The 144,179-nt window shown below is 44.4% G+C and overlaps 1 protein-coding gene across 2 annotated transcripts; it reads right to left on the minus strand.

Moving 5' to 3' along the window:
- Positions 1 to 33,220: 33,220 nt before the first annotated feature.
- Positions 33,221 to 96,810, minus strand: TIMM17A (translocase of inner mitochondrial membrane 17A). Of its 2 annotated transcripts, XM_069238951.1 has the most exons (6): positions 96,730 to 96,810; positions 89,504 to 89,603; positions 66,601 to 66,664; positions 57,940 to 58,068; positions 57,459 to 57,569; positions 33,221 to 34,662 (listed from the first exon to the last, which is right to left on the minus strand). In XM_069238951.1, exons 1-6 carry the CDS (start codon positions 96,753 to 96,755, stop codon positions 34,586 to 34,588), a joined length of 507 nt encoding a protein of 168 aa, XP_069095052.1. In that variant the 5' UTR covers positions 96,756 to 96,810; the 3' UTR covers positions 33,221 to 34,585. The 2 variants fall into 2 exon arrangements, with proteins under 2 accessions (XP_069095052.1, XP_069095053.1); XM_069238952.1 differs by lacking the exon at positions 57,940 to 58,068.
- Positions 96,811 to 144,179: the final 47,369 nt, after the last annotated feature.

The raw sequence follows: 144,179 nt of genomic DNA on the forward strand, positions 1-144,179 counted from the left end.
GGATGTCAGTGACAGCGACTCGTCCTCTGAAGGGAGCTCCCTTGTGGTGGCGGCAACATCCGTGCCCCCCGCTACAAGTGGTACAGCCGCCACCCAGCGCACCAGCACCGCCCTCCCAGCAGCCCCTCAGCGTTTGCCCCGTGCCCACTCACCCAGGAAGGTGGGCATCTCCTTTGCCCCAGGCACCTCAGGCCCTGCCCCTGTCAGCCCTGCTGCCCTCAGTGAGGAGGTCATTGACCTCCTGAGGACGCTCATTGTTGGGCAGTCTACCCTTTTGAATGGCATCCAGGGTGTAGAAAGGGAGGTGCACCAGAGTAATGCATACCTGGAGGGCATTCATTCGGGTCAGGCTGCCCATCAGCGATCGTTCAACACTCTGGCCTCAGCACTGATGGCAGCAATTGTCCCTGTCTCTAGCCTCCCCCCTCCAACTTCCTCCACCCATACCCAATCCCCTGTACCTCTGCCTATCCCAGACACACCATCAGACCAGCCTGCACACACCTCAACACCCAAGGGAAGCTCATCCAGACATAAGCACCACACATCCCACAGGCATTCACACAAGCAACATCCACATGCAGACATACCAACACCCACTGCCTCCACTGTGTCCCCCTCCTCTTCGTCTCCCTCCTCCCTCCCTGTCACGTCTCTACTCACACCTGCATGCACAACATATTCAGCCACTACGTCCATCACCAGCACACCCACCAGAACCCCCCGCACACGTGCAGTCACCACCCCCACTACCATTCACACGTCCCCTGTGTCCTCTCCCAGTGTGTCTGTCACCCCCTCTTCCAAGCTACACAAACGCAGGCAGACACCCACCCAACAGCCATCCACCTCACGACAGCCTCCAGCCCAAGCACCTGCACCCAAAGACACCAGACTTCAAACTCCTACAACCACAACCTCCTCCTCCACTCCCATACCTACTACACATACCCGTCCCTCTCTTCCTAAACTTATTTTCCTTTCCAAACTTGACCTCTTCCCAACAACTCCCCCACCCCGTCCATCTAAAAAGACTCCAGTCAGCACCTCAGCCACCACAACAGCAGGCCCTGTGAAGACAGTCTGCCATGGACTGTGGAGTCCCCCACCCTCAAGGGCAGCCAGCTCAGTAGGGAGCCAAGGCACGTGCAGCCCACCGCCGCAAAAACATGCCAAAATTGTCAGTGCCCGGCGCGAGAGGCCTAAAACACCTGGGACCAAAATCCCTACCATGGCTCCGGCAGGGAGTGTGGTGCCACCTGGCACACCGCTAAAGGTGGGGAATGGCCACAGGCGACCAGGGAAGGGTGGGAAGGGCAGCACGCCCGACAAGACCGCCAGCAGCCCAGCTGTGCAGGAGGGCCCCGCATGCCCCATCCCAGGTGGGCAGGACGAAACCAACAGGCCCGGTACTGCAGCCCAGGAGGGCCCCACCAGGCCCATCCCAGGTGGGCAGGAAGGCGCAGCCAGCCACAGGTCAGGTGGCGAATGACCTCCATGCCATGGGCTGATCCGCTGAACTGGGCACTCATCCGAAGCACCGCTGAACTGGGCCCTTCATCTCAAGCACCGCTCTGCTGGGCACCGCCATCTCAAGCACTGCTCCGCTGGGCCCTTCATTTCAAGCACCGCTCCGCTGGGAACCGCTGTCTCAAGCACCGCTGCGCTGGGCCCTTCATCTCAAGCACCGCCGTCTCAAGCACCGCTGCGCTGGGCCCTTCATCTCAAGCACTGCTGCGCTGGGCCCTTCACCTCAAGCACCGCTCCGCTGGGCACCGCCGTCTCAAGCACCGCTGTGCTGGGCCCTTCATCTCAAGCACCGCTCCGCTGGGCACTGCCGTCTCAAGCACCGCTGCGCTGGGCCCTTCATCTCAAGCACCACTGCGCTGGGCCCTTCATCTCAAGCACCGCTCCGCTGGGCACCGGCGACTCAAGCACTGCTCCGCTGGGCCCTTCATCTCAAGCACCGCTGCGCTGGGCCCTTCATCTCAAGCACCGCTCCGCTGGGCACCGCCGGGCACCGCCGTCTCAAGCACCGCTGCGCTGGGCCCTTCATCTCAAGCACCGCTCCGCTGGGCACCGGCGACTCAAGCACTGCTCCGCTGGGCCCTTCATCTCAAGCACCGCTGCGCTGGGCCCTTCATCTCAAGCACCGCTCCGCTGGGCACCGCCGGGCACCGCCGTCTCAAGCACCGCTGCGCTGGGCCCTTCATCTCAAGCACCGCTGCGCTGGGCCCTTCATCTCAAGCACCGCTCCGCTGGGCCCTTCATCTCAAGCACCGCTGCGCTGGGCCCTTCATCTCAAGCACCGCTCCGCTGGGCCCTTCATCTAAAGCACCGCTGCGCTGGGCCCTTCATCTCAAGCACCGCTGCGCTGGGCCCTTCATCTCAAGCACCACTCCGCTGGGCACCGCCGTCTCAAGCACCGCTCCGCTGGGCCCTTCATCTCAAGCACCGCTGCGCTGGGCCCTTCATCTCAAGCACCGCTGCGCTGGGCCCTTCATCTCAAGCACCGCTCCGCTGGGCCCTTCATCTCAAGCACCGCTGCACTGGGCCCTTCATCTCAAGCACCACTCTGCTGGGCACCGCCGTCTCAAGCACTGTTCCGCTGGGCCCTTCATCTCAAGCACCGCTGCGCTGGGCCCTTTATCTCAAGCACCGCTCCGCTGGGCACCGCCGTCTCAAGCACCGCTGCGCTGGGCCCTTCATCTCAAGCACCGCTGCGCTGGGCCCTTCATCTCAAGCACTGCTCCGCTGGGCACCGCCGTCTCAAGCACCGCTGCACTGGGCCCTTCATCTCAAGCACCGCTGCGCTGGGCACCACCGTCTCAAGCACCGCTCCGCTGGGCCCTTCATCTCAAGCACCGCTCCGCTGGGCACCACCGTCTCAAGCACTGGTCCGCTGGACCCTTCATCTCAAGCACCGCTCCGCTGGGCACCGCTGTCTCAATCACCGCTGCGCTGGGCCCTTCATCTCAAGCACTGCTGCGCTGGGCCCTTCATCTCAAGCACCGGTCCGCTGGGCACCGCCGTCTCAAGCACCGCTGCGCTGGGCCCTTCATCTCAAACACCGCTCCGCTGGGCACCGCCGTCTCAAGCACCGCTGCGCTGGGCCCTTCATCTCAAGCACCGCTCCGCTGGGCACCGCTGTCTCAAGCACCGCTGAACTGGGCCCTTCATCTCAAGCACTGCTGGCCCATTGGCGGAAGGGGCAGGCCCGCATCTGTGTCGGGCAGGGCTGTACGAAGCACTCTGGGCACTAGTCCCCCTCCAGTACCAGTGGAGACTGATATTGACTTGCGAGACAGTGGCTTTGCACTCCCCAGGATGACACAGTGGGCAAGCCACCCACTGTAGAGACTTGAGAGATAGTGGCTTTGCACTCCCCAGGATGGCACAGTGGGCAACCCACCCACTTGTGAAACTTGAGAGACTGTGGCTTTGCACTCTCCAGGATGGCACAGTGGGCAAGCCACCCACTGTAGAGACTTGAGAGACTGTGGCTTTGCACTCCCCAGGATGGAACAGTGGGCAAGCCACCCACTGTAGAGACTTGAGAGACTGTGGCTTTGCACTCCCCAGGATGGCACAGTGGGCAAGCAACCCACTGTAGAGACTTGAGAGACTGTGGCTTTGCACTCCCCAGGATGGCACAGTGGGCAAGCCACCCACTGTAGAGACTTGCGAGACTGTGGCTTTGCACTCCCCAGGATGGCACAGTGGCCATGGAGGCCCCTCGTGGATCTGGCATCGTGGACTCATCTGGCTGAGGTGCCCCCCTTCCCTTCCCCCTGAGGTGCCTGTAGTTTTCCTATCTGATGCCCCTGCAGTGTTCTCTCTGTTGGAGTCAGGTATCCTGTGTGGGCTTTGCCCATGTGATTTTGGCCCAGTGGCCCACGAACAATGCCTGATACACATATCGGACTGGACAATTTATGTATATAAAGTTTTACATGTGTGATATATTTTATACTCAGTCATACAATATATTCCAAAGTTTATAATCATTTCCTTTTGTCTTTGCATTCTTCCAGGGGGTTTGGGGGGGTAACTGTGATGTGTTGCTATGCATTGATGTGTGTGTTGTAGTGGGTGAGGGTGAGGGTGGGTGTGTCGCATATGTGTGTCCCCGTAATTTTTTGCCTCCCCCCTCCCATGTCGTAGGTGCAGTACTCACCGTTGTCTTCTGCGCCGGCGTTCGTGCTCCTGGTAGAGGAGCAGGAAGACAATCGCTGGGAGGATGTGGAGTTCGGGTTCCATGCTGTCCAGATTCCTCGTGGGCTGTATGGAGGTGAGCGTTTTCCGTTTGAAATGTCTGTTTCTGCCGTGTTTTTATCGGCCGGGCTAACGCCCCGGAACAGGTGGCGGATTGATGGGTTGTGATAGGGTGGGCGGTATATTGTCTCCCGTCTGTCTGTTGGCGGTGACTGCCGCACTGTTTGTTTGTCCCGCCGTGGCGGGCGGTGTGTTGAAGTGGCGGTCTCTGTTGGCGGTTTCCGCCGCTTTAACACCGACCGCCAGGGTTGGAATGACTCCCTTAGTATGAGGGTCCAAAGGAGGGGCTTCATGATGGGACAATGACTGTGTGCTGCACATTAAATATATCAACATTTCAAAAAACAGAATTAGAAAATATCCAAACCAATCCCACCTCCCCGTCTCTCCCGGTAGGTGGATCTAAAGCTAATCAACACCCTAACCCAGCAGAGTACCTGTTGCCCCAACCCAACATATTCAACTAGAGGTAGCCGTTACCAACATTCAGGTATCCCCTGTGTATTCCTCTCATAAAGGAAAGCTTTTACCAAGCTCTCACAGCTCCATGCTGGATAACAAGACTATCCAGTCGGGCTACTCCACCACACATTTTGGGGGGCGGAGTGCTTCAAGACAGACAAAGGGGGTGCCAATTTGCCACTGGTGAAAGCGCCTCAAGGAGACCCAATAACATATCAGAAGAAATCGCCAAGTCCCCCTCTCTTCAAGAGTGTTTAGGACATAGTCTGTTTTAAGGAGAGTCTCTTTGTGGTCCCTTGGCAGTTTGGTGGTGAAGTCTGTCAACTTCTTGTTGCCTTCGTCCTGGTTGCGACTTCCGCTGTGGTTTTCCTGCTGTGCGCCATCCCTCAAGCCAGTCCCACGTGTCCTGTGGTGTCTCGAAATACCATGTTTTACTTTCTGCCACCACCTGTAGCTTTGCAGGGAAGATCATAGAATATTTTATGTTCCGGTCTCTTAGCGCCCTCTTTACCTCCAAAGAGCTGCGTTGCAGTTGTTGCATATATACCGTGAAGAATGGGAAAAAGGTTATGGTTGTGTTTTCGTACTGGACTGGAGGGGCACTTTGAGCCATCTGCAAAATTGAATCACAATCCTGAAAATGTAAAATTCTAGCTATAAACAGCTGTAGGAGGCTGGCCTAGTTTGTAGTGGGTACTTACACCTTATACCATGTCCAGTTGTCCCTTATTAGTGAAATGTAGGCAGTGTTTAGAAGCCAGGCTCTCTAGAGGTAGCTGTAGCAGAGCAGCCAAGGCTTATCTAGGAGACATGCAAAGCTCATGCAATACCACTGTAGTCACACAGTACTCACACACATGAAAGAAAATACTCAGTGTTACAAAAATAAAGGTACTTTATTTTGGTGACAAATATGCCAAAAATATCATAGAGACTATACTCCCTTAGGAGGTGAGTAATACACAAAGTATATACACTAGTATGCAGAAATGTGCATAAAAACAGTTAGAAAACAGTGCAAATAGTGAAAATCACAATAGTTAGAAATGGGCCTGAGGGAACACAACCATATACTAAGAAAGTGCAATGTAAATGTCGGTTTCCCACCTAGGCAAGTGTTGTGTGTACAGGGGTGCTGGGAGTACTAGAAAACACCTAAGGTAAGTCTAGAACCCTCCCCCAGAGCCCAGGAAAGCAGGAGTAAAACACAGTAACTTTCCCAGAACACACAGAAACACGAGAAATATTATGCAAGAACCAGAAGAGACTGCAAGACACCAACAGTGGACTTCTGGACCTGAAGACCTGTGGAAGAAGGGCACCAAGTCCAAGAAGCACAGAAGCGTCCAGGGAGAACAGGACCCGCTGCTAACCCGGATGAAGGTGCAAAAGAAGAACCACCGGTGAAGAAGAACAGTCAGTACTGAACCCAAGAAGACAGATTCGGGTTCTTGGTTGGTGCAGATGATGTCCCACGCCGGATGGAAGACTGCAGTCTGGTTTGCGTCGCTGGAGTCCCCCAACAAGCCTTCGCACATGCAAAGCTCGTGGTTAGCACAAAATGGTGCTGCCCGGGACCAGAAAGGACCAGGTGGACTCTAGCCAGGAGGGAGAGTCAGAGCGGATGCCCAGCAACTCAGAAAGCCCACAGAAGACCAGGCAGCGAGCACAGGAGCCCCACTGCACGGGGACAAAGAAGAAGCAAAAGGAGGCCCATGCAGCACTACAACAAAGGCTCCTACGCCGCCGGAGAACCACTCAGGAAGAGGTGCGTCACAGGATAGAGTGCTGGGGGCCAGAGCTGCAAAAGCAGACAAAGAACTTCATGGAATGATGCCAACAAACGTTGGGAACTGCAAAACACGCGGTGCACAGGGGTACTCTCTTGTGTGGGGAGGCAAGCTCTTTCCTCCACCAAAGTTGGACAGTAGGACGTCAGGACCATCAGGACCACTTCAGTCCACCATCTGTGATGCAGGATCCACGCAGTTTGTCAAGAGAGGGGATCCACGCAGCCGGTCGTCGTTGCAGTGAGGTGCTTGCTGAGCAGGGGAGTGACCCCTTTACTCCAAGGGAGATTCCTTCGCTCTTCTGATACAGGCTGACCTCTGAGAATGCACAACCGGGAAACAAGTGCAGGTGCTGGCAGGAGCTGAAGATACAGTGTTGCAGAATTCGTCTTTGCTTCTTTGTTGCAGTTTGTAGAGTTCCTGGAGGTTCCAGATGCAGTTTCTTCTGTGATAAGGTGAATTAGAGGATGCAGAAGATTGCTGCTGGAGTCTTGAAAAACAAATCTGAAGAACCAACCAAAAGAGAGACCCTAAATAGCCCTGAAAGGGGGATTGGTCCGCTGGACAGATAAGCACCTATCAGGGGAGGGCTCTGACCACTCAGATGCTCTCAGCGTTCCCTGCCAACCTTGAATCCAAGATGGCAAAACCCAGGGACCCTCTGAAGGAGCTCTGAGCGCCACCCTTGGGGTGGTGATGGACAGGGGAGTGGTCACTCCCCTTTCCTTTGTTCAGTCTTGTGCCTGAGCAGGGACTGGGAGTCCCTGAACTGGTGTAGACTGGATTATGCAAGGAGGGCACCAAATGTGCCCTCCTTAGCATTTCCAGTTGCTTGGGGAGGCTACCCCTCCCAAGCCTGTAACACCTATTTTCAAAGGGAAAGGGTGTAACATCCCTTTGCCAAAGGAAATGCTTTGTTTTGCCTTCCTGGGCACGAGCTGCTTGAGCAACAGGAGGGCAGAAACCTGTCTGAGAGGTGGCAGCAGTTAGGGGTTGCCTGGAAAACCTCAGAAGATTGTAATGGCAGTACTGGGGGTCCTCTAAGGAACCCCCAGAGTTCATGGAATTATACAACCAATGCTTGCAAAAGCATGAAGGGTATGATGCCTACATGTTTGTTACTAAACATTCCTATGTTCAGAGTTGCCATTATGTAGCTGGACATAGGTGGTGACCTGTGTCCAGTACACGCGTATAATAGTGTCCAGGCACTCACAAACCCTCGGGAAATGGTCCTGGAGGTCGTGCAGGCACCTCTGCAAGTGCAGGGGTGTACTCTGCACCCTGCCCTCAGGGCTGGAGGGCCTGCTATAGGGTTGACTTATAAGTGACCTGGTGCAGTGTAAATGGCAGTGAAAGGTGCTCCCTATGGGTGGCAAAAGATATGCTGCAGCCCATAGGGATCCCCTGGCACCACAATGCCCTGGGTAACTTAGTACCATATACTAGGGACTTATAAGGGGGCACCAGTGGGCCAATTGTGGTTGAAATACTGGGTTACCAGCATGCAACAACCAAATTTAGAGAGCAAGCATAATTATTGGGGTCCTGGTTAGCAGGATCCCAGTGAACACAGTCAAGCACATTGACATCAGGCAGAAAATGGGGGTAACCATGGCAAAAAGAGGGCACTTTCCAACAACGGCCGAGGGGGTGCCCCTAGGGGAAGGGTTGCTCCAGGAGCATGATGGGGCGCTTCACTGAGAAAAACATAGAAAGCCCCTGTGGCTGAAGTTCCTTAAGGAAAAGATCTCCGACAAACAAGTCGACTGCACGTCCCTCTATGAGTTCGGGCACCCCTATAATGTGAATATTGTTTCTCCTCGATCAGCCTTTGTAGTCTTCCAACCGAGCTTGTAGGTTGGTAGAAAGCGTTTGCACCAACCTAGGCTTTTAGCGCCTTTGTGTCATCTTGGAGGGAGGTGATAGAGTTCTCCTCCTCTTTCACATGAGGATATATATTTTGCAGGTCCGTTCTTAGCAGTGACACCTCTGTTGTTATCGAGGCAATCCCGGTTTCTAGGGAAGTACGGACCCCTGTATAGCTTCCATATCTTGAAGCGTGAGGGGTCCTGACTCAGTTAAGACCTGGTCTGGAGTCAGTATAGCAGGATCAAGTGACGCTCCCACTCCAGGGATCTACCTCAGGAGTGAGTGTGTACTTGTCTAACTTGAATTGATGGACAGTTTGTCCTCCCCTGCCTCATGGCCGGACTTCTAGTCGCTTGTATTCTGTATGTCGTTTGCACCAATCAGTGAAGGAGCAATAGGGAGCAGATGGTGCAGCAGTGCTCGCCACCACCAGCCCAGAGGTTTTCAGACTCCCCCAGTGGCCTGTCGGTTTCCCAACTGCGCTGTTCACCGCCCCTATCAGAAGAATATCCAATGCAATAATGCTCAGGTGTTTGCCTGGAAGAGGGAAGGACGGCTAGTTATCTCAGGTCAGAGGTGTAAGCCTTGTAGATACCTCCCATGCACTGTCTGTGCGGCCCAACAGCCGCCCATATGGTGTGATATTGTTTGTATGAGGTTAGAGCCGAAGTCTAAATTACAGTCTGTTCAGTAGCTGGAAGGGCGCTCACTGTAAAACAATAGGGCCATCTGGTGCAGCTGCAGTGAAGGTATATGGAGTTAGCACTTTACTATTAATGTCTGGTTGTCATACACGCCTGTCCAGAGCTCAGCGATTCTCTGCTGTCCATGTTTGTGCAGGCTGTTTTACTCTTACAGTGGGGGGCCAGGAGGGCTCTAGCGGGTTTATCTGGCCTCTGTCAGCTGCAGCCCCCGTCTCTCGAAGTAGGAGAGTCCAGTCGTGGTGTGTTGTGTGCCGCTACAATCAGGGCCCGCACCCCGTGCCATGCCAAGTATGGAGAAGAGGGAGGCGCCGCCCAGTTGATCCCGTATCCCTATGCAAGGAGCATCTGTTGTTTGAGCCTCCGCGGTTCTCCCCCGCTCCGGTAATTGTAACAAAGGGTAACATTGATGGTAGCCCAGGGACACGCATCAGCTCTGTGGTGCGCTGCGGTCTAGTGTAGATGCTGGGCTGGAGCTCCCCCCTCTAAGCAGGCTGTATTAAGTTCTTTCCCTCATCATGCGGACTAGGACACTTGAAACAGCGCAGCCGGTTCCCTGGGCATTTCTGGACTCAACTGCAGGTCCTTGCACCTGCGGGACGGATGGGCTGTCAGATATTAAGAGGATTAAATTAAAAGGGTATCGGGGCCTTGTTAGAAGGCGGCCATCTTGTCCAGCTGTTGGCCACACCCCTTTGGGCCCAGTAGTTCTTGATCTTTTTCAGACCTCTGGGCAGCAATGCACACTAGAGTCCTGTGTTCCATTCCAGCTGGAATACCTCTCCTAGCGAGTGTTCTTGCAGATACTCGAATGCGCAAAATGTTTGACATTCTGTGCTCTCGATGGTGCTGAAAAGATCCCGACAGGGTTCTTACCACTGTTGAAAGATGCCCAGTGTCACCTTAGGAAGGAAATGCTACTTGTCATCTGCCAGACACCACACTGCATAGCTCATTTATACTGGCATTCAAGAACTCTAAAAGGTGGTTGGCAAACAGGGAAATGCCCTGGCATTCCAACGAACTCCAGAGGCGCAGGACCAAGCAACCCATCCAGCTCTGATCTTTGTAATACCACAAGTATGTGGTGTTGTCTGTGACAATCTGCACCAGCTTTCAGAGCCAGTGAAGGTGGGCTTCCATGGGAGACCAGAGTCCGATGCGAAGTCTTGTGGCTGTATTACAAACGCACAAGATATGAGAGGTTGAGGAAGATTTTAAAGCAACCTCTGCAGTATTTGCAAACATCTCTGCAAGTTTTCTATGATGTGAATGTGGCATGCACCCATTGCCATACTTGCATTCTGCCACCTTTTAAGGCAAGTCCAAACTCCACTCTTCTGTTGCACACCTGTCACATAGTGCTTGCAAAGTTTATCGAGGACAATACATATCAGAACAGCACAAGACTTGCAGACAACTATCATGCTGGATTTCGCCATGATTTCCTATGTACTCCCTCTACCTGCCGGTATATCAAAACATAAAGAATGACAAAACCTACATTAGGATAAGAAATAAACAAGCATTTGCAATACAATCGGTCTCGATTTTGTGAAAGTTAGAGCTCTTGGCGTTGAAAATTGCTTTTTTTTTACTTTTGTTTTTGTGTATGCAGTGGAGTGATGATATTTGCATAGCGCTATTGCCATTTGTATGACCTTGTAGTGCTGGAGAACCATGAAAATGGAAAATAGGTTATGAGGGAGGGAGACAAGAATACTATATTGAAGAAAGTAAGTAACAACATCCTGGAAATATAAAACACTCGGGTGCCCAGGATGTTACCATTACGTCCAGATAGGGACCCTCGGAGAAAGCGCTAGCGCTCCCCCCGGGGGCCTCACACCCACTTCTTCTGGGCAGGTATGGAAGGGGACTCGCTTCCCCTTCCACCCCCAAACTCTTGTGGCGTCTGATGACGTCAGTGAGCAGTCGAGGTCTACCCATCCGCTGGAAGATCAGAGGAGAAATGCAAAAGCATTTCTCCTCCGATCACGTGGAGAGGGCGAGAGAGGCATGAAAGGAAAGCCATACCCCCACCCCAAATAAATGGAGCCAAAGTTGTTCTGCCCACCAGTGAGCAGATGGGGCAATTACCCCCAATCCACACCCTGGGAATGGGGGGGGCAGAAAGTCTACTAGATGTCAGGGACTTTAAAAAAAAAAAAATAATAGTGGGGTGGTGGCTCTCACCCCAACTGAAGAGCGTAACAGTCTTTCAGCTCTCTCCCAGCACACTAAAACATCTTATCCCACAGCAAGCAAGAGGACATTTGATTATTTTGGGTTTTGGTTTTACATTTGGGCCATGAGAGCTTGGCTAACTCTCAAAATCATCCCACTTGGAATGGTGAGGGCTACACTTTTTGGACTTTGGAACACTGCCATGTAGAAAAATCCACAAGACCTCGACACATCTGAAAACTAAACATCTGGGTGATTCCAGAGTGGTGTGCTTCACATGCACCCCACACCATTATCTTACCCACAATGCCTTGCAAACCTCCAACTTTGCTGGAAATCACACGTTTTCCCACATTTTTGTGATGGAACCTTCTGAAATCTGCAGGAATATACAAAATTCCTACCATCCAGCATGGTCTCATCTATACAGATAAAAATTCTGCCCCAGTTGTCAGCCTAAAAATGTTTTTTTTTCAAACTGCTCTTTTGGACCTGCTTTGGTTTCCCCTCAATTTCGTCATGTTTTTGGATCTTCCCTGTCACAGGCACTTGGCCGAACTACAGAAGTGAGGTATCATTTTTACTGGGAGACTGAAGGGAACATTGAGTGGTAGGGAATTTGTCCCAGTGCGGTGATCCCACACAGAAATGTGGGAAAAATGTGATTTTTTTTTTTAGCTAAATTTGAGGTTTGCTGAGGATTCTGGGTAAGAAAACATTGGGGGACCCACGCAAGTCACACCTCCCTGGACTCCCACGGGTGTCTAGTTTTCAGAAATGTATGGGTTTGGTAGGTTTCCCTGTATGGCTGCTGAGCCCAGGACCAAAGACCCAGGTGCACCCCCGCTCCTCCCCCCCCAAAAAAAACAGGTAGTTTTGTGTTTGATAATTTTGACGTGTCCAGATAGCGTTTTGGGGCATTTCTTTTCGCGGGCACTAGGTCTACCCACACAAGTGACGTACCATTTTTAACGGGAGACTTGGGGGAACGCTGGGTGGAAGGAAATGTGTGGCTCCTCTCAGAATCCAGAACTTTCTGTCACCGAAATGTGAGCAAAAGTGTTTGGCTACATTTTGAGGTTTGCAAAGGATTCTGGGTAACAGAACCTGGTGAGAGCCTCACAAGTCACCCTATCCTGTATTCCCCTAGGTGTCTAGCTTTCAAATATGCACAGGTTTGGTAGGTTTCCCTAGGTGCTGGCTGAGCTAGAGGCCATAATCTACAGCCTGGCAATGCACAAAAAAAGCTCTGTTTTTTAGGGAAAATGTCTTGTGTCCATCTTGTGTTTTGGGGCATTTCTTGTCACAAGCACTACGCCTACCCACACAAGTAAGGTACCATTTTTATCGGGAGACTTGGGGGAATGCTGGGTGAAAGGAAATTTGTGGCTCTTCTCAGATTCCAGAACTTTCTGTCACCAAAATGAGTTTTTATTTGGCCAAATTTTAAGGTTCGCAAAGGATTCAGGGTAACAGAAACTGGTGAGAGCCTCACAAGTCACCCCATCTTGGATTCCCCTACGTGTCTAGTTTTCAGAAATGCGCCGGTTTGGTAGGTTTCCTTAGGTGCCAGCTGAGCTAGAGGCCAAAATCCCAGCTAGGCACTTTGCAAAAAAAAAACAGCTTGGTTTTCTTTGGGAAAATATGTGTCCATGTTGTGTTTCCTGTTGTGGGCGTTAGGCCTACTGATGCAAGTGAAGTACCATTTTTATCGGGAGACTTGGGGGAACACAGAATAGCAGAACAAGTGTTATTGCCCCTTGTCTTTCTCTACATTTGTTCCTTCCAAATTTAAGACAGTGTGTAAAAAAAGACGTCTATTTGAAAAATGCCCTGTAATTTACATGCTAGTATGGGGACCCTAGAATTAAGAGATGTGCAAATAACCACTGCTTTAAACACCTTATCTTGTGTACATTTTGGAAATACAAAGGTTTTCTTGATACCTATTTTTCACTCTTTATATTTCACCAAATGAATTGCTGTATACCCGGTATAGAATGAAAACCCTTTGCAAAGTGCAGCTCATTTATTGGCTTAGGGTACTGATGAACCTACAAGCCCTATATATCTCCACAACCAGAAGAGTCCTGCAGACGTAATGGTATATTTAATTTAAAAAATCTAACATCACAGGAAAAAGTTACAGAGTAAAACATAGAGAGAAATAGCTGTTTTTTTCACCTTAATTTCAATTTTGTTTTTTATTTTAGCTGTTATTTTCTGTTGGAAAACCTTGTAGGAGCTACACAAGTGAACCCTTGCTGGTTTCAGGATTTTGTCTACTTTTCAGAACTGTTTAGCTTCTGGGATCCAACATTGGTTTCACACCCATTTCTATCACTAAAGGGAAGGAGGCTAAAAGCACACACAAGAAAGGGGTATGTCCCAGGAAAATGCCAAAATTGTGTTGAAAAATGTGGTTTTCTGATGGTGATTTTAGCACCATAAACCCTTTGTTGATGCCATTTTCAGGGAAAAAAAAACACAAGCCTTCTTCTGCAGCCCTTTTTTCCCATTTAAAAAAACAAAAATGAAATTTTCGCTGTATTTTGACTAATTTCTTGGTCTCGTTCAGGGGAACCCATACCTCTAGAATCCCTAGGATGTTGGAAAAAGAGGACGCAAATTTGGCGTGGGTAGCTCATGTGGACAAAACGTTAAGAGGGCCTAAGCGCGAACTGCCCAAAATAGTCAAAAAAGGCCTGGCACCTGAGGGGGAAAAAGCCTGGCAGTGAAGGGGTTAAGAAAGCATGTGAAATGTAAGCAGGAACAACCCAGTTTTGTTAACGCTTTTACACTTATACTGCAACATTTACTGTTCTAATGTGTATGAAGCAGGGACAGGGTGCAGTACCATAGGTCGTCACTGTGTATCTCTTGGGACCTCTTTTGGCCTCACAAGGTACTGCACCCGGCAATCTTGAATGCCACACACCCCCAATGATTTTCAGGCACCATGCTGAGAAATGAAGCGGGCACCCGTTTTGTGAAAAGTTTTAGGCTGTGCATTCAGGTTATGAGGGAGGGGGAAATGAGTAATATACGGGCTGAAAAAAGAATAAGAAAAAACATCCTGGAAAAAAGCAAACACTCATAGAGAATGTTAGATTAAGTAAACCATGTGAAATGTAAGAGGGAACAACATGGTTACCTTAATGCTTTTACAATTATAATATGCTGGATGAAAAAAACCTGGCACAGTTACCATTCTAATAAGCATGAAGCAGAAAAAGGGTGCAGTACCACGGGCAATCAGTAGGTGTCCTTTGGGATCTCTTTTGGCCACAAAATGGTACTATGTTACAGTGACTCCAACACAGAAAAAAGTGTGTTTATTTTCCATTGGAATTTAACAACCAAGTGCTTCACTTTGTAAACCGCCCTGTTAAAAGCTAAAAAACAAAAAAAACAATTGGGTTTATCTGCAAAACGAGAAGAATAAAATAAAAACAGCAACAGTGTTAAAAAAGCAATTCGGACTAAAGAACACATACAACACAAGAAGGAATTTCTAAGCACAGCAACATGAGTTTTGAAAAAACAGATAGCCTTTTGAGCTGGAAACTCCAAGTAAAAATCTATGAAATAAAGCTGCATGAGTGACTGCTAAATTTCCGTCAGTGAATAGGCTGCAAACAGCGCGGGCTGTAAGGTGGTGTAATAAGTGCCACCGCACCAGGTGCTGACTTCGCGTAAGGGTACAGTTTTTGCAACTGTATTATAATTTTAAAAGCACCTGCTGCTGGTGTTCCTTGCCGACGGTTATTTTCAGGCAATAATAAAAATGTTAACATAACTCTGTGATTAATGTTCTTCCTGGAGGAAGATCAGAAATATGTCTAGTGTAAGTTTTGACTCTATTGCAAGGTAGCTCAGAGAGTTATAATATGCCTGCTGCAAAGAACGGCAGTGTGACCGGTGCCACTGCACCGGGTGTTGACTTTGGTTGGGGGCACAGTTTTTGCGAGTGTTTTATAATTTTAAAAGCACCTGCTGTTGGCGTTTCTTGCCACCAGCTATTTTCAAGCAAAAATAAAAATGTTAACATAACTCGGTGATTAATGTTCTCTCTGGAGAGATATTGGAAATCTGTCTGGTGGAAGTTTTGACTATTGTAAGGTAGTGAAGAGGGTTAATACATAAATTATGAAAAAAAGCAAACCAGAGAAAAACACGCACATAAGATTACTGTGTTGGAATTATAGCAACAGGAGCATGACCGACTGGGAATTCCATCAATATAAACAGAGAATCGGGATCACAGCAAAAAACAAAACAATCCGAAACCAATAATAAGATTTGCTCTAAATGTGTGAATTGCATTTTTAAACAAAATAAACAACACAAGTAAAATATGAGCCAGCATTTGTAATCCTATGCAAAAGCAGTCATAAAAGCAAATGGCAAAAAAAAAAAAAACTAGCACATTTACAGTTTTAATCCGCACAAAGCAGGGAAAGGGTGCAGTACAACAGGCTGACCCTAGGTGTCCCTTGGGACCTTTTTTGGCCACATTAGGTATGCAATCGTGAATTCCACACATCCTCAAAGACTTTGGGGTGCTGTGCTGAAAAATGAAGCGCAGTCCACGTTTTGTGAAAAGTTTTACGCTGTGCCTTCAGGTTATGAGGGAGGGGAGACAAAAGTAACAATCTGGCTGAAAAAATAAATAAGTAACAAAATCCTGGGAAAACCAAACGCTCATAGAGAATGCTAGATTAAGTAAAGAATGTCAAATGTAAGCATGAACAACATGGTTATGTTAGCTGAGAGCAAGAATGCTGTGGAAATGAAAAGGAAAGCTTTGACGAACATGAGCAGAAAACCAAGAAAACAAATTCTTCCAAAGAACAAATAAGCACAACAAAGCTTAGTTATACGGTAGTTGGTACCTGCTCTCAAACAGAACAAGCGCCACGAGCAAAACAGTTAAAATACATTTAAAAAAAATTAAAAAACTAATTCTCAGTGTGAACATGCCAATAACAAATAGAGATGGGTGTGTGCGCAGCCGCAATACATAAAGATAAAGCACAGCATGCCACGCTGCAACACTTAGAAATGAAAAAAGAGTTTGCCCCAACACCAGATGAAAAATACAAGAGGAAGAAAACTGTAGTTGAGTGGTGCTCCTCCGTGGAAAAACGGAAGTGATGTATCGCTGCCTGAACCCCTTAAGAGGCAGCAAAGAAGAGCAACACTGTACTAAACCAACGGTAAGCAGCAAGCGAGAAAAAAGTGTTTTATTCAATACAACAGGTTTCCCAGACCGCACGTGCGTACTGCCTAGGCTCAACCTAAAAATTAACCTTTCCACTCTCCCCAGTTTTAAAAGCAGAGGTGAAACAAAGAACAAGTTACCTTCAGTAACACCTTTTTCTGGAAGAGACTCTATGTAACCATAGATTCCTTTCCTTCTGAGTTTTCCCAGACACCAGACTGGATCCGGACACTTTCAATAGCAACTCTGTAGGTGGTGAAGTGCGGCTCCATGTGGGATCCTTTCTGAACCAGATTTGATGTTGGGACCATTTTATCTGTGCCACATGCTAATGTCAGTTTCTTTCTGATCTCAGTCCATGCCGCTTATAAATTAGGATTTTAATAGTGGACTATGTGAGGCCATTCCACCATCCGGGGAAGAGGATGGGTCTGAGAGATATCTGTAGAAGAAAAAGGCGTTACCAAAGATAAGTAACTTGTCCTTCTGGCAGAGACTTCTAACCGTGGATGCCTCACCTTGTGAACAGATACTAAAGCACTACCTCCTGAGGTTGTGTGTCTGTGGAATGGCTCTGATCAGGAAATACTGCAGGGCATTTCAGGCGAAATGCCAAACCTCCCAGATCTGGCTGTCCAGGCAGTAGTGCTTCTTGAGCATATGGAGGAATGCCAACATAACAGCCTGGCAAATATCTAGAACTGGCACACTGTGTGCTAGGGCAGTGGTAGCAGCCTTTGTCCTGATGGAATAAGCGCACAAGCCTCAGGTGGGCTGCTTTTTGGCTAGCCCTAGCAGATCTTATGTAATAACATAATACAATTGAGAGATGGTTCTCTTTTGCTCCATTTTGCCCTGTTCTTCAGATTAACTGACAAAAAGTCTGTCGTCCAGTCAGTGATCCATGGTCTGATCTGTATGGAAATTAAGGGCTCTCTTATGGTGAAAGCAGTGGAGCTTTTCTTTCTGCTTGAAGGTGTGAGATGGAACATAGGAAGCTGACAAGGTAATGAATTATCCTACATATACAGACGTGACTACTTTCAGGATGAATGCCACTTTTTTACGGAAGACCAGTTTGTCCGGGAAAAGTCATCAGCATGGCTGATGTACAGACAAAGCTTGACGTTTACTCACTCACCTGGCAGATATTAAGGCAATGAGGAACGCTGTCCTTATGGTAAGTAGGTGGAGAGGACAGATGTGCATCAGTTCAGAGGTAGTGCACATCAGGTAGGTGAGAACCAAATTAAGGTTCCATTGCGGCATGCTCTCGGGAACATGTGGATCAGCCATTTCAAGAAATGAATTACAACAGGTAATCTGAAAAGAGGCAGCTGATCTGGCAAACACAGGAAGGGTAAAAGGGCTAAAAGATAAACCTTAACAGTTGCCAAAGGAAGGCTTTGCTGGGCTAATAAGAGACAAAACGAGAGCTGCACACAATTTTGCGTATAAGAGTAGGACATTCCAGGAAGAACACAAGACTTCTCTCAGTCTACATAATAAGTTTTGGTACATGGATGCCTGGCTGCCAGGACAATGCCAACCAATTAAAGAGGAAGAACGAAAGCCATCAACTGTCACCTTTCAAATCACCTTTCAGTATCCAAGTATGGAGGTTTAGGTTGTGCAGGCTCGGGTGCAGGATCCGGTCTTGTTGCTGCAGCAAGAGATCCTCCCAAAAGAGCAGCTGGATCGGAGGAAAACTGTTCATAGCCTGAAGTTCCAGGTACCACACTCTCTTTGCCCAGTCCTGTGCCACTAGGATCACATGGGCCTGGTCTTTCTTGATCTTTTTCCATACTCTGGGCAGGTGGGGTAGGGGCAGAATGGCATATAGGAGTCCTAAGCCCCAGATTTGGAGAAAGGATTTCAGAGAGAGAGAACCACCTTGCCAGCTTGTGTGCAAAATGTTTTAACATTGCACATTCTCTGTGTTGGCAAAAAGCTCAAGCCAGGGTTCTCCCAACTGTTGGAAGATGCCATAAGCCACCTCAGAGTGCCACTCTCATTCGTGATTCCCTAAGCACCATCAACTGAGTTTGTCCACCCTGACATTTAAAGATCCTGCCAAATGCTGAATGGCCAGGGAGATGCCATAATTGTTTAGCCATTTCTAAAGACCTAGATCCTCCTCACACAAGACTTATGAACCAATGCAGCACAGCCCAGTTTGTTGCAGTATGACGTCAGTCATGTTGTCTGTGAGCAATGTACCTGTTCACCTTTGACGTGAGGATGCAATGCTTTTAGCGTCGAGTGAATAGCTTACAACTCCAGCAAGTTGATGTGGAAGGTCTCCGCTGGAGACCAGAATCCTCTCATCTCCAACTCTCCCCAATGATCTCATCCGTCACAACCGTTAGCTCTCACTTGGGTAGGGACATAGGTCTGCCATCAGCCAACTTGCAGTTAAGCAGCCACCACTGCAGGTCTTCTGCAGTCTCCATCGAAACCTGGTTGGATTCTGAGAGGTCTCCTTGGTGCTGGGCCCACTGAGACTTCAAATCCCACTGCAGAGCCTGCGTGTGCCACTTGGTGTCGTCCACAAGCAGAATGCAAAGCAGCCCAGAAGCCTCAGCACCACTCTCGCTGAGACCCAGTTCAAGGGTTGAAACATCTGGGTCATATCCTGAATTCCTGGACTCATTGAGGTGATGGAAAGGCTTGGAAGAGCATTGTATCTAGGATGGTCCCAATACGGAGGAGCCATTGTGAAAAAGTCAGGTGTGACTTTGGCACGCTAATGTCAACAGGTCGCCAGTTACCTGGAGGTGGCTTACAACTGTTTGAGGCAAACCTGCATCAGGAGGCAGTTGTCGAGGTAAGGGAAGACTGGTATTCCCTACCTCTTCAGTTGGCTGCGACCACCAGCATCACTTTTGTGAACACAGTAAGTGCATTGATAAAGCCAAGGGGTAGCACGGGGAATTGAAAGCGCACTTGGCCTGCCTGAAGCCTCAGGTAAAAGTCTGTGGGAATGCAGGAAGTGATTATGAAAATAGGCATCCTCCACATCCAGGCCCACAATCTATTCACCTGGGCCCAGGGTAGACAGAACTTGAGCAAGTGAGCATTTTCAACTAGTTTTTCCAGAAGTAGCAGCTCAGAGGGCAAAGATCAAGGACAGGGTTAAGGACTCCGCCCTTTTTCAGCACCATAAAACAACACTCCTGATCCCTGGTGCCTACACACTCTCTAGTGTCTGCCCACTCTATTGCTCCCTTGATTAATAGAGCCTAAACCTCTCCACAGAGGAGGGATAAGTGGTCCTCTGGGAGAAGCTGCAAGTGTGTCTGGAGTATAGAATAAAAAGGATAAGGATCATTCGGAGCATTTATCGGATGGATGTGATGCTCCTCCAAGCATGGAGGTAAAAGGTGATATATCCTCCGACCGGATGATTGTGAGCTGATGAGGGCAAATTAAAGCGGTTTTGCACCAGCTGCGGGAGGGGAGAGGAGAGGCTTAGGTTTGGGGAAAGCATTTCCCCTGGGGGTCTGGACGCCTGATCCCCTACCTCTACCCCAGAGAGTTCTGTTGTTAGGGAAGGCTGGTGCTGCATCTGCTGGAATTCCCTTCCGTAGCCTTGAAAGGAACAAAGTTACTGGGGATCTGCCGAACTCATGGGGCCAGGCTTATAGAGCGAGTCATGTCCGCTTTTGCTTGGAACAGCCTATAGCCATCAAAGTTGATGTCCATCAAATACTGTTTAACATCATTAAAGAAACCCCTGAAGCAAACTCAGTTGTGGCACCAAAGCACCATGTTGGGCCCAACCCAGTCTGTCGTGTCCTGAGCGAATGGAATACTCTGCAGCATCCTGACCATATGTGATGTAGTGTTGGATGGATAGCATCCGGAGTAGCTGGCAAGAAACCCGCCACTTTGTCCCACAGTGAATAGGGGTATCTGCACAGGAAGCAAGATGTACTGACGGAGCTAAGTGTAATGCTAGCAGAAGAAAACATCAGTTTGGCGAATGTTTTCATTTAATTCGATTCCCTATCATGTGGCATTGCGAAGACATTTGTGTTGAGGTGACTCATGGTCAACTGCACCCCCAAGCTACCTGGAATATGATGCTGAAGAAGGAAATCTCTATTTTTGGTAGCAGGCCTGTGCCGCCTTGCTACTTGTCTATTAACTGGAGGGCAAGATCCTGGCGTTGCCCAGGTACCTCCCCACTAGGACATTCATCAAGATATTTGTTTTCATCTTTGCAGTTAGCAGGATGAGACCCGACACTTCTGCCATTCTCCTAACGACCGCAGCGAAGGAGGCACACTGCCCTGTCACATTAGCTGGGCTTTTGGAGGATAAACCAATGTCTGGTGAGGTGTCCAGCCCACTGGCATCCAGCAAGTCAAAGGAAAAAGACTCCTCTTCATGGGGGGTGGGAACACAGTCATTATCAACCTGCTAATGTGAGGTTTTAGGGTCAGAATAGGGGAGGAGGATTCGGACCTTCAGAGTTCAATAATATTTACTACATTGTATAGAATAGCAAGCACACTCTACTAAGTAGATTCAAAAGACTATTAGAAGTTGCCCAAAGCACAGTTCAGAGTGCATTAGTAAAACACGTTTCTTAAGTAGGCCTAGCCAACTTGAGATAGCCAAACACCAATGTTTTGTGAAAGTTATGAACTGACCTCTAGGCAGCAGCTTTACAAATCTCTGTCATATCATGTCTCAACATAGCTGCCATTGCTACTTTACCTCTTGTTAAATGAGCTTTAGACCCACCTTGCACAGGTCCTTTTGCCTTTTGGTAGCATAATACATACAAGACACTATCCAACTGGAAATTTTCTACAGGTTTTCCAATATTAATGAATCCATAGTTAACATATTATTTGACGTTATGAGCTCTTTAGTTCTATGTGCATTGTATTTCAGTCCTTCTACCATCTAGAGTGTGTAACAATATTTCTGCTGGAGCAATTGGGTTGGGACAAAACAGATAGTGAAATGACTGGCTGATAAATGCAAAATCACTCTCTGCAAAAAGTAGAATGAGCTCTAAACACGAATTTACTATTGTGATAAATCATATAAAGATCACAGACACAGAGCACCTGAAATTATTTTATTCTACGACCTGGAGTAATAACTACCAAAAAAAGTTACTTTCCTTATTAGGTGTTGAGGGAAGCTTTGTACACTGGTTCAAACGGAGACCCCAGGAAAATCGGTAACAATATAAATAGACTCCTGTGGAGAAAATGGTCAGCTTATTGGACGTTTCTCAGACGTTCTAAGAAGTTTTTAATAACTAGCATCCTTAAGAAAGATTTGTGATGAAGGCCTTCAATTTGCGGCAATAACAGCCAAGTACACTATTAAGGAAGATAAATTAAGGCCTGATTTGCATAGGTATAATAGAAAAGACAATACCATATCTTTCTGACATGTTTATGGGTCATTCACCTTTGCGATACACCACAAGCATAATTTCTTCCAATTATAGGTGTAGAAAAATCTCAAAGAAGGACTCGTAGCTTCCGTTAGCAACCTCATTCAGAAGGCAGATTTAAATGTTCATGCTGGATGTAGTCTGGAGCAAAGTAGTCAAATTCAGAGGTATAATACTGTGATGAAGTATTTCGTCTTTCGCTCTGGTCAACAGACTGTCTGCACTGCACCTACATATGTGGTTTCTTGGACAAGATGGGTAGGACTGAGAACACTACCACTGCCTCGGCTCAAAGGGAGCTACCAGTACCATTCTGCACCATCCTATTTCACATTGGCCACGCTCATCATAGGATTTAAGAGTTTTGTAGGAAAGCATAGAGAAATGCTCTGGACAAACTTATCAAAAACGCATTCACCGGGGACCCTGGATATGAATTTTGAGAATTTTGTACCAATTGCAGTGGCAAACAGGTCTGTTCTCAGTCAGCCCAAATAGCTGAAAACAAGACTGACAACGCTGTGTTTACCAAACAACGCTTGGTCTTCTGACATGTATCTTTTTAAAGCATCTGCCCCCCTGGAAGGTGCATCACTGTGATGCTGAGATTCTTAATTATCCGAGCTCCATCATGTTTATGTGACAGGTTCTGTCTTGTTAAGACCACCTACCCTAAACTCACAAATTCATAACACAAGCATCCCATCCAAAGAGGGAGGTGTCTGGAACAACTTTAGAACAGGTTGTTGGGAAGGAATGCCCCTGATAAGATTGCTCTGGGTTGTCCACAACAGGATAGATTGCACTGCTTTTGCCAATAGCTTAAATGTATCTTGCCATTCTACCTATGCACTGGCTCCACAGGTCCTCTAGGCATTCCTGGAGGGGACACAACTAAATCTGCATGTAGCTCTCTTTGGATCCAAGAGGCCATTGTAGCAGGAATATTTTCCTTCCCGGTGGATTCTTTGCTGAGGACGGCATTCTGCATTTGATCTGAATAAATTATAACACTTGCTAAAGTTTGGTCTATTACTGCTCCCATATTCTGAAATGTTTTGCTTTGGAACAGCATGGATATTTTGAAGTTGACTTGAAAATCTAGCCTTGCCAAACATTCTTCTGTCATTCTGTTATCCTGAAATACTCGCAGTTGTGAATTGGCTTTCAAACATTAATTGTCTATACAAGGGTACATAGAGATATCTTTTGATCGGTGATGAGCCATGACCACCACTATGCATTTTGAAAACACTTTTGGGCTACAGTTCTGCTCGAACCTCAACACCTTTAATTGAATACGCTTGTTTTGAACTACAAATCTTAGACATGTTCTGTGAAGCACTCTGAGTGTCTTTGATTTATCAGTGGGAAGATCTGATGTACAACCAATATCCTGAATTTATTTTTCTTTATCTATTAGTATGTGATTATTAAATCCAGGATGACTCTAAATATCTGTTTCACACCTGATTTTGTTATCAAGAGATACCATGAATATTGCTTTGTTCTTTTGGAGAACTGGTGTCTCTCAACACCTCTTTTTGCTTCCAATGCTCTCACTTTAATTATGAGGCACTGCAGATGCTCATCGTTTTGGATCATCAGTAACTTTACCACGAAGAAATACTTGAGTCTCAAAGTGTAGCCATTCTTGACAAGAATGCAACCAGATGTATTTCTGTTGTTTTACCACTCTGCCTAGTGTTGATATATGCCCTCTCCCCCCGCCCCCACTCCACACTGGAGTTTGTAACAGTGAGGGCAGGGTAGAAAACTGATTTTTTTGTAATTCAACAAGGTTTTTCCCATTGCTGGTGGAAGTTGCTGATTTCTACCTCTCAACAGTCTTATTTGAATGTACAGGGAGTGCTGATGTAATCACCACCCTTGATTTTGGGTCTGAATGTCTGGTTGGTAAGCTGAGTTTTGAACTTGCTGATACGTCCTATCTGCATGCCAGCAATTAGAGCTGTACAAAACGTTCTTCTCTTTGCTCTACTGCTCTCAGGATATCTACTTAAGCTCTCATTTTGTGCATCTCATTATGTGTGTGTGTGTGGGATTTGACGACGGATGAGCCGCAGGATAGAATGCTAATGATTTCTTTTGTTTGCCATGGCCTTTGTGGAGGCTTGCCTCATAAACAGGACTTAGCAGTATCCATAACCTGCAAGATCCTCCACAACACAAATTACTTTATCGAGAAGTATTTCTCCCTTATTTACTACTTTAAGTAAGTGAAGTATACCTTCCACTGGAAATCTGGTCAACAAATTTGGATATTTTATCGAACAATGATCAGTCAAACCTCCCTAAGACCACTTAGAAAAATGCGGTGTTCAGAGTGGTGGCTCATATATTACATATATAGTACATATTTTCTTACCCACTGCATCCATGTGCCACCTTTCCTTATGAGGTGGATCTGAAGCCACCTGATGTTATGTTTGGGAATCTCTTTATTTGTGGCAACCATAACAGAGTCCAATTCTGGATCTGCTTTCAGGAAGACTTTGTCTTGATCACGACTTTTGTACTTCTTTAACCACCCACTCCAGGTGGCAGCACACACCACCAGACACAGGAATGTGTTCTATTTTCAAAAGGGATGGGGTTAGCCAATCCTGTCAAGTTACCGTACCACACCATCAAGCCTTAGTCTTTTAGCATCCTTGGGTGGGCTAATTGAAGGTTTACTGGTCTGGTGTATTCTCTGCCTTCCCTCCCAGGGTGACCAGAATTAACAACTTAATTTGCACATTCAATTGGGACAGAGCCCATTAGACTATCAGGGAAAAAAATATAAAAAGTGGGTGGGGAGCAGCCTGTCTTGGCCTTTGGTGCCACCCTACCCCCCCCAATCAATTTCTCGGTCCCAGTCTTTCTGTGCCTCACCCTCTTGGATGGCAGAAGGAGTGTTTACCAGCTCTCTGCCCACCCACGAGGCCAGGGAGCTCACTATACAACCAGTGAATACGTGAGAAAAGGAACACAATGGAGCGCCAGCTGGCCTAGGCACGTCAACCATCCTTGGGCACAAAACAATTGTTCCAACCCCTCTCGTTCCCAGGAAGGCGGGGGGTGGGGGGGGGGGATGGTTATTCCACATTTACTGGCTCATATGTAAACCTGAAGCCAAAGAACTATTATTTCCTCTCACCACCAAGAAGGTAAAGGTACACATCCAGGAGCAAATCAACACCATCAAACCAGGAAGGCTTACAGTCAAACTGGTTTCACACTTTAAGGATAAAAAACAAAATCCAACTGTTGTGCATGAACTTGCGGGCTTCCTAACTCTGGCCATTCCGGAATTGGGGGCACAATAAATATTGAAAATACTATCTTTTCAGTCTGTTATTTAACTGACACCAACAGTGCTCTACCTTATGCTCCTTTTGCTTCGTATGCAGTATGTGTTCACTTGGGAGCACTAGAATGGTACTCAGTTCCTCTTCATGGGCCCTATGGCCAGTAACTTTAAAGAGAACTGATATTTTAATACAGGTGGTTGGGAACATATAGTACTAGAACACTGGATACCTTGTCCCCTGTTAGAGCTCACCCTGGGGCCAGTCAGTAATGGACACATATATGCCGGCAAAGCCTCCATCAGGCATTGGCAAATTAGCGGCTATACTTATTCTTCTGACTTCACGTTTTCCCCCTTTCTTTTTAGGTTTGTGGTGCTCAATTGGTGATACCATGACCCTCTGGCCCTTATGAGTTAGCCACAAAGTTACACAGCTGGCCAGTCATACCTCACTGACTGTAACATGTATCTGTAAGTTTTAACAATGTTTCTAGGTACCACAGAAATAAAGTTTTGGTTGTCTTAAGACTGACAGAGACAAGTATCTCTCTGAACAGAGGACCAGACAAAACGCAACTACTAAGAACATAAGTAGGTACAAATTTGGGAATTCCTGAGCACAGTGGGCAGTTGTTGAATCCTTTGCACAGCCTCCCATCCCAGCATAGATAGGACATCGATAAGAAGCCTGTGCTGCTAGAATCAACATCTGGCAACTCAAACTGGTTGCATACGTGCAGTGTATCTTATTTGTGGCCAAGCTCTGTTGCAATCCACTTGGATGCAGCCAACCTCCCTGCAGACAGCCAACCCCATGCTGGACCCAGTCTTTTTGGTGTTTGCTGGCCACAGGGATTGGCCTTCCGCCAGACCCTGTGGCCAAACCACCAGCAAGCTACCAACTCCATGGCGCACGCAGCATAGTGTTGGCCTTTGGGCCCCAGAGACCCCATCCCCTGGGACCCAACTATATTAAGGGGGCGGGGCATGCAGCCTTTCTTCATCAAGCCCCCACGACCCGGGCCAGTCCCAATAAAAACAGGGGGAGGGCCATGTAGTCTCCCTCTACAAGACTTAAAAGACCCCACAGCCAAATAGAATTAGATAGGGGAGAGGATCATGCGGCCCCCATCCAGAGCTTTCCAGGTCCTGGGGCCCAGTGCACTTAAAAAAGCGAGAGCTTAACTTCAAGGTCCCTGTAACCTTTGTTTTTTTTCAGTAAATATCTATGGCAGTTATAGTTAGGGCCCAGTTTCTATAGATGCCTATATATTTTTTGGTGCTGGTTCATGAATCGTCACGAAATTTTCCCACAAAATTCACCAACTGCTGTCTGGAAAGCTTTGGGGTGATCAGTCAAACGGGTGCGGAGAAAAAGGGAGGTCCCAAAATGATTTTTCTCTATTCATTTTTCCATAGGGATTTTGAACAGCGATAGCGCCAAAACTAATGGACAGAATTACATCAAAATTGGCAGAAAGGTAGATCCTGGTCCAGAAAGGGACCTTTTTTCTGATCTGGTGTGAATCTGTTCAGTGGTTTTCTTGTAATTAACTGGAAAACAAATTTGTATGTATATAGGGACGCGGATTCGTCGTGAATCTACATGCAAGACATAACAGTGTGATTGGCTGGCCGCGGCTACCATTTTATCGACCAGCAAAGGTCTTGGGGGATTGATTTTAACTGAGAAATGAATAGAAAGGGTCAGGGTAGAGGTACCCTGACCCCATGGGGGTAATGAATGGGTTTGTGAGGGACCCATTGTGAGTTTAAAAAGGTTAAAACCACTTTTGTTTAACGTGGAGTCTCGACTCCGTCGCAGCTCTCAGCACGGCACCCAGTGTAACATCCCAACAGTGTCACAAATCCTGTCGATAAAGAAATACTCACTGTTACACACTCAGACACTCACTCACAGACCCACTGAAACCCTTGTGCACCCAGTCACAGACCTGCAAACAGCCACTCTAACCCCCAGATACACCCTCTCACACCTATCCTCACACCCAGAGAGACAGGCTGCGGCCAGCTCCAGCTGGACACGGCCAAAGAGCCATGCACAGTGTGGTATTGGGTGGTTAGGGGGATTGGCCCAAGGGTCTGGCTGCAGGCCAGGCCTTGCGGGCAGTCCCTGTTGCACAAGGGCAAAGACCCTGTACAGAGCAAGGATGGGTGCTTATAGGGGGTTGGCCTCAGGGCCTGGCCAAAGGTCAGGCCCTCAAACCAACCGCCGTCGCGCAGAGCCTTTGGCGGTGATTGGACTAAAGTACAGTAATAAAAATTACTATACATTAAAAAAAACATAGCAATTCACTGAAAAAAACAAAGATTATAGGGATGTTATCATTAGGAAACAGAATAAAAAGGTCACAGGAATGTTATAGTTAGGCTCACATTTACAAAACCATAGAAATTCAACTGTTATAGTTATCTCAAGTAACTATAACTTGTGCCCTGGTAACTATAACTCACACCCTTGCCATGCATTGTTAATTACCCCACAAATTATGACACCTTTGAGAAAATCATTGATAATAACAATGTAATATTTGCAGTAACATTTTTCACAAAAAAACTGTGCATGGTGAGGCCACGAGTTACAGATACCTTAGGGGGTGTGTTATAGTTAAGTGAAATAACTAACTATAACTGCTGAATTTTCTCGGTTTTGTGCGAGTAAATTCAGATTCTAACTATGACGTCCCTGTAACTTTGTTTTTTTCAGGGAATATATATATAAAACATTCATATGTACAAATGTAATAATATTTACATTGTCAAACATGCAGAGTGTTAATAATAATACATACATTTTAATATTTTTGTTATTCTTTTGTTTTGAATATCTACAAATATATCTAAATATATATATTGTTAAACCCTTACAGGTACCTTCCCTATAATCATATTTTCATGTTCAGACATATATGTATTATTAGAGTAAGGAGTACAAACCCATATACAAACACTCATACACCATGTTATTAATATACAATGGCATTTTTACATCTTTGATTATGTACATCTCCAAAGAGATATAAACCCATACTGATGTACACATACATATGAATACAGCAACATTATTTTATATATATATATATATATATATATATACACACACACTCCCTTAAATTTTTAGGTATTTTTTATTTTTATTAATTGAATGATGCATTTGTTTATTAATACATATTTGCTTATATGTATATAAAGACACGTATATGGATGTGTTCACATATGCATACAGAGAACAGTGTCTTTCCTATGTCATTCCTAAAAGAAAGTACAGAGCTAGGTTTCCGCACATATGTATATATCCATAATGACGTGGGCATGAATAGACTTGTGTGTGTATATATATATATATATATATATATGTATGTGTGTGTGTGTGTATAAAGATGTAAGGGTACTTCAATATAATATATAAGTATACAGTAGAAATTAAATTACACATATTTGGTGAAAAAACAAAGGTTAAAAGGTTAAAGTGAGAAAACAAAGGTTAAAGTGACATTGCAATTGGATGAAAATGTCAGTTAAAAAAAAACTGAAATTCATCAGTACTAGTTTAACTGGAGCAACTGTAATTTTTTTCAATGAATTTCTAAAGTTTTTAATAATGTAAAGTAAGATAGCCATAACTAACTATATTATAACTTTAACTTTTATTTATTTATTTATTTTTATGAAAAACAGACAAAACCTTTCTGACGTCTATGGACTCCCAAATACCTTCAACAAACATTTGCCCCCTTTATCATTCAACTAACAGGTGTGCATGTCCTCCTCCTCCTCAATAACACCTCACATTTTTGCAGTATAAATTCACTTCAATCAATGTATCCCTTTTTGAAGCTGAGATGGTTGTCAGTGGATCTTATGTTTGGAAGGAACATATTCAACAGTTGGGCTGCTTGGGCAAAAAAAAAATGCCCCTCCCATGGTTTATTTTCTTATATGCTGGGATTTTGAGGTGAGAGCTATTCTAGAGAGGGGGTCTCCTTGGTTTATCTATCTTGCAGTTTAATTCATGATGAAAAGTGGTCATTTGTCATGTATTGCAGCTTCAAGGGGAATCTTCTGGCAAATGGTAACTAATGTAGGACCCTAAAGACACGGGCGACATGAGCTTGTGACTTGAAATGTAGGAGTAGCCTGGCAGCAGAGTTGTGAATTTGCTTTAGTTTTTTTCATAGTTGATAAAGGTGAGCTGTGATGTAGCTCATTTGGGTAATTAGGTTTCAATAGAACAAGAGAGCTTTTTGCTTTGACTTTGTTGGGCAATCCAGGTGTGAGAAGATGTGTTGCGTCAGTTCATGGTAAGAAAGCTTGATTTAGCTACAACATCCACTTGGGGAATTCAATGACCGCTAGGAATCCATGGTAATTCCAAGGTTTCTTACCTTCTGGAATATTTCTGGTAGTGGCAATGGATCATCAGGCACAAAGAGGGTCATGAGCTTTGCAGTGCAGTCCCTACAAGTAGGAATTTCAGTTTTGGAAGCAATCAATTTCAGATGGTTCCATGTCATCCACTGGTGGCCAGCCCAAAGGCAACTGAAGATGTTGCAGCTTCCAATGTGAGAAGTATCTGAGTGTCATGAATATCAATGATCATTCCTGTTAATGATTTCATATAGATCAGTGGTTTCCAAACATTTTACTGCGCCCCTCCAACCCCCGCCAGTTGAAAAATAAAAATCATTTGGGGCCCTCATAATTTTTCACTAATATTTTATAAAGATGGCAATGTTTAAATATGTCTAGATGCTTCTTTTGCCAGAGCCTGGCGTTCCCCGTGGGATCACTTGAGGGCCCCCTACAGGGGCCCGCCCCCTAGTTTGAAGACCCCTGATGTAGATGATGAAAAGTATTGAGAAGATACAGTATTGAGGGACTCCTGCTTTTATGCTGGACGGTTTGGATGAAAAAGGAGTATGGATAATATTTGTTCTATTGTGGAGGTAGGATGTGATCCAAGTTAAAGGGATACCCTTTGTGCCAGCTTCCTCATATTTTTAAATCGGTGTGCCATGATTGACTGAATCGAAGGCAGCTAAAAGATCCAAGAGAAGTGCAGCAGCCACCCCCTTATGGTCTAATTATTTTTAAGGTTGTTCCAGATACTGATTAGGGTCGATTCAGTGCTTCTTCCAGAAAGGAATCCTATTTGGAAGTTGGAAAGTAGGGAGCTACCTTTGATGAATTCTAACATCTGGATGGAGGATACTCTTTACATAAGTTTGCCCAGGAATGGAGTGTTTGCTATCAGTCTGTAATTGATGGGGTCATGGTTTTTCTTTAATAACACACACGTATGCGTTTTTTAAGTCTTCAGGAAAAACTCCTGCAGTTAAGGAGTTGTCAATCAGTATTTTGACTTGGATGGCTGCTGAAGTTGTTAAAGGAATGTTTTTGAAGATTTGCTGGGGACAAGGTTCAGAGGAGCAACCAGCCTCCCTGCTCGACCATGACAAGATACAGAAACATAGGTGGTGACAATTCTTTGAAGGAGTGCTGAGGCTTTGTTAACCTACTCCTGGTTTGTTAAAAATAGGTTGGGGCTTTTGGTTTCCTTGAGGGTTAAATAAGAGTCTAACATGTCTGCTTTGGCTATGTAATGATTTGAAAGTTATTACAAAATCCTCGAGAAACTGAATGGGTTCCTTCTTAGCATTTTGGTTTACCAAATTGTTCAAGTATTTGATAAAATTCTTTACTGGCATATTTTGTATTGCGGAGTCTGCCTGAATAGTATTTCTTTTAATTGATGTGTCTAGTCAGTGAGGAATGTTCTGGGGCATGACATATTAGCTTGTCAAACCATATCTTCAAGTCACCTAGGAGGCACAGGTTTGAATATTGTGTAATGCTTGAAACTGTCTTGAAAGGTGTTTGGGAATGTTCCATTGCTAGGTGGTTGTCTGCAAAGGAGGTTACAGGAGAAGGTTGGGGTAGGGCTGAATATGACAAGGAGGGCCTCGCAACCTTGTAAGGAAGCATTGTCAGCCTTGGAGAGATTTGTCAATTCCTTAAATATTCCAGCTCAGCTCGCTCTTCTTTTGCCTATTGTGATTTTGTGTCAGAGTCTGATAGCCTGGTGGAACATCGCCATAGGATACTGGTGAAATGTTTTCCTCCCGCAATAATTCAGTTATGAAGAGTAATTCAGATTCTGTATCTGTCAATAGGTCAAAGATGTGATATTTGTTCTTGGAAATGGATGGATCATTTATTTGTAGGCAGTTTAAAGAATGTGCTCTGGAGTTGGTATTTTGTGCTTTGTCCTCTGAAGTTATAGGGGGGTGTCCTATTGGTGATGGCGTTTATGTATGGGGTCATAAAACGTGTCTTTTTTTAGTGTTATCCTCATCCACCATGCTTAGAGGACATTTTGTTGGGTCTGTGCGAGGAGAGGCTGGTTGGGATAGAGGTGATGGGCTGTGGAGATTTTTGTGAAAGGAAGCCTTGTGTGATAGTCAGGGGAATGAGTTTATGAAGAGTGGTGTGGAGTTGCCCTTCTTTGCATATGTTAAATGTGGAAGGTATAGGAGCTAGGGGTAGTGGTTGAGCATGAGGGTCAGGGTTTATTAATCTTAATTCTGCAATGGATGATTGCTGGTGAGTGTAGTGCATTCGTGGTGTGAGTAGTTGGTGTCTGTTGTTTGATAAGTGTGAGGTAGAGTAGGATTAAAATAGCCATTGTGTTGGCATGAAGTGCAGAGTGGATATAAACTATTTTGGGACAGATGAGAGTTTTTAATTGGGTGAGGATTTATTTTGAAGGAGATTTCATGGGTGCGGATATTAGTAAAATTACAAAGTGTAGGATTTGAATGTGAAGAACGGAGGAGGTGTGGATGCTGAACGAGAGAAAGTATGGGAATGGGTATTCAAGGAGACTCTCTGTAGAGTATGAGAGGATAAATAGGGGTTAGCTGCGCTGTTTTGTTTGTAGGCTGAGTAGGGGGAAGCAGCAGCCTTTTTGTTGAGGGAGAATGTAGAAAGAGCGTTGTCATAGGCTTTAGTTGAAGAGAAGAAAATGGTTGTGTAGAGAGATGGTATGATAGTTATTACAGATGCTTCAAGTGTAGTTGCACCAGGCCCATGACTGTGAGGGACAACTAAACCCCAGTTAGTGCCGTTTTACCATCATTTTCTTGTTGCATTAGTGCCTAGTGCAACTTTGTTGTGCTAGTGTAGCTTTGGGCTGAGGAGCAAGGGCCCCCAGCCTAAGGAGGCTCCGTAGTTTAGGCCTCAGAAAGATAGCAGGGAGAGGAGATGGTAGGGAAAGATGAGGACATTATTTTTATTTAAGGGCAGAGGAGCCATTCCTTTTCTCAAGGAGAAGCTAATATTAATAAAGCTGGCGCATTGGCACTGGGGCCCAGGAGAGGCCCACTGCTTCACAATTGTAGCTGCCCTACTTCGCAAAATGTGCAAGAGGCTCACGTACCTTGCTAGCTTTTGGGCGGAGCGCTCCCCTTCTGCAAAGCGGAAGCAACATACTGGAGCTCCTTTTTTCCTAGAAAGGGACAGGGAACCTGTTTCAAGATTGGAGTGAGGGACAGGCATAGAGGACAAGGGATGAAACAGGCAGAGGAGACCGTCTAATACTTATGGACGCAGCAATCATAAATGCAGAAGATGCAGTTGTATTGTGGCCTAGAAGTGGCAGGGGCTCACAAACTCGGTTATGGGGAGAAGCGATTTTGGTCAATTTATGTTTTAAAGTCTCATATTTGGTGTGGGTTATAACCTACATGAGACGTACCCCTGGAATTATCTAAAAATACCCACCCCTACCCCTTCCACTTCCTCAATCCTTGCCCTAAAGGTGTGAATGAGGGGCCAACTTCAAAATAGGGGTCTCAGAACAGAGCAAAAACGTTGAAGACCTCAGGCAGACTTAATCCTTTGTGAACTCAACCCTAGCTATGATATGGAGGAAATAAAAAAAATCACAAATGTTTTTTCATAAATTACTTTATGTTTAGTTTCCATTGTAAAGACATTTATAAAGGCACCATCTGCCTAAGTATATATTGGTGCAGCTCATTTCAAACTTCCGTGTAGTACATAAAAATAAAAAGCATGTTTCTCAATTGACAGTTCAGTCAATAAATATAGCAGCAGCAAATCCACTGTCCTCTTGTGGCTGTTTGAGAGCAATAAGGGTTTATTGGAAATCGCAAAATTTTACATCTAAACTTGAAGAAACTTCACATATCAACACATCCAGACACAAGCAATGGGACAAAATATTCCTTTATGCGAATGTCGTAGTTTTAAGTGAGATGTAGGTAGCAGATTCCTGCTAGATAAATGGGCATGCAAACGCAACAGTGAAACTTCCCTGAACAAAATTATTTCTCTCTTACACAAAATCATAGATGAATTTCTTAGAACTGGCTTCAAGACGAGAATCCTTGAAGTGGAAACTAAGAGATGAAATCCTGCTGGAAGCCAAGGTAGATAGAGCAGAAACATAAAATAAGAGGTGAACGATTGCTGGAGGACATAATATTATGGCTGATCTTTGAACTTTGAGAACTGCTAGGGATGCTTGTGTAAACCAGTGAAGGCACGTGAGTAATGCAGCTAAATAGGAGTTTGCTTACTGGGAGAGGGTTTTACAGTAATGGCATGGTAATGACCTAAATATAATGCACGGCTCTTTCACTTCCTTCAATCATGACTAAAACCAGTACTACTCCATTAATCAGAAACACTAATAACGTATTTTTCAACTGTGGACATTCATTCTACAAGTTATCAAAAACCAGTTCACTGAAGGCCTTACTCTTTTGGTCCCATCTTCAGAATAACGGACCACAAACAGTACCAAAGAAAGCTTCAGTCAATCAGTTTCCCTCACGTTTTTCCAAGCAAACCACATACCTTTGGCTTTGCAGTAAAAAGCACAAGCATTGGTAATCTGTTCCACACTTCAGGTGAGACATAACTACTGGGCATAGGAGAGACCGCTTGTCATAAATTATTTATAATTTGGTCATGGACAGGACAAAAACGACATGATTTGTGGTTCTCATGAACCCTGACAGGAAAACGCATCTATACATCTTTAACAGTCGACTTCAGCATATCTAACAAATAGCAAAGAAACACGATAACTTTCCCACCATTTCAGGAATAAATAATTCATAAGATTGTTTTGTCTCATGTGGTGCCTGGAGCTAAAAGTGCTTCTAGAATAAAAATTCCTCCTTGAGTTCCTAGGTAATTAACTTCGTTCCTTCCATCAAGAGACTTTTAGGGGCAGGCGATCCGCCTGTCATCATTTTTTTCTAGAGGAGTACAGTCCGGCATTCTTTACTGGTACTGCGGCCTGTAATCTCCAAATGCCGTGGGAGGCTGCAGCTGGGATGGATCTTCTGCTAACTGTGGACCTATATTTATTGACAGAAGGGAAAGAAACAAAGGTTACAATATGGGCAACAACAGATGGTCACAACCTACATTGATGAGGACCACATAGCTGCTGTGGTTTCCACAGAACACAGAGTTTGCAGCATAGTAGTTTTACATGTAGACTGGGCTGTAGAAACGTTTCCACTAACTGAAAAATGTTTAAGTGCCATAGAGGAACATCCATAAAATACAGGTATCACTTGCATCAAATTTTGTAGGTACATTCAAATAGTAACTCGTGCTGATTATCAATATGACTGTATTTTATTTTTAATGGAGACTCGTGTTATCTCCCTGTGATTGTTTCTTTTACATGACTTAAAGAGCCTTTCCAAAATACCGACTCCCCTTAACAGTTACTTACGTTCGGTAACGCTTTTTCTGGTGGATACAGTAGCTACCTGTGGATTCCTCACCTTATGAATTCTCCCAATGCGCCAGCATTCAAAGGAAATTTCCTTCCTTGCTCTTCAAATCGACAAGGACGTCACAATTGCACGGCTCCGCACGCGAATCCGTCTGACATCATCGTGGCAATAAGAAGTCCTTGCCGGCGTGCTGACGTCAGTTTCACCATTTTTTAATGTGCCTTCGAGGCAAACAGGTGAATACAGAGTTCAAAAGAACAACATATATATAACAATACAAATATAAACCACAATATTTGTTTTTATATCAAAAACACAAAAAAAATATACATTTATAGCAGAAGAAGTCTTCGTATGACCAGACAGGCAATGGGGAAGCGAGTGGGACTGTGAGGAATCCACAGGTAGCTACTGTATCCACCAGAGAAAGCATTACCAAAGGTAATTAACTTGTTCTTCTGATGGTACAACTACCTGTGGATTCCTCACCTTATGAATAGAATCCCAAAGCAATCCCGCCCTCGGAGGTGGGTGCCTGACCGGTCACATCAAGAAATCCTACAAAACAGAACACGCAAAATGGCCGTGCCTTCTAACTTCCAAGTCTAAGCAATAATGTTTTGCGAAAGTTTGGATGGAAGCTCAAGTTGCGGCCTTACAAATTTCAGCAACTGGGACACCTCTAGCCAAGGCAGAAGTAGCAGACTTAGCCTTGGTGGAATGTGCCCCAATACCTTCAGGAGGAACCTTCTTTGCCAGTGAATAACAAATCTTTATGCAAAGAATGACCCACCTGGAAAGGGTTCTCTTGTGGACGTCTTTGCCCTTCATCTTTCCCACATATCCAACCAAGAGTTGATCATCAATATGAAAGTCTCTTGTCCTTTCAATGTAAAAACTCAGAGCCATTCTTGGATCAAGGCGATGAAGTGTTATAGATTGCCTCATATGAAAGGGAGGGGCAACTTTTAGTAAGGAACGGCGCCCAGGCTATCAGCACCACCTTGTCAGCATGAATGGATCTAAAAGGAGGTTTCACACTAAGAGCCTGTAGCTCACTCACACACCTAGCAGACGTGATAGCTGTGAGGAAAACTGTTTTCAAAACTAAAAACCTCAACGAGCAAGAATGCATAGGCTCAAACAGTGAACCCATTAGAAAAGTAAACCAAATTCAAATCCCACTGAGGCATGAGAAACGGAGTGGGCGGAAACTTGTTAGTCAGGCCTTTAAGAACCTAATAACTATAGGGGACTTTAAGACGGAACGCTGATCAGAAGGCACAGAAAGGCCGATAAATAATCCTTCACAGTCCCCTTCTGTGTCAAGAAAAGGGCAAAAAGCAAAACATCAGACAAATGGGCCTTTAAGGGATCAATTTGCTTCTCTCCACATCAAGCAATACATTTTGCCCATCTGTTATCATAGACCGTCTTGGTGGTGTGTCGCCTGGCCGATAAGATAACCTCCACCACTTCTGGAGGGAGAGGAAAGGAACTTAGATTGCCCTGTTCAATCTCCAGGCATGTAGGTGCAGGCTCTGATGGTGGGGGTGTAGAAACTGCCCCTGCGACTGCGAGAGGAGATCTGCCCGGAGAGGGAGACAGATCGGAGGGCATAGTGAGAGTTGGAGAAGGTCTGTGTACCACACCCTTCTTGGCCAAACCGGGGTTATTAAAATGACTTGAGCCCGATATTGGCAAATCTTCCACAGAACCAGAGGAATCAAGGGTATGGGGGAGGGGGAAACGCGTAAAGCAACTGGTCGGTCCAAGACATCTGTAGCACGTCCCCCAACGTTCCCTGCACCGGATACTTGAGGCTGCAGAATGACGGGAAGTGTGCATTCTCCCGAGTGGCAAACAGGTCTATCTGTGGAAATTACGACATCCGAAAGATGTGAAGAACCAGGTCTGGATGGAGACGCCACTCGTGATCAGCCGAGAAATGCCGACTGAGACTATCCGCATATACGTTGAGAACTCTGGCCAGATGGTTTGATACTATGCAAATCCGATGGTCCTGTGCCCAGGACAAGAGCCGCAGAGCCTCTTTACAGAGAAGATACAACCCTACTCCTTCCTGATTGTTGATGTACCACATTGCAGTAGTGTTGACCATCCACGAAGGGACGGGAGGAAGGCCTTGAGAGCCAGACGTATTGCCCATAATTCCAACAGATTGATGTTAAACATCTGTTCTACTGGAACCCAACGACCTTTGATCTCCAGGTCCCCAAGATGAGCTCCCCACTCTAGAGTGGAAGCATCCGTTATGACCGTGGCTACCGGAGAAGGTAGACAAAACGGCCTTCCTTGGGAAAGGTTGCCGTCCACAGCCCACCATCGTAGATCTGCTGCAGCGTCTCTAGAGATCGTGATCAACTCCTCGAGATCCCCTTTGTTTTGAAACCACTGCTTGCGAAGGCACCACTGGAGAGCCCTCATGTGCCAACGTGCAGGAGTGACCAAAAGAATGCAATAAGCGAACAGACCGAGTAGACGTAGGACCTTGAGGACTGGAACAGCCGCTCCCTTTTTAAACATTGAAATCAGTGCCTGAATGTCCTGAATCCACTGAGGCGGAGTATAGGCCCGATTCTATGTTGTATCCAGTACTGCTCCTATGAACAGGGGACGCTGAGAGGGCTCCAGGTGAAACTTGGGCACGATTACCGTAAAGCCCAGGTTGAACAACAATTGTGTTGTCCTTTGTAAGTGATGCAGCACAAGCTCTGGGGATTTGGCTTTTATCAGACAATCATCCAGGCAAGAAAATAAAGGTACTCCCTTCCTTCTGAGGTCCGCTGCAACCACCGCCACCACCTTCGTGAAGACTCAAGGTGCGGAAGTAAGACCAAAAGGAAGGACCGCAAACTGGTAGAGTTGCGACCCTACCACAAACCGGAGATACTTCCTGTGCGACTTCAGAATGGGGATATGAAAATAAGCATCCTGCTAGTCGTCAGACACCATCCAGTCCTTATTCAACGCCAGAAGCACCCGTGCTTGAGTCAGCATTTTGAATTTCTCCTGTTTGAGGAACCAATTCAAAATCCTCAGGCCCAGGATAGGCCTCAATCGACCATCCATCTTGGGAATCAGGAAATATCTCGAATAGCATCCCTGACCTCTTTCCTACTCTGGAACCAAATCCACTGCACCCTTTAACAAAAGGACTCGCACCGCCTGCTAAAGCAACAGGAGATGATCTTCCATACTAAACGAATTTCAGGGAGGAATGGTAGGAGGAAACTCCAGAAAAGGAAGGGCATAACCTTTCCCCACAATATTCAGCACCCAAGAGTCCAATGTCACTAACTCCCACTCGTGGAGAAAATTAAATAGCCTTCCCCCTACGGGAGAAGTATGATTCGAGATGGAGAGAAAACTAGGGCTGCTTTCCTTATCGGGTTCCCTCAGAGGAAGAAGATGAGGCGGGAGGCTGCTTAGTGGCACCTCATGTTCTAACCCTCCCCAGCCCTCTACAATACCTATAAAGAGGGTTGGCAGGTGCTGCATGCTGGACTGTGGCCTTCCACGAAAAGAGGACCCACGGCCAAACCCCCTGAACCTCCGAAAAGATCTAAAGGGTGTGGACGCCGAAGCCTGGAGTCCCAAGGACCTTGCAGTAGCCCTACTGTCTTTAAAACGTTCCGAGGCAGAGTCGGCTTCGGATCAAAAAACTTCTCGCCATCAAACAGAAGGTCCAACAAAGTTGTCTGAACGTCCGTGGAAAAGCCAGAAGACCTAAGCCACGCATGCCTCTTGATCGCCAAAGTGCCCATTGCCCTGGCAACTGAATCAGCGGTATCCAAACCCAACTGGATAACCTGCTTGGCCGCCGTTTGAGTGTCCAACAGGAGCTCATCAAACTGCCCCGCACATCCAGAGGCAAGCTCGGAACTACAGCTCTTGTCGTGTCCTTCAGTGCATGAATATACCTCCCCAGCACACAGGTAGCATTGACCGACTTCAAGGCCATACTGCATGAGGAGAAACGTTTCTTAGGAGCCTGCTCCAGCCTCTTAGACTCTCTATCCAATGGAGTAGCAGGGAACGAACCAGGTGCAGATCGGGCAGAACAAGATGCTTGCACCACCAAGTTCTCAGGATTTGGTTGCTGAGACAAAAAATGTGGATCCCCAGGACAACTCTGTACCTCCTAGCCACAGTCCTGGAAACCGCTGGAGTCAGACAGGCTTCCTCCAAATGTCTAAAATGGTCTCAGTAACGGCATCATTAAAAGGGAGTAGGGGCTCCGCAAACAGAGAAAGGATGCAACACCTCAGTCAAAATGTTAGTCTTCACCTCCGATGCTAGTAAAGGAAGTGCCAAGAATTTAGCAGCCTTCCTCATAACACTGTGATAAGATGCTGCCTCCTCTGTGAATTCGCCGGGGATGAAAGATCCCACTCAAGGAATGTATCTAGGCCACTTGCAGAGTCCAGACCCTGAAATTCCCCCATAGGCTCAGGAACCTCCCATTTATCCAACAGCTGTTGCCGATACTCCTGCTCCTCCAAGAGCCTCAAGGCCCTCCTCCTTGACCTCAGTCTGGTCTCCAACTGCAGCGTCAGAGAATTAGCAGACATCGACGACAGCGGTTTCAAAGCAGATGGACGCTCTGGTGGAGGAGGTGGCGGAGACATACTGCGTCCCGATCAGGATCCATCTGGCGTCGGCATCGACTCCATCGGCAACATCATCTGGGGCGATGACGTCATCAGCACCTTCAGCTGGATAGAAGAGTACAAACGGGGCCTGTCTATAGAGGACAGGCAAACCCAGAAAGAAAGCTAATGGACCCGTGGGACCAGCCGGTGCACCACCAGAGGCCATAGTCCTGTTAAAAATGCTAAACACAGCATTAAGGAAGGCCGCTAGATCCTCTCCTGGAGTCTGGAAGGCAGGAAACCTCTGCTCATCTTGAGGCGCTTGGGCCAAATCCGAAGCTTGTGCCACCGGCTCCTGAGTCAACACAGGTGAAAAGTGAACTGGAGGGCTCGCCGGGAACTCGAAGACCTCAATCAATGACGACGCCGCAGAAGCCTGTGAACTCTGAAGCTGAGGAGTGATCGTGGGGCCCATAGACAGAGAATGATCTCTGGAAGAACGGCATCGAGAATCTTGCCGGCGCCGCTTCTTCTCGAGGACTTATGTGAGGAAGAGTCCCTCGCCTTAGATCTTGGATGACCCTTATGCCCCTTCTTAGCTTTTGCCAAGAAGATCTGAGCCTCTCTCTCTTTTTCAAGGCCATCGGGTTCATTCGCTGGCAGGACATGCACCCCTCCACGTCGTGGTCCGACATGCGACCCCCACACTTGTGACAAGGTTTAAAACCTGATTTCTTCGGTAGAGACATTGTAACTAGACAACAAGAACACCTTCGAAACAGTAACTGTTCGGGAGCCAGGAAAAACCATTAGCACCAAAGGCGCAGAAAAAAGGGAAACCAACGTCAGCACGCCGGCGAGGACTTCTTATTGCCACGATGGCATCAGACTGAGTTGCGTGCGGAGCTGTGCAACTGTTACGTCTTCGTCTACGTGAAGAGCAAGGAAGAAAATTTCCATCGAATGCTGGAGCATTGGGAGAATTCATAAGGTGAGGAATCCACAGGTAGTTGTATCCATAAGAAATAGTTGTTTACTTACATGGAAAGTACAAGTGCCTTGCAAACAAAGGGCCTAAATTAAAGGATTTTAATTATTTACAACCGACAGTAATAATTGTGAATTTTGTTTTGCATGGAAGGAGTGAGAGATGAGGAAAAGTGTAGGCAAACATTCCAGACTAGTTCATCCATAGCACATTGCCCATGGACTGTGGGTAGGAAACATGGAGGGAAACCTTTGGCATTTTGCATTTTTCGGGAGTGACAAATAGGTCTATTTGCGGGTATGTGGTAGTAGAGGAGCAGGAATGTGGGTGGAGTGCCCACTCATGGACCTCAAGCTAGGAGGTTTAGTTGATGGCGAATAACTTAATGCCAAATCTTCTGCACCAGTGCTGAAAGCGGAGGCGAGCGTCTGCCACAATGTTTCTGTGGGTAGTATATGTTGGTTATGTTGTCTGTTTGTATTACAACTACCTTGCACTGCATGTCCTGGAATAAGGCTAGGTGAATGGCAAGAAGTTTGAGGTATATGTGAAACCCCTCCTGCTGCGGTGACCAGAAACCCTGAACTGTCATGCTGTGGAGATGCCCTGCCACCAGCCAAAGAGAGCTGCACAAGTGCTGATGGTCACTTCTGGAACTTGGTCTGTAAAGTGCCAGTGAAGGAAGGAAGGACCTAGCCTAGCAAATCAGGATCTACTGTCCCTACTGGAGCAGGATCAAGAGTGATTTGCCTATGGCTAGTTCCAAACTAAGGTGGTATGGTGGTCAAAAGAACGACTGCCAGTGATTAGACAAATTGCAAGCATTCCTCCCATAAACCTTTGCTTACTGGAAGAAGGATTTACAGAATGCCTTGGTAATGACGTAAACATCATGCATCACTCTTACTTCCTTCAATCAAAACTAAAAAGTGTATTACTTCATTAATCATCAACACCAATAACTGTTGACATTCAATCTGCAAATATCTAAAACAGTACACTGAAGACCTTACTCTTTAGGTCCCATCTTCAGAATAATTTACCACCAACAGTACCAAAGAACTATGGCTTTAAGATGTCCTGCAGCACAGAACCTGCAAAATGGCAATCCCTTTTCACCTCTGAATTCAAGTAATAGTACTTGCAAAAGGTGCAAAGGGCAGCCAATGTCGCCGCCTTACACATCTGAGCCACAGGGATACTCCTGGCTAAAGCTGAAGTACAAGATTTTACCCTAGTTTTGCCCAGTGGCAATTTTCTTTGTAAGAACATTGCATATCTTGATGTCTGAAATTACTAAGTGGGATGTAAGGTTATTTTCTTGATTGTTCTGCCCTTCTTGAGGACTGTATTCCCCACAACTCAGAAGCTAACTGCACTTCTATTAGCTTGAGTATGGCATAGTTTCTTACCTGTAATCATAGCCCTCGCTCTCAGGAGAATCTCAATTGAAATCATGAGCACTAAATAATCCCACCCACATACAGGGACCAATGAGCAGTTTTTTTTCAGGCCAAATCAACTTAGTCTTTCTTTGGAAAGGCCAGGAGACATAGGTGATACACGTGTTACATTTTGCAGCCTTTAAAACAGGCTACACTGCCAATCTTAATGAATTACATTAAAAATTAGAAGGTAAAAGAGGGTCATACCCTCAAAAGTGACAAATAAAATGAAAAGTGGACTCTTAAATACGCCCCCAGGAATGCTTTCTACTTATTTTTTAAAGTAAGAAATAGGTTAATATATTGCAAAGTAGCTGCAAAGGCTGCTGCATTGTAAACAATGAGACAAGAACACTCCGTCTTAAAAGGCCTCTTGCCCTCATGTGTCCCATCATGCTCTTAAGGTGACAATTTGCTCAGTTCTAGGTGATGAGCGAATTAGCACAGTAGAATTAATCACTTTTATCCCTTCCCTTGGGGAGGACTGCTTATGTCTTCAATGGCGAATCCCTCAAGAGAACTAGGATTAGAAGTAAGAAACCATTCCTTCTCTCTCAGAGGATTTCCATTGATATTCAAACACACTGAATAAATTAGTAAGCTCATCCTAAATAATTCTACAAGGGAGGAGATAAAAAAGGAAAAATGCAGTCAGGCAAGTTCCTCAGAGAAGCTTGACATACTTGAGCATAACCAAGACAATAACGTCTTGTAAATGTGTGAACCAATCTCCAAGTCACAGCTTTGCAAATCTCTGCAAGTGGGATGTTTCTAAGTAATGCAACAGTAGGGATCCCGCCCCTGCTGGAATGGGCTCTTGGTTTACCAGGCAAGGTTCTGTTAGCCTTCTGATAACAAAGGATTATGTAGGAGATAGTCCATCTAGACAAGGTTAGCTTAAAAGTGGCAAATCCAGTCTGCAAAGGACCATAGTTTACAAAAAGCTGTTACTTTCTTAAAGACTTTGTTCTATGAAGGTAGAACTTCAAAAGCCTCCTAACATTGAGAGTATGGAGAGATTTTTCTGCAGGAAAAGAAGGATTCTGAAAAAATGTAGGTAATATAATAGTCTGAGTGACATGAAAATCCGACTCTACTTTGGGAAGGAATTTAAGATGGGTCCTCATCACTACTCTGTTGCTGTTCTATGAGCACAAGTAATGGCTACCAAGAGGGATGCTTTCTAAGGTTAAGTGTTGGACACAAGCCTTACGAATGGGTTAAAAGGGAGAATCCATAAGGCGAGAAAGGATAATATTCAACTCCCAGGGAGGAGATCATCTTCTGAGAGGAGAATATATCTTTTAATGCCTTGCAAGAAATTGTTAACTACAGGAATTTTGAGAAAAAGGACATTTGTGAAGGACATTTTTGTTAAGCTGTGACTGCTGAGAGATGAACTCTAATAGAAGAGAATGAAAATGTCACTTACCCAGTGTACATCTGTTCGTGGCATCAGTCGCAGTAGATTCGCATGTTCTGCAATAGCTCGCCATCTGGTGTTGGGCCGGAGTGTTACAAGTTGTTTTTCTTCGAAGAAGTCTTTCGAGTCACGGGACCGAGTGACTCCTCCTTTTGTCTCCATTGCGCATGGGCGTCGACTCCATCCTCGATTGTTTTTCCCCGCAGAGGGTGAGGTAGGAGTTGAATTGTAGTAATAGTGCCCATGCAATGGAGTGACTAAGTATGCACTTATTTAAGGTTGAGATGATACATATATAAATAATTGAAGGTAACTTCCAAACTGCTACAGGCTCCCGGGGAGGCGGGTGGGCACATGCGAATCTACTGCGACTGATGCCACGAACAGATGTACACTGGGTAAGTGACATTTTCAGTTCGATGGCATCTGTCGCTGTAGATACGCATGTTCTGCAATAGACTAGTAAGCAGTTATTTCCCCAAAAGCGGTGGATCAGCCTGTAGGAGTGGAAGTAGTCTGAAATAATGTCCTTAATACAGCTTGACCTACTGTGGCTTGTTGTGCGGATAACACGTCTACACAGTAGTGCTTGGTGAATGTGTGAGGCGTAGACCATGTGGCTGCCTTACATATTTCTTGCATTGGGATGTTTCCTAGAAAGGCCATGGTAGCACCTTTCTTTCTGGTTGAGTGTGCCCTTGGTGTAATGGGCAGCTGTCGTTTAGCTTTAAGGTAGCAGATTTGGATGCATTTAACTATCCATCTGGCTATACCTTGTTTTGAAATTGGGTTTCCTGCATGAGGTTTTTGAAATGCAATAAAGAGTTGTTTAGTCTTTCTGATGTTCTTTGTTCTGTCAATGTAATACATTAATGCTCTTTTGACATCTAATGTATGTAGTGCCCTTTCAGCTACGGTATCTGGCTGTGGAAAGAACACCGGAAGTTCCACTGTTTGATTTAGATGGAACGGTGAAATAACCTTTGGCAAAAATTTAGGATTGGTCCTTAGGACGACTTTATTTTTGTGTAGTTGTATAAAAGGTTCCTGTATAGTAAACGCCTGAATCTCGCTTACTCTTCTCAGGGAAGTAATGGCGATGAGAAATGCCACCTTCCAGGTTAGGAACTGTATGTCGCAGGAGTGCATGGGTTCAAAAGGTGGACCCATAAGTCTAGTTAGGACAACATTTAGGTTCCATGAAGGAACAGGTAGTGTTCTTGGTGGTATAATTCTCCTAAGGCCCTCCATGAATGCTTTAATGACTGGTATTTTATATAGGGAAGTTGAATAGGTAGTCTGCAGGTATGCAGATATTGCTGCAAGGTGAATCTTAATGGAAGAGAAAGCTAGGTTAGATTTTTGTAAGTGAAGCAAGTAACCCACTACATGTTCTGGAGTTGTGTGTAATGGTTGTATTTGATTAATATGGCAGTAGCAAACAAACCTCTTCCATTTACTTGCATAGCAGTGCCTGGTGGATGGCCTTCTTGCTTGTTTTATGACTTCCATACATTCTTGGGTAAGTTGTAAGTGCCCGAATTCTAGGATTTCAGGAGCCAGATTGCTAGATTCAGCGATGCTGGATCTGGGTGTCTGATCTTTTGGTTGTGCTGTGTCAACAGATCTGGCCTGTTGGGCAATTTGATGCAGGGTACCACTGATAGGTCTAGCAGCGTTGTGTACCAGGGTTGCCTTGCCCAAGTTGGTGCTATCAATATGAGTTTGAGTTTGCTTTGACTGAGTTTGTTTACCAGGTAAGGAAGGAGAGGGAGAGGAGGAAAAGCGTAAGCAAATATCCCTGACCAGTTCATCCATAGGGCATTGCCTTGGGATTGTTTGTGTGGGTATCTGGATGCGAAGTTTTGGCATTTTGCGTTCTCCCTTGTCGCAAACAAGTCTATCTGAGGTGTTCCCCAGAGTTTGAAATAAGTGTTCAGTATTTGGGGGTGAATTTCCCATTCGTGGACCTGTTGGTGATCTCGAGAGAGATTGTCTGCGAGTTGATTTTGTATCCCTGGTATAAACTGTGCAATTAGGCGAATTTGGTTGTGAATTGCCCAATGCCAAATTTTTTGTGCTAACATGCTTAACTGCGTGGAGTGCGTCCCTCCCTGCTTGTTTAGATAATACATTGTTGTCATGTTGTCTGTTTTGACGAGAATGTATTTGTGAACTATTATTGGTTGGAAAGCTTTTAGTGCTTGAAAAACTGCAAGAAGTTCTAGGTGATTGATATGCAGTTTTGTTTGATGTACGTTCCATTGTCCTTGTATGCTGTGTTGATCGAGGTGTGCTCCCCACCCTGTCATGGAAGCATCTGTTGTTATTACGTATTGTGGCACTGGGTCTTGAAAAGGCCGCCCCTTGTTTAAATTTATGTTGTTCCACCACAGAAGCGAGAGGTAAGTTTGGCGGTCTATTAACACCAGATCTAGAAGGTGACCCTGTGCTTGAGACCACTGTAATGCTAGGCATTGTTGTAAGGGCCTCATGTGCAGTCTTGCGTTTGGGACAATGGCTATGCATGATGACATCATGCCTAGGAGTTGTAATACCATCTTTGCTTGTATCTTTTGTGTTGGATACATGCGTTGTATGATGGTGTTGAAATTTTGAATTCTTTGTGGACTTGGAGTGGCTACTCCTTTTGATGTGTCTATTATGGCTCCCAGGTATTGTTGTACCTTGCGTGGCCGAATCTTGGATTTTGTGAAATTGACGGTGAACCCTAGTTTGAAGAGGGTTTGTATGATATGATTTGTGTGATTTGAGCACTCTATTAACGAATGGGCCTTGATTAGCCAGTCGTCTAGATATGGGAACACATGTATTTGCTGCCTTCTGATGTGTGCAGCGACTACCGCTAGACATTTGGTAAAGACTCTTGGTGCGGTTGTTAATCCGAAAGGCAGTACCTTGAATTGGTAATGTATTCCTTTGAATACAAACCTTAGGTATTTCCTGTGCGATGGGTGAATTGGTATATGGAAATAAGCATCCTTGAGGTCTAAAGTTGCCATGTAGTCGTGCAGCTTTAGCAATGGCAATACTTCTTGTAGTGTGACCATGTGGAAGTGGTCTGATTTGATGAAAGTGTTGACTACTCTGAGGTCTAGGATTGGTCTCAGTGTTTTGTCCTTCTTTGGTATCAGAAAGTACAGTGAGTAAACTCCTGTGTTTATTTGTGTGTTTGGCACTAATTCGATTGCATTCTTTTGCAATAGTGCCTGCACTTCTATCTCTAGGAGATTGGAATGGTGTGTTGTTAAATTTTGTGCTTTTGGTGGTATGTTTGGAGGGAACTGTAGAAATTCTATGCAGTAACCATGTTGGATAATTGCTAGAACCCAAGTGTCTGTAGTGATTTTCTCCCATGCTCTGTAATAATGACCTATTCGTCCCCCCACTGGTGTTGTGTGGAGGGGGTGAGTGACATGTGAGTCACTGTTTAGTAGTAGGGGTTTTGGGGCTTTGGAATCTTCCTCTATTTCTAGGGAATTGCCCTCCTCTATATTGTCCCCGAAAACCTCCTCTATACTGTCCTTGGTAACTGGACGGTGTGGCTTGTGAGGTGCTGGCTTGTGTGCTTTGACCCCGAAACCCCCCTCGAAAGGGCGTTTTACGGAATGAGCTGTAATTCCCTCTGCTCTGCGGGGAGTAGAGTGCGCCCATGGCTTTGGCAGTGTCCGTATCTTTTTTGAGTTTCTCAATCGCTGTGTCCACTTCTGGACCGAACAGTTCTTTTTCATTAAAAGGCATATTGAGAACTGCTTGTTGAATCTCTGGTTTAAATCCAGACGTTCGGAGCCATGCATGCCTTCTGATAGTTACAGATGTATTAATTGTCCGTGCAGCTGTATCTGCAGCGTCCATGGAGGAGCGGATCTGGTTGTTGGAGATGGCCTGTCCCTCCTCAACCACTTGTTTTGCCCTATTTTGGAAGTCTTTGGGCAGATGTTCAATGAGATGTTGCATCTCGTCCCAGTGGGCTCTGTCATAGCGCGCAAGTAGTGCCTGGGAGTTCGCGATGCGCCACTGGTTTGCAGCTTGTGCTGCGACTCTTTTACCAGCTGCATCAAACTTGCGGCTTTCTTTATCTGGGGGTGGTGCATCTCCAGATGTGTGAGAGTTGGCCCTTTTCCTAGCTGCTCCTACAACAACAGAGTCTGGTGGCAGCTGTGTTGTGATGAAAGCCGGGTCTGTAGGAGGCGGCTTATACTTTTTTTCCACCCTTGGTGTGATTGCCCTACTTTTGACCGGGTCCTTAAATATGTCTTTTGCGTGCCGGAGCATACCAGGGAGCATAGGCAGGCTTTGGTAGGAGCTGTGGGTGGAGGAGAGTGTGTTGAACAGGAAATCATCCTCGACCTGTTCTGAGTGGAGGCTTACGTTGTGAAATTGTGCTGCTCTAGCCACCACCTGAGAGTACGCGGTGCTGTCTTCTGGTGGAGATGGTTTTGTAGGGTATGCCTCTGGGCTGTTATCTGACACTGGGGCGTCGTATAGGTCCCATGCGTCCTGGTCTTGGTCACCCTGGCTCATGGTGGTGTGAGCTGGGGAGTGTGATGGCGTTTGTGCTGGTGAAACGTTAATCACGGGCGGAGGAGAGGGTGGTGGTGTAACTCTTTTCACCACTTTTGGTTGTGGTGCTTGTTCCGTCTGGAACTCCAACCTTCTCTTTCTCCTAATGGGGGGAAGGGTGCTTATTTTTCCTGTCCCCTGCTGAATGAAGATACGCTTTTGCGTATGGTCCGCATCAGTTGCTTGTAGCTCTTCCTCAAACCTATGCTTCTGCATTTGGGAGGTTAGCGAGTGCTCTTCTGTATAAGAGCCTGAAGCTGGGTCGCTTGCAGTTTGTTTCGGCGTCGAAACTGTGTCTGCGTGTTTTTTCGGCTCCGAGGTGACTTTTTTCCTTTTCGGGGCCGAAACCTCTCGGCGTCGATCTGTTTCGGTGCCGCTGTCTCGGCGTCGAGCCGTGTCCACACCGGCATCTCGGTGTCGAGGCTTGTCTCCAGCACTTTCTCGGTCCCGAGAAGGCTGCGTGCCGGTGTCTCGACCGGAGTCGGACGATCTCGGCACTGTTTGGGCCTTTTTCGGTGCCGACGGTCGGTCACCGATTTTATGGGTTGAGCCATGGCCTGGTGGCAGTGGCGTCCCCTGGGCCTTGTAAATGTTTCTTTGTGTGGTTTTCGACGTCTTACTCACGGTTTGTGTATCGTCGAATCCTTCGGAGTCTGAGTCTTGGATCGAGAAGGTACCTTCCTCTTCCTGTTCCTCGAACTCCCGTCGGGCTGTCGGTGCGGACGCCATTTGAAGTCTTCTGGCTCGACGGTCTCGGAGTGTTTTTCGGGACCGGAACGCACGACAGGCCTCGCAGGTGTCTTCGCTGTGCTCAGGTGACAGGCACAGGTTGCAGACCAAGTGTTGGTCTGTGTAGGGGTATTTATTGTGGCATTTGGGGCAGAAACGGAACGGGGTCCGTTCCATCGGCGTTCTTCAGCACGCGGTCGGGCCGACCAGGCCCCGACGGAGGATCGAAAAATTACCCCGAAGGGCACCGGAGCTCTTCGATCTTCGATGCGGTGTTGAATGTAAGTATGCCGATCCCGAACGCAACAATACCGACGAAAATCTTCCGAAATTAACTATTTTTTCTGTTCCGAAACTCGGAGCGACAGGAACACGTCCGAACCCGATGGCGGAAAAAAAACAATCGAGGATGGAGTCGACGCCCATGCGCAATGGAGACAAAAGGAGGAGTCACTCGGTCCCGTGACTCGAAAGACTTCTTCGAAGAAAAACAACTTGTAACACTCCGGCCCAACACCAGATGGCGAGCTATTGCAGAACATGCGTATCTACAGCGACAGATGCCATCGAACATGCTCTTTTCCTTTAGCCAAATGGAGGAGGTCTGGAAAAACAGCCTGTTTGTGACAAGTAAGAGAATTGACATTGTTCTGAGAACACCAGATACAGAATCTCTTCCACTTGAAAGAATAAGAAGCTCGAGTGGATGGTCTTCTGGCTTCTCTCAGCACATCTAAGCATTCCTCAGGGAGGTTTACGTAGAAATATTGTATGGGTTCAGGAGCCATGCAGTCAAGTTCAGCGAGTGAAGGTCAGTATGTTGAATAAGGCCTCCTTACTTCTAAAGAAGATACTGTCTGTATGGCAGCTTCCTGTGTGGGCATTCAGAGATGGAGGAGATCCAGGAACCGCCACAGTCAGTGGCACTCCGAAGCAATGAGTCACTCTGGCCTTCCAGTATGACAGAAAGGCATAAAGTAATCTGCCCGGCCAGTCGATCGAAAGGGCATTCTGCAATGTTCCTGGTTGGTAAAACCTCAAGGCAAGGCTTGGGCATTTATTGTTTTCTCCATCTGTGAAAAGATTTATTTGAAGAAATCCCCAATCCAAAAAGATGTTATGAAGAACGAAGTCATGTAACACCCATCTGTGCCTTTCATGAATGATTCTGTTGAGAGCGTCTGCTTGAACGTTCTGTATTCTTGTTTGATGGACTACTGTAATTTTGAGATTCCCGAGAATCCAGAGTAACCTTTTGCAGATTGTTTGTGCTTCTAGGGAAGAAGTGTTGTATCTCACCCCGTCTGCTTGTTCAGATAATGCATAGTTACTGTATTGTCAGTCTGAACAAGGAGAAAGTCAGTCCTGGTTGAAGGGAGAAAAACCTTTATGGCTAGATGCACCGCCCTCAGCTCTAGCAGGCTGATGTAGTAGGGCTGTTCTTTCTGAGACTACGGGTCTGATTTAGAGTTGGGTGGAGGGGGTTTACTGTAGGAAGGTAGCCTCTTTCTAGCCTTGTTACCCTCACTTTTGGCCTGTTTGTGAGTATATGTCAGGGTGTTTTTACTGTCTCACTGGGATCCTGCTAGCCAGGACCCCAGTGCTCATAGTGAAAACCCTATTTGTCAGTGTGTTTTATATGTCTCACAGGGACCCTGCTAGCCAGGGCCACAGTGCTCATAGGTTGTGGCCTGAATGTGTTCCCTGTGTGGTGCCTCACTGTGTCACTGAGGCTCTGCTAACCAGAACCTCAGTGCTTATGCTCTCTCTGCTTTTAAAATTGTCACTGCAGGCTAGTGACAATTTTAACCAATTCTGATTGGCACACTGGAACACCCTTATAACTCCCTAGTATATGGTACCTAGGTACCCAGGGTATTGGGGTTCCAGGAGATCCCTATGGGCTGCAGCATTTCTTTTGCCACCCATAGGGAGCTCAGACAATTCTTACACAGGACTGCCAGTGCAGCCTGAGTGAAATAACGTCCACGTTATTTCACAACCATTTTACACTGCACTTAAGTAACTTATAAGTCACCTATATGTCTAACCCTCACTTAGTTAAGGTTAGGTGCAAAGTTACTAAGTGTGAGGGCACCCTGGCACTAGCCATGGTGCCCCCACATTGTTCAGGGCAATTTCCCAGGACTTTGTGAGTGCGAGGACACCATTACATGCATGCACTACATATAGGTCAATACCTATTTGTAGCTTCACAATGTTAACTCCGAATATGGCCATGTAACATGTCTAAGATCATGGAATTGTCCCCCCCATGCCAAATCTGGTATTGGGATGCCAATCCCATGCATCCCCGGGGCTCCAGCATGGACCCCGGGTACTGCCAAACTAGCTCTCTGGGGTTTTCACTGCAGCTACCACTGCTACCAACCCTCAGACAGGTTTCTGCCCTCCTGGGGTCTGGGCAGCCCAGTCCCAGGAATGCAGAACAAAGAATTTCCTCTGAGAGAGTGTGTTACACCCTCTCCCTTTGGAAATTGGTGTGAAGGGCTGGGGAGTAGTAGCCTCCCCCAGCCTCTGGAAATGTTTTGAAGGGCACAGATGGTGCCCTCCTTACATAAGCCAGTATACATCAGTTCAAGGATCCCCCAGCCCCTACCCTGGCACGAAACTGGAAAAAGGAAAGGGGAGTGACCACTCCCCTGTCCATCACCACCCCAGGGGTGGTGCCCAGAGCTCCTCCAGTGTGTCCCAGACCTCTGCCATCGTTATGCAGAGGTGTGAGGGCACAATGGAGGCCTCGGAGAAGCCAGTGCCAGCAGGTGACATCAGAGAACCCTCCTGATAGGTGCTTACCTGGTTAGGTGGCCAAGCCTCCTCTGATGGCTATTTAGGGTCTCTCCTGTGGGTTTCTCTTCAGAAAACGAATGCAAGAGCTCACCAGAGTTCCTCTGCATCGCTCTTCGACTTCTGCCAAAGATCGACCGCTGACTGCTCCAGGACGCCTGCAAAACCGCAACAAAGTAGCAAGAAGACTACCAGCAACATTGTAGCGCCTAATCCTGCTGGCTTTCTCAACTGTTTTCTGGTGGTGCATGCTCTGAGGGCTGTCTGCCTTCACCCTGCACTGGAAGCCAAGAAGAAATCTCCCGTTGGTCGACGGAGTCTTCCCCCTGCTAACGCAGGCACCAATCTTCTGCTTCACCGGTCCTCTGGGTCCCCTCTCATCTCAACGAGCCTGGTCCCTGGAACACAGGAGCTGGATCCAAGTGACCCAGACAGTCCAGTGGTCCTTCTGTCCAAATTTGGTGGAGGTAAGTCCTTGCCTCCCCACGCCAGACAGTAATCCTGTGTACTGCGTGAACTGCAGCTGCTAGGGCTTCTGTGCACTTTTGCAAGGAATCCTTTGTGCACAGCATAGCCCAGGTCCTCAGCACTCTGTCCTGCTTTGTTCAACTCGCTGAGTTGACCACGGACTCCGTGGGTCCCTCCTTTGTAGTGTTGAGACGACCACCGTGCTCAGATTTCTTGAACGCCTGTTCAAGTGCTTCTGTGGGTGCTGCCTGCTTTTGCGTGGGCTCTGTGCAGCTGAGTGCCCCCTCTGTCTCCTCCTCCAAGGGGCGACCTCCCGGTCCTTCCAGGGCCCGGGCAGCACCCATTTTCTTCAACCGCGACCTTTGCAGTTACCAAGGCTTTTTGTGGTCGTTTTGCGTGGAAACAACTCTGCATCCTCCAGCACGCCGTGGGACATCTTCTCTGCAAAGCAGAAGATCCTGTCATCTTCCGTTGTTGCAGAATCTTCAGCTTCTTCAACCCGGAGGCAGCCATTTTGCACCTTCATCCGGGATTTGGTGGGCTCCTGCCCTCCCCTTGACACTTAAGTGACTCTTGAACTTGGTCCCCTTCCTTTGCAGGTCCAGGAATCCGTCTTCAGTGCTTTGCAGTCAGTTTTTGTCTTTGCAGAATCTCCTATCACAACTTTAGTGTGTTTCTGGTGAAGTAGGGTAACTTTACTCCTACTTTTCAGGGTCTTGGGGTGGGGTATCTTGGACACTCAGTGTTTTCTTACACTCCCAGCGACCCTCTACACACTACACTAGGCCTGTGGTCCCTAAGTGGTTCCATTCCACTTTCTTAGTATAAGGTTTGTGTTGCTCCTAATCCTATTGCATCCTATTGGCTTCTACAGCGTTTGCACTACTTTTCTAACTGTTTACTTACCTGATTTTGGTTTGTGTGTATATTTTGAGTATTTTACTTACCTCCTAAGGGAGTATATCCTCTAAGATAGTTCTGACACATTGTCACTCGGAGTATTGTGATTTTTATGATATAGTGATATATGATATAAGTGGTATAGTAGGAGCTTTGCAGGTCTCCTAGTTCAGCCTAAGCTGCTCTGCTATAGCTACCTCTATCAGCCTAAGCTGCTAGAACACTACTAATCTACTAATAATGGATAACTGTACCTGGCACAAGGTGTAATTACCATCAGGTACCCACTGCAAGCCAGGCCAGCCTCCTACAGTTACTACATCACAAACACGGCGGATACCCCGTTCCCCGTATTACACCTTCATGGAGCCTATAGGACTTGTAATACGGCAGACGGGATATCCCTCACATTTGCAAGGGAGTAACTCCTCTGCCAAATTCTAAATCAGGCCCTACATGCCTTGTATTTGTAGATGGTTCATGTGAGCACCTGAACCTGTTAAGAAGGCATCTGTTACTATGGTTTCAGATGGGATGTCTTGGTAAAAATTAATTCCTTTGTTGGTAGATTCTCTGAGGTACCACCATTTGAGTGATTTTATTGCATGAGTTGTTAGTATCACTCTGTCTTTCCATCTTCCGGAGAGCGGATCACATTGATCTTTCAGACACTGTTGGAGAGGCTTCATGTGGAGGCATCCACTTGGGACCAGAAACATGCCACTGAACACAGAAAGGAGGAGATTTGCGTCCCCCGTTGGATGGGTTGTTTTCTTCAGATTGCAGTATTTCCGAAAGATAGATAATCATATCTTCTCCAAAGTAAACACTTTTTTGTGTACTGTCTAGAATGGCACCCAGGTAGTGCAGGGATTGAACAAGATTTGAGTTCGATTTTTCGTGATTCACGTGTAGAACCAAGTGTTTGCGAGTCATGAAAGTTAGATGATAACGTTGACTTACTTGATGATAGGAAGATGTGTAGAAGAGACAATCATCCAGATATGGAAAGACAAATATTTTCAGTTTTCTGAAGTGGGCTGCTACTATCGCCATGCATTTGGAGAAAGTTAAAGGTGCGGACTTGAGGTCGAAAAGACATTGCATTGGTGGTAGTCTGTTCCTACAATGACTTCAGGAATTTTCAATGTTTGTTAGCTATCAGGATGTACAAATAGGCTTCCTGAAGGTCTAGCAGCATAATCAGTCCCCTTAATGGAGTTGAGGGCAGATCTGATTTTTGTTTTGTTTTTTGCAAACCCACATGCTCGTTTTCTTCAGATCTAAAATGGATCTATACTCAGTTTTGGGCCCTTTTATTTTCACCAGAAAGTAACAAAAATAAATTACCATTCCTTTGCGTTGAGAAGGTGCAAGAGGATGGAAACTTCTTGTTGCAGTTTTCCCTGCTGGAATTGATGGTGGTGGATACTTTAATCTGAGACAGTATCCATACTCTACAATATTCAGAGACAACTTGTTGGTGGTTACTTTTTGCTACTCTTGTAGAAGTGTTTGCACTACTTCAGTTATGTCAGAGTATGGCAAGCGCTGAATGGTGCAAGGGAAGGTCTGAGAAGGTCCAATGGAGCTTGAAGGTGCCCCAGAAGGGACTACACCTAAACCTGAGCATCTGAAATGTAACATTGAGAGAAAAGACAAGATCCACACCAGGAGAGAACAGAGGTGGCTTGATGTTCTGAGGTGGCATCGAAAAGGACAGTGAGGGCTGGGGTTTGGTAGAGGGTCCTGGTGGAGGCACCGCTGCAAGTGTGGTGTCCTCGGAGACTGGGACCAACTCTGGCTCGGGCCACAACTTCACAGGAAACGGAACACCTCGGAGACTTGCCTTACAAAGAAAAACAATACTGATATTTTTCTTATGTTTTGGCACTTCTTCCAGAAGATGTAGAAGAAGAAGAGGTAGTCAACTTAGATCTTGACCGGCATCAATCATAAAGGGCCTTTTATTATTATTAATATTATTATTTTTTAATGGCCTTCTTAGACATACAGAGGCAAGAGTCACAACTGTGTGTCATGTTCTAATCCCAAGCACCAAAAACAAATGGTATGAGTGCCTGCGATAAACATCCAACCCTCACACAATCCCTATATGCCTTAAACCAAAAATGTTTTTGGGGGTGGGGAAGGGTAGGAGGCACGCATACCTAGCACTGCACGAATTTACAAGAACAATTTTGTGAGCGAACTAGAGCAAGACAGCAAGCTTCAGATTTGTCTCATAGGGTGTGGAAAAAGTAACTCTCATCAAATAGCTGGAGTGGGTGAATTATAGCTCCAATGATCATACTGTGACATCTATAGCACTAACATGGACCCAGTCCCTTTTACCTATATAGAAGAGCTATTGAAAGTTTCTGGTTCCAATCTGGCGCCTGTGATATTCAAAACATGAAGAATATGCAGGTAGACGTGTTCATCAGAAGTATGACAGTGCTTAAACAAGAAGATGCTATAAATATTTCCGTTGTATCAGAGCAGTTCACGGGAACCAGAAACTGCCATAAGCAGAGTCCTGGAAAATCCAGAGCTCTGCTATGATCTGAAACATGGATTAATGTGAATTTGAATGAGTTCATAGTATGAGATTAGAACATGACTTCACAAACTGTAGGGTGGAGGGACCTGAATGTATATGTTAATTTCAGCAAAATTAAAGTACTAAGGCATATGTTCTCGAAAATTAAATTTAAAAACATTTTACAAGTTCAAATTAACAAATGGGGACAAAACAAAAAGAGATCTACTTATATGAAGATTCACCATGATGTGACCTCATAAACTGGCCCAAATCAGGGAGATGAGTGCTAATCAAGTCTTAAAAATTATTGTGTTGATAAACACAATAATATCCGAGTACAATGATAAACAACATCAGACATATAAACTTTATTTGATGATGAATTGTTTAGAATTAGAGATCAATAATTTCTACAAGAGAAATCAGCGCACAACCCGGTGTTATGAACACTGAACTATGTATGATGGATGTTCTGTTTAGTGATGTTTTAGTGTGCTTTGATTCAGAGAATGAGTTTAGTAAATCATTTCTACATTATTTACAAAAAAACATAATTCTCCTGATGAAGAGCATATAGATCAATGCTGCAAACAAAATGTGGCTCTGTACATTTATAAAAAGAATGATACGAAATATTCAAATAAAACAAAATATGTAAAAAATTCAGTTTAATTTCCCTATTGTGTGTTCAATATACACACATGCCACTAATGTCAAATCCATAAAGGCTTCACTGAATGGAACCAAATGTTCCGCCAATGATGCCATTTGCTTAGAATTGCATTCATCAAATTACATTTTAACTTCTGCAGACAGCAGGACTACTTTGAAAACACTTATGTCTTTTTATGAAAAGACAAGAATACAAACTCTTCAACCGGATAATAGATTTGGCCATGTGTCCAGTCTGCTGCATTGTCAGATGAGAAGCACCGAGAGAAAGGTTTTCAACTCCAGCTTGAGCTTTTGGAGCACTGACATTGTATCATGAGGGATTGTGCCTTCTGCAGGAGGAATGATGTGCTCCTACTTGTGCTTTTTGTGATGCTTCTTCTGATGGGCCTATTGTGATTTTTGCTATGCTTTTAATGATGGATGAAATGTCATCTGCACTCTCTTTCTTCTGAGGAGACTTACCAGGAATAGGCTCCTGCCTATGTGCTTTCTCCAAGAAAAGTTTAGCATCCAGTGATTCAAGGTCTCATTGTGCATAAGCGCACACTTATGCAACATACTGACTTCTTGTTAACCAGCTGTGCAAATCTGAGCTAGACCATGTGGAACACAGTTTGAACTCTAAAAATAGGAAATGGGCTGAAAGAAGGTACACTGTCCAAAATTTGTAAGAAAATGTTGGAAACCAAAGAAAGGAACTCTGAACCAGTGTTTCGAGTATGCTGGAGAGAAGATCATTGGTTAATGCTCATTGTCATACCCAACCGATTGCTAGAACCATGTCTATAGAGACTCTTGGGTACCACCTGCTGCTATTGGAGAGTTTTGCTAGGTAACCTTCATCTTCAATTAATATCACAAATACAATTAGGTTAAGGGGTTTGCCTAAAACATTGCCGCACTCTGAAACAGGAATATATCAACACAATAATGTGAACTGATTCTCACTTAGATCATTGATGCCAGGGAAGAGACTGGATTCATGTTAAAATTCCAATTGGTATTGCCAAACTGCCGACTGTCAAATAACGCATGGTTTAACTTTGAAGAATCAAAGAGTTCCTATGTTTATTTTTAAAGCAATGGAAAATGTCAGTTTCTGTGTAGAATTGTGTTGGAGAAAATTAAGTTACCTGGTTGACACCCTCATCTTTCTGTTTTGTAGAGGTCGGCCCACAATTCTAACATTATCATCAATATACAATAGAGATCACAAAGTCCATACCGTTTGGAAACTGTGTGGAGGCAAATCTTGTTAAAAGAATTCCCGCTCCTTCAATCAACGCTAAAAGAACACCCCCCACAGCAGCAGAGCCAGCCATTGCAAGTGGTCCGTCTAAGAAAAATTGACAGCAGAAATAAATACATACGTTAGGATATTATGCAGTAGTGTTCTTAAATCTAAACAAAGCAAGCCAGCAGATATTATCTTGTAAACACTGTTTTCCTCTTCAGAGGAAGAGTGAGCCAAATGTCATTATTGATATGGACAATGGCATAAATAACTCCTGAATCTAGCCGCTCAATTGCAGGGACTTTTTGAAGACACCTGGACAAAAGCTGCAGGACAAACACTTCTATACAACATACACAACAATTTAGGATAATATCGACAAATGGGTTCATGGACAATGTGTATGGACCTCTAAACACACAGGCATACTATTGAGTTTCTCACATTAGCTGAAAAACAAAACAGGTCATACTTCTTGTAGCTAATATAGCTCCTGTTAAGGCCCCACTTGTGATGGAGTTCCAGGGGTCTTCTTTGCCCCTTAATTTCACCATACTGCAGTCAATCATGGAGAACAAACCACCCCAGATGGCAAAACTACCTAAGTAAAGAAAAATACAAAAAAAAAAAAGTAATTTTAGGTACAAAACAGCTATAATCACAAATCACTTGCTATGCTGAAAATATATGGAATACTTAATACAGATGGATTACATGCAGAGTTAATAAAGTTATTCAGTATTTATTATCCTTATAGTGCACATAGCAGGTAACTCAGACTTTCCGTATGCAATGGGTTTTTTCTTTGTACTCAAAAAAGAAATGGTTACTTATTTGTACTCCTGATTGTGTATCCTAAGAAACTTCTACGAAGTAATACATGTTAGAATAATTTCCCAAGGCTTGTGGGTACCTCCAGACATACATAGGATAGGAGAGGATGAAGTTTCAAGCATCTCTAATGAAGGGACTAACAAAGGCAAGGTTTTTATTAATTTTAAGACTGATTTCTGCACTGGAAAACAATAACAAATTGGTACCTAAATGTCTGATTAGAAAAATACAGCCTGATGGACATTAATATTAAGAAAACTAAATAGCATCTTATCCCCTTAATGATCCAGGTCCTTCCATACCCCATGATGCTTTGAACTGGTAGCCAGACCCTTCAGGATTTTGCGATTTGTAAAACAATCTGTAACCTGGTGTTTTGTAAAAGCCTGTGCTTTTTTTTTTTTTACAAAAGTGCCTGTGGAATTCACAGAATGTGCCCCTTCACTTTTATTGGCCCAGCGTCTAAAACAAATTTGCGCTCGCCTCCCATCTGCCATGCAGCAAACCTTTGGGGACAAAATATATACATATATTTTAAATGGAGTCGGCACGCCACCCCTGAATAGAATTATTTGATCAAAACTGCCAAGGTGAAGACCTGGCGGCATAAACTCTTTAAATAATGTACTGGCATTGATTCTCCTGATCTGGCTGACGATAGGTGTTGGAAAGTGTATTACTGGTAAGGGCATTTAAGTACCGACACTTAGCAATAGGCCACTAACCTCCACTTACGTCCAGTAAGGTCTCAATAAATTAAACCCAGCTCAACCCTTGGTAGCTTGGCAACTAGCGACAAGGCTTAACTTAGGAGACAAGTGTGTAAAGCATTAAAAATCACATATCAGTAAATAAGTAAAACACAATAAAACTCCAACACCAATTTATAAGAATAGAGTATATTTTTATCTTTAAAATGACATGGAAGCAAATAAAATCAGATTAGGGGTACTGGAGATATGAATTTTTAAAGATTTACTGTTTTCTAGCGCATAGAAATGAAAAGCGCCAATCTGGTCATTTGGTCGCACCTCAACTGGGGCGAAGTCAAAGTTTGAGGATGACTGCGATGGAGCCCTGCTCGGCTACAGCAAGCGAGAGGCCTCGGTCAAAAGTTTTCTTGAAGATTTTCTTCAGCTAGACGAAGTCGCCAGTCCAATCCGACCTTCATGGAGCCCTTCCTCGGATACGCGTCGCGGAAGCCCTTGGCAAAAATATCTACTTTCAGACTTAGATGACTTCCTTAGATGAAAATCCTTCGACTGGGCCGAACCTGAATCTTGATTGGATCGGATTATTAGCAATGGCTTGTCCTTTTTCCACTACTTGTTATGCTCTTTTCTGGTGTTCCTTTGGGAGGTATTGAAGGAACTCCTGCATCTCGCCCCAATGTGCCCTATCATACCTGGCTAAAAGAGCCAATTCTCCACTGATTTGCAGCATGAGTTGCTACTCTTTTGCCTGCTGCATCAAATTTGCGGCTTTCTTTATCAAAGGGAGGAGCATCCGATGTGGACTAGCTATTTGCCCGTTTCCTGGCTGCACTGACCACGATAGAATCTGGTGGTAACTGCTGTGAAATAAAGACTGGATCAGTTGGTGCTGCTTTTTATTTTTTGTCTATTCTAGGTGTCAATACCCTGGCCTTTACTGGTTCTTTGAAAATGTCATCTGCATGTTTTAACATACCCGGTAACGTTGGCAAACACTGATATTGTTTATGAGTTGAGGAAAGAGTGTTAAATAGAAAATCCTCTTCTATTGGCTCAGACTGCATCTGTACATTGTGATAGGTGGCTGCTCTGGAGATTACCTGATTATAGGCGGTGGTACCCTCAGGTGGAGAAGGTTTTGGGGGATACAAATCAGGATAATTGGATGGGATTGGGTCAGAGTCATACATATCCCATGGAACCATGTTGTAAATACTATCACCCATATAGTCCCCATGTGAAGAAGCACAAGATTGTGTGGGTGAAGTTGGTGGTGGTGGAATATGAGGTGGTGGAGAAGAGGGAAGATAAGGCGAATGCGGTGGAGAAAGCGGTCTTTGGCTTATCTTTATGTTTAAAGATCTTCGCCAGTAATGAGCCAGTTTCCAAACGTTCTTGGAATGCTAGTTTCCCCTTTGTAATTGGAGGAGGGGAGGCAATAATCTTTTCAGTCTCTTTCTGGATTTGAATCCTCCTTTGTTTTTGATCCATGACCTCAAGAATGTGTCTAATGTCTGTTTCATCTGTCTCCTGTTCTGAAGATGAAACCTGTTTGCTGCCCTCTAAAGAATGCTCCGAAAGCTTAGTGGCAGCATGCTTCATACAGGCCGAAAAAGTGGTCTGATAAGTAGGGTAACTTTTTTTTGGGTCTGATGTTTTGACTCCCTAGAGGAGTGTGTGGATGTTTCGGCTCCAATGTGGCATGAGGCCGTCTCGGTTTCAAAGTGGAAGCCTCCATCATTCGATGCCGAAACAGGTGTGACAGTCTGTTCATGGGAGTGAGTCTTGGCCTTTTTCGGCGCCAAATCCGAGGGTCGGTCGACGATATGTTGTTTTACGGTCAAACCATGGTTAGCAAGCAGTGGTAGACCCAAGGTCTTCTGTGATTTTTTAGTTTGTTTTTGATGGGAAGGGGCTGGTGTACTCATGTACTGTGCCGCAGGGAGTATCTGGCTGTCCTCATCTGAATCTCGGACTGAGTCGGAGTCTAGAATGGGGACTGCAGCCAGTGCCTGTTCCTCACCAAAGATGTTGGGCGTTTGTTCTGTGGACTTTGACGCCATCTCTAACCGCCTTGCTCTTCGATCCCGGTAGGTATTCTTTGATCGAAAGGACCAAAACGCCTCGCAGGGCTCTTCTTTGTGGTCGGGAGAAAGGCAGAGTTTGCACACCGAAAGCTGGTCGGTGTAGGGGAACTTGGCGTGGCACCAAGGAAAGAATCGAAATGGAGTCAGATCCATGAGCCTGTGACTCAGTAGGCCCAAAAAGGCCTGAGAAGGGCACAGGTGCCCGAAATGGCATTTAATCCATCTTGATGCTACAATCGGATCGAGTGTAGTCAGAAACGCCTTAGAAAACAATACTGATGTTAAGGAAAAATGAAGAGAAAATCAGATAGTACTGAACCAAAAGCACTGGAATGAGAGGGGACAATTACGAACCCGACCGCGGAAAGAAAACAATCTAACAAAGGACTTGATGCCCATGAGCACTCTCACCGAGAGGAGGAGTCACTCAATAGTGTAACTCAGGGGAAAAAAAAAAAACCTTCTTCAGAGAAAAACAACCTGTAACACTACAAGCCCAACACTAGATGGCGATATATGCACAGCATATACACCTGCGGCTACACATCCCATTGAACGTACACACACACACCCCTCCCCCCCCCCCTTAGGTGAGCTGCTTCGGTATCATGCACTTAAAGTCAGAGAAGCAGACTTCAGGCTGAACAGGAGGACCACATCAGTTGTAAGAAGTACTACAAACTATAGGACTCTCTTGGACCCTTTTTTTTTTTTTTAGAACAAGAAAGCACCTCGAGTAAAGATCTTTCTCTCTGTGAGGGGGAATTAACAGTTTTAGAGAACTCCCTGCCAATCCCATGCCATACCGTGAAGTAGGTAACTGAGATGGAATGAAAAGGAGTCATTGTCAGAGTCCTACCTGATGAATTGCGGACTGTGACTTGTTACAAGACCCTTGGTTTTTCTGATAGGAGTATCTCTGATTTTGTTGATGATGCTGCTGGAACCGTCTCTTTGCTTGTATTGGTACTTAAAAAAACGTTTTCCGTTAGGCTAATAACGCTTAACTCTCAGCTTAATTTTATTCTCTGCATCTCCTTTTGTGTGTGTTTGCTAAAGAGAGCAGAGCCTGAGAACAAAAGACTAAGCAGAGTATTACCGTATCAATAGCCTGCATTTGTTAGCTCTGCAGAGTCAATTATTTAATTGATCACACTGTTTGAAAGGGGTAGTCCTTCTCGGACAACCTCTCTGAAGTCCTATCTATGCTCTTTTGGCAGGTCATCTGTGAACCACTGTAGACTATCCCGTTATTCTCTGTTGCCTCAGTCTAAAATTACAAATACATTACTGTTTGGAGCACAGTAGCTGCAGTACCACAAACTAAAGTGTCTTTCCCAATACATTCATCCTACTCTCTTTCTCGGAGAAGGTGCTCGTGTGCCTGGAGCTGAAAATGGATACATAAACAATAACAGAGCCATTTTTGGGATCTGACCTCAAAAAGGCAGGGTTGTATTGTGGAAGCTTGTACTTTTCAAGCATGTGGTGGCTGCTTTCACCATACCCAGATTCAGACACTTTTCCTCCAGTGTTTTCAACAACCCTGGGACTAGAGGCACTAAGAGTCTATATCAAACCCTAGGTTGTAGTGTTCCCCCGATAATGAAGACCGAAGTCTGCAAGGTTTCCAAAGGATATTCGATTTTGTTGCTTCTTAGAGCCAAGCTATCACAAAATGTAGTGAGGTTATTTACTAGAGAGATTCTGAAGAGAGTTGGAGAGCTACTCAGGATGTTGGAGCATCAGAGGAGAACGTGCCATTATCCAAATGACAGGATCTCGCAGGAAACCGCAAAGTAGATCTCTTGTGCATACATTTTTTTGAGGCTATTCCGAACCCCTTGACAGGAGAGGAACAATCACATAAGGAATTGTTGGAGGCATTGACTGCCTCAGAAGAATACAGTCCATTTTTTATTTTATAAGAGACATAGAAGTCTGTCTCCTTACAAAAGTATATATCGGAGCGATAGGAGCGTCCCATGAACTTCAGAAGGACAGGTTAACATACAGAAGGCAACAAAGGTTCAACTAGGTATCATTAAAAAAGAAAACAATGATATACTGTGTAGAAAGTAATGATTTACATCTACGAAAAATGAATTGTTTGAAAATGGAGATCTTTTTTTGCATCTCTTTTAATGTATTCAAATTGTCAAATATGCACACTTAAGGTCTACACATAAGATTTTTATAACAGTGTTTACAGTGCTCTGTGAAGTGAGTGATCAAAGTGCAAATGAAAGGAGCAAAAAACAAAAATGGGAGTAGACATAGGAGTACCACGACGGAAGCATCAATTAATCACAATCAGTGTCTATTCAGTTATCAATTTAGCCAAATATGAATTTTCTTCTGGGCTGAAGAATTTCTTTAAAAGTCCTTATGCCGTATTTTGTTGATGTTTCGGGTTGGGAGGGCTTTACTTGTGGCTAATCTCAGTGTGGTTCATGTATGCTTTTATAAGTGAGGTCAACGGTCTAAGAACCAGAAACGTGGCACAAAAGATGCGTATGCCAGAAAGCCCTCCTCTGACACCCAGCCCTGGGCCCGAATCAGCAGGGGGTGAAACGTCAGTTGGGTAAAGGGCGGTGAAATCAGAGACTGAGCACAGTGATTGAATTACAAGGGCTGCTTGATAGATGGATTACTGAACAAGTGTTAGTTGTGCCCTGGGACACTGTAGTGTTCAGACCTTTCCAGCCATTCTGCATCGGGGTCCTCCTAGAGAAGTTCGAGGGAGTTTAGTTCCTTGTTGTCTCCAGGAATTTCTGCCAGGGGACACCCTAACTGGTTTGGCACCCTGTGTTGTTCGGTAACTCATCTATTTTGTAATTCTGTAATTTTTAAAAGGCCTTTAGAGTTATCTGCTTTTGTTTTCTGAAAACATATTAATAGTCTAGCCTCTCTGTTTTTGCTAAAAAGGTCTGATAAATGTCACAGTCCTCTGCCTTGTGAGAAGGATGAGGACAATACACTCCTCGTGGAGGTCTTCTAAATTAATCCTCAGCTTCCCACAGGTAAGTTCTACAAGGTCTGAAAAGATCCCTTTTGAGGACTCTGGCATCCTTTTCCATCAGAAATCACAGATAAATGAAAACAGAAATAAGTTTATAGGTGAAGCCTTGATGATAATGACTAAGTACAAGACATGAAAAAGACTGAGCAGACCTCAAAAGGACTCCCTTCACACGAGAGAACTAAAAATGTAATATATACTGACCTCTGTGTAGTATTTGTTATACAGCTACCTGACTTTCTGAAGTTGATTTTTTTTTTTTTTTTTTTTTTTATTAATGTGAAATACCCACTAGTACGACCATGTATTAGTTGTAGGACTTTTAGCTCAACACAGGGGATGATTTAAGTATATGTATCTATGAAAGATTCAATGCTGGAGACAGTTGCTATTAGAAACGCTGCTGACAATGTAATCTTTCCTCTTTAGACTTTTTTTTTTTTGCCCAAGACCTCATTCCAAGGGACTCCTTAGGTGCAGAGTCTTACCTGGGGGGCCATGTTACTCTGTAGCTTAACCTTCCTTAAAATTACTTTGCAGACTGATACTTTAATGTCCTTTTTTTACGTTTTAGACCAAATACACTGTTTGAGACCTGGAAGGTAGACCACACACATTTGGTAAGGGTCTTTCGTAGCCTTTTTCCTCCCATAAGAGGGACCCTTCACAAACCATGAAGGCACTGTGACAGGAAAAAACAGGATGAAAAGCTACAAAAAAAAAATTCTCTAAAGGATTCTTACGTTAAGGATGTCGAATTAAGTAAACAATCAGAAAAAAAAAGATATTCCTCGGAAGAGTAGGGAAAAAAAATAACAGCCAGAGTGTTCAAAGATCACACTCATATGAGCCTGAAGAACGTACTCAGAGGCAACCGCCAGTGCTAGGCATGGAAACCAACGGACACTCAGGATTACATATGGATTAGACACTGCATCCCTGCTGAAGCAGCAGGTATTCAGTTAACCAAGAATCACAGAGACCTTGAAGGTGTAAGATGTTTGCTCCAAGTACACTCCTTATGCAATGAGCCAACTGCGTGCAAGATCACATTCTGATATGTGAAGGCAGGATTCTATCTACAGGGCGTGAACTGACTTCATAGGATTCTTCTAGGTAGTAGATCTTCTAGGTACGAAGTCCTCTGAGGCCACAAATACCAGTGAAACTAAGGCTGCACGCAACATTGTTCGACATAGGAGTTCTATGCATAAACATACAATTTTTCTACATATTTCCAGTTAGAGAGCCCACCGACTCAAGCAGAATGGATAATAGGACGGAGGTATTTTGGAGAAAACCTTCATAGGCCCCCGTGTGGAAGCTACAGCATGCAAATTCAGCTGCTTTAACAATGTGATAATGTTTTAACTCTCTCCGTAAAGAGGATATTTGGAACAGGAATAAGAAATAGTCCAAAACGTTACCAAAACAAGTGGCTACAATCATTTGAACTATGTCCCACAGAGGAAGTTGCAGTTTTGACCAGTGCTCAAAGTCGAATTTAGTTTATTCCATCATAAAACATAGGCTGCCATCCATCATACTATCACCACCATTTAGTATTTACTTTGTGCATGTAGGGGATTTTTCATCTTTCCTGGGGACAGACTGTAGGCTCTCCCACTGATATGTTGAAATGTGGGTGGTGGTAAATGAGGTGAGGGCAACCTAGCAATGGTTGCATTTCCCACTTCATAGATTTTGGCTTCCAAGGCATCTTAATGTGGGATTAACCATTCCTACTTTGCCTCGTAACAGAGCATAATGTGTGGCCCCTTTATAGGGAGGAATGTCAACCCTTCACCCATTGCATCCTTATATGTAAGAAAAGACTTTCTGGTACTTAATCTTAGTGCAGACTGACAATAACCCTTCCTTATATGCCCCAGCGAAGCTGAAAGGTAAGTGGTGGTAAAGGAGGTGGGGCTGAGCATCTCTGTTTTGGGGGATGAGGGAGGCAAAGGCACACAGTGAGTGAAATGAGGGAACAACAGTGTGAGAAACACTGAGAAATATGGGGGCCAGAGAGGCTAGGCTGAGACAGAAAATTAGGCATGTGAACTGATCATTGGCAAGCAGGAACAGGGGATATGAAGGTGTGGTATCAGTGAGGTGCTGGGTCAGTAAGTTATGTCCTCAACATTAGGTGTGAGCCGACTAATAATGAATGTATCCAAAGAAGTGACTGTATGGTGTAGTTTTAGTTTTGTGCTTTACGTTTTCTGGATTGTATCATTTCAACTCATTTGGAAATTGTACAGCCTCAATATTTTAGGGGACAAATTAACTGCAGCATGTTTTGGGGCATACCATTAGTAGATAATGCACATACAAAAGTACAAACACACTTATTTTCATAAAACCTCAACAGTCATATTTAAACGATCACATATATTTATTTATCTAGTCTGGACCCTTAGCATGTCAGCTACACTTAGGTACCTAAAACCAAAGTACCCGAAAATTGCAATTACCTCCTAACTGCGGTGCTCGTGTTTTAATTGCAAGCATACTCCCTCTCAGGCGATGATTGACTCCCTAAAATTAGGAAAACAAGGAAATGTCACAACGACATTGAAATAAACAAATTAGTTCTTTGAACTGGATGGGAATAAAATATTACATTTCATCACAGTGCATGTGAGGACTCAAGTTATTTTAAATGAGATCAGTTTACTAATGTTCAGTTTTGACGGACAAGTGACTATTGATATCAAAACTAGAACATTGCATTACGGTATCACTAAAAGCCACAATTTTTTAATCACTGGCAAAAAGTACTCAACATAACTATAGATCCTCCTCATATCACATATTTAAACAACACAAGGATGCAACAAGCAATCTGTGTCCAATAGAAGGAAAGAGTATAACGTTTCATATTCAACACAAGTTATTGCACACACGATTAACCAACAGTAATAATCCAAGTCCAGAGTAACCACTTTATGGAGATACAAATTTATGAATTAGAAACACTGTAGACACTTCGACTGGCAGTGATCTGTTGGATCCAGTGAACACAACTAAGTGCTATTAACTTAACAGGGAAAGAATTTGTAGTTGTTCAGTAATTCAAAGGATCCATGCACATCAAAACACCAGTCGCTTAGAAGGATTAGAAAAGGACCAGAACCCTCCTTCCAAATATTTTAATCCCTTCCATCATGCAAGGGACAGACATGTGTAATGTGACAGATTCCACTTGAGGTCAGCTGGAAACATATGTGGCGTACTCCAGGGCTCCTCTCTATAGGCTAGTCCTATACTTAACCTAGCACTGGTGAGCGCCTTAACTAGAACTATAAATTCCTAGCCTAAATTCTACTGCTCGAACTATCCCCTCCCCCTTTTGATAACATGACAAGCAACTAACAATAAACAGGTCCTTTAAAAAAAAAAAAAATGCTAACCTATTTTAAAATGTAGGTATTCACCATGCGGTCTTGCTTGCTTTAGCACAATAAAGCCAGGCCCACTGGATTCACAAATGCTTATTCCTTTGTCCTGAAGTTCATCTGCTCTGCTTCTCAGTTGGCAATGGTTTCTTGGAACCTCATAGAAATGGACCATGCAAAATGAAAATCAGTTGCGCCTCTTCACAACTTGGGTGTGTCCTGATCGTGGGTATACCATCCACTGATGCCACTTCAGTTACTTTAAAAAAAAAAAAATGAAAATGTCTGTCAACGTTATTTATATGGATAATCCCATAACAACGTCTACAAACATTAGAATGAGTGTGCACAAAAGTTGCATGTCATTAGAGTAAGCTTAGCGAGTCAAGAGCATTCTCATATTTGTTTTCTGTGGACAGTATCCATCCTCCATCTTGCAATCAGGACAGTCCACACCAGGTTCCCATAGAATCTTCTCTCCATCACACAAACATATCTTAGTTGAATTCTCATAGATTCCTGCTACTAAAGGACCTTGTAGGCAGTGACCTCCACAGTGCATTAGGGAAGATAGCCAGGTATGCCCTTTCCAGAAGCCCTTCGGAGGGGAACCATTACCAGAACTTGGTGGGCTGCATTTTTAATCTACAAAGGAAGAAGCGACCCAGACTGGCAAAGACTGATTCCTAACCACCCATTCCTGGATATATCAGCTGAAGCATAACTCCAGCTAGAAGAGGATTATGTCAGTAATGAACAGACCCAAGTGGACTCTGCTGTGATGCTGGCATTGCTGAAACTCTCCTGAACTGCCCTGGTGCCAACGCGCTTGCAAGGAAGACGGATGTGTCAAATTATCTACAACATCAAGTGCAGATAAGCTATGGAGTGATTACCTGGTGTGCAGAACCTTCTATTGTTTTTGTTACCCGCTATGCTACTTTATAGGCCCAGTGCCATTCTTTTGAACTCACAGACATGTGTCCCTGTAGGTAATTCTTTCTAATCGAAGTTACTATCTCAACTCCACCCCTTAAGTAGAGCTGCTGATATGGAGTTGCTGGGATGCCCAAATCCTGAGATTGCCACATTGTGATGTGTGGACTACCTCAACGCTACACCAGAACAGCAGCTAATTTTTCCTATCATTTCATTACACTTTTCAGGACTCCAGGATACATCTTAATCCTCTGCAAAGTAATCGGTGGCCTTTTTAGGGTGAGCGTAAGCGTTCAACTTCGAGTATACCTTTAGTATACTTCTTACGGCTTAAGGCTATTTCATTTGTTGGTTGCAGAGTCCTTTAAAAAATCTTGCTCGTAGTGGTCAGTTCTGTCTTTTAATCCCTCCTTTTTCCTCTTTCGGAGCAGTGACCAACTACTGTATTATTCTACTTTGGTTTCTTTCTCTGTTGCTATGATGGACTTTTTTTGTTATTTCTTTGGTGCTCCCTTTTCACTGTGGATGTTTTAGGCTGATAGCTGCCTGCGTTTTATTGCAGCACTCTGTACCTCCCATCTCCTCCCATGTCGCTGACATTTGTTTTGGCTTTATTCAAGTGCTGTCCTCCTTTACCTCTGGCTCCTAAAATAAGCTGATTTTACAAAAGAAACACCCAGTTGTTTAGCTTACTGCTCACGAAAGCCACAACATGCCCTCCCCTGCTAGAATGTAGCTAAACCTAGAAGCAATTATGTGAAAGATGCTTAGCATCGTATTGCATCTAGGGTCTTTCTCTCCGGGGTCCCTCCATGCCAGCACTCATAACATGGCTCATAGGGAATTGCTTATCTCCTTTACTGGGGCCATAAATCTTTTCATGCTGCTCTGTCCATTGAAATATGAAGCAAGAATGCTTGCAAGACTTTTTATTGTGTTAAAATAAAAAGATAATACTTTTCAGTCTTGTTTTCCAATTTCTGTTGAGGTGTTTACACAACACGAGGTAGTGCAGACATCTTGTCTCTCCTCAAAGCTTGTGATTTCTGATGCTCTATCAGCCTTTTACACCACCGTTTGTTGCAAATACATACTTTTATTATGGTTGATTCTGAATCAGTATGTTCCAAATTATATTTATGTGCCTTGTTGCTAGCTGGCACTCTGTGCACATGTTGTGCTCCATTTTTTTATTTCTAAGCCCAGACTGATTTTACTATCACACACACACTTGCACCTATTGCATTATTTTTCACATAGGATTTATATGCTTTATGTGCTATAAGATTTATATGCCTTACTGCCCATTCATTAATAGCAGGTTCTTATATATAACTGGAAGAAGTACTATCCCCGCTTACATTTCACTCATTTTGACTTCAACATCATTACACATAGATCCGAGCCACTCCAAATAAATCCATATCATACAACATAATTACACTCCAGAGCTATTAAATGTCAACGCTCCAAATAGCAAATTGCGTATTCTTCAACCCACCCCTGACCTCTTTAAACCCCTGTCAGACACTCTGTGCTCCTTTAGTTCTCTTTTGTGAGTTCCTGCTTTTTTCCTTTGTGAGTTTTCAAACTTTCACTTCCTTCGTCTTTCCCCTTTGTGTGTTTTCCCTCTCTTACTTGCAGAAAATGTCTGCCTACTGGCAACCACCGGATCAAATTAAGCATTGGGTGCTGACCCTCGTTCACCATATCTGTGCATCTCCTGTGTCTTAAGCTGTCATTCTGATGAGTTGTTTAGTGTGAGTGTATATGTGTATATATACATATATATATGGTTATGAATGTCCACTTGCCCCATAATGCATTGCGGGGTATTCCTTTTACAAACATTTTTGCCCATAACGCACTGTGTGATGGTCCCAAGACAATGGGACCATCATACAAATTTTCAGCATGACTCACTCTGTCAAGGGCATTTCTGGGTACCCACACTAAGTTGATGGGGGTGTGACTGCACAATAATACCACACCAGTCAGTGTCTTTCAAAGTTCTCTCATGGCTGGCACATTTGTTTTACATCTGAGAGCACTTTGTGTTTTAAGGGCCTTGTATGTAATAGTATTGCAGTAGGCCTGAAAATGTCTAGGGGTTACATATATGGTTACACTCCATTACTTTCAGACCAGGACCATGTTTCTTAAATATTTTACTTTTATAGATGTGCCCTCTAATGGCTGTTCTGAGCATTAGAGTCAAGATACTACAACATTAGCTGCACTTGGAAACTCACCCCATAATGCTGTGTTGCTTTCCTTTTACCAAACATTTTTGCCCATAACTCACCGCACGATGTGCTCTGTCTAGGTCATCCCTGGGTCCCCACACTAGATTGGAGGGGTACAACAACCAAAAACATGCAACAGGACAGGACCAAAGGTTGAGAAAGAAGTAAAACCCTTGTAAACAAAAACATGACTGGAAGACAGTGGAACCCTATCCTTTGGAAAGGTATTAGGAGTAACACCAGATCTATGACTGAGTGGTATAAATGATAGATTCACTCTGCTGGGTGATAACCCAAAGTCCATGAGGAGGAGAATGATGAGCGAGAAAGTGTGAGTAGAGCAGAATAAGAAATTCAAAACTTACCTCTAAGCACATCCTCTAAGGAAAGCGGAAAGCAAGCCAAATTGTAGGAAATAATTTGAACGGGCTTATCAATATGTTCTCAGTCGAGAAGCACCAAGATGTGTGCTTTGTGGCCTGCCTAAATAGGGTGCCATGAATAAACACAGCCCATTCCAAAATTGTCACTTTTAAAATGCATGCATTATTTAATGTGCATGCACATAGGCATGTCAGGTTAAAAGATGGTCGTTCCCTGCTGCAATCAAAAAGGAGAGGTGCACATTAAACAAGTGGGTTGTGGTGATGCAGCAGGGTCTCCAGCTGCTGATAATGCAATAGTAAGTCGACCCACCCCCATGCCCATTGCTGCTGCTGCACACTGGAAGGTGTGCATCCAGCTCAGACCCTGTAGTTGCAGAAATACAAGCATGTAAACTACATGAAGTTGACGGCACCAGTTTGGGACAGTGACAAAACAAAAGGCAGAAAATATATTACCACACACACAGTATTCTGACTTTTCGCACAAAGGAGCATGTAAGAGTTTTTGCACCCAATCGTCCCACATACACTTGTTGTGAAAACCTGCTACATAATAAGCAAAAGGACCCAAATATTGGCAAGAAAATTTCCAATCCTCAAATATTTTACCTCATTCTCCCAAAAAGTCATAGCCATAAAAGGAGCTACCATGCACCTCTGAGCTCTCAGTAGAATGCTTGCAGTCTCAAGTACCACAAGAAGGCTTGTACTAAAAATGGCACAGTTGCTCGAGAGTTTTGCAAACTCTACAGTACTGTCCTCACATCCTATAACTGGACTGAGGAAAAATTCTTCCAAGTCACTACAACTTGCACATAAATGTTAGAGTGGAAAGATTACTATAAAAAGCTCAACAAATGGATCCATCAGTGGCACTTTCCACAAAACAGGGAAATTAATTAAAATTGCAAAAAATGTTTTTTTTTGTTTTTTTTTAAATGGTAAATGATATCGCAGCAGATCTATACTGTGCGGTGTACATACTCCAGGAGTCCAGCGTAACTTCAATTTCTGAAACACATTTGGCATAAAGTGGCCATTAGGAGACAATTGTTGAGGATAAGGTTAATAAAGATCCTAGTTCAACCAAAGTAAGCTGATATGCCCCTCATGCACTTCAAAAAAGCTTGAAAATCTGACCTACAGCTGACAAATAAGGAGTTTTTGTTGGCTGCCTTTAATAATTTTGGAATGTAAAAGTAGCATTGATGGCACTCATCTTGGAATGCACGCAACGGATTTCTATTTTTGTGTTTTCGGATTAAGAATAGAATAAAAGATCTTTGAGCAGAAGATGTCTTAGGTCCTTCAAAAGACTGGACTACTTTTTTGTTTACTTTAATAGGAATTATACTTCCTTTACCAGCCGCTCAAGGAAGCAATATTTTTAAAGTCTTGGTACCATTTGGGGCAGACAACCTACAAATATAAGTTGGTACCCATTCTGCACAAGAAGTAAGATAGCTGTAAATGCTTCCTCCCACCAGGATGCACAGCTGTGGTAGCAGACTTGGAGGCATTGTTTTTTTAAGCTACTGGAACTTAATCTGTGGCAACAGAGCGCAGATTGCTTTTTCTGTATTTTGTTTTGCCATTGGTAGAACGTCTTCTTTTGATGAGACTATTAGAGACAGCGTTTCAACAAAGGTGCATGAAGAATCAGCCGCCATACTCTGAACTGGATTTTAGTATTTAGAACTCATTGGTATGCTTCAGCAGAAGGGGAGCAACTAGAAAGCATGTTGAATGCACACCATGCCATTAATCTAGTAAGGCTAGATCAGCAGTGATGTCATTGTCATAAGCAATTATTCCTGCCTCGATGACGTCTCTTTTTAATCTATTAGGAATCATTTGGTTTAATGGTCCAGCCAGGCCTGCAAATGCAAGGCACTCTGATCATGACAATATTTCTGGAAATACCCTCAACAGGATCAGATCTAGAAATTGATGGAACAGGTCATGCCAATACAAGCCTATATCTGTAGCCAGGTTCAATGATGCCTTGTTGTACATCTAGGAGTAACAACGTTTCTTGCTGTCTGAATTGACCTTTTACAGATTGTCCACCTTCATGAGGATCAATCACTCATAAGGCGATAAATTGGAGGCAAATTTCTGGGATATTCTTCACTACGGGGTTCCTTTCCAGAATGTACCACACTCTTTGTCACACCTTCCTGAATATCTCATGGTGACACCCTGAGGAGTTATCTGTCCTTGGTCTTTTGTGTCCATATTTTTTTCCATAAGACTCTCTCATTGGTTGTGGACTGGCAAAGGAGTCAGAGTGTGAAATAGCTCTTCTGCCAAATGTATTGCTTCCAGACAAACTGGCTTAGATTCTGGTGGATAGGTACCAGTACTGCCATCCTCCCCAGCCAGAAAAGACATGAGGTGCACAGCTGTCAGCCACAGTGGGTCATAAGTCACAAAGTGCATCAATGCTGAGAATAAACAAGGATCCCCTGAACTAGCAATTACGTTCTCCATACCACACACAACTTTACCAGTCACCAAGGTGAAAGGGTGTGTGGCCACACTAAAAGGGAGATCAACTGAGCTAAACCCAGGGGCACTCTGTAAGCTAAAGGAATCCCAGATGTAAGAATGAGGGGTGTCTCAAGTACCAGGGAACCAACCAGATGAAGGGCGGGGATACAATAATGTCTTCCCTATATAGAGAACACCTTCCAGCCAGTTAAAAAAAGCTGATGGGCTAACCAGACTTGTTCCCACCAAGGCCCATCTTTCCCACAGGCACAATTGGGGTAGGGTGCAATTCAGGGAAAAGGATGAGAGGAACTGTCAGTGGAAATTGAGGTGTCCTTAACAAGCCTTCATCTCTTCCAGAGGGAGGAGGATCATGGGTAAATCACTGAACCTATGGTCTCGTAATGAAAACAGAATATTCACTTGAATATGAATTAATATATTAATTAATAGTGTACTCAAAAAACAAGTAAAACAGTTAAAAGTGACTGACTGCTATCACTTCTGGCCTGACTTTTTTGGAAGCACGCAAAGTATGTACAGGTCATAAAGAAAAGAATTTCAAATAGAAAAATATGTACACATAAAAGCTAATCCTAGAGGTGATGAAAAAACAAATGCTCAAGAAGCCACAATACTGAAATTGAAAACATCAGAAAACTCACTCAACAAGATGGTGTAGCTTCAAAAACTCATTATAAATTCTCTTTCCTATAATCTATATTAAATTCTTGTCACCGTCTGAAATGGCGTTCGTTTGTGTACTGACATTTTGTAGAGTGGAATGAATTGCAGTTAAAGGCTAAAATGAATCAACAATTAGGTATCTCAATACTTAGTGCATCTGTACCCAGACCTTAAGTGCAGGACAAGCAAAGGCGTAGGCCAAGTAATGGCTGGGAGTGGATTTCAATTGTAGCTGTAGGGACAAAAAAAGGAGCTGGAAGACAGAGGAGTCCCACTATCTTTATTTTTAGAACTCTGGAATACAGAGTAATGCAGTTCCTTCTTTGACATCTTGTATATTGTTGCACAACAGGTTATAACTAGCAGTGGGAAATGCTGCAGTTTTGTTAACTGTTTTAGGGATCAAGACTACACTAGTTTACCTTTTAAAAAACGATGTTTGAGCCAACGCAAGAAGATGTCCTACTTGGAGTGGCACAAAGAGACCCTGCCTGGAGCACTGGAACAAAATAAGAATTTTACTGGTTGCTGCACAGACTTCTTAGTTGTTGGGCCAATTGAGCTCTGATGTACTTTAATGCATGGAAGCAGCACCTGTCTCCAGAACAAACGAGCCAATGTCCAGCTTTTGGGTATTTGTAGATTTTTAGAGTGCACACCGTTGAGAGAAACAAGGCATTTAGAGAAATTTACATTGGACTCTTCACATTGGCAGACGTCTGGAATGCCAATGGCGTGGTGCCATTCAACTATTTGAGAACGGAATATCAGATGCCAGAATCGCAATGGCTCAGTTATTGCCAATTGCGTCATGTCCTTAAGGAATGCATCTCACTAGAGGAAGAGACCCAGAAAGACTCCCCATTAGAGGAGTGACTGCTAGATGGGAAAGTGAATAGCAAATAAATGTTGTTGACATACAGCACCATAATGTGGAACACACAAGAACCCCTGCTAAGCCTGCAGGAAAAGTGGGAACAAAACCTGGGAGGGGACAGAGGACAGACACTAGCAGACAGCATTGGACTTCCCCACAAAGGTGGCAAAAAAGACTAGTTTCTACCTGAATCAACTCAAAATTGTACACCATACATACTACGCAAGACAATTACTGCACAAAATTGTCAGGGCAGAGTGCACACTGTCTTAGAAGATGCTGGATGGATAGCGCACTGCTGCACACACTGTGGAACTGCCCATGTTTTCAGGACTTTTAGGAGGTGGTACAGAGCTTGGTGGAGGAGGCCCCTGGGTTACCTTCGGATCTACAACCCAAACTGGTGATACTGGGCATTTGGGGTGACAGATATGTCAGGATACCAGAATCTTCTAGTAAATCTGGGCTGTGTTATAGCAAAGAGGGACATTGCTCGGAAATGGGGTATTGGGATTCCTCCTAAGCACCAAGACTAGGTGGTCGGCATTGATCACAGCAAGACTGTGGACGGAAGGTATATAAGGGGCAAAGAAGCCAACAGAAGTTTGAAAGAATCTGGGGCAACTGGGATCAGGGACCCACGTGAATAGCACAGATAGGGTCACCGGAGGTGACTCAATTAGATGTGGGGAATATCGTGGAGTGGCTGTAAGGAACATTGCTTGAATGCACATACGGTTATGTTTCAGTAATACGGCTACTTTATTATAGGACGATTGTATGTGGTCGGGGGAAGGAATGGGGAAATTGGGGTGAAAATCCACACAAAGTTGCTGTATAGTTGTTTAGTTGTGTATAAAAAAAAAAAAAAAAAAAAAATGTTTTGAACATTGTGGAGGACTTATGCAACTTGTTAAAGAGAACTGTGCAAAATATGTGGCGAAAAGATTGCCGAACTGCATTTGATCATGTCTAACTAGCCATCACCAAGCCCCATCTCTGGAAGATTTGGCCCTAACAAACCCACTCTGCTAACAATCGATGCCAGGAATAATGGTCTGGGTGCTACCCTCACACAAACGGATGATGTGACAAAACAGATGATTACATTTGCATCTTGCACACCTAAAGGGAGCCGAAATCAATTGCTCAATGATAGAAAGGGAAGCCCTTGCATACTATTGGGTGGTTAAACACTTTAAATGCTTCCTATGGGGGACTTCGCTCACCATCGGGACGGATTATAAACCCTGACTATTCACATTCACTAGGAAATGAACAAAGAGAACCATGCCCAGGATCTCTTGTTGCGAGCTGGGTCAGGAAGGATACAACTTAAGAATGCAGTACCTGGCCGAGAAAATGTAGTAGTTAATTACCTTTCACATACTCCCTTAGAGCAGACAGAAAGAGAAATAGATAGCACTACCAAAGTGTTATATTTACTATTGGTTGAACTACCAAGTGTAAGCAACGATGAATGGATACTGTTTATGAACGCAGAAAAGGAGTCAGAAATATTCACTAAATTACATTCAAAGAGGTTGGCCCATGATCAGTCCTAATTTCCCAGGCTCATTATCTAGGTTTTGGGAAGTAAGATTTGAGGTTTGTATATGAAAGATCACTGTTGCTGTGGGGAGAACTTCACTCAACCAGAGGGGATGAGAGATAAAAGCGTAGATGTCACACATGAGGGTCATCAAGATCACACCCTTACCAAAACGGAGTCCAGACTGAATAGTGGTGGCAAAGTATGGATAGATATCACAATAAGAAAGTAAGGTCAATAACTGTTTTAGCTGTCCCAACAGTGAAGAAAACTCTCTGCACGCTACTGAAGACAGGCTCACGACGGGTCTGCGTATTCCATATGTATTTCTTTAAGAATCCAAAGAGTTAGAAAAAAGCCCAACCACCAACTCTCACCAACTGCCTACTTCTGTCACTCTCATTCTCTCACTCACATTCTTTCCCAGAACCTTGGGGAGATTCCTGAACAAACTCATCTAAACACCATACCACCTCCCTCACTTCATAACAAGTATAGTATACACATTTCTTGACTCTGTACTTTACATATCAACCAACAACATAAAAATTACATCGCAATTTCAGATAACAATATCTTCATCTAACATAATCCTTCATAAAAGCAGGACTCTTTCTTACTCGTCGAGGCCTACGTTTTTGCACAGAGTTATAACTTGGTATTTTCTTACTTGGACTGCTTTCACCTACCGGTACAAACTTTGCCACTCTATTAAGATTCCACACTCTATGATTATTCAGCTTTACCGCATTTTTAAAAACCCTAATCAACTTACAAAGTTGACTGAATTTGGTAAGACCCACTTTTCTAGGTAATTTTACCTTCACCCAGTCCCCCACACTCACCACTGTGTCTTTCACCGCCTTTCTCTCATCGTATAGCACCTTTCTACGTAACATTTTCTCTCTCTTTCTTTCCAGTTTCATCAATCTGGGTGTCCACCACTATCGATTTCTCGGATACCCACAATGGCAGAATCTCAGTGTTGGGCTTCCTTCCACTGAATAATTGAAAAGCAGTAATCCCAGCAGAAGAATGTGGAGTAAAACGATATTCTCTTACTTTCTTTCTTACAACAAACTCCCAACTACCACCTGAAGATAGAGCTAGTTGCACGCCTACTTTCAAAATGTAATAAATCTTTCCACAACACCATTGCTCTCTGGATGGTAAAGTGCAGCCATCTTATGTCTCACCCCTCTCTCCTTTATAAACCGCTCAACCTCTTTTGAAGTGAATTGCACTCCATTATCTAAAAGAGTAGAAGCAGGAAATCCTTCCCTCTCAAACTAATTTTCCCAAAATTCAATAGCCACCTTAGACTCCACAGAACCTACAATTTTTACCTCTGGCCAACACAAAAACATATCCAGACATACCAACACATACCGATCAAAGAGTTGACCATTATAGGTCCCAAAATATCAAATCGCTATGTCTGACCAAGGACCACTTGCCGGCTCCCTCAACACCATTGGTTGTGTCCTACACTTCAAGCCTTTATCACACAAAGAACATTCAACACAATCTCTGACCATTCTCTCAATCTTTACATCCATAGCAGGCCGCCAATACCTTTCTGTCACCCTCTCCTTTGTTTTGACCATGCCCATGCCCATGTGACTTGTATGAGCATGCTTTATTAGCGTTTCCCTTACACTCACCGGGGGAATTAACTTCGTACCTCATCCACCACTGATAATTCACTCCTGACCTGCAAAAAAAAAAGCTTTTAACTCATCCTCACACCTATTTTTCTCACACCATCCATTATTGACCATAGAGGTGATCTTCACCAAAACCACATCCTTATTCATTTCATCTCTCCATATTTCTTCAAAAACAATCCCTTCAGAAATGTTGCATACTTTGATTTCTTCTTCTAAATCTTCCTCTCCCACATTAGCAGTATTTTCGACATCCACCATCCCTGAAAGACAATCCGCTAACACACTGTCAACTCCTGGAATATAAACCACCTCAAAATCAAATTCCTGCAGTGCCACAACCCATTTCTGTATCCTATGAGAGACCAAATCAATTCCCTCCTTGCAGAACAACTCTCTAAGTGGTTTGTGATCAGTTTTAATTAGAAATGTATTTCGCCACAAAAGCTTCCTGAGTTTTCGTACTGACCAATACACTGCAAGTGCCGCTTTCTCCACCACAGAGAAATTTACATTCCACACCCCGCAAAGCATGGGAAACAAACAATACTGTATGCTCAACAACATTCTTTTTCTGCATAAGTACCGCTCCTAATCCTTTGGAACTAGCATCAGTTAAGATCCAGGACTCATCCATTGTGTCAAAACTACCAAGATCAGAAGCAGAGTTCAAACATTGTTTTACCAAGTGAAACTCTTCCTCACATATTTCTGACCACTTAGACTGAGCTGAAGTTTTCTGAGACATATTTGGTATGAACTTGCTATAAAATTCTGCCATGCCTAAAAATTGCATTACCTCTTCTTTGCTTTGAGGAGTTTCCAGTCTGCAAATTGTATCAACAAGATCAGCTTTAAGCTGAATTCCCTTATCACTCACATGACCTAAATACTCAATGTCCTTCACATCAAATTTACATTTCTCTGCTTTCAATGTTAAACCCACATCCCATAACCTTGACAAAAACCTCACGCAGTCGATCATCATGTTCTCTACTATCAGATCAAACAATGAATACATCGCCTTGATACAACTTAACACCTTCTAGTCCTTTAAGAATGTATTCCATTACTCTTTGGAAGACAGCCGCAGCTGAGATCAAGCCAAATGGCATCCTCACAAACTTAAATGTTCCAAAAGGTGTTACAAACGCAGTTAAATCTTGACAGTCTGGATGTAAAGTTATTTGATGATACGCTGATGCTAGATCTAAAGAAGAAAAATGTTTAGCACCATTAAGAGAACATAATAATAATTCACAAATATTAGGAAGAGGATAATGATCCACAATCACCATTTTGTTAAGCTCTCTCAAATCTACACACAATCTCACCCCTCCATTAGCCTTATGTGCCTAGACCACCAGAGACAACCATTCAGTAGCCTCCACTTCCTGTATCACCCCTTCACTAACCAATCTGTCAAATTTCATCTCATGTACTTTTGCACTGATAATGGTGCACCCCTGACTTTACCTACCTTAGGTCGAGCATTAGATTTCAATTTTATGAGATGACAATAGTTCTTGAGACAACCTATCTTTTTAGCAAATACTTCCGGAAAATCTTTTGTCCATTTGGTATCACTACTCTTTATCAAACTGATAACAGACTCATCCTCTATTTGCGTTGTGGGTGCGATATCACATACAATTTTAACTGAATCACTTCTAACACACACTGGAGGATGAACATTCGGATATAAGTATACATTAAGATCACGTTGATGTAGCCAACTTATCAGAGAATCACCCTTCATGGAGACATATATTTTCCCAGTTTCTCGGTACGGAGCTCGCTCCCCCACACGCGCAGCACCACCTAGCTGTGCTGTGTCCCTGACCTCCGCCCACACTGCTGTCGCGTGTTCGAGGCCCTCCACCACCCTGGTGTCTAGTGGACTGTTGGTAAACTTTCCTAGACTTGCGCCTATTGTTTTATTGTGCCTGTTTTTATTGTTCTTATTGTGCCTTGTTTTCACTGCTTTTAGCGTTTTCTGTGCCTTTTTGCCCCTTGTGCGCTCCTTTGCCAGCTCTCCTTGAGCCAATCATCTGCCTTCACTTTGCCTTTGCCGCTGCGTCCCTGCGGCCACGCCCCTCTCGAGCCCCCATTCACCTTCCCCTTCTGCCTCCCAGCTGCTCCTCCCTCCCACCTCCCCTTCTTAATAGCAGTCGCTGCGCGTCGCAGGTGAGTGACCTCTGACCTGTTTCTCGGTCCGGAGCTCGCTCCCCCACACGCGCAGCACCACCTAGCTGTGCCGTGCCCCTGACCCCCGCTCACGCTGCTGTTGCGTGTTCGAGGCCCTCGACTACCTGCAGGCACTCGCCTGCGCCTCATCCCTGGTGTCTAGTGGGCTGCTGGTAAGCATTCCTAGACTTGCGCCTATTGTTTTATTGTGCCTGTTTTCATTGTTCTTATTGTGCCTTGTTTTCACTGCTTTTATCGTTTTCTGTTCCTTTTTGCCCCTTGTGCGCTCCTTTGCAGCCTCTCCTTGAGCCGATCCTCTGCCTTCGCCGCTGCATTTCTGCGGCCCGGCCCCCCTCGAGCCCCCATTCGCCTTCCCCTCCCGCCTCCTCCTCCCTCCCACCTCCCCTTCTTAATGGCAGTTGCCGCGCATCCGCACCGATGGCGCGCCAGAGGCAAGCCTGACTGCGCCCGTCGGTGTTCAGCGCCAGACCCCTGGCCCGCGGGGGCCCCGTACCACTAGACGCCATTACACTGCCAGCGACCTCCACGCACTCAATCTAGGACGCTGCTCCACCTGCTTCCAGGCCACCCGGAAGTACACCAAGGGCCCTTCTCCTGCCAAGCCTGCCACTTCACCTGCACCCTGAAGCACCACAACAGACCTGCCGACAACCACCTCAGCTGCATTCTACTCAACACCCGCTCCGTCCACAAATACGCAATTGAACTCTGGGACCTACTGACCTCAACTTCACCAGACATCGCCTTCCTCACCGAAACCTGGACGAACTCGGCCTCTGAACCCGACATAGTCATTGCCATCCCTGAAGGCTACAAAATCACCAGAAGAGACTGCTCCAACAAACCAGGAGGAGGAATCGCCACACTCCACAAAAGCACCATCAAAGTCTCAAGCAGCACCCCCTACACCCTAAACCTCACGATCACCTCCACTTCAACATCCACGTCAACGCCAACACCACCCTCAAAGGAACACTGATCTACAGACCCCCGATCCCAATTCTGCGACGCCATCGCCGACATAGTCAGTGCCCAGGCCCTCACCTCAACAGACTACATCCTCCTCGGCGATATTAACTTCCACCTAGAAAACAACAACGACATCAACACCACCAACCTGTTGGACAACCTCGCTAACCTCTGCCACAAACAACTCGTCACATCGCCCACCCACACCGCAGGCCACACACTCGACCCCACCTTCTCAGCCAGCAGCCACATTTCTTTCAGCCACACCACCGAACTCAGCTGGACAGACCACCGCTGCATCCACTTCTCCAACCAGAAACCAGTCACCTGTCAGCACCGCACACAACCCCCCTGACGCAACTGGAGCAAAATCTCAACAGAACAACTGATCTCCACCCTCGCCCAGGCCCAACCCCCTAGGCCCCCAGACCCCGACACACCCGCCACCAACCTGCATCGCTGGATTGAAGACTGCGCCAACACCCTTGCGCCGCTCAAAAAGCCCTCTAAAACCCTCCACAGCACCAAGGCCAGCTGGTTCACCCCAGACCTACAGGAATCCAAACGGAACTGCCGCAGAATGAAGAAAATCTGGCGCCTTTTACCTACCGAATCCAACCGCACCGCACTCAAGGATGCCAACCGCAATCATCACCAGCTGTTCCGCACCAAAAGGACCCACTTCAAAAGCCGCATAGCCACCAGCACGCACAACACTAAAGAGCTCTTTGGCATCATCAAAGAGCTCTCCAACCCCAGGACCTGCTCCAACGAACCCCCGCCATCGCAGGAGTTCTGCAACTTCCTCGCCAACCATTTCCGCCGAAAGATAGAAGAAATCCACAACAGCTTCAAACCCCAGACCCACCAGCAGACCACAGACACCCACAAACCCAACGCCCCGAGCAACACCAACCTCCTCCACACCTGGACCCTCGTCAACAAAGAAGACACCACCAAAACCATGGCTTCCATCCACTCCGGATCACCATCAGACCAAAAAGCCAGCAACACCATCGCTCTCCACCTTTGCGACACCATCAACAGCTCCTTCAAGTCAGCCACCTTCCCGGAAAGCTGGAAGCACGCAGAAGTTAACCCCCTGCTGAAGAAATCCAAGGCAGACCCAGATGACCCGAAGAACTACTGACCAATCTCCCTCCTCCACTTCCCAGCCAAGGTCATCAAAAAAATCGTGAACAGCCAACTATCCCGGTTCCTGGATGACAGCATGGTGCTCGACACCTCCCAATCCGGATTCCGCAAAAATCACAGCATCAAAACCGCACTCATCGCTGCCACGAACAACATCAGGACCATAGGCGACAAAGGCAAAACCGCGGCACTCATCCTCTTGGACCTCTCCGTGGCCTTCAACATGGTATGTCATCACACCCTCCGCACACGCCTCCACAACGACGGAATCCGCGACAAGGCTCTCGACTGGATCTCGTCATTTCTCGTCAGCAGAACCCAAAGAGTCCGTCTTCGGCTGTTCCTCTAAGAAGCCTCCAAGATCATCTGTGGCGTCCCCCAGGGCTCCTCTCTCAGCCCAACGCTTTTCAATGTTTACATGGCCCCATTTGCCAACATCGCGCGAACCCACCACATCAACATAGTATCCTATGCAGATGACACCCACCTGATACTCTCCCTCACAAAAGACCCTACAACTGCAAAGAACAACCTCCACAACGGACTTCACGCCATCGCCGGCTGGATGGATGGAATCAAGCCACCTCAAGTTTAACACGGACAAAACAGAAATCCTCATCTTCGGCACCAACCCCTCAGCATGGAACGACTCCTGGTGGCCCACCTCCCTAGGAATCGCACCCTCGCCAACCACCCAAGCACACAACCTAGGATTCATCTTGGACTCTACACTCAGAATGACTCAGCAATCTCCTCTTCCAGCTACAACACTATCTGCATGCTCCGCAAGATCTTCAAGTGGATTCCCGTCGAAACCAGGAAAACTGTCACCCACGCCCTGTTCAGCAGCCAACTGGACTACGGAAATGCCCTATATGCAGGAACTACGGCCAAACTCCAAACGAAGCTGCAACGAATCCAGAACGCATCTGCCCGCCTCATCCTGGACGTCCCACGCCGCAACCACATCTCCCCCCCACCTCAGAATCCTGCACTGGCTACCCGTCTCAAAGAGGATCACCTTCAAGCTCATCACACATGCACACAAAGCCCTCCACAACACAGGCCCAGCCTACCTCAACGACAGACTCTCCTTCCACCCCCCCACCCGCCATCTTCGTTCTGCCAGCCTCGCCCTCACCTCCATCCCCCGCACCACCGCCGGAAGATCCTTCTCTCATCTCGCTGCAAAAACCTGGAACTCCCTTCCACTGAACCTTCGCCAGACCCAGGACCTCCTGACATTCAGGAAACGCCTCAAAACATGGCTCTTCAACCAGTAGCTTCCCCCTCCCCCCAGCGCCTTGAGACCCTAACGGGTGAGTAGTGCGCTTTATAAATCCACTGATTGATTGATTGGCACAATCCTGTCATTGAACTCAATGGTGCCCCCAAAATATCCTAAAAGCCGTATAGGTACACCCCCATAACCTTTTGGTTTGATGTCCGGTTTAAATAGTTGAACACTTCCAGTCAAACTTTGCTCATAAAATGTTTTTGGAATAAGTGTTATTTTGGCTCCACAGTCAAACAGCATTTTGACCGAGTTTCCATTCAGTTTGACTAGTTCCAAAGGATCATTAGAGGAAAAACCTTTAACTTGAAAAATATAATTCTTCTCTTCAGGATTCGCCTCTTTTCCATTAAAGTCTATTTCTTGCACTTTTGTTAGATCTTTCGCCGATCTTCAGCACCTCGTGAAGTGACCCTTTCTTCCAAAAGTTCTGCACATAGCTTTCCATCCAGGACATCCTTTATTATTTGCAAAGTGACCCTCATTGCCATATCCAAAGCACTTTCCTTGTGTATGCCTTAAATTAGTATTATTAGGATCCAACCCTCTGTTAAGGGTCTTAGTTTTTTGTACAACCTGCACAAAGACTCCTTTCTTAATTTCAGACCCACTAGCACTTAATGACGTTTCTTTCTTTAAAACTTCAGTGCAGGCCTTTGAATGTTCAAAATTCTTTGCAGCAATTAGGACTTTTTGCAAAGACGGATTATCTTTGTGCCACATGCTCTTCCAGGCTTTCTCAGTAGCACATCCCAACATCAATTGAGCTCTCAACCTCTCATCAAGTGAAGCCCGAAAATTGCATGTAGAAGCTAGTTTTCCTAATTCTGTAATATACTGCTCGACAGACTCGCCTGAACACTGTATTCTCCATTCAAAACAATACCTCTCAAGAACCGTACTAATCTTTGGGAGATAGTTTATGTCCAACTTCTTAATGCATATGTCATACTCATTTAAGTCTGTTGCTTCTTGATCTGAAAGATCCGGGAGATGCTCAAATATTTCTTGCCCTTCTTAACCCAAGCAATGCACTAACAGAGAAGTCTTCCTCTCCGCACTTAACGATGTGCCACAAACTCTAGCATAATGAGTAAAGACTTTCTTTCACTTTAGCAAGGGAATAGACGGATCTCCAGGAGAAGACAAATAAAATGCTGGTGCCGGTACGTTCTGCATTTTGAAATTAGTTGTGTCACAGTACAAGTATCAGTCAACAATCAGGGTTACATTTAATTAAAATATATTCCTGATCACTTTATTTCTTCCTTTTTTTTTTTTTCCTGGGTGAGCCTCTGTTGAAGACACAGAGCAGTTTTATCGTTTCAATATGGCTGCATGCTTTTTACTGTAACAAGGAGCACCTGCAATGACAGCTAGAGCAGACAGTCTATTTTCACAGTTTCTAGGTGATGTGGGGCCCGCCTGAGCCCTGCGCCCCAGCTGGCTGGATAGAGGATTAAATGCACTGCATACGAAGTGAAGCGCAGCGCAGTGAGATTCACAATAGCTAACTCACTGACTACTCCTCATACACTGCAGTCGGTGACGCCACTCTTGTCTGTTGTCTAAACACTAGTAAATTCCCCTTTTTTTTTTTAAATAAGACGCTTTAAGTCTATTACTCACATGTGGCACAGAACAGTACAAGTTGAGAAAGCGCTAGTCATCCGAAGCACAAATGATCGGTAACCATTAGAAGGAGGGTGATATCAGAGAGTGAAAAAGGCGCTCCAAATTTCCCAATCTAGGAACTTAAATACAGTTAGATTACGGTGCTCTGCACTGGGGTCTCACCCCCTAACCACCCCTACTATGGGGTGTATAGAGATGTAGGGATTAAAAGTGAATACTTACAGGAATATTATGTTACCTATTTACTTTTAGATACAACTGTTAGGTTTGAAATTGAGATAAAATAGAATGACTTGTTACAGGTGATACAGCTTTGCAAGAAAAGGGTATGTCAAGATACTGAATATATTATTTAAAGGTCTATGGAATTTTCTGCTATGAAGGTTACAAACAAGGAAATTGAGTTATAAGAAGAGATGGTCAGGAAATGGCTGTTTCAAATACATTAAACTGAATGTATGTTGTGTGTAATTTTGTAATTTGACAGTTGAGTCATTTTAAATTATAGCCAAATTAAGGGTAGATATTTGAAGTCACTATTATGTATTAATTTTTATTATGAGAAATGTACATTTCCCACTATTGAGTGTTGACCAATATTTTGTAATGATAATATTCTAATATGGAATATACTGTTCAGTTTGATTTAGGTCATTTTACACTTGAGTATAATACTTTGGGAGGTCCTGAAGAAGTCCAGGGTACTCCCCGGATGAAACACGTGTTGACGGACATATGGACAAGTAAGAGAGATGGACATATAAACAAGCAAAGGAGGAACTGTTTGTGAACTCTGATACAAAATTATATGAATGATTTTGCAAAACCTTTATAAAATTGGAACTCATGTAATTATGATGGATTGAAAAACGACTGGAACTATGAACTAAATAGTTGGAATGCTGATTTCGATTGGAGATAGGATCCGAATTCTATTGTTAAATTCTAAAGACTATATTCTTAGCCATTACTTTGATTTTGAAAATATACTAATGAGATACCTTCACAAGAGACTGTGGATTGTTTGATTTTTGATTGCTTTTACGTGTGCCTTCACATTCTATGTCACAAATGATCGGTGTTAGGGTCTTTTCTCCTATGATTAGGTTTTTCCTGTGAATCGAGCTGTTCCTGATTTCGTTGCTTGTCGCCAAATGTACAATACTGAAGACAGAATTGCGATGGGTCTGAGTATTCCATATGTATTTATTTAAGAATCCAAAGAGGTAGAAAAAAAACCAACCACCAACTCTAACCAACTGCCTATTTCTGTCACTCGCATTCTCTCACTCACATTCTTTCCCAGAACCTTGGGGAGATTCCAGAACAAACACATCTAAACACTACACTCTCCAGATCAGGTTACCTCTCTCCTACAAAACTTCCTGGTAGACCCTGGGCCCAGCTCGCTTTAGGTATCATAGGACCCCTTAATCAGAAAACTTTATATGACCTTTTCGTTCAAGTTATTAGTTGACTATCACTCTGAATGGTGGCAAAGTGTGTTCCTAATGTAACCGCAGGTTTCAATGGAAATGTTGACAGACATCTTCCATGATGAAAGCATACCCAAAGTACTCATCACAGAAAAAGATGTGTAATTTACTGCAAGTTAGGTGCTGGGGTTTATTGCTGAGGTTATTGTCCTGCATCTCAAGACAGCCCTTTACTGCCACGGGTGTATGGTTTGGTTGAATGGATAAATTGCATGGTTTAAGACTACATGCAAAGAGCAGAAGTGTTATCAGTATTAGCTAGCAAAGCCTTAAAAGATACCATACAGGCACACTGCACCATTCCCAATATCGCTACCGGAGTGCCACCTTCTGTATCACTTAAGGAGAGAGCTCCCAAAACTAAAATGACACCTTTCAGGATAAAAAGGAATGTGTAAGTTAAAGTGAGCAAGACAGACATTATGGAAAGAATAGCATCTCAACAAAGAGACATATGATTTGCTTAACAGTGTAAATGGGCCCAGTTTCTGAGAGTAAGATTAGGCCCGTGGGATCTGCCCAAAGTTGGCAGGGATTTTGTCTCGACATGATGGGTTCCTCCATCAATGCTTTCTCTTACTCTACAATTATTTTAGTGGGCCTTCCCTCCTCATTGTATTTTATCATATGTTATTCTTCTAATTGTACCACATTATTGCACTGTATTTTTTGGAAAAGCGTTCCCTTTTTTAAAAAGCTCTAAGGCCTTCCATCATTGTGATCCTTACCACTTTTTTTTTAAACATATTTATATATTTTTTCCTAAAGTAAAGAAGTGTGTTGTAATTGTTCTCCTATCCCCTGGTACAGTCCTCTCCTTTTCCTGACCTCCCCTTGTTGCCCAATTGGTTTCTTACTCTCAGATGGTAATGAACATCTTAATGAGTTCCAACTGACATCTGTAGCTCTGACTGGATTATGTGATAGCCTGTAATAAAGGCTTGGACTCTGTGAAACATGTGGAGTGTTTTTCTATTACAACATTGTCAACAAATAAAAGTGAAAACAATGTCATACTTTGAAGCAGTCAACAGTCAATGTAGAAAAATGCACAAAGATATTTAAGACTTTCCTCACTATCTTCACACGTTGTGCTAATTTTGAGAGTATTTGACTATCTATGCAAGTCACAAAAAAACAGGAATGATTAACAATGGAGTTAATGGTTTAAAGACGATTTGGCAATACACCTATAGCAATGCCTTTAAAAAGCCTAGCATGCTGACAGAAATTTCTTTCTAAAGAATAATCTCTAGTAAAGGGGTTTAAAAAAAAAAAAAAAAACTCAGAAACCGGAAACTTGTTGAGTACATAATGATCTCTTTTTGTATTGTAACCAATACTTTGTGATATCACTATTCTCTCATAAGCACTCACTTGGCAATAAGACAGTTACTACGGACTGCTCAATGCAACCTCCGTACAACATTTATGGTTGAGGTGCTCAATAAAGACACAAAAAAGTAGCTGTTCCCTTTCTCTAGTGCAGCACTCTAAGGTTACCTCCTCTTCTGCAAAGCACTACTCTGGACCAGATCCTGTAGGTAGCAAAGCATGAGTGAAGCAGCTAGAAGTTATTCATAAGCTTCAAAACTCAACAGTATTTTAGCCAGTTTTATTTGTTAGTCTATTTTAAGTGAAAAGGAAAGGCAAAGGACAGACTGTGCCACTTATTTCCCAGGGCTGTCTTGTGTTGTCCTGAGTATTGGTAAAATGCCCCTGGTTACTGGAGTCTTGCATTTGGGCACTAAATTTGTGTGTGTGCATTATTTGACTGTCCGAATGAAAGACACCAAGAAGCCCAAGACTGTTTAGAAGTATGAGATCTTTAAGGGTCTCATCCTCATGCCCGACTGCTTTAATCGCACGTTTGTGTTAATATCATCCTCATACTCAACTGATTTTAATGGCCTGTTTTTGTAAACCTGTCCAATCAGACAAAACTAAGATGAGACAGCAATGAAGTATCTGGCAGAGTAACTTGCATAGAGGCAGCACTCCCAATTATTCGCCCAGGTTTAGGTTAAGCCTGCACTGCAGGAGAGAAAGGGGCAGCACCAAAATATGAAGTTCAAGTAACTCCTGCAATGCAGACATAGTGCTGCGACTATCACTTTCTCCCACCTGCTGCACAAAAAGCAATCCAGAATTGGGTCCGCTGTGTTCACCATAGATTAAAAGATAGTGCAGATGGCAAAAGAGATGTACACACGATGGACAACCTACTCTGTATTCATTCAACCCAAGGGGTACCTTTTTCGAGCAGAATTCTTCAGGCAAACACACTAGCACAGTATAAAAGTATATTTTACATGAATGCATGTTTTTCCCCTTTTAAACCTATCACATGCTCCTCTATTTATTTTAAAACTCACCACAGGTGCATTGCGAAACCCTTTAACTGCCTGGAAGATTCCACCTCCTATGGTGCCCATAGTAAAGGCCCCGCCACAGTCATCCACTATCCTCCAGGGACTGCAAGCAAAGCCAAGAGAAAACAGAAGTTAGCAGATGATGGAAGTGGGCAACCATACTGGAGAAGACAGCAATGGCAGCCGTGTATCCCACAGTGTGATACATGAATGATTTGGGAACAAAACAGCAGAAGGGTGTTTTTTTTTAACAAATCACAGCTGTTTGGGAAGCATAAGCAGAAAAGACATGGTAGGTATTGTCGCATCAGACAGTTCATCATTTATCTCATTGAAGAGCTTAGTTCATTACTAGGGCAAAATACACAGCACAGGTAGGTCCTGCCAGGCCAAGTCGAATTGTGTGACTGGCAGCTACCAATCCACAGTTGCTATACAGGTGGTGCCACAGATGAAAATAAACATGCATTCGCAAAGTCAATGTGTCTGCCTTTCATCTGCCAATGCATGTAAATACAAAAGTCCATCACAGGCGTTGCAGGCACAAATGCTGTTTCTAACATAAAAGCCTGCCTCACTGACTTTGTCAATGTTGGAAAAAAGTCTGTACAGAATGCATATAAGAGGCAGAGAATTCAATTGATAAGCAACATGAGGACGGAGTGTACTTTTCAGATGTAAAATAGATACTCATGCATTTCATTGGAAGAACTTTCTGGCAAGTGGAATAATACACCAAAGAGGCAACGATATGAGGTGGTGAGAGAATAATAGTCCTCTGGCTAGAACCAAATGCCTAGGATTGTTACCAACTCATACTGCAGACAATAGTTCTTTTAAGCTAGATCTACAAATTGCTTAACAGCACATTGACCAATTGTGTTGCCTCTACTAATGCAATACATACTTTGATCGATCCACAAGAGGAAAGTATAGCAATCCTCAAAAAAGAAATTGTCATTATGCGTTGAATACTGAGATGGTCTGTACTAGTGGTAACATCAAAATTGACTTACCCACAAGTTATCCTAGTAAGACCGACAATTCTTACCCATAGGGCCACAGAGCCCGTCATGCCTGCATTGCCAGAGATCATTTCAGAGACTGGTGGTTACGAAGTAAGAGGGCAAGAGTATTTGCCTGCAAAATCCACAAGATACTCCCTCTCCAACACAGACCTATTGCTACTCCAACATAAGTGATCATGCCATCCCTCTTTGTAAATCGGCATCCTATTTGAACCTCAGTATAACAAAGCAATGCACATACAACAGGCACACTGCCAAACAAGGTCTGTCATGGTGTGCACATTTGTAACCTCAAAACCTAAGTTTAGATGCAAACTATATCCAAGAAGCACTCCTCACTGTATGGGTTATAAATGGTGCACATTTATTGGAAGCGGTTCTAAGTTGCCCAATATAGCCACAAGGATCTACAGGTAGAATAAAGTATTTCATGAACTCCTCACTGGTAAAGCTCCCAGGGTAGCTGGTTATCTATTGGAGTTTTACAAAATCAGTAAACAGAATATGGTTCCCGTTTACACAATGTTTTGATGTTATAAAACATGACCAGCCTCCTCCCTTCATATTCAAATACAGGGAGTGCAGAATTATTAGGCAAGTTGTATTTTTGAGGATTAATTTTATTATTGAACAACAACCATGTTCTCAATGAACCCAAAAAACTCATTAATATCAAAGCTGAATATTTTTGGAAGTAGTTTTTAGTTTGTTTTTAGTTTTAGCTGTTAGGGGGATATCTGTGTGTGCAGGTGACTATTACTGTGCATAATTATTAGGCAACTTAACAAAAAAAAAATATATACCCATTTCAATTATTTATTATTACCAGTGAAACCAATATAACATCTCAACATTCACAAATATACATTTCTGACATTCAAAAACAAAACAAAAACAAATCAGTGACCAATATAGCCACCTTTCTTTGCAAGGACACTCAAAAGCCTGCCATCCATGGATTCTGTCAGTGTTTTGATCTGTTCACCATCAACATTGCGTGCAGCAGCAACCACAGCCTCCCAGACACTGTTCAGAGAGGTGTACTGTTTTCCCTCCTTGTAAATCTCACATTTGATGATGGACCACAGGTTCTCAATGGGGTTCAGATCAGGTGAACAAGGAGGCCATGTCATTAGATTTCCTTCTTTTATACCCTTTCTTGCCAGCCACGCTGTGGAGTACTTGGACGCGTGTGATGGAGCATTGTCCTGCATGAAAATCATGTTTTTCTTGAAGGATGCAGACTTCTTCCTGTACCACTGCTTGAAGAAGGTGTCTTCCAGGAACTGGCAGTAGGACTGGGAGTTGAGCTTGACTCCATCCTCAACCCGAAAAGGCCCCACAAGCTCATCTTTGATGATACCAGCCCAAACCAGTACTCCACCTCCACCTTGCTGGCGTCTGAGTCGGACTGGAGCTCTCTGCCCTTTACCAATCCAGCCACGGGCCCATCCATCTGGCCCATCAAGACTCACTCTCATTTCATCAGTCCATAAAACCTTAGAAAAATCAGTCTTGAGATATTTATTGGCCCAGTCTTGACGTTTCAGCTTGTGTGTCTTGTTCAGTGGTGGTCGTCTTTCAGCCTTTCTTACCTTGGCCATGTCTCTGAGTATTGCACACCTTGTGCTTTTGGGCACTCCAGTGATGTTGCAGCTCTGAAATATGGCCAAACTGGTGGCAAGTGGCATCGTGGCAGCTGCACGCTTGACTTTTCTCAGTTCATGGGCAGTTATTTTGCGCCTTGGTTTTTCCACACGCTTCTTGCGACCCTGTTGACTATTTTGAATGAAACGCTTGGTTGTTCGATGATCACGCTTCAGAAGCTTTGCAATTTTAAGAGTGCTGCATCCCTCTGCAAGATATCTCACTATTTTTGACTTTTCGGAGCCTGTCAAGTCCTTCTTTTGACCCATTTTGCCAAAGGAAAGGAAGTTGCCTAATAATTATGCACACCTGATATAGGGTGTTGATGTCATTAGACCACACCCCTTCTCATTACAGAGATGCACATCACCTAATATGCTTAATTGGTAGTAGGCTTTCGAGCCTATACAGCTTGGAGTAAGACAACATGCATAAAGAGGATGATGTGGTCAAAATACTCATTTGCCTAATAATTCTGCACTCCCTGTACAGCAAGGATTTTGTTAATCCTGAAACACAATAAAGACACACTAAGAAGAGCCAGTCACAGACCCATATTGCTAATCAAGGTTGAAGTCAAACTACTGGCAAAAGTGCTAGAAAACAGACTAAAAACAGTCTTACCATCCATGACTAGGTAGGCTTTGTCTCGATTCACTCATCAGCAGCTAAACTGAGGTCACTGGTACACATAATATAGCAAGAATGTAATGCCTTAGACAAGAAGTAGTGGTCTCATTGGACAGTGAAAAGATTGCTGATAGCTCTGAACGGGGCTACTTGTTAAGAGAAATGCCACACATGCATATAGAAGAGACACACTTTATAACTAAAGTGAGATGGTTATTTTGAATCCTATGGCAGTAGTGCTGTGTAATGGATACACATCTCAACCTTTAAAGCAGGGATGTCCAGTCTTTTCTGTAGTACCAGCTACTTCGGACGTGTGAAAATCAATGTGAGCTACCAAAGGCTAAACAACTCATGCATTACTACCAGACACCCCCCACAGCCAGCTTCCTCGACTTTCAACCCACTGTCTATAAAGCCAGATACTATGCCTTGAACAAAATACTTTGACTAGGGCTGCCATGTGTGTCAGTAGGGTGTGGTCTTTGGGGATGTATGAGCATGTATGCATTTGAATCAGATATATTTGTATGGGTTACTGAGAGCCTGTCTCTTGTGTACTTGTGGCACAGGACACAATTTTCGCCACATGTGACACTGTTACATGTATAACACCAATAAACAGCCATGTTTTTAAAATAGGAGAAGAATCAGAGGAGGGAAGGAAAGAAAGGGGAAAATGTGTTTAGGGAAAATTCGAGAAGAGAACAAAAGTATGACGGGATTGAACCAACAGCATTTTGGCTGATGCAAACATATGTGAGAGAAGGTTGAATGTGATGACACATTTAGTCATCAGAGGAAGGATTGCTAGAGCAGGAGTTTTTTAACATAATTATTAATGAATATTCATGTATCCTGAGTGTTGAATTTGTGTAGAAAATGTAATAACGTAGGAAAAATGATGCATGCATTTGAAAATGTAACCATAATGAAAGGCTGCCAATATTCATAAAGTGTACTTATTAATGGTTTATTAAAATGAAATATTGAGCATATTTGATTAGTGTAGTAATGTGTCATATTATGGTTATGCATTATGTACTAGCTTTATTAATTGACAGCCTTAACTTAGTAGAGGTCTGGGCCTAGTTGCACGGCCTCATGTCAAACTGCATCTCTTGAAGCATTTATAAAAGATATCAGCTTAATGAATTAAACTGTGATTTCGACTGCACTGTCTTAATGTGTTCGCTAAAAGTTTTCTCATGAGAACTGCTTACTGAAAGATGTTGTTCCTGTTGAATGCAACAGTGTAAATGTAACATGTTTAAGACTGACTTTCTCAGGAGGAGAACAATGTCCACACTGACTGGAGGATAAGCTGCAACAATATTGTTACCGGACGAGCCGGATGGATGAAAACAGTACAGGATGAGCCCATCATCGACATGTGAACCGTGTACTAGTAGAAATGTAGAACTGATGTTTCACTGGACAAAGTGTGAACATACGATCCCTTGACCAACAGGGACTTGTGAAGTACTTTTAGGAAATCTAACTTAGCGGGACTGCGCGGAGAGAAGAGGGGTCATTCTTCTTGAAAGTTTAGACTTTGCCCATTTTCCGTCTTGAGAATAGACATTCTTAACTTTAATGCTTAAAGACTTTGCCTTTTCTGAACTTTAATGCTGACTTCTAATGCCTTGCTGACCTAACTGATTTTCTGAGGACGAAGACTGACACTGCTTGCTGATCCACACTGAGGATTAGGTTTACAGATGTAATGATGTTTTTCATTTATATTTGCTTTTGTTTCCAGGTACCAACAGTAATATTTTGATAGAACCAAAGTTAGATGTTTTCCAAATCTGTGTTGACTAAATTGTTTTGCATGAAGCCCAACATGTTAATTCTAATCTGAAGTTAGTTAGGGAACTCACTAATGAAGTCCGCTATATGGAATAACATCTGTGGTCTTTTCTTTGGTGAATCTAAATGTATGTAATATCGTTTGCGCAGTTATTCTTGCTATTAATTTGCACTGTATTATCAGAATGTGTAGTAGCACAAGCCTTGATTAGATTGCGTTTCTTTAGACGCTTCGGACAGCCAGTGTTGCGTCTGTATGTTTAACGTTTGATTTGGAGGTTAACTCACGTGACATTAGCTTTGTTAATATAGGGAAATAAATATTCTAACTTTTACATAAAGGTGTGGTTATTCATGACTGAAAGGTCAAGTTCTGACTCCTATTGATGTTATTGATTTGAATGTACTGAACCTATGATGAGAACATCTTAAATGCAAGTCAAAAGATTCATCGACCTATTCGCGTCCCCTTGTAAGTTTACTTATTAAGGTCTGATGCACTAACAGAGGTGAGCGAGCACCTGACAGCTCAAGCCTGGCTCTAGCTCAGCTTGAGGTCCTGTTGGAACCTCAAGCCCATAACAAGCCAAGCTCTCATGTAGTGGTTATGACATTAGGACCTGTGCTGCTGACTTTGGAAGTGGGGAAATCAGCTTTGAGCCATGGGGTTGACACAAATACTAGTGCTTCTGGGCAAAGTGCTTAATCTCCTCATGTCTGTGAGAAAATGAATGTGATCTTTTGTAATGTAACTGAAGCTCATGTAAAGCCCTCTAATGTGGTATTTGGGTCATGTTCACACTATATCAAAACTGCAACAACAAAAAAAAAAAGTATCTTTAACATAAGGAAAGACAGAAAAAAAGTAATTACCTAACTGATATACACAAAGTGAAACCGAAAAAAACCTGGATAAATCGCAGTTTCACCACTTAAATTGTGTTATCTTGGGCATATACTTTATATCACTAAAACTCGCTTTTCCTTCATCATCTTGCATAAAAGCCATTCAAAAGTGTGAGTTCAGAATACCAGTTGTGCAAAAATGTTTTGTGCTTTGTTTAGTAGAATATAATGTTGTTTTGTAATAATCAGTGCTTTGTACAGGCTTTACATGGCAACTGTCCTGATTCTTAACGCACTAATGGTTTATATTTAAAAACGATTACTTTTAGTAAGTACTTTTCTTAGTGCGGTGTTATAATGTGATGTATTATTATCAAACCTACACGTTATAGTAACATACATTTTTGAATTTTGAAGCAACTTTATAATATTTTGCCTGATGTTTTTCTCGTGCTTTAAGAACCTATCCAGACCCTTGCCTCGGCTCTCCCTGCAAATGTATTGGCTTGGCCACCTCCACAGGTAAGTGATCTACGTACTTCTTGCAAACATGTCATTAGTTGTTTATTAATTGCCCTTCTAAAAGGTGCAATATAGATGTTGAATAAAACGCTGGTTTGCTCATTGTAACTATCTTTTCAATACAGGGTAATATGTGGACATTTTTCTGACATACAACAATCGGCCACATACCATCTCACTACCTGACTGCAGAACATACGTCATAACGTGTACGTCCATTTGGTGCTGACATATTTCCACTCATATCACTCCCCTTTCCCCGCCCTTTTGTAAAAACCATTCGACTGTTCCCTCGCCCAAGGTCCGCACGACCCAAGTAATGTATTTTGACAACTCCGATCCGTTCAGGTCCCCTGTGCCTGATTAAAAAAAATGTCCACGATTACATCGCTGGTCCTGCAACTTCCTTACAGCTTCCTCGCGTACCACAAGAAAATGGCAATTAAAAAAAATTGACATTAACATAGTTATTCTACAGGGTAACGATTCGCTATGTATCTTGCACTTCCTACCACCGGCGCCACCCTCTATGGTAACGAAGAGAGTCAGCAGTGACAAGGTCACCCCCAGTCTTCTCCATTCATTACTGACACACAGGGGATGGTTCTCACAGCCAGGAATTGTGAGTCGCACATAAGGCATTACGCCGTTGCAAAGAACGTCACGGATGCAACACCAACAGACCACACGTTTCGCTGCCCTGTTCTAATGTCCTACGAAAAGTAATGATTCTGTGTCACCTACCAGGGTTCACGTGCGTATTCCTCCATCTTGAAAAGATCAGAACAGGTGACGTAACTAAAAGACACTGAGTTAGGGGAGGAGTCTGTGTCAGGGGCGGAGCCTGGTTGAATTTTACGGTAAGGCCCAGGGAGGTGGTAGCACACGTTTGATTGGCTATTCTTTCAATCAAGGCGTGGTGATTTTTTTTGAAAGGGGAGTGTTTATAAGAACTCACGCGAGTGTAAGGACTGGTGATTTCGGTTTTTATGTGGAGGAAAGTTAAGATAGTATGATGGAAAAATATGGCGTAAAAACTCACTGTTCCTTTGCAGATTTTGGACCTTGTCTGTGCGATCCTTTAAACGACACGTACACCCTTAGTATGAAGCTATCCGTTAGAATGCCAGCTCTTGCTTTTCTAACTAATGCATTGAACTCCAGGAGTTTCAATTTAGACTTCACACTAATCGTGTACGGTTGCTAAGCTGTTTTTGTCTAACGGTAGTTTAGCCAAGCAATTGACTCATTTAAGTTTCTTGTCAACGTTTGCCTACTTAATGACAAACTTTTTTTTTTTAATGTACTCGCTGCAGCGAAAAACAAATAATTGCTTGTTTAAAAAAAATATTTTAGAACTTTGTCAATGACTATCTGAAACATGCAGGAGAGTATTTGTACTGTTGGGAGCCCTAGGCCCTCACGCTACTAAATCAGGTGACACTGAAACATGGTTATAGGTTAGTAACTAAATCAGGCGACACTGAAACATGGTAATAATTTAGTAACTGGCCGAGGGCACGTACGCCATGGCCCTTTTTCTTAGCAGGGTTACCTGACTGGTGGCCCCTGTGATGGATGGGTGTGGGGTGACTGTGGAAGCCAGCCCTCCGCAGAGTGGCTGGTGGAAACACTAGAATGAGACCAGCAGCACACTACATCCCTCCCAAACATTATTGAGGAACAAACAAGTCTAACCTGTGAGAGAGAAAACATTAGCTATAAACAGTCAGTATCTTCAGGCAGTCCGCCGAACATGCTGATTGGAACAGGTGCAGTTGGGCACTCAGCACTGCACGCCTCCGTTGTTTAACCAGACGGTACTGGACACGAACAGCAGTGCAGATGACGTCCGGATATTTCAGTCACCTGTCTACGACCTTACAGTTCGTGTGGGATTGTCGGTCTGGTCCCACATGGGCTCATGTTGACAAAGGCTATATACAACGTTCAATGTAGGTGCATTTGGGGCAGTGGGGAGTCCACTGTACACAGTTATGGAAGGCCTTCCAGCTCTAGGGATAGTACACCTCTGAAGACTGCGGATGACGTGAAGGCCTGGTGCACCTGGATGTCCAACTGCAGACTTCCTTCTCGTGTCAGAACTCCATCGAACAGGAGTCTCCTCGATACCCTTTGCTGGGCTGCCACAGGACTGTGTGGATTATGCCGGACCTATCTCAGGCCAAACGAAAGTGTCACTGAGGAATGGCCTACAGGACCACATCCTAATCACGCATGGAGCCACAAGGGTGGTTGTTGCATGGTCAGGGTGCTCGGGCCATAGTGCAGTAGTCTTTGGGTGACCAATCTGTAAACTTCGTACTTGTAAACTTTGTACTTGTATAGCGCACTACTCACCGTTAGGGTCTCAAGGCGCTGTACACATACCGCTGTGGAACCCCTCCTGGCTTTTCCCTGTGAGGTACCCACTCCTGGGCAACCTCCAAGGAGAAGCCAGGCATCCCAGCGCTGTTGGGGCCGTTGTGGAGATTAAGCAAGCTATTGCCCAGAGTTACAGAGGGGGAACTCATGAATTAGATTAGGCACCAATGAGAGAATTATCAGGTCGGAGGAAATTGAGCCCAAGACCCGCTGAGGCGGGAATTGCACCCTGGTACCGGGCCAGATTTCTGCATCAGGGTCTGCCGCTCTAACCATTGAGCCACACTTCTCCACAATCTCTGTATTTGACCTCCATGCTTCCTGATGCCTGTTGTGGAGCTGTCTCAGATTCATCTCTCATGGTGGGATTCCTCTCTCACAGGAATTCCCTGGAGGCCCTTGCCCCTGGATTGCCACGCAACTGCATGGGCTGTGCGGGCCAACGTAGGCCGTGCCAAGGGAGTCACTCTGAATTCCCAACAGGGCCACGTCCAAGTCTTGTGCAACCCCAAGGGTAGATGGTACAAATGGTTTAGCTTGTTCTCACCGGCAGGTGTCCGGTTCGCGGGGCTCATGGCAGGTGTTCAGGAGGTTAGTTTCCATGGAGCCAGAGATGCCTGTTCAGCGTTGGTTCTTGTTGCTGACTCTGGCTCCACTCAGGTGGTGCTGTGCTCTTTCGGTGGTTAGGTGATTCACCTCATCAAGATGATGATCTGTTTTAATCTTTCGGCAGATCAACAGGTGGCGGTGTCTTCTCTGGCGAAAGGGTGACCTGAGTGACTTTTGTGGCCACTGACATGTGTTGCCTGGTGTGTGCAGTTGGCGACAAGGATGCCATCGCTATCAAGCAGCCGGTGATAGGTGGCAGGACATTCGGACTGATAAGTGTGAAGGTCCCCCGCGTAGCTGTCTCCAGTGACGTCTGCTCACCCAGTTGGCTGGCTTGTGTTGATGGATGCCCTGTTGTCTGCTGACACGAGTCCCCAGTCGTGTCACTCTTCTTTTTTCCTCTTGCACACCTGTGGTAGAGTTGATCTTCACTGTGACCGGTCTGTCACGCCCTTCTTCTCTTCTCATCTTTTCTTGTTGTGGTGTCGTGCCATGCTCTTCTCTCCTCTTTCCTCCTCGGTGCGTCGTCGCGCCACAGGTCACATGGACCTTTCACTGCACCTCAGCAGTGCATCTTGCTGTATCGCAGGCTGAGTCCTGTCAGGAATTGATCCGCTCTTCTGGCAGACCTCTCGCTGGTTTGCGCTGCACCTCTGCCGGTGCGTCATTTTCTATCGCAGACGCTTGTAGGCTGGGTCATGTCAGTAGGACTTGATACGCTCTTCTGGCAGACCTCTTGCAGGTCTGGTCCTTTCCGGGTTCATGTTGGTGGACCGCTCCATGAGTGGAGGGCCACAGTTTTCTTCCTCTGCGTATTTGCATGAGGGCGTGGGTCTTGCGCCTCAAGACTGCGCTGTTGCAGCGCTCGCTCCTGCTGTGTCTCTTTGGCAGGGTTGGTCAGTTCTGCTGACTTGCTGAATGATGGGATAACAGTGGCTATCTTGTGTTGTGGCCCGCTGGCGCGGCCTTTTCTCCCTGGTGTTGCGCACTCTCTTAGAGGGCTCACTGTCTCTCAGGCTCCTGCCCATGTTGTCAGGTTCACCTGTGTGGCCCTCTGCACCCCTCTAACATTGTCTCTTTTCCTTCTGGGTGTCCTTTGCTGACGCCTAGCGTGCCCCTCTCCTGTCTTGCGGTGATGTCTATGTGGAATTCTTTGGCAGTAGTGGTGGAAGGTCACTAGGGGTCGTGCAGGCCATGTGCGTTCTCTTTGTGCTTCGCATGGCACTTGCATCCTTTCCACGCTTTTGCAGCTTGCCTGTGGCAGCTGTAGTCTCTTTCTTTGCTGTGCAGTGGTTGCACACATCGCTGTTTCTCTACTGTGCCGGGTCAGTCCATGGGGGTGCTGCTGCTCCTGCCCAGTCAATGTATGGGTGTGCTGCTGTCAGTTTGCTTTAGATAATGCTTGTTTCCTTTTAACACAGAAAAAGGGTGCAGTTCCTCTTCTTTGGTCATTAGATGCCACTGTGGCGCTTCTCTGCATGTCAAAAACAGTCTTCCACCTACCAGGCCTTGTTGGTCGAAACAGATGCCAGTAAGGAGCCATGCTGCCTTAGAGCAGCTCGACAGGCTGGTGGGGGGCCTTTGATTCTTGGTGTCCGGAGCTGCAGGTAAGTGAAGTTTTCTCTTTTCTTTCTTTTCTTCTCTTGTTCCTTTTTTTTCTCATCTTTCAAAGAGCCTCGCAGTATGGAGGCAGGCAAGTTGCTGGTCGGCAGTGTCGCAGGACGATCTCTTGTTGGGAGGGGAGGCCCTGGGCACTTCACCTTTCTTTGGTGTATGTGTGCACCATCACGCTTCCATCCACGTGGCGGCAGCATTCTTCCTTCATGCTGTAGGCTGTGTCACGGCCTTCACAGGCCTTTCTCGCATTATTGCAGGTAAGGGGGGGGGGGGCGGCCCTGGGCATTTCTCTCTTCATTCGGTGCATGAGGGCACCATCGCGCCAGTGTCCTCGCGGCTGTAGCAGCCTTCCCTCACGCTTTGTGCTGTGTTGCGGGGAATGGGGGGGTCCTTGGGCGCTTTTCCTCGTTGCACAATTGAGCTTCTCTTTTCACGGCTGCAGCCGTCTTGGCAGTGCTGCGGGCCGCAATGCTGCATGCTGTGGTGGGTTGCCAATCTCTGGGGCAGCTTGACAGCCCTTAACGCCGGGGGCTGGGGCTGCGTTGCGCCTTCCTTCTCCCGGCCATGGCCATTTCTTCATATACAGGCAGCGTGTGGCTGCACAATGCTGGCGAGTGCTCTCCTTATACCCACGGGCTCACCTCATGCTCGGTGAGGTATCGGACAGTGCTCCTGTTCCCCTGAGACCTTTTAGGGGTCGAGGCTGGTTGATGCCAGGTGCCTCGCACGGGGCACCGATGCCCACACTGTGTCTGCTTTCCTGGCAGTATGTGCAGGGATGCTTTATTCGATGGCTTCTCTTCCCCCAATGGACAATGTCGAAGTTGTTGCCTACAGCCATGTGAGGTCAGACCCACTCGTTGCCATTGCAATGTTAGGTGCCCTAGGCCCTCATGCTACTAAATAAGGTGTGAAACAGTGACATGGTTTAAGGTTCTAGTAGCTGGCCTTGGGCACATGCACCCGGCCGTTTTTATTATCAGGGTCACCTGAATGGTGACGCTTGTGATGGGTGGGTGTAGGGTGAGTGTGGAAGCCAGCCCTCAGCAGAGTGGCTGGTGGAAACACTAGAACGTGTCCAGCAGGACACTACAGTATTCGCTCAGTTAAGAGCAATGTGAGGGCTACTGCAGCCCAAATGATCATTTGTTGCCAGTCATGGGGTCAGACCTTTGCTTTCAGCGCCCAAGGCTCGATGTATGGGGTTTGCCGCAAAAGAGAAAGAGGTAAATACAAGCGATTAACTAATACCCCTGTGTTTGAATCAACAGCTGTACCCACCAAACTGCAGTAAAATCTTCAGATAGGAAGGATGTGGCTTCCTTTGGTATAATGCCAACAGTTTACTACAGGAAACAGAAACAAATCGGGTAAAGTGTTTTCCTCCCATTGACTTCTGTTGTAGCAGAGGCAAATTTAGGCTGGAGACAGCTAAAGAAAGCCATGCCAGTCACCCGCGTGAATCGGGTCTGTTGGCATGAATGCTTTCGCAAGATGTCAGGTTGGTTTATTTACAAAGGCAGCAGAATCACACCAAAATCAGGTCAAAATACAAAAATAGTTTATAAGAAATGTTGAAGTTTTCAAATTTTCAAGACAGTTTCTGACCACTTACATACACGCCAACATTTGCAAAGTAGAAAGAGAAATTAAAAAAACTCACATGATTGGGGGAATATATATTTTCCCCATTGACTTTTGTTGAAGTGGTGCAATTTCAGGCAGGAGGAAGCTAAATTAAAGCTGTTTTTTGCATAATCAATCAGCAATCTCCGGCCTGAATTGGGTCTGTTGGCATGTATGAACTTAGCAGAGAGCTGCAAAGATATCCCCACAATACTCAGCCTTTTAGGTTCTCTTCCACACCCTCTGGTAGGCAGGAAATGTGCTTCACTGCTTAGGCGTGATATGTTGGTTTGTTTAGCACCAAATACCAAAAGGCTTGTTGCAGAAGTAGGTACCACAAGCTAGCCACTTTGCTTCCGGACATTTTCAGAATCATTTTACCCTGAAAGACCAAGTCATGACGTTGTCTGTTGCAACGACGATAGCTAACTTTTGGTGCAGAGCTTCTTATTCCTTCTTTCAAGTTCCAAGGTGGCTCTGGGGAACAGTGGCCCTGTCTGTGGCATTTGAATGTGATTAACCTATTCCATCTCAGGAAAGCTACCATACAATCACCCAAGAATTCCATCTTCATAATACAACCTAATTTACAGAAAAAATGTGCTTTCCTGTACTGGGAAAGCACCAAATTATTGACAAATCTCATAAGCATTTTGTACACAGAAAATTCATGTGGTAGTTGGAAAATCTCGGTGGATCATCAAATTCCAGACAGCCACCCCTCTCCCTATTTCTTATCCCAACCCTCTAGAACAAAGATAATGTTCACGTCCTCTGTTAACCCTGCAAGTGGGGACCTGATGTCAGGGCTGGGTAGGACATAGTTTGTACAGTCAACAGATTACTTAGTAGGATTCTCCTCATTCCTATGGCGGGCCAGTAGTCTTCTACTGTTTTTCTGAATGCCCCCAAACAGTCCACTTGGAGAATTTTCATTCTGGAAATAGGTCTCCCCTCTCACACACAAACGTCAATTCACTTTTATCTAGCCTGAAATGGAAAAAAAAGTAAATGTATTTTCTTGTATCTCAAGAATGGTAAGAGATATCTGAAGTTGACCTTTTAAAATCAGTCTAACAGCGCAAATGCTTTCTTGCTGGTTGTACCAGTAGCAAAGAAACATTGATTCTATACAAAAGTCACCATTTAGAAGATATGGCTGTAGTTTGAAGTACTAGATTTGTCACATGAACTTTTGTAAATGTGACTTGTTTCACAGAGTGGACAACAAGTGTGCCCTCTCCATTCTATAAGCAATATATTTGTAAGCAGGTCATCATCCTTTTTTCAGTTAAATTAAAATGATACCTGTCAATACCATTTTCTTATCCTTGTGAAATGTGGGAGTTTAGTCCATTATTACAGAAGCAGCACTGAGCAGAGCAGAAATGAAGATTCCAGGTGTCCAAAAAAATGAAAACTAGGGAAAACACAGAAAGCAGTGGTACTCTCACAGAGATGATATATTATTGCAGAATTATAATAGGAAACAAATCCATGGTCTATGGAGCCGGAAAAAGTACTTTATGCTGAAATATCATAAATATCTCTTGCTTTGACAGTTAATGTGAGTTACCCTGAGACAAAGGCTTTGGACATGAGATTAAATACAAATTCTGAGAGGCTCCTGATCAACGTTTTTAGGTGTGGCTATCCTAAGTTGCCCTCAATATGTCACTGTACGGGCCTTACTGCCGATGCGGCTTCTCTTACGTGACATAGATTATATCTTAGCAGAGCTCATTTAACTTTTGTGAACTACATTTGTCATCAAAACATAACCTACTTATAAACAGACACTTCTTTATCCATTCACTATTTGAGGTATCTGACTTCCTGATCACATGCTCGGACTTCTTCTCCCTGCCTCATACCCTTCTCACTTTCTTATATAACACTTTTTTTGCTTTGAACTACATAGTTTTATTAGACCATCTTATTTGAGGTCTTCCCTACAAACAGATCTGCTTTGAGGACGTCTACTTTTTAGTCTTAAAAATGTTACATTTTGTGATGAAACACATGTTGACTGGCTGTTATAAGTGATGTGACACATTCTGGAAAAAACAAGGACTATATTAGCATATAATAAACTTTGGGATTTTGGAACTACCATCTACGGAACTCTCTGTGAAGAACTGTTATATTCACTTTTTGGACTGACTTATACTTGTGCTGTGGTAGCCAATTTGATGTCACTATACTATTTGATGCTGATTTTTGCATCAGTAATGCAATGTGTTTCTTAATAGCTACATGTGTGCATAGCTCTAAAACTAGAAGCATTTGGAAAGTAGAATATACGTTTTCCCTTGATTGCAGTAAAAAAAAAAAAAAAACACCAGTTTCTAGTTGTGACCCTTCAACGACCTATTCAAATACATTCAGATAGAAACTTCATCTTGGATCTTTATTAAATATTGGTTCACATTATTACTTAGGCGTTTGAGAGGTCTGTGAATGAAAACCACTTATGAGAAACAGCTTCTTAGTTTGTGGTGTGGATGTTGCTTTCCTCAATTACATCTGCCTAGATTTCACACCCAGCTATTGCGATAGCACCCCAACAAAAAAATGCAGAGTATTTCCCACATATGCTACATTTACTCTTGCAAGGCATGGGTAAAGAGTATCAGATATGAATGCAACCTCAAGGTCATCAACATTGTATTTCTGCTCTAGTTTAGTCTTTGGAGCTTCCTAACTCAATATATATATATTTTTAACAACATTTTTATTGTTTTCATAAAACATAGCTTAGCATTTGTTAGAAGATACTCTTTAGATATATTCCGTTTTCCATGCACTGCATCATTACAATGTAATTAACCAGATAGCCATCTCATACAGGAGAAAAAAAGGTGCATAACATGTCAAATAGAGTATGATCCCCCACAGTCAACATTAACAAAAGGCCTCCTCCCACATTCCCTTCCCCCGGTTATCTCTTGCCATGTTGTAAAATATGGTACTGCACACTGGATAAAGACAGTTTGGATATTCCCTCTCCTCCATATGTCCCCCATTGTTGGCCTATAGGGATTATCAGAGGCCTAGCTACTTCCAGATCGTCTGTGAACAAAACATAACTATTGAGTGTACAATAACATATCATCTGCATGTAATGCCACATAATGAGATCTTTATTGAGCTTCTAGTCCTTGATAAAATACACTTGTCTGTGCACTAGCTAGTTGCTCCACCGCAGTGGCGAACAGTACAGCAGAGAGGTGGCATCCCTGTCAAATCCCACACCCTCCTGTGTACGAGTCAGATATTGTTCTGCCGGTGCGGACTCATACCGTGGTCCCCCTATAAAGAAGTTTAGTCCATTGTAGGAATCCCGGTCTCAACCCCATTGGCCTCATAACTTATTATAAGAAGTAAAATCTTCTCAATATCTATAATCAGAATCACTTCTGTTTGCTTGTCCACTGAATTATCTGTTAAAAGAGATAGGACTCTTCGATTTTCACCTTTAATACAAGGAAGTATTCTGAACATTTTTCCGAACTAGAACAATTGGGGTTATATATTCTCCTTTGAAGTAATAGGAGGCTGTCTTAGAATGGACTATTGCTTATGTATGTATGAATGTTGAAGGTATAAGAATTCTAGTATGCACCTATAATCACTAAGGTTAGGCAACAACAAGATTTTAGCATTATTGGTTCTTGCACAGTTCTACAGAACACAAGTAGAAGGTATAACTCATCTCTACAAGAAAGAGCGTAATGATGGGGATCGGGCAGTTGTCTAAACATAGGAAGAAATGCTAGTGCACAGATTTATTTGAGATACTAATTACAAGTTTCATATCAAAGTGCAGACTGTTGGTTGCACAGAGATAGTGTTCAGGACTACCCATTCACAGTCACAGTTGTGCCTAGTACCCTCATTGCCACCCTACATAGGATATCTTTGTTTCGTAGAAAACCAGTACATCCAGCGGTGGAGTCCTGTTTCATCTCCCCTCACATTCATCTGAAAAGTGATGGTTGAACTTCGTATGCGTAACTTCATTTTTCTGTCTTGAGGTCATTGACACCTAGGTCAGTTGTGGACTTGGTTGATCAGATTACTTGTTACTGTGGAAGAGGAGAGCCAAGCAGGCCTGTATTATGGGCATGCCAAGGTTCAGACAGTCATGATGTACTTTTCTAGAAATCTTCTTTGTGACATTTACGCAAAAATGTAAATTCAAAAATGAATTAATTGAAGATGATTTTTCTAGCTTTTTCCAAGCTCAAGTTAATTTAATATGATTTGTATTTGCCTCTGCAAATGAGCAGTAAGAAAGCTGTAAGATTGTTGTTACTGCGGAGACATTAGAGTCTCATTTGGCATGTCTCAGGTCTATACATTTGGTAACTAGTTCTTTTATACTTCAAAACACATGTTACAGGTGACTTACTAATGTTAAAAGCGAGCTTTAAACATGTTAGATGTTATTCTGACATGTGCTTTCTGCTTCTTTGGACTATAGCAGCATAGGGTTACAGTAGCTACACTGATGCATTTTACAAAAATATTCTATACAGCAGCCCACATGCAATATTTGACTTTTATGGAGCTGGTGGAGTTTGCACACATTTTTACAGTGGCATGACCCAATGTCTTATAAAAATATTTTGGGTTAGCAAACTTCTTGTTATGTTCTAGGCATCAGAACACATCACTTGGGACTGTGTCATATCACAATCTCCCAGTGCTGAGACAAAATATCAGCAAATTAAGACCAAAAAGAACAAGGAGAACAACTTCAAAAACATGTCCATGATACATTTTACAGGCAATTTACTAATGTTGGAAGCAAGATGTTAAACATAGCAAAAAAGTTTATTCTGGCAAATACATGTTACTTATTTGGCCTGCATACAGGGTGGAATACAGTTAAACATAATAACAGACTAAATGCATGTAACCAGTGAAGAAATCAGGAATGCAGATAAAGAGTTCGAGTATGTTTTGTACATTCTAACTGCATCACAATAAAATACATGCGTAAGGCCTTTCCATTTCCAATTGTCAGCCAGTTTGAATGTAGAGTTCATCAGACAAGAATGATTTTGAAAAAAAGCATATATCTGTCACTGTTAACTAGGTGATTGGCTACTGGCAAGTGCCACAGAACATTCCCTATCTCTTACTGCCCCGCTGAAACAGAAACTGCATCTAAGCAAGAGTATTTAATATTTGTGGAGGATAAGAAAGATAGAAAGAACTCTTTTTACAGTCTGCATGGATAATGTCTAGGATCTATAGTCTTTCAAAGGAGGTTTTCAATTTAAGCCACAAATGAAAGGATAAGCTGGTTAAATAGAAAAGCAAGGTATATACTGAAAGCTATGCCCACAGGTGGATAAAGATTAAAGTTTTTATAGTGACATTACTGACCACATGAAAGGGATCTCTTGCACTTGACTTGTAGGAGAGAGATGAGGTAGAAAGTGTGTTAAGTGTTCATTATTAACTAGCATGTGCAGTGCGAGAGGTCTTGCATTTGTTAGGGTTAGAGCTATTGGCGTTGTAAATGACAATGCCTTTTACCCATGTGTTTTGGTTTGTAGTGGAATGGATGTAAGTGGTGTGGAGTAGAATTATGTAGGTTGGATTGGAATTGTTAGTTGTGAATTGTGTGTGCTGTGGAGTGGATTTGTGTTAGCAAACTTCTTGTTATGTTCTAGGCATCAGAACACATCATAGGTGACTGTGTCATATCACAATCTCCCAGTGCTGAGACAAAATATCAGCAAATTGAGACCAAAAAGAAACAACTTCAAACACATGTCCATAATACATTTTACAGACTATTTACTAATGTTAGAAGCAGGATGTTAAACATAGCAAAAAGGTTTATTCTGTCATATACACGTAACATATTTGGATTGCGGGAATATCAGCTGCATACAGGGTGGAATACAGTTAAACATAATAACAGACTAAATGCATGTAACCAGTGAAGAAATCAGGAATGCAGACAAAGATTTTGAGTATGTTTTGTACTTGCTAACTGCATCACAATAAAATACAAACTTAAGTCCTGTCCAATTCCCAATTGTTAGCCAGTTTGAATGTAGAGTTCATCAGACAAGAATGATTTTGAAAAAAGCATACATCTGCCACTGTTAACTAGGCGATCGGCTTTTGGCAAGTGCCACAGAACATTCCCTATCCGTTACTGGCCAGCTGAAAAATAAACTGCATCTAAGCAAGAGTATTTAATAGTTGTGGAGGGTAAGAAAGATCGAAAAAAACTTTTACAGTCTGCATGGTTAATGTCTAGGATATATAGTCTTCCAATGGAGGTTTTCAATTTAAGCCACAGATGAAAGAAGGAGCTGGTTAAATAGCAAAGCAAGGTATATACTGAAAGCCATGCCCACAGATGGATAAAGATTAAAGTGTTTATAGAGACATTACTGACCACAGGAAAGGGATCTCTTGCACTTGACTTGCAGGAGAGAGACGAGGTGGAAAGTGTGTTAAGTGTTCATTATTAACTAGCATTTGCAATGCAATAGGTCTCGCATTTGTTAGAGTTAGAGCTATTGGCATTGTAAATGACAATGTCTTTTACCCATGTGTTTTGGTTTGTAGTGAAATGGATATATGTGGTGTGGAGTGGAATTATGTAGGTTGGATTGGAATTGTTAGTTGTGAATTGAGTGTGCTGTGAAGTGGATTTATGTAGTGGAATTATGTGGCATGGTGTGCGGTGGAATTAGGTGGATAGTAATTATGTGGTATTCAATGTGCTGGAATTATGTGTAGTGGGATTGTGATTCATGGAGTGTAATTATGTGGAATGTTATTTTGTGCTGTGGAGTGGTATGTCGTTGAGTTTAATTATGTGGTGTGCTGTTGAATTTTGTGGTATGATGTGGAATTCTGTGGTGTGGATTGAATGTATGTGTTGTGCTGTATAATTGTAATGATTGGTTTGTTGTTTAATTATGTGGTGTTGAATGGAAATGTGTAGGGTTGAATTGTGTGGTGTGAAGGTGTGTGAAGCTGAGTGAAATTATGCTGATTGGAATTATGTGGCATGGTATGGAGTGTATTTGTGTGGATTGTGTTACCAAGTTTAAAAATACTGCAACATAATTACAAAGAAAGGTCTTTCATTGCGCACAAATTCACCAAAATGAAACACGTTGCTTCCACCAAACAATTTCGGAAATGCACAAACATCTCTTCAGTTTCAGACCCAAGCAAGGAGGAGCTACAAACAAATCATACACGTTCAACGTGAGCAAGGAAAAAAGAAAATGAGTCCCAAGACCAAACACTTCAACACACTGGTGGAAACCTACCAGAAATGTGGAATGTAGTGGTTGTAAAGGTGTGAAATTAGCACATTTTTCAAAGCTTGAATGAGTAAGTCATCAAGAAGAACCAACAGGGAAGGTGTGCTTAGGAAAAAAAAGCAAGGTATTGAAATGAGGTAGACTCAGATAGAGATGTTGATGGGAAAGTTACAGAGGAAGGAGAAGAACAAGTATGTAAACAACAGTGGGAAACAATCTTATTTTTATAGGTATGAAGCTGTTAGGAAATGGACAGACATTCAGTGCTATATTGCTGACAGATGAAGATGAGCTACAAAAGGAGGCCAAATGAAGAAGAATGAGCTGAAAGTGACCAGCACAGAAATTACAAAAAAGAGCATGCAAAGGATAAGGTTAGATTAGGAAAAGGAGTGGACCAACTAGAGAATGGTCTGGGGCACCATGATTGTGTGGGAGGGAATCGGAACTGGGTTGTCTGTGACCAAGATAATGCATACGAACAATTTGTCAGGTGGGAAGTTGGACTTATGTACTAGGACTACGCAGAGAACACAGGATAGAACAAAGTGATTAATCCGTCCAGTGCAGGGACCCGTGTTGGACCTCATAGTCACAGGTTCAGATTCTGCTGAGTTTACTCAGCCTATCATTCCTTTAGGGTCAATTAAAGTAGTACCTTTGACTCAGTGAACAATAAACACCTGGTTTTAGTGCCAAGAGACCCCTCTGGTCGAGCATGCTCTTTACAAACATGTATAGAATGTTATGTTATGAAGCAGCACAGTAAGTGTTGCTCTTTCAATGAAAATACCAAAGAGCACAGTGTTCCACTGCCATGAAGGTTTGTAAAGTAAATGCTAAAGAAGATTTGCTAGATGTATTGTTTAAACATCATTTAGGACAGAGGATATAAATGAGACTTATCAACTTGCGAATGTTATCGGTGAGGAGGGTAGAGGAGTGTTTTGGCTATAAAAAGAAAGATAGTAGTAATTACAAAGGTGCAAAACAAAGGTTATATCAAAACATTTACTTTAACTGAATTGTGCAATTCTGTGGCTGCAACGTTTTCCGCATTATTGTGAATTTGCTGCATTCCCCATCATCTGCAGCATAATGTGCAGATTTTGACAAAAAATGTTTGTAGCTCAAATGCACCAAAAATTACTAAGATCACAACGACACATGTTGCCGAGTAGTAGAAGGCTCTATGCTAAGGTTGACTTGTCATCTTCAATTTTATTTTGTTGTATTTTGATATTAAACTGGTATTAATTAAGATAAACCTTTTGTCAGACAGTGTTAACATGTGAAAACATGACATAATTATGAAGTAAGACCATCACAAAATGTGCCGCATTGTGTAACATAACTTGCCTTTCCTCTCAGCACAACTTAGTCAACCCTAATGTATAATCTGGACCTCCCCTCCCGATTAATTCCAGTGGTCCTGCCTAAAGGTATCAGCAATACTTTCTGCAGCATTCTCAGCGGCCGCCTGAAATTAATGAATGGTGCACATTATCAGCACTTGTAAAATAGAATTCAATAAAGACGTCCAGATCACTGTAAAAGGAGCCAAAAAGCGCATACATACCAGTTCACAAAAAATGAAGCTTGTATTGAGCAGATGAAATGTTTGACCTCATGGTCAGAGGTTCAAAGTCATCCAGTCCACTCAGCCTTCCGTCTTTCTGGGGTCAATAAATTGAGTACCCTTGACTTAGGTAACAATCAACACCTGGTTGGTATTCAGCAACAGGGTACCATTCCAGGGCAACGTTCACTTCACAAATACTTGTGTTGTGATGTTCTTAAGCAGCATGGTACGGCAAGTTGTATCAATGAAAGTAGTGAAGAAGGCAGACCTTCACTTCCAAAGGTGGAAAAACCCATTCCCGGTAATAGATTGTTAAATGTCTGGGTCCTGTGATTAATATGTATCTGTGACCTTTTCAGTTGGCATCAGTATTGAGCGTGCCAATAACTAAAATTTCTAGCGGAAGTACGGTTGCACGGTACAAGCTGTTGTGCTAGTGTAAACGAAAAGTGAAACTTGTTTGTAAGTAGACTCAATTTCACACATGTTCGTTCACGCCAGCTATTTTGAGACGTGAAACATGCATATTTCAAATAAGATGTTGAGCATTAAAGACATGTTAAATAACGTTGAAAAGAACACTTTAATTTATTGTGTGGCAGTGATCTCAAGAGAATGGATTAAGAGTAGCTGAATATGAAACTACCAAAAAAGGACAAGGCCTTTGTATTATAAAAGCATGTGGAAGAATTTTTTTTAAATCAAGTTTGATAGCTGTACAGTTTAGATTGGAGCGATGGTAAAGTGGCATTTAGGACCAAAAAATGTAGACTGACACAGAGGATGGAGAGCCTTAGCTCCGAAAGTAGAGATGTCATGGTTGAAAGACACACTAAATACTGGTGACAATCAACACTTCCTTATGAAGTTAATTTAGTAACTGTGTCTGGAGATTTGCAGACAGATGACTGAAATGAAACAACCCAGAAACTTGAGTTAAAGAAATTCAAGTTATCAAAAGGCTTCAGTGCCATGAAGCTATGCTAAATGCTGTTTATTATAAAATGTGTGGTCTGTGTTTTGGTTTGTGCATGCGCCACAAAACACTACAGCTCAAACATAAGAAAAGAAAAACATTGTAAAATTGTAAAATATATCATTTAGGAGCAGGTGAAGGGCAGCTCCAAAGAAAAGTTTAAGATTTTAGGAAGGAGGCATAATTAGGGCAAATTAATGACTTCTGTTATAACGTGTACTCAACATTGCTCTCTGGCATACTCTTTCTTCTCCCCATAAGCAATGCCTTAACCTAACCTATCGAAGGCAACTGATTGCAAGTCAGAATTTGTGTGATTTAATATGTACGTTTCTCTATATTCTTGTGGAACTGGATTATTTTTTTTTTTTTTACAGTTTACACTTCAGAACTATATTTGGATAATGTTTTTTTTTAACATCCTTATACCGAGGGAATTCAAAAGTGTAGCATAAGCATATGTTAGACCATTAAAGGGATACCATGAATTAGTAGCCAGGAAAGCCACACAGATCTCTTTGAAGGGGAAACGAATATTTAACAAATAGTGCTTACTGAGTTTCTGTGCCACTCTTTCTGTCCTATCTATAACCTCCCTCCCCTCCAATATTACTGTGAACACGGATCGAAGAACACTCAACTGCTTCAGAGGAATGGATGTAGAATTGTGTTTATTGGGTACATACATTACTGCCATATAGGAGTAGCTTGAGACACACTGGCAAATAATCCAACCCTGTTGCTGAGAGAGGTGTCAATCGCCATGGGTGTTCCCACTTCAAAGGTCTCTCCTCTCTTGCTTAGTAATGGCTACGCACAACTCTTTTCTTCTCACACTGATCTAGATGGCAATGTGTGTAACTGTTTATTGGTCTTTCACAAAAATTTGAAACTGATTTAGTGCCGTATGGTTTCAAGTCTAAATGTAGTACAGGCGCTATGCTACTACCTAACACAGACATGGAGTAAAGCAGTGTGGACGTTCAGAAACATCACAGCAATGCCAGTAAAATAGAGCATTGTTGTTTCTGCTAGTAAGTCGTAAGTATCATTTTATGTTTGCAACAATTTCGAATGGCAAGTGCCTAAAAAGTACTTTTAATGCATAAAAGATGTTTCAATGTATGTAGTTTTGTGTGGATGGTCCCAACTACTGTGACAATGCTTTCACGGACAGGCAGTGGAAGCGCTGCTGGGTGCGCTGCTGGGTTGCAACCCAAAACCCTTTTGGTCTTGTCAGCAAGGGACCTGGCCTTGCAATCTGGCTGCACTTTTTCAACTGGAGCATGACCAAGACATATTTGTCAGTGGGCGATCTCCGTTTAGAGTGGCATAGTGGGGGGGAATTAAAACAAGCATTCATATGTAAATTATGTTCAAATGTTATATGTGTATGCCGGAGCCAGCCAGTTGTTGTTGGGACAGGTTTTTTGTGGAATTCTAGATAAAAGCATTCCATGGCATGTTGTCTCTTCATGAGGCAACCTGGGACTGGAGCTGCTGCATAGGGGCCGTGGTGATAGAGCCCCACTGGACGAGCGAGATAAAGCGGTGCCTGGAGCAAACTTCCCAGGATCTCTTTTTATTGCATGATACTTTACTGAAGCCGTTTTGTCAAACAAATCAGTATGCAGTACACGTTGCGTGTCCTAACACTTAGCGGACAGGATGATATTTTTGTTTCTATGTGCGGTATTTAACTTCAATGGAAAAAGAAAAGCTAAAAAGGTTGGTTAGTGTAGCATTGTGGGACAAATAAGGCAGTTTACTAAGGGTAGGAAGCAAAAAAAAGCAGTGCCCTTCCCATTATGCCCTGCTCACCTCCTAACATATGAAGGACCAAACGCTGCTTCCGCTCCTCATGCTGTGATTGGAAAAAAGGCTGAATGCTAGCCAGCTAATGAAAAAATTGCAACAGTGAAGCGCAAGTGCACTTGAGAGGAAAAGCATCACAAACAAGCAACTTCGATGCAGAAGGGGTTGATGTGTCAACTAAGGAAAAAAGCACAACAATCATAAAGCAGGAGCCGAGACCAGGCAAAATAAAAAAAAAAAAAATAGTCTGCTGAAACCAATATAAATAGACAGCAGGGAAAGAGCACGTATAATAGGGCCAGTCTCTATGGGAGGGGACCAAACACGAGAAAGAGGGACAAATAAAGCCAATGCCCCACTAAAAAGCAAGAATTTCCAAACAGCAGAAAAAAAGAATCAATAAAAAATGGTGGGTCTGTTTGAACCCCATAGATGAGATACAGCATGCCTCGACAGAGAGAGCATATGCGCTGCCTATGCAAGAACTAAAAATAGTTTGTATCTAACAAAAATTATTCAGTATAAAAACGAAAGCACATTCACAGATTTACCAAAGTACACCCTCTTATAAACTCAGTCAGTCAGTGACAGCAAATAAATCTCTCTTTAAATGTTTACATACTAAACCTGGAGAAGGATGGGAATAATTAATGACAAAGATAAAAAAATACCATTCATTGGGGTCTTTAAAATATCCCACTTTAAATGTTTGTTAAACCCTTGTCTCTGGTAATCAAACTTTATTTTCCTGTCCCTCAGGAAAGTGGGCTCGTGTTCAATTCCTGGTTGTTGGCGCAAAATGCATCATTGATAGCCAGCTGAGAATTGGCCATAGTGCCATCATCAAGACGAAGTGCCACAATAGAAGTATCATGTAGTTTTGCGCGGATAAGCAAAGCAAGCAGTTTGGCTGAATAGTCCCCGTGAGCATGTTGCACAGCCACTTGTTTCCATAAGTCATGGCGACTCAGAGAGGAGTCCGCTGCATTGCCCTGTTCGCGAAGTTGGTGTAGTTGGGACAGGGACTCCTTTCAGGCCGTAGCTCAAGATCATGTTCGAGGACTGTAAGGTCCTCAGTCAGTAGGCATCAGATACCCCAAGAGGACGCCATGCAATGGCAATGGAGCACTACTTTATGAGCATCCCATTCTGTGGCGCAGGAGGAGGCAGAGCCAGTGTTCACTTCAAATTAGGGAGCAAGACATTGTGACAAAGCATCACAGAAAGGAGGGTCCCATAGCTACTCGGGTTGGAGTTGCCAGGTGGGTATGGCAGGGCGTTGCCCCATCTTAGAATTATCAGCAATGGGGAATGATCAGAGAGTGATCAACATAGATATTCTGATCGGGCTAGTAAGGGGCCAGTCTGATTTGTGCCCAGAAGGAAATCGATCCTAGTATGTGGATCATGAACCGGTGAGTAAAACGAGTATTCTCGATCCTGTGGGTGACTCAGGGGCCATAAGTCATGCAGGTGTACACAGATGCGCCAATTGGCAAAGGGGCGGGTGACGCAGGTACTCATGGCTGTGTATAAGGGGGGATAAGAGCAATCAAGCTGTAAGTCTGGAACACAATCAAAGTCTCCTCCCACAAAACGGGATGTAACGGATCCTGGAGAAGCGCTGGAGTAAAGACATCGAGGAATCCTGCTTAATAGGCATTGGGGGCATAGATCACCACCAAATTGAGAAGGGCACAGACTAAGAGGCCTTTCAGGATGACTTATCGTCTATCCATGTCCACTCTAGGTGGTCAGGGCAAAGGGGACCACAGGGGCTATCCAAGTGAGCACCCCCATGAGTATGCTGAGATAATGCCATATACTTGTCCCCACCACCTAGAATGGAGACGGCCCAATTCAGAAGTCATGAGGTGCTTTTCCTGAAGCATGGCCACATGTGCATGTCGATGTCTAAGGTATGTGTACACTCTGTGACGTTTGGTTGGAGAGGCCATGCCATGCACATTCCATGTCATAATATGGGAGTGTGAGATTTGCTCTGTGAGGTTCAAGGAATCTGTCATAGCTTTCTTCCTGCATGCAGAAGAGGAGTGTATAAGAACTAATCCGGCATAGCTCCACAAGCCCTCCTGTCCCCCAAGCATAAACCCATATGGGTCAACAGTGAAATATTTGTATTGTAAGTGTAGGAACAGCATTGAGTCCAGCAAAAGTTTCAGAGAAGAGCATGGTAATCAAACCAATAACATTCCAGTACAGTAACATCCCCCTAAGAGCTGTAACCCCGACAAGGACTGCACAATGAACAGTAACGACAACTCAGCTACATAAGAAAGGACAATATGCAAAACAACCAGCCCACATGAGAATATTAGTAGGACGTGGCATAGCAGCGGGGGTCATGTCTCATCATGTGGGCCCATAGACATATAGGAGAGGCGTCTTGTATCCATTCATGACGAATGGTCAGGCATCCAAGCTCTGCCACTACAGAGCAGCACAAGAGACACCCCGAGGTCCCCCAAGCAGATCAAATAAGGTAATCAGCAGACTGAGGTGTGAGCTGAGGGGCCCTGGTACCAGAGGCAGAGGAGGCCTCAGAGTTACAAATTTCAGGGCCAGAGTCATCAGAAGAGTTAAGTCTCAGGGTACCAAAGGAGTTGAGCTGGTGAACTGTCACTGCCTCAACCACATGTGCCTGCTCCTCGGCCGCCTGTGTTCGGTCCAGACTTGTACTCGTTGGTCTGCGTCACGGCGCCTTGGTTTAGGTGTCACCCATGTCCCCTCTGCATCCTCTGCTTCAGTTGTGTTAGCAAGCCCTTTAGCATAGTGCCAAGTCCAAACATCTTCCGGGGTGGGGATGACATGGGAGGTCTTGCCATCAATAACCCTGAACTTTGCTGGGAAGAGGAGGGCATACCAGAGTTGGAGTTCATGTAGGTGTTGCTTGACCCTCATGTAAGAGGCTTGTTTACGCAGGACATCCAACGTGAAATCCGGGTAGACTGAAATGGTGGCATTTTCAAAATGCCAGTGCCCCTTGGTGCGAAACAGTTGGAGGATTGGGGGCCTGGTCTCTGAATTTAGAAATAGGTCTATGAGAGGGTGCGGTTGTGCCTGTGTCCACAGCCTGGTACGCGATGTGCCCTTTCCACCGAGATCAAGGTAGGTATTTTAATTTTCAGCACGGTGTCCATGAGCCATTCCTCAAGAAAGAGTTAATTGCTAGGAAGTTCTGATCTCTCAGAGAATCCAGTAAATTGGATGTTGATGCGCTGTGAGTGCCCTTCGGCATCCCCCACCCTAATATGTAAGGAGGATTTACCCGCCTGTGTGGCCATGAGTTTAGACTGTAGGTCTTGTACCTTTGAGGTGAGGGTATGAATCGCTGATTCCGTTACATTAACCCTTTCAGCCAATTTGTGATCGTCAGCTCGAAGGAGGCTCAGGTCAAGAGGTACTGAGTCAATTTTAGCTTCTAATGAGGTTTTGGTATCAAGAATGGCATGAAGTACCTTCTCAAACTGTTCTGAGTGTTTAAGCATGAATTCAAAATGGCAAAAGATATCCATGATGAGGGATGGCACAGGCTGAGTGGGATCGTTCATCGCTGTTGCATCCAGCCCAGTTCTCGCAGGCCGTGTTTTCCTCATAAGGATGCAAATGGATGGGATGACAATGTCCAAGTCGTTTGTTCCGTAGGATATTAGGGGCTTCAGCGCAGTCGGGTGAGAGTCACAAACCGCAGTCTCTGTCGCGATGAGAAGTATGAGCTATTGTGGGGGAGGCACTATGGATATAGTACATCAAATGCTTAGGGCGATATGTGTTTGAAGAGGCACACAATCCTGCAAAGTGTAAAACAGGATCTGATAGTGTAGGGTTGCTGTAGCTGGGGTAGCACCAGATATGACCAATGCCCACGCAAGGACACTTACATTGGGGTGTTTATGAATCTCAAGTCAGCTGGCCTGTAGAGCACTCTCCCAAACCGAATGTGCAGACAAAAGCATCAGGGTCAATGTACTTAATAATGGGAATTGTGCATGTGGCTCCCCTCCAGCCCTGTGTTAGCTCACATATGGCCAATGATATCACTATGTGGCAAGCCTGTTGACACTGTGTGCTCTCTACATAATTCCCTTGCACGGACTTGTGTTGTATTGTTCAGAATTATGTGATCATTGTGATCCCTCTAGAATGATGAAATCTCCCTGGAGAACACTACCTCAACAGTCAACCAGCAGCTGCTGACCCTCAGGGCTCCCCAAGGCCTCAGGGCATTGAGAGAGGGTCCCATAACAGATTCAATAAAGAAATCCCCGAGCGCTACACCCAATAGGTAAGTAACCAGGCAAAGTCAATAGTACCTTGTTGGCGTTGGGCCTTCATGTCCAAGTGAGGTATTGGGGGTGTGCGCTCTGGGGTAGCAGTTGTGGTAGACCTGGTGGCAACGTCCCCTTCATCGGTCCAGTGTCAGGGAGGAACGGCCACTGGGGGTAGACCCAGCAGCCCCATATAGCTGAGCCTGAAGGCACGCGGGCGTCTGAGCACTGCAGAGGCCCCACCGCGCCTATCCGCTCCTCGTGGTTCTTGCTCTCTTGATGGCACATCATCACAGCCTCCACTGGCTGTGCCACCAATCTACCTCAGACGGGGCCCATTTCCATGGCACCCCTCAGCTCTGCCACGTCCACCCACGCAGCCGTGTCTCAAGGATGCTGGGCTCCCCAGCCGGCCGGCTCAGCGGCCCACTCCAGTCTGCATCCTTTCCTACGATGCCCTCCGCCTACACTGCACTAACCCGCTCAGTTGGTTGTTAGCGAGTCAAGGTACCTTAAGTGGCCTAGACCATAGACCACACCACGCCTGCTGTTGGTCGCATCAGAGGCCCTCAGCAGACGGGGCTCTCATTCACAGCATCTCCCTCTTTCTCCGCTCTCTCCCACTCTCATGGGTGCTGTTGCTCCGATGGCACATGTCGCATCGTGCTCCTCACCAGCAAGCCCAGCAGCCTACAATAGGCAGGGTCTCCCTGCGCTGCGCTGCGCTGCCCGGTTCCGTTGCACCCAGTTTCTAGATGGCACCTCTCTGGAACCGTCAGCACCCTTGCGCACCAGAGACTATCACAGCAAAGTGTCCCGGTCGCCATGTTTATTGGGTAATGGATGGCCCCAGCGCGGAGCTCTTCAGCAATCGTCCGTCGGAGTCACCATCTTGGCCACGCTCCACCTGTCAGTCAGCTTAAAGCCTAAGAAGTCAAAGCTTTCGACCTTTTCAAGTGGTTCATCAGCAAATTTAGCAATGCTACTTCTAGATTTACCCTTCCCAAAGACCATACATTTTGTCTTTCTTGCATTAAGTCCTAGGCCCTTAGAAGCACAGAAAACCCAAAACTTGTCCAGTAAGTCAGTAAGTTCTGGACGCCTATCGGAGTCTTCGAGATGAGTAGAGAATCATCAGCAAAGAGCAACATTGGTATCTTCTTCCCATTCAGGGTGGGGGAGTCATTCCTGCAATCCATGAGTTTTTTAAAAACATAATTTATATACAGGGTGAACAGAGTGGGTGCGAGGATGCACCCCTGACAAACCCCACACTGGATAGGTATTTTGCAAATTAGTTCACCTTGTTTCCCTCAGCACACCTGGGCGTAAGTGTTTTCATGTAATCTAGCTACAAAATTTACCAAGTTTACAGGGGGTCCCATCTTTATTAGAACTTTCCACAAATTCTTGTTGGGCACAAGATCAAACATTTCTGTTAGATCAACAAATGCTACGTACACCTTTTGGTTGTTAAGCAGCACGTATTTCCAGTGTAGACTAAAAACATAATCACACATGCTAATTTTGGCACTAAAACCTTCTTGAAGAGATTAGAAAATCTAATTATCATTGTTGTGTCGAACAACATGTAGAAACGGGTACTCTTAAGAAGATAGATTTATTTCAATAGACAGCAAACACCAACGTCCTCAGCAGCTGCTCCAGGCACAGACAGTAAAGCAACTGCCAAAAGCATAGAACTGCCACTGAAACACCAGCGCATTAAACAAAAGAAAACATTCCACTCATCAAAATTTGATAGCAAATCCTACTACAACATTGAAACACTAGGATACTGGCACATAATATAACAGTCACCCATCCAGAATTGTAGTTTGTCAAGTTCTTGTCTGGCAAATACTTTTTGCAAGTTATCTATTAGTCTTATGGCCATAAAATTAGAAGGTCTGGAAGCATCTCCTGTCTGGTATACTGCAATTATCTCTGCCCCCTCCATGTCTCAGGAGTTTCACCACAAGCAGCGATTGCATTTGTTAAAAGGTTAATATACGTCTCTGGGTGTATGGTCCCATTCACAATTGATGCTGCTTTTAGACAATTGATGGCCAGGAAAGTTTCTTCTAAACTGAAAACTAAATCTATATTGTGATTGACTAGTGTCAAATAGGAAGCTAGGGCACTAGGTTGCAGCTCATGAAGTGGTGTAGTATCAGATTCACTGTTAGCATATGGAATGGAGAAACATTCAACCCTTTTCTCTGGCTGGATGTAATAGCACGGTGTACTGGTCCTATCTAGGCTGGGAGATGATGGCCCCCATAATGATCTCGGTGGTAAAAACCACAGAGATCCGCTCTGGTGGTCAATAGAAGACCGCCAGCGCGACTACCCCCCCGCCGGCCATATAATGTATTCCCCACTGGGCCGGCGGGTGGAAAAAGTGTTTCCGTCCACCGGTCCAGCAGGGAAAAGAGCCATAACATTGACAGCGGCTCCAAATGGAGCCGCCGCCAATGTTGGTGTGCGGCAGGTGCAGCAGAGCCTGTCCCACAGATCACTGCCTGTAAATCGGGCAGTGACCTGCGCAATGGGGCACTGTACGGGGGACCCTGCACTGCCCATGATGAGTGCATGGGCAGTGCATTGGCCCCCAGGGGGCCCCGGGAGCACCCCTTCTGCCAGTCTTTTCCAGGCGGGGGAACCCGCCAGGGAAAGGCTGGTGGAAAAAGGGATCATTATCCGAGGGGCAGTGCTGCTTGCAGCGCTGCCCTGTCTGAAAATGATTCCCTCCACTGTCAGGCTGCCTGTCGGCGGCAGCCTGGCGGTGGAGGAGGGCTGCCTTAGGGGGCCCTCACCGTCTCCATAATATGGTGGTTCAGACTGACGTGCTGGTGGCAGTCTTTACCCCCGCCGCTGGCATGGCTTTCTGAACCGCCAGGGATGGTAATAACCCCCGATATGCTAGAAGTCTCGATTATCACTAGTCTTTGCAGTGGCCAATAAATCCAGCCAATCCTTGTTGACCGATTCATTTTTTGCTTTGGCAAATGCAGCCTTATATCTGAACTTTACTGTTGATAATTCTTGGCGACAAGACTCTTTAATAGCCCTTTTAAGATCTCTTTTTAAAAAATTGCATTCAGCCTTGAACCATTTGCATCCCCTTCTAAGAACAGGCTTCCTTTGAACTACTTCCTTATGGAACAAATGCTGCAGTGATTCAAAAGGTTTGCTATGAATATTTAAAATTGGGATTAGTGATGGCGAGAGTTCATCATATTCAGAAAAGAAGTGCACAAAGTGATGATAGATCGTGTTGTGCAATACAACATCACCTAAGATCCCAGGCCATAAAACTCTTCTAGAGTTGTTGTTTAGAATGGGCTCTGAAGTGGCTGTATGAGACACTGTCAGGCCCCTTTTAAGCAAATCCCTTTCCAAAGAAAGAAGCTGAGGATTGTGGTTGCTCTCCAACCAGAAAACAATTTCCATTCAATTAAGCAGTGTCTAAATCCTTATTTCAAGCCAAATGTAGTCAATGGCACTAGTACTGAATCCCTCTTTGAAAGTATGTTGTCTTTCTGGGTTGGAACGAGTCTGGCAGTTGCAGGCCCTTAAGCTCCTGCCAACCACCGGGGATGCAAGCTGGAGAGCAGTATTAGAAACAAGGTGCTGGGCTTCACCAGAAATCTTGGGGATGCGCCAGAATTAATCTTCCTCCTCAGTCAATACATTGACTGAGGGAGATGGCTCAAATGAAACATTAAATTCCACTCTGACCTCAATTTTCGCCTGCTGCTGATAACTTCCAATCAGATCGTCTAGCATAACCAAGATTGGTGAGTCAGTGCCTGAGGGAAAAAGCATAAATGTTAAGTACAACCGGAGTTAATCCTGAAGTGAATTTGAACTGGAGCCCCATTAGGTCTTGAGAATCGATTTTTAGCTGCATATGGATGCATTCAATGGCATCACTAGGATTAACAAATTTCGCACTGCTCTTCCCTCTCTCATTGGGGGGGGCTAGCTTCAACGCTATACGTTGTGTAACCATTACTAAACACCCTGCCCACAGCCCGTGTATCCTCAAAATACAAAAAGTCATTTTTCCCAATTAAGGTAAATCACGCCAAATCATAAAGTTTAGAACTAATCCCCACCAAATTCCATGAAATGATGGTAAGGCTCTTGTGCTCATCTAAAACTGACATGGGTACCCCTGTGCCCCTTTCCATAGTCTGACAAGTAGTATCAAGGAAAAAAGTGCCCTTCCTTGAATGCATCTCTGAGCTCTGGTCTTCCCCAAAGCATCATCGGTATGTAAAATGGCAGCAGAGAAATCAGCTCACTTGTCTTTAGTGTCACATAATAGTCAACCAAGTTCAAGCCAGAGTCTTAGTTCGGTGGCTCAAGCCCTGGTGTGTTAGGCCTCGATCAGGATCAGTGGACACCCTGCTTTTGGCAAGATTGGTGAGCAATAGTGACTGATTGCAAAGGCGGCGGGGACAATATTAACTAAATTACAGAGGTAGTAGGACCATTAAAGTGACAGGTACGAGGCTTAAAATTGATTAGGCCATCCATCAGTGATGTATTCCTTAAGGACATCATCATTTATTTGAAACTGAGTTAACCATTGTTGCATCTTTTAACATAACCATAGTTGGATCGTACCACAGATGTACACTTACTCTTAACCCTAATCCAGTGAATAACCTTATTGGTCAAAGATTCATGGGGGTCATTATGACGGCGTTAATATGGAGGAAAGTACTGCCAACAGGCTGGGGGTACTTTTCCCCCTATTAAGACATTGGCGGTTTGGCTAAAGCCAAACTGCCAATGTACCACACCGACAGCCCAGCGGCCGTCACTTGCCTGCCTGCTGGATTATGACCCCGCCTACCGCCATGGCTTTCGTGGCAACCTTACCTTTTTTTTGTGGCCCCACTCCTTCCTAGATTCACACCCCCTTCACCCCAGACCCCCACTACATACATGCACCTTCATGCACACACAAACACATACATACACACACTCATACCCACATTCATCCACGCATGCACACATGCATACATGTATTTGCACACACATCCACACACAATGACATACACAGAATCACACAAGAACTCACACACACAACATACACACACTCACAATCCATACATGCACACACATACAACACACATCACACACTCGCATACACGCACGCACATACACACACACACCCACACACACACACAAAACACCCCCGATCTCCCTCCCCTGTTGGAGCACCCGACTTGCCAGATGTCCGCCAGCAGAACACCGCAAGGCCGTATCCTGGGTCATGATATAGTCTGCGGTCTACTGGCGTGGCGCTGCTGCTGGCAGCAGTGCCACCTTACTGCTATCTGCGGGCATGGCCACAGCTGGATTTCCACCATTCTTCTGGCAGAAATCCAGCTGTGGTCATGTTCCGGCTGACGGCTGGTAGCCACGGCGATGGTCTTTTGGCGGCTGTCGCCACGGTGGTAGGCGTTTTTTTACAACCAATATCATAATGAGGGCCTCAGTGTCCTCCAAGGCATTCTTTCCCAACTTCGGAACTGAAGTTAAATACATTTCTGAGTATTTCCTACATAATTGGGAGAGAGACTATTGTAATGCCCTTATAAGCTTATATTTTGGAGGACAAGAGGGGCAGTATTCCTACTTGGGTCTATCCTGAGAGAATTGATGGACCCCGTTTTATGTCCACATGGCCACCCAAAGTAATTGGCCATAGGCATTGGTCTAAAATAGTCAGTGTGCAGATGTTTCAGGAATACATTTTGAGGATTCTTCTGTTCACCCTATTATTACCCCTGAAGATCCTGGGACATGTGTTAATGCTCATATTTTGCAAATGGGTTGGTGATTTACTGGTACTCTGGTACCCATCCTGCCCACTCCTGGTTTAACACTCGCAATGTGGCCCTCATTACTCCCAATTAAAGAATTCCTGTCAGAATGGCAGCAGCATAGGGTGTTAGCTGAGTTATTACAAATCAGGTTGCTCCTCTATGTTAGCACAGTGACCATGGCAAGCAATTTATCCAGTATAAGATGATGCAGGAGCAGGCTTTCTTCAATGGCCACTGATTAGAAAGAGCTACTTTTAACAGTTGTACCTAAGTAAGGACCCTCAATGGATATTTGTAGCAGAGATGGTCTTGGATTTGGAAAAGTGGTAGCTTCCAATGATGGTGTTGACGTTCCCTCAGCTGTCATGGGAAAGAACCTATTCGTACAATAAATGTTTGGGACAACTATAGTTGTTTGTAAGAGCAGCAGCTCAGCATGATGAAGTAATATGCTGTCCTGAGAAGAAACAAGTGCTTAATGTCCTACTAACCCGGGGTCAGTTTTACGTTTTGATGCATTCGTCTTAAACATTTTGGGTATTTTCCCTAGCACTACAGTTCCTTTCGCCGCCTTGGCATTTAGTACAGTTTCCACCTTCTCAGTCAGATGGTCTATGACCTCCAGTATACGTACCCTGTTAGCAGCCTTGGTGTCTTGTCCTCCCTCACTGGACTTTTTAAATTGTTTTACAGATGTGTTGGGTGTCCCTGAAGCTTTGCACTCCCCTATTCCAGCTGCAAAATTATGAGGTGTTGGAAAGTTGCTTTGCAAGAGAGAGATTGTCTCAAAGGTCAGAAGGCAATAAGCCAAGGTGAAAGTACTTACATTGTTCCAGAGATAGGGATTTCAAAAGGCAGATGTACGAGTGGGCCCAGCCTATCCTTTTGTGGGAAATGATGGACACGACGGGCCCGGACTTGGTGTGGTCTTAACCTAGACACCCGCCTGGACGTGTCACGTGGACTCTGAAGATGCTTTAGTAGCACTGCAGTGCCTCTCCTCCCATCACTGTGCAGAGTCACCAAGAGCAGCAGAGCTCGCTGGAAGACGTAGTCCCACTCCAGCAGGCCAGCAAGCAGTAAAGGCAAATCCCTGTATCCATAAGTGCCCAATTAGCAAAACATTTTGTGTTAATTTGTTTTCAATGAAATAACTAGCCTTAAAAACATACGTTACAATTAGCAAACCTTTTATTTTTGCTCATACCTTTTAATATTACATTAATTGAATACCTGATAAAATCTTTGGTCAGGTGGGTTGGCAATGCCTTTTTTCAAGGTTGTGTAAAGTAAATAAGTAACACAAAAAAACAAATCAAGATAAATATATAATCAAAATGTAGAAGATTATGAGCAACAATATATTACAATAGCAATGCTTGTCTAAAACCTATATGGGAATGTGAGGCTTTTTAATAAAAACTGTGTGAAAAAAATTATGTGTGGTGATCCTGCTCTGTATGTGCACATGCAGGTGTATGAAGTAGACACACCATTTACTTCTATATGATAAATGGACTCGGTTTCTTTGCAGACCCACTGTGTTACAGAAGAAATAGGTATAGCAATAAGAAGTTTGCCAAATGCAAGATGTGTCTTGTTTCAACTATGATTATGAGAACACAAATGTCACAGACAGATTACACTACATGCATAATGTGGTTATTATGTATCTGCTAACATGTACTAAAGAATATATCTTAAAAGAAACACGCTCTGCAGTTCCTATATATGTCTTTTGTATCAACATAACTGGCATTTTAGAGTAAGAAAACATTAAAGCCTTCACTATTAATGTTCCCTTAGCTTTAGATAGGATGCACAAAAGAGAGGCATCATGTGCATTAACATAAGTATAGAACCTCAATATGCTAATAATAGGCCAAGTTATAAAAAAGTTGTGACCAAAAAGCTTCGCTTATGTATTAAACTTGTATAGGTTTATGTTTGTAGACTACATCTAGCGTCTGTGTACATTCTTTTGGGATCATTCTATTGAGGTTGAACATAAAGAAATGTAATTTTGTAAGTTCACACACTCATGAAAACAACACTACTCCACACATATAAGTAAATTTAACTGTCCTTCTAAGGAGCACACAAGTTTCAGAATTCCTCAAACCTGAGTGCCAAAATGTAGAAACGGCACAATCGCAAGACTTTGGTAACAATAAACCTCCACATAACTAATCTAAAAAATTTCAAAGATAGAAAATTACCTTAAGGAGAACACAAGCAACACCACCCCAACAAATGACCCAACCACCATAGAAAGAGACAAAAGCAATTTTCTACCATAAATACTTTCTGTATCATCTCAGAAAAAGATTCTCTCAACATTATCTTTGCAAGTAGGCTAGGTAGTTAGAGATTTACTAGTAAGGTCCACACAGATAGGTTCATTCCCACCTGAGCTGCAAACCTCCTACATTAGGCCTCTCTGCAAAAATAAAACCCTCAACCCATCCAACCTAAAAATAACAGACCAATTTAAAATTACCCAAACCTTGGAAAAATGGAAAGAGACTGGTTTACTCAACTCTCAAAACATGCTAAAGGAAAGGACGATACCAGAACAACAAGGTGGCAATAGATCATACAGAGGTATAAAACCAGCCATCGTATCCATTTTTTGGATGCTCTTAAACTCACGGTGGACAAGAAAGTGACCACCTAATCGCCTCTGGCCCTATCAGCATTGACACTGTCCACAACATACTGCACTTTTTAAAAATTGTCTCGCAAAATATGGCCCAGTGTTAGACCCCTCCGGCCCCTTTAGTCAAGCACAAGCTCAGTGCCAACTTAACAAATGGAGACAATGAACCCGATGGACCATAACCAATTAACCATCTGCAACTTACAAGAGGACGGCGCATTCTGAGCAGCAGTGAGTCCCGTATGACATGCAGGATTATTTGTTGTTAGTGAGCTTTGAACTCCTTTCCCCATTGATGGAAACACACAAGAATCTGTACCATATACTTAAAGGTTTTATGAAAAGCACTGTCCTAATCTAGTACAGCTAATATATTTAAATATAGCTATAAAAACAAAGAAGAGGGAATGAAAGGAATTAAAAAGAATAGCAAAATGATATGGCTAGACTGATTCATAGTAGCTAAATGTCCTCCACTGAGGATGTATGCAGTTCAGCTCACACAAACCAAATCTCTGAGAAAGTTCAAAATTCCTCTGTGCCTGAAACATATCTGTACCATGCTTAAACACACCTTTTTGATTATTTTGAAAGGGGCAAGCCACTGGCTGAGTGATGTAAAATACAAGAATTAACATACTAATCTTGTTGCACTTTCATTGAATTCTATCATGTATTATAAATCATACAAATACAAACAAATGAATCTAAACTATTATAAAGCAAATATATGCATGTGCAATCAATACTAAATGCAGCGCATAGTTATAAATGAAAACTGTGCACTCAGTTTGCATGAACATACACATATCTGAAGTGCAATGGGGAGCAAAATTAGACAAACAAAAAGTTTATATCATTCACAGAATGATAGCAATGCTCTATTCACGATGTTTAGCTGCTTTGTTAAGTCATCATCTGTGATGTTGATGTCATGAATGTATGATAACCCATCAGGATCTTATTGTAAGATCGTCATATTAATTGCTGCAGAAAGCTTACCCCTAAAACAGTCTCATATATACAGACTGGAATTCACCGAACAAGAAAGTGGTTAAATACTGTCATTCAGGGACTATATTTTGACTAAAGAACCTGCTTTAGACTAATGTAATTTTGTGTTTTGCACTGCATGTGTGTGATTTACATTTCTACAAAAGTAGTCTATATCAATTGTCTATATCATTTGTATGGTTTCAGCACCAGGGAAACAGTAGTCTTCATGGTTGAATAGCAAAGCACTATTACACCCTGATACTGTACTTGATCTAGGACTGCCCTTATACTGTCTTCACCTCTGGCTTTAACGAATATTGAGCCTGAACTTGGCCACACTCTGTAAGGAAATCACATGTGATACAGATTCTGTGTCCTGCCCTTCTTGGTTTCTATGCAACACCATAGCCTGTTTTAAAGCCCACTCTCATGCAAATTTGTCCCTCAGATCTTCAGGTCCTATGGATTATTACCTGCTGTCCATGAGGCGTGTCTCTTATAAAGGAAGAAGGCCAATTATCCTCTGTGAGAATGATGTTGTAAGCATCAAGTAAATGTGATCAGAATACTGTTTTCATTGGGTAAAACAAAATCCATTTCCCTTTGTATTTCTACATCATAACCCCTATTTGGAAAGTGTACATGTCTATCCGATGTCCTTACCTGAATGTATTTTTTAGTTGCAGTCATCCCCAGATGATCTTTGAGAGTCTGGTGAACTATAGTTACTTCTGCTATGCTGTCCAGGGATCCTAGTACCAAAATCCTAGCCAGCATGACAATGCACAGTTTTTGAGGCATGTTTCTTCTTTGTTAATCCTGCTCTTTTTCTATTAATTCCAACCTTTCTCTTCTTTCTTCAGGCCCACCTCTGCATCATGTGAAAGCCCTCTTTCAAGTTTCTACCTGGTGTATTTGTCCTTTCTGCGATACTCAGTCTGTTTACTCCTTTCTGTCATCCTACTGTACCCGTAGCCCAGCAAAGAACATGAACGTTAGCTATCAGAATACTGATACGGACCTGACCTTTTCAGTTTATCATGATCCCTCAAATTGTATTCAATACTGCGGGACACCTGCTCTGGCGGAGTCCTATTTCTGAGTTTCTGTTCAACTTTCTGATTTTTCGTAGTTTCTGGTGCTAATTTTTCTTTCGTAGAACACTTGGACTCATGTTTTAGTTTTGAGTTGTGCTTGTGGGGTTCAAAAATCTAAAGGATCTCGACCTACATGGAGCTCCCGTCTGAACTGTGTGAGAAATCAATATTACCACAGACGATTGCACTATTAGCAAGGACACTGGAATTATGCTATTTCGGGACAACTGCATTTCCGCGTAATTCTGAATATTTCACATTTGCCACATAATTCATCATTTGCTGCAAAATCTGCAGACTTTAACAACATTAATTATTTTTACCTCGAATGGATCAAGTTACTAAAAACGTTGTAACGTGTTCCTGCACAGTGTAAGGCCCTTCAGAAAAGTTGACTGGTCATTTATCAATTGCTTATTGTTGTATTTTGTTGTTAATACTGACGTGAAATCTTTGCCCAGAGAAGGTTACCATGAGTAAAAATGTCAAAATAATGTGTCACAAAATATGCAGCATTACGCAACATAATTCACCTTTTCTTTCTTCATAATTCGGTCAACGCTGACACATAATTTGATCCTTCGCTCAGCATAAATCCAGTGGACCTGACTATTCATAAATATTGGTAAAGTGCTGTATGTCAGCCAAACTAGATGGACCCTATGCTCCCTTTGAGCTGCTCACGAAGCTCCACCGACCCTGCGGACTTCTTGCAGCTTGGTGGACCTGCTCTCCCATTCGATCCTATTGGACTGAGGTGGCTGAGAGCGTGATTGAGTGCTTGAATTCAGACTCTCGTGCATGCCGCTGACCATGATTCTGGGGTATTCTGTTGATGTTCCCTGTGCCTAGAGAAGACTAGCTGCTCTGCTGCGCATATGTCAAAGAATGACCAGGGCATGGATGAGGGGCACACTTTATAGGCTCTGGGGCTGGCTAAGGGATGGTACATATTATAATGAGCAAGAAGAGGTATACAGCACATTTTTCGTGCCCAAAAATAGGCCTCTTGATATATGGGAGCCCTTACGAGATTACATGCAACAAATGACTGAATACCCTACAACAGTGGTTCCCAACCTGTGGTCCGGGGACACCTGGGGGTCCGCGAAGCCTTCTCAGGGGGTCCGCAAGAGCCTAGAAAATAAAAAATATTTACAAATATTGACAAATTAGGTCCCCAGCTTCCAGTAATGACTCAGGCGGGGGTCCCCGGATTCCCATAATGATTCAGTGGGGGTCCCTGGGTTCCATTAATGTTAAATTGGGGGTCCCCAAAAGTTAAAAGGTTGCGAACCACTGCCCTACAACCCCAGCCGGTAACACAGCCTCAAGACCTCCTTCCGAACAGTCCTCATCCCATGGCTGATGTCACTGCACTGTTTCCCTTCAAATGGTACTAGAAACATTTTTGGGCTTTTTGATCATCATTATTCAATTCTTATTGCTAATACCTTGGTATTATGTTTCCTTTTTGAGTCATGTTGGTATATCAAAACTCTGTAGTACTGCCATAGTTATGTATGTCTGGTTGACTCATTATTATTTTTTATTACGTTGTTTTCATTGTAACATGAAACCAGTCTCTGTTCACCAACCACTCCCTTCTAGTCCATAGCTCAGCTATCTTAGTTCCAAAAGTGCCATTCTGAGTTTCTTAAATTGAACTCTATCCAATATACCTTAGATGAACAGTAAGCGTGTCATTCTGTAAGTTGTGAAGGTCAATTTGTGTCTCAGTTGTGACATTCCTTAGCTACCTGATGATGACATGCTGGCTTCGAGAAGCCGGCGGCCTTTACTGAGACTGGTTCTAGCTCAGCACGCACAACCAAGTTCACAGAAAATTGAAGATTCCTCTCTGCCTGAAACATGTCTGTACTAAACTTAAAAATACTTCTCTGATTATTTCTAAAGGGCAGATCTGTTGCTGAATGATGTAAAATGTGAGAATTAATATGTAAAACGTGTTACACCTTCACTGAATTTTGCCACCTTTTGTAAATCATATGACTGCACACATATGAATAATTGATGAAATTATTATAAAGCAAATTTTGTATGTTGTATACTTACAAGCAGTACACAATGCTGCACAAATGTATACATGAACAATATGCTGTCAGGGCCTGACTGCTCATAATGAGTATGTAATATATGTATATATACAATGAGTATGCAGAGGAGTTAGCTCTGCCCCTGCTGGCAATGTATGAGGAAGCCAGGGGCATCAGGCACCTACTCCCCGTGGTACAGGAAGCCCTCTTAGTCACTCTCCTGAAACCCAACAACACACCCAACCTATTTGACTCATACAGATCCCTTTCCATGATTGAAATGGGCAATAAAATCCTGGCAAAAATGCTTGTGGCCTGCATTCTGCCCCTCCTCTCACACATTGGATTAGTCATGCTTCGCTCCTGGATGCTCCACCGACTACAACCTCTGCACCCCCTTTGCTCTGCTCCTCACTTTCAACCCACAGCTTTCAGCAATAGTGGTTTTGCACGAATCTATGAAAGCCTTTTACCCCCTGGAATGGCTGTATCTTTTTTGCATTATCACGGCCTATTGGCTGTAGCCCCTAGTTTCTCCAATGGATCAAACTCCTGCACACGCTGCTAACCGCCAGGGTCTGAGTTAATGAAGTGCTCTCAAACCCCATTGCTATCAATAGAGGCACTCAACAGGGATGCCTCCTCTACCCAATACTTTATGCCACTGCCATGGATCCTCTCACGATCAGCCATACGCAACACTGCATTAATCGTGGCCTAAATTATACAGACCGTAAGCTCTTTGCCTCCACGTATGCTGATGATGTGACCGTCTACGTAAGGGACCCTATCCAGAACCTCACACCAATTGCCGATTTCTTCAATTCTCTGTCTTAACAGGAATTGTTATCAATCAGTTGGTCTGTGATTTTTCAGCTAACTGAAAACACAGCGAGGTTCCCTATGGAGTACTCTCTTGAGTGGACTGACACAACTGTCCAGTACCCTGGAATCCATATCAGCAGGGACATTACCCAAAATTGGTCTGAGATTCATGACATGGTCATTGGGTGGCTGGAGGAATGTATTCCTGTAGGGTGGCTTCTGCTGGAGTCCCTCTTGTATATTGTGCCCATTGCCAAAATGGTGGTGCTGCTGTCCAAGTCTTTTTATTTATTCACAGATAGCCCCATCCTGCTCACCAGACCCTTTTTTGACCGTGCCCGATCTCTTCTGACCCAGCTGGCAAGGGCTAGTTGGCAACCAATACTGTCCTGGGAGATACCGACCTTGCCTCTCGAGCAGGGGGGGATTGTGTGCCCCCCAATATTGAACTATATTACCACTGCAAACAGGCTCAATATGCACTCCACTGATCCCATCTCAGGAAGTACTTGCTGCCCATTCCAATAGAAGTGGACAAGGTTCACCCTTGCCCCGTCCATAGTGGTTAGCATTGTGCTGGCTCGCCCTCGAGACATGATCGACACAGTCCAATGTGCCAGATAGACTTGGAATTGCCTCTGCCGCAGGCTCCTTCTCTACTGTGCTGAGAGTTTGGACATGACTATTTATAAATATCGGTAAAGTGCTGTGTGTCAGCCAAACATGGGACATGGTTGGGATGGGCATGGGTGGTGAGAACTGAGAGGCATGGGCATGGAGATGAAGGGAGACCTGTATGTGGTGAGGGAGGGGGTTTCTCTCACTACAAGACTTTCAGGCATGCATGTGCTGCACACATCTCAACCGCTTCCTGTACTATTGCCTACATAGTGCCTGCAGAGCAATACACTATTCTTTCCCTGAGTATGAGTGCTTGCAAACCCTGGACTTCGTACTTGACTCCCTCTCCCCTCGGCGATTGATCAATAGACTGTACCCCATCATGCAGGACAAAAGACCCAGTGGTTTAACATAGGGCATTAGTGGAGTGGAAGTCATACCTTGGAAATGACTTGAGGGAAGAGAAGACAGGCATGCTCTTGACCAAATACAGACTAAGACTTATCTTCCTCCATCACGTTTACCACACACCCACTAGACTTTTTAAGATGGGATTTCTGCCTGAGGAGAACTGCATGCTATGTGGCTCTGCTGATGCTGACTTCATGCAGACCTTTAGGTTCCAGTCTTCAATTGCTGTCCCTGTCCCTAGGGTGCTCTTCATGGCTCTGCCTGAATATGTCAGACATATCCTGACTTGCACCCACTTTCTGGCAGCTAATGTGCTTCCCCATGCCAAGAGATATGTGGCAATGCCCTGGGAGTGACACAGCAGCCCACAAATGAATGACTGGCTTCAGGACGTGTCCTAATGTAAGAGAGACTGGAGGAGTACTGGGCAGTGATGCCAGCTAAATCCACCCTTAGGATATTTGGAGATCCTTTAGTACCAACTTAGCCCTCAAGGCTGATCAAAGTGCATGAGACAGTCAGGTCTACAATCATCACTCTTCAGTGAAGTGTAAGGACACTGCCTCAATCAACACCACCTTTGAACCATGCACTGATTGCTTGCGTTACCACAATTGTAAACATCTCTGATTCTAATCGATTTAACTAAGAGCGCATGAAAGGTTGAACTGTAAGCTAATGCAGAATGTACTATGCTAATGCAGGAACTTCATGGTTTACTTTGTATGTTGTATGACTATCTATAAAATTTCAACAAAACACTGTGGTCTCAGATACATGAATACACAAATATATGAAACGTAATGTTGGTACATAAACAGAAAAAAACAAAGATTATGTCAAAGATACACTACTACAAATCCTCCATCACCTCAGAATAGATGAAAATACTGCACAGTGGGTTGCTTCTTGCTTCTGAGACAAACAAATTGTGGTATACCTACTACCTTTCACATCAGTACCTCTCACCAACATGGTGCCTCTTTCAGGGGTGCATTATATCTTCTTTATAATTCAACATCTACCTAACCCCTTTACCAGACCTGATTAAATAAATCAATCATAACTGTTACAACTATGCAGACAACACTCAAATAATTCTAAAAATGTATGGGCCAAAAGACATCTACACCTCAAAACGTAGATGCTTCACTCCATATATACATGAATGATGAGAAACCACCTAAAGCTCAACATCGCAAAGCCAAGGTGCTGTGGAGTATGGCAGAAATATCAGCCTAATGAGGCTTCCATGACATAATTGCAACCTAATATTATTGGCATACAAAAATGTCCTGAAATTATTGAAAACCCAAATATCGCATTCCTATTCCGAAAACTAAAAACACAAATATCAACTACAAAAATATTGTTGTATAAAACATCTAAAACACATAAATATTGAAAACAAAAATCTAGAAATACGAACTATCGAGCAAGAAACATGACTAAAACCACAAAAACACACTTATCATTAATCAAAATATTGCTAAAAGTCATTAAAAATATATTTATGGTTTGCTTTTAAATATGTATGTAACTTTCAGAAATAACAGAAAAAGCATAATTAGTGTTTACTATATAAGGTAAGAAACAAACACTAAAATAAAATTAAACTGAACAGTTAAAAAATAAAAACAGAGTCTTATTAAAAAAAACTGTATAAAAAGGAAACAAAAACATCCAACTAACTACTGCAGAAGAAGCTTCCACTACTGGAAGGCGTCACTCTGCCCGACTAAAGCTAAAACCTGAAAGGCGGCAACGCTCTTCAGAAATAAGCCCCTCCATTTACAAAGTAAGTGCAGAATTAAAAAATAACTTAAAACTTAACTACAAAAACAATTAAATATTTTAATTACCACACCCGTTTAAAAGAATTACTTAAAGTTTATATCTCTAAAACACAGGTTCCAACACTATTAAAAAACTGCACCAAAGGAATAAAGAAATCCAAGCCATTATAACAAACATTTTACTTTAGTAAAATATATAAAAAAGTTAAAAATAATAAACTAAGTAGATAACCATTACTAAAACATTTATTTTATAGTAAATTAAAAGAAACTACAAAAAGAAGAAATAGAGCATCCTTCCAAATAACACATAATAAAGAATGTAAGTAAGCAATGTAGAGCATGTTGTAATGCAAAGGAACACAATCACCTTCCAAACTGAACTTCACTAAAATTCAAGTTAGGAACTTTTAAACAGGTCTTAAGAGAAGGAAGCAAAAACTCACTAGAACCCATAGGAAGTATGCTAAAAGATATAGGCCCTCATTATGACAATTGCGGTAAATCCCACTTACCGCCACGCTGATGGCCGCCAACTTACCGCGGCGGCAGCAGATATCCGTTCACCATATTATGACACACCCACCAATCTGACAGAATACTGCCACACACACAAATCTGCCAGTCCAAAGGTCAGTGATAAAGTGGCGGTATCAAAACCCACACCATAATGCCAACAAAACAACGCCCACCACATTATGACCCACGAATCTCCATGACGGACATTCAATGGCGGTAAACCATTGGCAGTACATACCGCCATGCTCACAATGTGCACCTACATACAAAACAACTCCACATTGGACAAGTCATACAACACACACACAACACCCATATACACACCACACCCACACACTCACACCACTATAAAACGCACACCCACATTACCCACAAGCCTTTACGATTACAAAGCATTGCCAACAGAGAGACACCACGACCACTGACACGACTAGAGCCACACACTACTCACACCTATACACCACTCACGCACTCCACATCACACACCCCAACACATTACCCAACACACCCTCACCAACACACCACACATAACACCCATGGCACCACAAAGACACCCTCGTTTCAAAGGAGGAGCTAAAGGTCATGGTGGAGGAAATTGTCAGGGTAGAACCACAGCTATCTGGAGCCCAGGTGCAACAGATATCAATAGCCAGGAAGGTGGAGCTTTGGTGGAGAATCGTGGACAGGGTCAATGCTGTGGGACAGCACCCCAGAACTAGGGATGACATCAGGAAGAGGTGGAACGTCCTAGGGGGGAAGGTACGTTCAATAGTAGCAAGGCACCAGCTCGCTAACCAGAGGACTGGTGATGGACCCCCACCTCCTCCCCCACAACTCACAGCATGGGAGGGACAAGTCTTGGCAATACTGCATCTTGAGGGCCTTGCTGGAGTCGGAGGAGGACTGGACTCTGGTAAGTCAACTCTCAACTACTATCACTCCCCTATAGACCTGCATGCCATCACATACCCTTACCCTCACTCCCATCACTCCATCCCACACACTCCACCATCACATCTCATTAATCCCAATGCCAAGCCCTGCATGCTGTACCAATGTATGGACACCCCTCACAGCCCTGCATGGACACTCATCACTAAAGCATGCAAGCATAGAGAACTAACAATCCCACCATACACTAACATACACAAGTGAAAGCTGGCAGGGCAAATCCAACCATAGAGGGGAAGCCAGGGATGTAGAATATGTCATACACATAAACCATAACACATCATTTACATCCCCACAAGTACAAGCCAATGTCAGTGGACAGGAGGTGCCAGCACTATCCAGTCCCCCAACTGAAGAGGCCCACAGTGATGACAGTAACTCTGGTCTTCAGGATCTTGATGAGCTACCTGGCCCATCAGGCAGCACTGGACAGCAGATAACCCAAGCCAAGTCACACACCACCACCAAGCCTCCCCCATCTGGAAACACCACCATAACACCCACCTAGCGTACCCACACCTCTGTCCACAGGACACGTCAATCAGAAGTGTGTCCACCTCTACAGGGACCTCTGGCCACACCTCGCACACAAGACAATCAGGAACCTGGGGTCAGTGGCAGTGGGCACACAGTTCAGGGGACGGAGGCACAGGCCAACAGGGAAACTGGGAGGAGTGCTGTGTGCCAGATGGAGGACAGGCCCAGGGAACCGACTCTCCAGAAGGCACTTTCCGAGATCCTGGGAGCCTATCAACATTCCCAGGACACGATGGGCCAGATCCTGGACAACGTGCAGGAGAACAAGTAGCTACAGGAGGGACAGTACCAGGGGATCAGGGAGGACTTTCAGGCCATCAACAACACCCCGATCTCCATAGCAGGTGTGCTTGCAGACATGGACAACATTATGAGGCAGGCAGTCTCACATCAGCGGGCCCCTGCCTCTAGCCCAACATCTGAAAAGCCTTCCACTTCTGCTTCCACTAATTGCCAGGAGGGCCCACCACAGGGCTCACAGGCCATCAGCTCTCCTCCCCCGGGTAGAAGGTGAACCACCCTGCAAACGTTCCCTGCAATCCAGACAGAAGCCAGAGACACTTGCCAAGACCCCGCCAGGAAATTAGACTCTCCCGATTGTTACCCTTGTATCCCACTCAGTCACCCTGTCCCCCTTGAACTGCAATTGCACCCCTTCCTATGTCCCCTTGGACAATGCACCTGTGCTACAAACAAACTGGAACAATACCCTGGACTTTCCTCCATCATCACCCCATCCCATTGCACTTTCCCCCTATATGTTAGCACTTCAATAAACACCCTTTGAAAGAAATCTATTTGGAGTATGCCATGTATATCAAATATGTATTCTTTGAAACAGGTACAAACATTGCTAATTAACTGTACATACGATGAGCATAGATTAATGACCTGTAGCTGTCTGTAGTGATCACACCAGGAGTATTTGTCAAATCATAAACATCTGCAAAATGAATTGCCAGAGGGAACAGTAAGTGGGCATAGAAGTGGGAAATATTAGCATGCCATTGCCACACAGATTACAACCAAAGTCATTGAAATGTAAAGTTACGCTGTCCTACCTGTGTGTCATTGGGATAACTGTCGTATAACTGATGTTCTGTTGTCCTCATCCTCATCCTCTGCCTCCTCATCCTCACTGTCCACAGGGTTTACTGCTACCACAGGGGCATCTCCAGTCCCCTCCTCCTGCAGAAAAGGGACATAGCATCTGAGGGCCAGGTTGTGCAACATGCAGCATGCCACTACTATCTGGCAGACCTTCTTGGGTGAGTAGCACAGGGATCCACTTGTTAGATGGAGGCACCAGAAGCTGGCCTTCAGGAGGCCAAAGGTCCTTTCAGTGATCCTTCTGGTTCGCCCACGTGCCTCATTATAACGTTCTTCTGCCCTTGTCCTGGCATTCCTCACAAAGGTCAGCAGCGATGATAGGTTTGGGTAACCAGAGACACCTGCAAATATTGAGGGACAACATTTAGCCACACACTATCCTATGAGGTTAACACCAGAGGCATACACTAAAATACACTGGGTGGGGACCAAGGCTCACCTATTAGCCACACCCTGTGCCTCTGTAGTTTGCCTATCACATTTGGGATGCTGCTATTCCTCAGGACAAAGGCATCATGCACCGACCCAGGATACTTAGCATTGACGTGGGAGATGTACTGGTCCGCCAAGCACACCATCTGAACATTCATGGAGGGAAAACTCTTACGATTCCTGAACACCTGTTCATTCTGGCGGGGGGGGACAAATGCAATATGTGTAGAATCAGTCCTCCCAATTATATTGGGGATATGTCCCATTGCATAAAACTCAGCCTTCACTGTGACCAAATCCTCAACATGGGGGAAAACAATGTAGCTGCACATGTGTTTAATCAGGGCAGACAGCACTATTGTCAGCACTATTGAGAACACTGGCTGTGACATTCCTGCTGCCAAGCCCACTGTCACTTGGCAAGAACCAGTTGCCTGGAAATGGAGTACAGATAGCACTTGCACAAGAGGGGGGATCCCAGTGAGGTGATAGATAGCATATATCAGGTCAGGCTCCAATTGGGCACACAGCTCTGTGATTATGGCTCTGTCCAGTCTATAGGTGAGTATAATGTGCCTGTCCTCCAGTGTAGCCAAGACCACCAGGTGTCTGTACACAGGAGTATGTCTCCATCTCCTATTCATCTGCAGCAGTAGGTATCTAAGGGACACAAGAGTGAGGAGGCTGCCACAAACTGAACATTGGAGCCACAACAGGAGTTTGCATTCTGTAAACTTGTAATGGGTCAGTGTGAATTGTGCAGTGTGTGCCTATTTCTCCTGTGACACAACATGAATCCATGGGGCTGCCCCCCCCATGAAATGGCGTCCACCTAACTTGTGTGGAGGGACAGGTGGAAGTGAGGTAATTCCGCTGATGTTGTGCGCTGTGGCGGGAGGCGGTCGGGAACTGCTGTGCAATTCCTCATTGGTTAATATTGGGCCCTCTGAGTTACAGTGGCCAATGGTGATCTACGCCGGCGGTGACAATATGCACCGCCGCGGATGTGAGCGCCATTTTCTATCATATCCTCACTTGCCACCTGACCTTCCATAGGAGAGGACCTACACTGCATGTGCTGCTGTGACCTGTGTCTGGAACCTACCATAGTCCATGTGACCGGGGAAAGGCCCCAGCCTTCACTTCGGAGGAGTTGGAGAGACTGGTGGATGGGGTCCTACCCCAGCACGGACTGCTGTATGTGGCATGAATGCATGGAGTTGTGTGTGTGAAGGCCTCGTGTAAGGGGGTGGGTGGATGTCCTCTTTGCGGTGTACCCATTGTTTGCTGGGCTATGTGTGTGCCAATGGTGATGGAAACAGGTATGGTGGGCCATTTGTGTAACTGGCTGAACTGTTTGTCTAATTGTGTTTTTCTGTGTGTATTTCCTCTGCAGGTCAGCACCCTTTAAAAGAAGGGTATATGGCGTGCCATCGCCAAGGACATGCGGACTCTGGGGGTCTATGGCAGGCGGAGCACCCACTGTCATAAACAGTTGGAGGACCTGAGACACTGGGCATGGAAGACAGCGGAGGCCTGTAGGAAAGTACCTTCTTGCCTGGCATGTTACCCCCATTTTTACTTGTATGTATGTTTGTTTTTGCCTGTGTCACTGGGATCCTGCTAGCCAGGAACCCTGTGCTCATAAAGTGTGCCCTGTATGTGTCACCTGTGTGGTGCCTAACTGCATCACTGAGGCTCTGCTAATCAGAACCTCAGTGTTTATGCTCTCTCTGCTTTTAAAATTGTCACTGCAGGCTAGTGACTACTTTTACCAATTCCGATTGGCACACTGGAACACCCTTATATTTCCATACTATATGGTACCTAGGTAACCAGGGTATTGGGTTTCCAGGGGATCCCTATGGGTTGCAGCATTTCTTTTGCCACCCATAGGGAGCTCAGACAATTCTTACACAGGACTGCCACTGCAGCCTGAGTGAAATAACAGCAACGTTATTTCAAAGCCATTTTGCACTGCACTTAATTAACTTATAAGTCACCTATATGTCTAACCCTAACTTAGTGAAGGTTAGGTGCAAAGTTACTTAGTGTGAGGGCACCCTGGCACTAGCCAAGGTGCCCCCACATTGTTCAGGGCAATTTCCCCAGACTTTGTGAGTGCGGGGACACCATTACACGCGTGCACTCCATATAGGTCAATACCTATATGTAGCGTCACAATGGTAACTCCGAACATGGCCATGTAACATGTCTCGGATCATGGAATTTTCACCCCAATACCATTCTGGTATTGGGGGGACAATTCCATGCATCCCCGGGACTCCAGCATAGATCCTGGGCACTGCCAAACTAACTCTCGGGGGTTTTCTCTGCAGCTACCGCTGCTGCCAACCCTCAGACAGGTTTCTGCCCCCCTGAGGCCTGGGCAACCCAGTCCCAGGAAGGCAGAACAAAGGATTTCCTCTGAGAGAGGGTGTTACACCCTCTACCTTTGGAAATAGGTGTGAAGGGCCTGAGAGGAGTAGCCTCTCCTGGCCTCTGGAAATGCTTTGAAGGGCACAGATGGTGCCGTCCTTGCATTAGCCAGTCTACACTGGTTCAGGGAGCCCCCCAGCCCTGCTCTGGCGCGAAATTGGACAAAGGAAAGGAGAGTGACCACTCCCCTGACCAGCACCTCCCAATGGGAGGTGCCCAGAGCTCCTCCAGTGTGTCCCAGACCTCTGCCATCTTGGATGCAGAGGTGTGAGGGCACAATGGACACCTATGAGTGGTCAGTGCCAGCAGGTGACGTCAGAGACCCCTCCTGATAGATGCTTACCTCTCTCTGTAGCCAATCCTCCTCTGAGGGCTATTTAGGGTCTCTCTTGTGGGTTTCTCATCAGATAACGAATGCAAGAGCTCACCAGAGTTCCTCTGCACTTCCCTCTTCAACTTTTGCCAAGGATCGACTGCTGACTGCTCCAGGACACCTGCAAAACCACAACAAAGTAGCAAGAAGACTATCAGCAACCTTGTAGTGCCTCATCCTGCCGGCTTTCCTGACTGTTTCCTGGTGGTACATGCTCTGAGGGCTGCCTGCCTTCACCCTGCACTAGAAGCCAAGAAGAAATCTCCCGTGGGTCAACGGAATTTTTCCCCTGCCAAGGCAGGCACCAAACTTATGCATCACCGGTCCTCTGGGTCCCCTCTCATCCTGACGAGTGTGGTCCCTGGAACACAGGAGCTGGGTCCAAGTGTCCCCGACAGTCCAGTGGCCCTTCTGTCCGAATTTGGTGGAGATAAGTCCTTGCCTTCCCACACCAGACAGTAATCCTGTGTACTGTGTGAACTGCAGCTGCTCGGGCTTCTGTGCACTCTTGCAAGACTTCCTTTGTGCACAGCCTAGCCCAGGTCCCCAGCACTCTGTCCTGCATTGCCGAACTTGCTAAGTTGGACTCCGACTTTGTTGGACCCTCTTTTGTTGTGCTGAGTCGACCGTCATGCTCAGATCTTCTGAACGCCTGTTCAGGTGCTTTTGCGGGTGCTGCCTGCTTCTGTGTGGGCTCCCTGTATCGCTGAGCGCCCCCTCTGTCTCCTCCTCCAAGGGGCGACCTCCTGGTCCTTCCTGGGCCCTGGCAGCACCCAAAATCCTCAACTGCAACTCTTGCAGGTAGCAAGGCTTGTTTGTGGTCTTTCTACGTGGAAACAACTCTGCATCCTCCAGCACGCCGTGGGACATCTTCTGACGAAAGGAGAAGTTCCTGGAACCTTCTGTTGTTGCAAAATCTTTGGCTTCTTCCACCCAACGGCAGACATTTTGCACCTTCATCCGGGGTCTAGAGGGCTCCTGCCCCACCTGGACACCTGCGTGACTCTTGGACTTGGTCCCCTTCCTTTGCAGGTCCTCAGGTCCAGGAATCCATCTTCACTGCTTTGCAGTCAGTTGTTGTCTTTGCAGAATCCCCTATCTCGACTTTATTGTCTTTCTGAGGTAGTAGGGTAACTTTACTCCTAACTTTTCAGGGTCTTTGGGGTGGGGTATCTTGGACACCCTTAGTGTTTTTCTACACTCCCAGCAATCCTCTACACACTACACTAGGCCTGTGGTCCATTCGTGGTTCGCATTCCACTTTTGGAGTATATGGTTTGTGTTGCCCCTAGGCCTGTTGTCTCCTATTGCATTCTATTGTGTTCTACAGTGTTTGCACTACTTTTCTAACTGTTTACTTACCTGATTTTGGTTTGTGTGTATATTTTGTGTATATTACTTACCTTCTAAGGGAGTATATCCTCAGAGATACTTTTGGCATATTGTCACTAAAATAAACTACCTTTATTTTTAGTAACTCTGAGTATCGTGTTTTCTTATGATATAGTGCTAAGTGGCAACATATGGGAATCTAAACTAAAAGTTTGAGGGGTCTCTGCATAGAAAGAGGTTTAGCAATTGGTAAGAATCCTACAAAAGATCTTCTCCTTAGCCTTCTCCTAGAAAGTGACCAGAACCAGTCTGGCCCATCCCAGGTTCAGGAGGTAGAGGAGGGGGGTACCCAGCCAGACTCAGAGGAGTCCCCTGAGGATGCTGGGGAGGGTTCTTCCAAGGACCTGTCAGCTAACAGGCCATCTAGTGACACTGGTAGTGGGAGGGGGTCACACATTAGTAGGGCACCTTTCACTCATAAAGGCCAGGTTACTAGGGTCCAGTCAGTTGGGGACAGGTCCAACTCTGCCAAATCCCACATAACTTCTGTGTTTCATAATTCCTAAGCCTCCCACCCTTAGGATAACTTAATGGAAAGGGAGCTCAGAAAGCTGAGGTTGGAAGAGGCCAGGCTGAAGCTTAAACAGCAGCAGCTGGCCTTAGACAGGGAATCTCTGGATGTGGAAAGGGAAAGGCAGAGGTTGGGGTTAGTTCCCCATGGTGGCAGCAGCAGTGTACCACTAGGTACCCACTATAAGCCAGGCCAGCCTCCTACGAGGCCCAGCTGGGGTTGGCCTCCCAACGATGAAGGAGTGCCTGTCGAACCCTGACCCCCCCTTATGGCCCGCATACTGGCGGTGGCCTATCCTGAGCTGGATGGGTGCTTGACGGCATCACAGCAGCCACAAAGGGGTGAGTACAGTGGCTATTGTTAGAACTTACGGCTGGTGGGGTGGTATCGGGTGGTAGATGTGTGTTAGTGGATGCCCCTAGGCCTGACATAGCAGCATAGGTCCTCTGGCGGCTAGAGTTCTGAAAGGATAATCCTACCTACCTAGCTTGTAAGCATCCACTACTGGTCAGGGCTGTGTGGGTCCCAGGTGTACTGCAGTTGGCGGTGTGTGCCCCTTCTTATGCTTTGGTGGCTGGCAATATCAGTGGTGGTGCAATGCATAGTGCGCAGGCCTGTTCCCTGTGTGTGAGGGTGCTGTGTACACCAACAGTAGTGTTGGTGCAGCTGTTGACCCAGTGTGTCCTTTCTCTCTCTCCCCCCTTTTCTTGTTTTGTCATCCTGTCCTTATGTGCATTAGCATCATCTGGCCGAGGAGCAGAGGCACCGGCGAAGGAGAGAGCTGCATCCCACAGGATCCAGGAGGCAGAGTACACCGACGCTGAGGGCACCAGTGGGACGGACGGTGAGGGGAGCACCACGGCGGAGACTGGAGGGGACAATTCAGATGGTGGTAGTATACACTTCTGTGACCACCCCAGCTACAGGTACAGCCGCAACCTCCTGTTCCAGCACCACCCTCCCAGCAGCCCCTTAGCGAATTGCCCGTGCCCGCTCACCCAGGAGGGTGGGCATCTCCTTCACCCCAAGCACCTGAGGCCCTGCCCCAGTGAGCCCTGCTGCCCTGAGTGAGGAGGCTATTGATCTCCTGAGATCCATATCTGTAAGGCAGTCAACCATTGTGAATGCCATCTAGGGGCTGGTAGCCCAGATGCAACAATCTTATGCATTCCTGGAGGGCATTCACACTGGATTGGCGGCCCAACAGAGATCGATCCAGGCTCTGGCCTACTCTCTGATGGCAGCCATTGTCCCTGTTTCTACCGTCCCGCCTCCAACTACCATTTCCCAGTCCCATTCTCCTTAACCTGAACCCATCCCAAGCACACAGCCAGATGAGCATGCACACAGCACAACACCCAAAAGTGTCACATGCAAACACAAGCACGACACTTCATCCCACAGGCACTC

The sequence above is a fragment of the Pleurodeles waltl genome, chromosome 6 (assembly GCF_031143425.1).
Source record: "Pleurodeles waltl isolate 20211129_DDA chromosome 6, aPleWal1.hap1.20221129, whole genome shotgun sequence".
Taxonomy (NCBI): Eukaryota; Metazoa; Chordata; class Amphibia; order Caudata; family Salamandridae; genus Pleurodeles; species Pleurodeles waltl.

What these genes read in the sequence shown, in the direction of transcription:
- TIMM17A (XM_069238951.1), bottom strand. Translation starts at nt 96,755, where the DNA reads ATGGAGGAATACGCACGTGAACCCTG. An exon ending in GAATACGCACGTGAACCCTG is followed by an intron (nt 89,604 to 96,729) that starts GTAGGTGACACA and finishes CTTTGCTTGCAG; the next exon opens with TCCCTGGAGGATAGTGGATG. An exon ending in GGTTTCGCAATGCACCTGTG is followed by an intron (nt 66,665 to 89,503) that starts GTGAGTTTTAAA and finishes TCCTAATTTTAG; the next exon opens with GGAGTCAATCATCGCCTGAG.